This window comes from Coregonus lavaretus (assembly GCF_964263955.1).
Source record: "Coregonus lavaretus genome assembly, chromosome: 18".
NCBI lineage: Eukaryota > Metazoa > Chordata > Actinopteri > Salmoniformes > Salmonidae > Coregonus > Coregonus lavaretus.
The window spans coordinates 15002389-15129962 of NC_140005.1; the positions used below are offsets into that span (position 1 = coordinate 15002389).

The 127574-nt window shown below is 44.2% G+C and overlaps 5 protein-coding genes and 2 long non-coding RNA genes across 8 annotated transcripts in view; 5 read left to right on the forward strand and 2 right to left on the reverse strand.

The window, feature by feature from the left end:
- The window catches only part of ush2a (Usher syndrome 2A (autosomal recessive, mild)), a gene marked incomplete at both ends in the record, with an annotated part of 418741 nt that extends 418453 nt beyond the window's left edge, over positions 1-288 (forward strand). Inside the window, 1 exon segment of the mRNA XM_084181556.1 lies at positions 199-288. Coding sequence (XP_084037682.1) covers positions 199-288 — 90 coding nt within the window.
- An 8121-nt stretch (positions 289-8409) lies between these two features.
- LOC311146057 (BTB/POZ domain-containing protein KCTD3-like) lies at positions 8410-27001 on the reverse strand. 2 transcript variants are annotated; one of them, XM_084182517.1, is made up of 19 exons: positions 26564-27001; positions 25889-25942; positions 25591-25636; positions 25308-25381; positions 25133-25191; positions 24726-24806; positions 24308-24466; positions 16982-17072; positions 16797-16881; positions 16617-16722; positions 16049-16164; positions 15874-15961; positions 15630-15746; positions 13627-13797; positions 11102-11257; positions 10634-10730; positions 10080-10273; positions 9569-9707; positions 8410-9461 (listed from the first exon to the last, which is right to left on the reverse strand). In XM_084182517.1, exons 1-19 carry the CDS (start codon positions 26632-26634, stop codon positions 8774-8776), a joined length of 2592 nt encoding a protein of 863 aa, XP_084038643.1. In that variant the 5' UTR covers positions 26635-27001; the 3' UTR covers positions 8410-8773. The 2 variants fall into 2 exon arrangements, with proteins under 2 accessions (XP_084038643.1, XP_084038644.1); XM_084182518.1 differs by having other exon boundaries at positions 26643-26948.
- Positions 27002-29748: 2747 nt separating this feature from the next.
- On the forward strand, positions 29749-45360 carry LOC311145836 (nuclear receptor-binding protein-like). The gene is made up of 18 exons (XM_084182162.1): positions 29749-29842; positions 30554-30919; positions 31016-31138; positions 31658-31762; positions 31941-32030; positions 32165-32205; positions 32470-32564; positions 32734-32817; positions 33120-33178; positions 33328-33426; positions 33549-33681; positions 34881-34971; positions 35081-35131; positions 35634-35769; positions 35898-35951; positions 36085-36148; positions 37516-37571; positions 43612-45360. Exons 2-18 carry the CDS (start codon positions 30707-30709, stop codon positions 43705-43707), a joined length of 1590 nt encoding a protein of 529 aa, XP_084038288.1. The 5' UTR covers positions 29749-29842; positions 30554-30706; the 3' UTR covers positions 43708-45360.
- A 5770-nt stretch (positions 45361-51130) lies between these two features.
- On the forward strand, positions 51131-59888 carry LOC311145695 (keratinocyte-associated protein 3-like). Its single transcript, XM_084181955.1, has 7 exons — positions 51131-51261; positions 53093-53277; positions 53374-53433; positions 53630-53827; positions 57125-57259; positions 57361-57477; positions 58205-59888. Exons 1-6 carry the CDS (start codon positions 51249-51251, stop codon positions 57454-57456), a joined length of 687 nt encoding a protein of 228 aa, XP_084038081.1. The 5' UTR covers positions 51131-51248; the 3' UTR covers positions 57457-57477; positions 58205-59888.
- Positions 59889-61767: 1879 nt separating this feature from the next.
- Positions 61768-97799, forward strand: LOC311145888 (frizzled-3-like). Its single transcript, XM_084182248.1, has 9 exons — positions 61768-62052; positions 76205-76401; positions 76936-77401; positions 77544-77843; positions 80583-80834; positions 95644-95792; positions 96327-96438; positions 96545-96732; positions 97049-97799. Exons 1-9 carry the CDS (start codon positions 61783-61785, stop codon positions 97275-97277), a joined length of 2163 nt encoding a protein of 720 aa, XP_084038374.1. The 5' UTR covers positions 61768-61782; the 3' UTR covers positions 97278-97799.
- Positions 95692-100641, reverse strand: LOC311145890. The gene is made up of 3 exons (XR_014614642.1): positions 100581-100641; positions 96575-96709; positions 95692-95769 (listed from the first exon to the last, which is right to left on the reverse strand). It is a non-coding gene; the product is annotated as an uncharacterized lncRNA (long non-coding RNA).
- LOC311145889 lies at positions 99796-108873 on the forward strand. Its single transcript, XR_014614641.1, has 3 exons — positions 99796-99964; positions 107750-107926; positions 108029-108873. It is a non-coding gene; the product is annotated as an uncharacterized lncRNA (long non-coding RNA).
- The last annotated feature ends 18701 nt before the right edge of the window (positions 108874-127574 follow it).

Here is a 127574-nt window from a genome sequence, read left to right on the forward strand (position 1 = left end):
GGACTGGTGAGGGGGGAGGAGGTGGGACACGACTCTGGACTGGTGAGAGGGGGGGCGGGGGGACACGACTCTGGACTGGTGAGGGGGGAGGAGGTGGGAGGAGTAGAAGGTCCTACAATATAATGCTTAAATCCCACTGATGATCTCAGATTGTGTTCCATTATATGATCTCTGACCATGATGTTGTTTCTGTTGCAGTATGTGGAGGATGATGAGTTTGTTGAAGCCATCAAAGCCTTCAGCTCTGTGAGGAAGGAACACACCATGTTCACAGACACACACCTCTAGATGGGGTACCCACACACACACTACAACCACCAACATCTGGGATCTCGACATACTACAACCGAACTGAAAACCCAGACCTCAACATACTAACCCCCATCAAAACATGAACACAAACCATGGACTTCAAACTGAAACCAGGAAACCCTGATCTCAAGTTAGGAATCCTGGATTCAGAACTGAAAGAATCCCAGGCTTTCTAAAATGTAAATACTTGTCATTATTACTTTATGCCAACTGTCATAACCTGGAAACAGCTAAACATTTGTGTGGAACTCAAAGCAATGCCTCTCACCTCTTTCATTTCAATCTAACAGTTAACCTACTGTAAGTGTGTGGTAACTGTGCCTAGTAGACCTAGCATCAAGGAAATTTTTACATGGTATTTGTGACAAGACCATTTTTATAATCAGTGTAAAAGCCAACTATTTTTGTGTCTTAAATATATCCACAAATGTATAATCTGACAGTGTTTGGTTGATCAATGTTTTAGTAATATTTTTCTTGAGGTTAAGCATAGTGCTGTGTGGTGCTTGGACACCTAACATTGTGTTTCAAACTACACTACATGACCAAAAGTATGTGGACACCTGCTCGTCCACTCTTCTGGGAAGGCTTTCCACTAGATGTTGGAACTTGCTTCCATTCAGCCACAAAAGCATTAGTGAGGTCGGGCACTTATGTTGGGCGATTAGGCCTGGATCGCAGTCGGCATTCCAATTCATTCCAAAGGTGTTCGATGGGGTTGAGGTCAGGGCTCTGTGCAGGCCAGTTAAGTTCTTCCACACCGATCGACAACCCATTTCTGTATGGACCTCGCTTTGTGCACGGGGGCATTGTCATGCTGAAACAGGAAAGGGCCTTCCCAAACTGTTGCGACAAAGTTGGAAGCACAGAATCGTCTAGTATGTCATTGTATGCTGTAGCGTTAAGATTTCCCTTCACTGGAACCATAAAAAACAGCCCCAGACCATTATTCCTCCTCCACCAAACTTTACAGTTGGCACTGGCATTCGGGCAGGTAGCGTTCTCCTGGCATCTGCCAAACCCAGATTTGTCCGTCAGACTGCCAGATGGTGAAGCTTGATTCATCACTCCAGAGAACGCGTTTCCACTGCTCCAGAGTCCAATGGCGGTGAGCTTTACACCACTCCAGCCGACTATTGGCATTGCGCATGGTGATCTTAGGCTTGTGTGCGGCTGCTTGGCCATGGAAGCCCATTTCATGAAACTCCCAACGAACAGTTCTTGTGCTGACGTTGCTTCCAGAGGCAGTTTGGAACTCTGTAGTGAGTGTTGCAACTGAGGACAGACGATTTTTACACGCTACGCGCTCCAGCACTCGGCGGTCCCGTTCTCTGAGCTTGTGTGGCCTACCACTTTGCGGTTGAGCCGTTGTTGATCCTAGACGTTTCCACTTCACAATAACAGCACTTACAGTTGACCGGGGAAACTCTAGTAGGGCAGACATTTTACGAACTGACTTGTTGGAAAGGTGGCATCCTATGACGGTGCCATGTTGAAAGTCACTGAGCTCTTCAGTAAGGCCATTCTACTGCAAATGGTTGTCTATGGAGATTGCATGGCTGGCTGCTTGATTTTATACACCTGTCAGCAACGGGTGTGGCTGAAATAGCCAAATCCACTAATATGAAGGGTTGTCCACATACTTTTGTATATATAGTGTATCATAGAGATTTTCAGCAAGTTTTCTTGGTACGCACTGTAAATAATGTTGTCGTCGTTTTGGTTTTTTACACTGGCAGTATTAATTTATTAATGTAAAGAGTATTATATATAGTGGATTGTTTTGTTCGTATGTGATCTGGCCTATGTTCATAATGTCTTATTACTGTGTTACATATCTCCATCTTCAACTTAGTCTTGAGTCAGCTGTTTAGTCCAGACAACTACGACAATCCTTAGACCAGACAATAGTTGGTTTGAGTAGACATCCTCCAGAGCAAGGTTTCCCAAACTCGGTCCTGGAGCCCAACACGTGCACCCAGAGGGGGCCCCAGGACAGAGTTTGTGAAACCCTGCACTAACGAGATGGCACATGGTTGGCTGTACAGTTGGATGATCTGTGTAGCGACATAGCTGAAGAGAGACAGGCCACTCTAGTGTCCTGGTTTAGATCTCTCTCCCACTCTGCCCCTGGCCTGGTTAGAACATAGACAAGGGCCAGTTGAATAAAACTAGTTCACACTTCTTGTGCAGCTTTGTGTAGAGCGCTGGGTTCATCAAAATTCTAGGTACTAGAATGCTTTTTTACTTTTTCATGATAAGACACGTCATATTCTATTGAATTCGTTTTTTTGAATGTCTCCGATTAATAATGTATTTGAGAAATAAATATTGTGATGTGACTTAAGAGTAAATGCTGCTGTTGTTGGTGGTATTAAAGACCAGGGGGTGGTACATGCACACACTTTGGCCAGAATTCCATCCCATGGCGCTTTTGTCGGCAATGCACGCTTTAAAGGCAATGTTCCTGCGTTCGCGGAGACCACATTAGAAATTACCTTTAAATGGCGCATTGTCCAAAAATCCGCGATCGGATTAAATCCTGGCCTTTAAAATAGCCTCACTCACAACATCAAAATTAAATGTGTGGAAATCAAAAAGATTGGAGTGAGGCGTGAAAAAAAGTGCGATATGACACAGTTGTCCCAGTTGTGGTTGGTGTTGGAGGAAGGACAGACAGTTGATATACTGGGTTATTGTGTTTTACTCCATCAGTACAGACAGGAAACGTCATGAAGGACAGAAGCAGCAGTTAATAGTTACAGAACACACACACCTATTTCATCTCAACGCAGGGTAACAATTACTATGACGGGTGGTACATCGAGACATTACACTGACAAAAGCCGTATGAAAATGTCATCATTACCAACAGATAAACATAATGCTGTTGTCAACAACAGCATTTTGTGGAGTAACCAATATTAAAACCACACTAAACTGTATGAAGTTTAGACATCATATGTAGTAGGTGACAGATAGGCATACATTTATCATCGTACCTAGCGTTGTCTGAACCTTGAGTTTACACACATCCACAGATCCCTCTAGTGGAGTCACATTGTAGTACCTCAACCTGGCCACCCAAACCCCTCTACCAAGCAGTAGAACTGGAGCTGCAAAACTAAGGCCTGCCATTCAACTAGTTTTAGGTCCTCCATGTCAACCAATTCACATCACATACACGCATGCACACATATACACACACAGGCCTAAGAGGATGGTATTTCAGCGAGCTGTGTAGCTGTCAATTTTGTTTTTATGTCCCTTTAAGGGACACACCAAACTGGCAGTTACGACTGTGCCCCAACTCAAGGGCATAGTAGCACGTTCAGACACATTCACAGCTATTGTCAAAGTAAAGAATAGTGATTGTAGCAGACAGTATGGCCCTTGGCAGCTCACACATTCAGATGCAGCAACATCACTTTATTACACTCATAAATCACACAGCTATCAAACGCCATTTTCAGACAACAAAGTTGCTAACTTCTCTAAAAGGGAAGGTTATGCAGCCAGCACTGCTTCCAAGTGTGTTCAAGGCACCGTCTGGGCCACACACACACACTTTGACAAGAGTAACCACACCAACCTGGTGCTCCCTCCCTGCGTTACCCACTGAAATATAACAGACATGTTGATCACATGACAGAGACTATGTCCAAAGACTTATGGCCTAGATTCATTCAGATCAAGCATTAACTGGCAATAGTGGACACCGGCATAGCTGTTGTTTTGGTGGTGTCGTAGGTATAACTGCTAAGAGCTGTCAAATCGGTGAGTAGCTGCTTGTGTGGTCATTTTCATGAAGCCCGTCAAACCCGTCCCACTCGTGTTAGAAGTTCAGAAGGAGAAAGTGTAGGCTATATAGAAATAATGACGCTCAAATTGAAAATCATATTACGAAATAAGGATTTATGTCAGACTAACGGAGGTGTTTGTTACACCACACATTCCCATATAGCTCAGTTGGTAGAGCATGGCACTTGCAATGCCAGGGTTGTGGGTTCGATTCCCATGGAGGACCAGTACGAAAAAAAGTATGAAAATGTATACACTCACTACTGTAAATCGCTCTGGATAAGAGCACTGCTAAATGACTAGGCTGCATGGGATTATTACTAATGCACCATTTGCTAATTTGACAGCTCCAACGCAGTTACACCTCCAACATCGCCTAAATAAAAACTATGAAACTGCCATGCCGTTATCGCGGGTTAAGGCAGAACTGATTGAATCTAGCCCTATGAGTCAATGATTAGTTGAATCAGGTTTGTTATTGCTGGGATGGATCAAAAGCCTACATGCCCTGCAACCCTATTATACCAGGTTTACGTTACCAGGTTTGTGTGAATACTACTTTCCAGCTAAACCCAAACTGAACTATAGGGTTATAAATAGGTCCAGTGTCCGTCTTCAGACTTCATCCTTTCTAGTCAGCTCGAAGACACAACAGCAATTCAGTGCCAACAGGTGAATATTAGGCTAGTACTATACCATAGGCCAGTAAGCACTGATACATACTATATATAGCAACATAATAATGCGTTTGTACATACGTGTTATACAAAATGTTATAACGTGCGACATAAATAGATCTATTTATTTTCTTTAGTATCTGGATGGGGTGAAAGTGTAAACATAACCAGAGAAGAGATGTAGCTTAGGCCTAGATTCAATCTGATCACCACTATACAACTTTTAAAGGCAATGTTCCCACTTTCGCAGAGACCGCATTCACGGTAAACGCTGCATATGTCGGTTCAATAGGAAATTACCTTTAAAATGTCAAATCGCGCTATAAGGCGGATCGGAATAAATCCAGGCCTTAGACACAGAGAGGGACAGGCATTATTCCTCAAAGGGCTAAATATAATCTCATACCAAATAAAATGTTACTTAATCATTTAGTCTTCATAGTGCGAGTGCAAATGTAATTTAGGTACGATAAAATATATGATTCATATCAATATAGCTTATATGAGAACAAACAGACATGTCGCAAACAACAGCAAATATGTAGATAGTTACACAAATATTTAAATGCATCAGTATGGTTACATATACAGTACCAGTCAAAAGTTTGGACAGACCTACTCATTCCAGGGTTTTTCTTAATTTTTACTATTTTCTACATTGTAGAATAATAGTGAAGACATCAAAACTATGAAATAACACATGGAATCATGTAGTAAACAAAAACGTGCTAAATAAATCAAAATATATTTTATATTTGAGATGATTCAAAGTAGCCACCCTTTGCCTTGATGACAGCTTTGCACACTCTTGGCATTCTCTCAACCAGCTTCATGAGGTAGTCACCTGGAATGCATTTCAATTAACATGTGTGCCTTGTTAAAAGTTAATTTGTGGAATTTCTTGCCTTCTTAATGCATCGGAGACAATCAGTTGTGTTGTGACAAGGTAGGGGTGGTATATAGAAGATAGCCCTATTTGGTAAAAGACCAAGTCCATATTATGGCAAGAACAGCTCAAATAAGCAAAGAGAAACGACAGGCCATCATTACTCTAAGACAAGTCAATCCGGAAAATGTCAAGAACTTTGAATGTTTTTTCAAGTGCAGTCTCAAAAACTGTCAAGCGCTATGATGAAACTGGCTCTCAAGAGGACCGCCACAGGAAAGGAAGACCCAGAGTTACCTCTGCTGCAGAGGATAAGTTCATTAGAGTTAACTGCACCTCAGATTGCAGCCCAAATAAATGCTTCACAGAGTTCACGTAACCAGACACATCTCAACATCAACTGTGCAGAGGAGACTGCATGAATCAGGCCTTCATGGTCGAATTGCTGCAAAGAAACCACTACTAAACGACATGCTTGGGCCAAGAAACACGAGCAATGGACATTAGACCGGTGGAAATCTGTCCTTTGGTCTGAAGTCCAAATTTTAGATTTTTGGTTCCAACCACCGTGTCTTTGTGAGACGCAGAGTAGGTGAACGGATAATTTCCGCATGTGTGGTTCCCACCGTGAAGCATGGAGGAGGTGGTGTGATGATGCTTTGCTGGTGACACTGTCAGTGATTTATTTAGAATTCAAGGCACACTTAACCAGCATGGCTACCACAGCATTCTGCAGCGATACGCCATCCCATCTGGTTTGCGCTTAGTGGGACTATCATTTGTTTTTCAACAGGACAATGACCCAACACACCTCCAGGCTGTGTAAGGGCTATTTGACCAAGAAGGAGAGTGATGGAGTGCTGCATCAGATGACCTGGCCTCCACAATCACCCAACCTCAACCCAATTGAGATGGTTTGGGATGAGTTGGACCGCGGAGTGAAGGAAAAGCGGCCAACAAGTGCTCAGCATATGTGGGAACTCCTTCAAGACTGTTGGAAAAGCATTCCAGGTGAAGCTGGTTGAGAGAATGCCAAGAGTGTGCAAAGCTGTCATCAAGGCAAAGGTGGCTACTTTGAAGAATCTCAAATATAAAATATATTTTGATTTGTTTAACACTTTTTTGGTTACTACATGATTTCATGTGTCATTTCATAGTTTTGATGTCTTCACTGTTATTCTACAATGTAGAAAATAGTAAAAATAAAGAAAAACCCTGTAATGAGTAGGTGTTTAAACTTTTGACTGGTACTGTATCTAATTTTGATTATATACAGTATAATCAGGTTGCATATTATTTAGATGTACATGTTGAACATTCCATCTCTTATTGAACATCTCTGTCTTGAACAGACCTGGGTCAAATACTGTACATTAAAATACAAGGGGTGCACTTGATTTAGAGTGTTGGCCAGAGTTTGCACTTTTGGGACTATTTCATTGGTTCCATTGTAGTGGACAAGCTAAATCAAGCGCACCTCAAGTTGCATGTACTTGACCCAGGTCTGGTCTAGTGATGGGGTGGAGGATGTCTTAGGATGTGATCTAAAGGATGGGCTCCATTGATCTCTCTCTCCCCTATTCGCTCTCTCCATCTGAGAGGTACCTTTGGGTGTCAGGAGTGACAATAATAGCAGCGATCCAACCTGTGACACCACTGGACAGTCAGAACTACAGACTACAAACAGACTGCCTTCAACCTTTGATCTAAGGCCTGGATTCAATCAGATCGAGCTTTAACCAGTGTTGGCCGACATCCGCATAGCAGATGTTTTGGAAGTGTATAACTGTATGAGCTGGCATATCGGTGAGCGGCTGCCCTTGTGTCACACACCACTCCCTTCCTTATTATCTCTATTGTGTTAGAAGTTCAAAACGGAGCTAGAAAGTGAAGGCTCTATCATGTTAGAAATCATTACTCATGTCAAACCATTGATGTTAGGCTGATGCATGTTTTCATGTTCATTTGGATGGGGGGGTTGTGCCTACCAGTCTAATTTGAGTGTTTGAACTTTAACGCGGCTGCATGGGATTTGTGGGATTCTAGTCGGGTGTGGTTTCGTTGCATCCAGTGGCAGGTAACTCAGCAAGCCGCTTGGGGATTTGACAGCTCTAACGCAGTTCCACCGCCAAAACAACGCTATGCGGACGCCAATCTGATTGAATCTAGCACGTAGACTCTAGATCCTCTCTACATCACTGAAAGGACAGGTGTATATTTAGATTATGGCTAATGTCAAAGGCACTACAAAATGTAATCCTCCTTACATTTAAAGAAACAATGCCATGGAAGGTCACATTGATCTTCAGCATGAGACACCTGTCAGTTTTGATAAAGAAAGTACTTATAAAGTGATTTACTGTGTAGTGTTGAATTCTTTCAGGTCTAAAACACAACACGCATGGCTACTGGCTGGTAGAACAGCATGACTGTGTTTTGTGTGAAGGTTCACAATCTGTGAACCCAAACTATGAGTTTGGGAAAGTGACCACAACCACAAGGGGGAAATAAACATATCTAGCACTTTGTGTTAACAGTCAATAAACGACATGCATCTAACACAGTCTGAATGATATCATGGACTATTGGAACCAACATTGGAGGTGCACCCTGGCTGTGACCTCACACTCCGAGGGTGTCTCCGGGAGAGTTGGGATATGCAAAATACACATTTCCAATTCACACATGTGTATTAATACACACTTGTACATGTATGAAATTAGGACAAATATAAGCACCCACCTAATTATTTATTATTATTAATTGTGTAGCGACCAGATACCAGCAATGATGGAGAGATATGAAGAGTTAAAGTCATGCTCTGAACTAGAAGATCATCCTTAGGCCAGTTAGCAACTTCCAGCAGGTGTCAAGTTTCTTCCTCTTGACTGAGAATATAGGGCTTTCTTTTGAGATGTCATACAAATCAAATCATGAGTGTTGCCTGTGAGATGAAGTTGCCCGCAGACACTGATCTAAGGTCAGTTCCTCCTAATGGTTAGGGTTGGGGAGGGTGGGCTGGTGCTAGATCAGTGTTTAGGGGGGTACCTTCTACCTGAAGCTGTTGACTGACTGACACATCAGAGCTGTCCTTCACTCACAGGCTGCTGTCCTGATTGGCTGGCTCACTGCTCTTCCTGTGTCGGGGGGAAGTGGAGGCCAGCTTGGTGGGGGAGGGGGAGGCGGTGGAGGAGGAGTCACTGCATCCCCCCTCAGACCCCCCTGAGGAGAGCGAGGAGAGCTGGGGGACGGGAGGTGCCCTCTTCCTGCCCAGAACCCCCCCATCAAACCCTCCCTTCCTTCTCACCTCAGACCTAGCCTCCACCCCTGATCCTAGCCCTGCCCCCTCCTCCTCCTCCTCCGATTGGACCCTTCGACGAACGTCTCCACCAGGGCTGTCAGGCGGTTGCCGTGGCGATTCTGTGACACCCTCAGCTGCAGCGGCGTCTGTGACCATGGCAGCGTTAGCAACGACATTAGCATTAGCGGCGTTAGCGGTTCGGCTAGCCCAGAGCTCCATGGCAGAGCCCTTCCGCTCCGCCTCCTCTCCCCCAGCCTCACACAGCGACCGGGTTCTGGCCTCTGTACCTGGGCGTGCCCCCTGTCCTGGAGCCTGTTCAGGGCTCTCCAGCAGGCCTTTCCCTAGCGAGAAGTTCTGGAAGTCTCTGTAGTTGTGGAAAGACTCTGTGCGGCGGGCTCGGGCCAGCAGTGGGCTCTCTCTGTAGGGTCGCAGAGATTCGTAGGTGGCCGTCTCTGGAATGGGCTCCTGGGCCTGCAGCTGGAGGCTGGAGAGAGAAAGCGAGAATGGGGGTCAGAGAAATAGATATAGACACCATGAAAAAGACACAAGTAGACAGACAAACGTGCACAACATAAAGAGTCAGAGACTGACCTGGAGCAGGACTCTCGGAGACGGCTGTGCTGCAGCACCGAGGGGGCGGGGCTGATGTTGGGCGTGGCACAGCGGGAGGTGCTGAGGTCACACTGGTCCAATAGCTGAAGCAGCTCCTCTTCAGTTGGCCCGCCCACTTCTGTCAATCAAACACATAATTTATCAGTGTCAAACTAAATGTGAAAACAAAGTGTCAATGACTAATCAAATCAAATGTTATTTGTCAAATGCTTCATAAACAACACGTTTAGACTAACAGTGAAATGCTTACTTACGTCCCTTCCCAACAATGCAGAGAGAAAAATATACATGGGGTACCAGTACTGAGTCGATGTGCAGGGGTACGAGGTAATTGAGGTAGGGGTAAAGTGACTAGGGAACAGGATAGATAATAAACAGACTACAAGCCATGGATATGTACAATGCCCTCAGATGCATATGTTCCTACACAAATTACTTGTTATCTTTTCACACACACACACACACACACACACACACACACACTCCTCACCATCTTTCTTCTTCTCCTCCCTCTTGTTGGCGGTGTCCATAGCGGTGGTGAGGTCCCACATCTGAATGCTGCCATTGCCATGGCCCGTGAACAGGTACCTCCTGGGTCTAGAACCCATCCTGCTAGAACCCTCACACTCCCTAACCGTGAAACACGAGATGGTCGTCCCATCCACTGCTGCCACCTCACAGATCCTTGCAGGGACAACCAGGACAGACCACATCAGACTGGAATAGACCAGAACTGACTGCATTCAGACCAGAACAGAGCAGCCACAGTTCTGGTAGCTCAGTGTGTTGGAGCCATATAATTAGGAATTAGAATACTATAGTAATAGTAAATTAATAGTCATTTAATAGGATTTCTATGGTTGGAGCATAGTGCTAACAACACTTGGGTTATAGGTTGTATGCCTACTTGGACCACATTTGATGAATTTAAGTGTGTTTACTGTGAGCTGGATGAACGTGCTAAATGACCATGTTTATCAGACAAGGCTATAACATCATGATATGTTCAGTAGATGTTGTGTGAGTATAACTGATGTGTAATACCTTTTCCCAGTGGAGGAGAGGCGAACAAACAGCTTGTTGGTGACGGGGATGACCTTCTGAATAAACACCTGCTGGTCGTCTCTCTCCCCAAACGGACCTGAGGGGAGACCACACCACCCTGGATACTGGGCTCTAGACCCACTGTTATACCCTATCATGCCCACCCAAACCAAACTGCTGGCTCCCCATTATCATTTTAAGCACAGTTCCAGCAACTATGGTGGATGCGCAACCAGGCCCGGCTCAGTACAGCTTGGTTAGGTTCAGCTCGGTTCAGCTCAGTAGTGTGAAAAGCCCTTCATAGAGGGAGATGGCACCAGTCTCACTGGGATTTAGACCCACACGGACACTAGGCTCTCTAGACCATTTCTAGATTTACTTTTAACAATTGTCTATCCCCCCCTTCCATTTACCATATATATTCCCTTTCTCCTCCCCTCCCTCTCCCCATCCCGCTCCCTCTCTCACCAATGTCGTTGCCTGATGAGTAGCTGCCGTGGCTCTCAGTCTCCTCCAATGAGAGGATCTTAAAGGAGGCGAGGGGGGTGGAGCCAGGCTGCGTGGAGATCATGCCACGGAACCGCGTCACTGTCCACGTACGCACATGGTTGTTGTCCGCACACACTTAAAGGAGACAAACACACACACACACGGACAGACACACACACACACACACACACACACACACACACGGACAGACACACACACACGGACAGACACACACACACACACGGACAGACACACACACAGAATGTATATGAAACACAGCCATTATCATACAGATATATTATCAGCATCATCCCTGTTCTTTTCTTATCCCGCTTCCATAATAACTGTTGTTGAGCGATTAACTGAAATGTCGGTTATTTTTTATTTTTTAAACAACTAATTGACCGATGTCGGTTCAATTATTTGAATTCCATTTCGTTGAAGTTTTTTTCTGTGAGCTCAATGTGCACATTGTGCTGCAGTTTCTCTAGAGATAAATCAGATCAAGCCCGAACTGTGTGATGTAGAAGGAAGTTGTAGTTTCCAACATGCCAATATTCTACATAGGTTAGCGCAGAAAATGTGATAATGAACTACAATGACCATAATCCATTGCGCGCCTACGTGTCTGGTCTGTCTTTCTTTTACGCCTGCAACGTAAGAGACAGAAGGATGCGCGATTAAGAGGGGATACATAGAGAGCAGTTGCATTGCCAGGTATTTTTACTTGAAAATACTGTACATGATCTAAGTGCATCACACTGCTGTCTTTCCTCTTTATTATTGGATGTAAATGATTTATTTTAACATATACTGAACAAAAATATTAACACAACATGCAACCCAGCAGGGTTGCATGTTGAAGCTAAGCAGGGTTGGTCCTGGTCGGTCCCTGGATGGGAGACCAGATACTGCTGGAAGTGGTGTTGGAGGGCCAGTAGGAAGCACTCTTTCCTCTGCCCCCGCCCCCCCCCCCAAAAAAAAAAATTTGTTTATCCCAAAGTCCCAGGGCAGTGATTGGGGACATTGCCCTGTGTAGGGTGCCGTCTTTCGGATGGGACGTTAAACGGGTGTCCTAACTCTCTGTGGTCACTAAAGATACCATGGCACTTATCGTAAGAATAGGGGTGTTAACCACGGTGGCCTGGCTAAATTCCCAATCTGGCCCTCATACCATCATGGCCACCTAATTATCCCCAGTTTCCAATTGGCTCCTTCATCCCCCATCCGCTCCCCTGTAACTATTCCCCAGGTCGTTGCTATAAATGAGAATGTCCTCTCAGTCAACTTACCTGGTAAAATAAAAAAAAGTGATTGATAGTTGGTATTCAGCAGTCATAAAAGTATGCCTTATTTACTTTGAAGAACTACTAAAATAGTGATTTTGTCAGGCAGCAGCTCTATAGAGATGAGGAGTTGGAATTAAACAATAATGTAATCAAATAAAACAAATGTAATATACACAACAACTGAAATATTTTATTAAAGTAATGGGAATAAATTATGGTTAATAAGTGATAATCAGTAATGGGCAGTCACTACCATCATGGGACTTTTATTCATTGTGTTATTCTGTGTTGTTACAGCATTCAACCCACATAATGCATAGTGCATTTAATGTAAATAATAAAACATAAATTGTGATTATTTTTGTAATAATCGAACCCGAACAGACCTCCAAAAGCACTAATTGCTCAGCACTAATAAATCAACAAAAAAATATCACTATATTTCCCTTGTTCCTTCCCCCTCAGGAGACTGAAAAGATTTGGCATGGGTCCTCAGATCCTCAAAAAAATTATACAGCTGCACCATCGAGAGCATCCTGACTGGTTGCATCACCGCCTGGTATGGCAACTGCTTGGCCTCCGACCGCAAGGCACTACAGAGGGTAGTGCGTACGGCCCAGTACATCACTGGGGCAAAGCTTCCTGCCATCCAGGACCTCTATACCAGGCGGTGTCAGAGGAAGGCCCTCAAAATTGTCAAAGACTCCAGCCACCCTAGTCATAGACTGTTCTCTCTGCTACCGCACGGCAAGCGGTACCGGAGTGCCAAGTCTAGGTCCAAAAGACTTCTCAACAGCTTCTACCCCCAAGCCATAAGACTCTTGAACAGCTAATCATGGCTACCCGGACTATTTGCACTGCCCCCCCACCCCATCATTTTACGCTGCTGCTACTCTGTTAATTATTTATGCATGGTCACTTTAACTCTACCCACATGTACATATTACTTCAACTACCTCAACTAGCCGGTGCCCCCGCACATTGACTCTGCACCGGTACCCCCCTGTATATATAGCCTCCCTACTGTTATTTTATTTTACTTCTGCTCTTTTTTTCTCAACACTTTTTTTGTTGTTGTTTTATTTGTACTTTTTTTGTTAAAAATAAATGCACTGTTGGTTAAGGGCTGTAAGTAAGCATTTCACTGTAATGTCTGCACCTGTTGTATTCGGCGCATGTGGCCAATACAATTTGATTTGATTTGATTTGATTTACCTGAGACTAGGTGTTTCTCAGAGAGCATGATCTTGGTGACAGGGGAGCGGTGGACAGTAAAGGTCTGGAAGAGCTGAGGTCCAGAGCCTACTGTCTCAGGGTGTTGGACTATGACCCGCACTGCTCCAGAACTGGTCCCATACGCTATCTCTATCCAGTTACCACTCACACCTAGAGAGAGAGAGAGAGAGGGAGAAAGAAAGAGAGTGAGAGAGGCAGAGAGAGAGAAAGAAAGAGAGTGAGAGAGGCAGAGAGAGAGAAAGAAAGAGAGTGAGAGAGGCAGAGAGAGAGAAAGAAAGAGACACATACAGTGGGGAAAAAAAGTATTTAGTCAGCCACCAATTGTGCAAGTTCTCCCACTTAAAAAGATGAGAGAGGCCTGTAATTTTCATCATAGGTACACATCAACTACGACAGACAAAATTAGATTTTTTTCCCCAGAAAATCACATTGTAGGATTTTTAATGAATTTATTTGCAAATTATGGTGGAAAATAAGTATTTGGTCAATAACAAAAGTTTCTCAATACTTTGTTATATACCCTTTGTTGGCAATGACACAGGTCAAATGTTTTCTGGAGTGGCCTAGCCAGTCTCCAGATCTCAACCCCATAGAAAATCTTTGGAGGGAGTTGAAAGTCCGTGTTGCCCAGCGACAGCCCCAAAACATCACTGCTCTAGAGGAGATCTGCATGGATGAATGGGCCAAAATACCAGCAACAGTGTGTGAAAACCTTGTGAAGACTTACAGAAAACGTTTGACCTGTGTCATTGCCAACAAAGGGTATATAACAAAGTATTGAGAAACTTTTGTTATTGACCAAATACTTATTTTCCACCATAATTTGCAAATAAATTCATAAAAAATCCTACAATGTGATTTTCTCGATTTATTTTTCTCATTTTGTCTGTCATAGTTGACGTGTACCTATGATGAAAATTACAGGTCTCTCTCATCTTTTTAAGTGGGAGAACTTGCACAATTGGTGGCTGACTAAATACTTTTTTCCCCCACTGTATGCACACAAACTGATCCACCGAATGAACCTTATCACACCAATGAGCTCTAGGATCCAAATTCACAGCGTCTGCCTTGATGTTCATAAAAATCCACGGACCCCCTGTTGCGCAGTGGAACCCAGAACGATATGTGACCACTTAGTTACAGTGCTGTCCTTTCTGCACCACGATTTGAAGGGTGCTCAAATCAATTAAAATAACCTTCATCAATATCTGTTGCCTACGCCTAATAGTCCTACTTATCACTAGGACGGCAGATAGCCTAGCGGTTAAGAGTGCTGGGCCAGTACGTGAAAAACCTGTTGATGTGCCCTTAACCCTAATTGCTCCTGTAAATTGATCTGGATAAGAGCGTCCTCTAAATGACTAAAATGTAAAATCACTTATTATTATTACAAATAGAAGATTATCACTTCTCACAATGGTGCTTGTTAGTAAAAAACTCCTCATGTGGCCAGAACTCAACAGCGCGCCACTAGGCAGGATATATGCACTGACTCAAACAAAATAAAAGAAAGGCTAATGGTTTGTTAACACCATCTGCTTTAATTTGCTCACGAAACAGTAATTCCAGAAGATCTAAGTGCATATTCCCATGAAACTGAATGAGATCAAATTAGTGGCATGCAGTTATCGTTATCATTCACAATGAACAGTTATGCAATTGGATGATGCATGTTATGTATAGGCCTATTCTACAATGATATTCAATAGGCTACATATGTCAGTAGGCTACAAACTTTGAGAATTTATGACGTCATTAAAAAAAAATGGCGCTCCCTCGTCTAACAAAAGAAAAAAAACTATTCGTACTTCATATTACAACACTGTGCATAGAGAGAGAGAGAGAGAGAGAGATAAGATGTCACAAAATATCATTGCTAAGAAAGGCTGAACCCCAACGAAGACGGAAATATATTATTTGTGTGTGTGCATGCATGTACACGTGCGTGTTTGAGAGTGTGTGTCTGTCTGTGTACTCACTGGTCTTGGGTGTGAGGTAGACACTGAGGGCAGTGATGGCGTCGTTAGATGGGTCGTGGTACAGCTCTGTCACCAACAGATCATTATCCTTCATCCTCAAAGGAAACTTTTGCATGTCTGAGAGAGAGAGAGAAGAGAGAGAGAACATATATGAAACCAACAAGGGCTGGGGTCAATTCCATTTCAATTCAGGAAGTAAACAAAACATCTAATTCCACTTCCTGAATTAACTGTGTGTTTGTACCTATATAGTAGATGGAGCCGTTGTTGCAGCCCAGAAGCAGGAAGGAGCCAGCTGTGTCACAGCTGGTGATGGGAACTACATCTTGCACCTGATGGAGAGAAAATAAAGGGTTAAACTCTCTCTCTTTCACACACTGTCAAACACACACAGCCACACACACCCTATGTATTCCTACCTGCCAGTGCTGTGTGACAGCGTTCCAGACCCCCACCTTCCCAGTGTGACTGGTGGCCACCAGCTGGTTCCCAATGAAGAACAGATGATCTACTGGTACACCAAGACTAAACACACCTAGAGAGAGAGAATTGGGGGAGAGAGAGAGGGGGGAAAGGGGGAGAGATAGGGGGGAAGAGAGAGAGGGGGGAAAGGGGGAGAGATAGGGGGGAAGAGAGAGAGGGGGGAAAGAGAGGGGGGGAAAGAAAGATAGGGGGGAAAGAAAGAGAGGGGGGTAAAGAGAGAGGAGGGAAAGAGAGAGAGGGGGAAGAGAGAGGAGGGGAAATAGAGAGAGGGGGGAGAGAGCGAGAAGGGGGGAAGAGAGAGGGGGGAAAGAGCGAGAGGGGGGAAAGAGAGAGAGGGAGGAAGAGAGAGAGAGGGAGGAAGAGAGAGAAGGAGGAAGAGAGAGAGGGAAAGAGAGAGAGGGGGAAAGAGTGAGTCAATAACACACACACACAAACATGTCTCTCTTTCACAAACAATCTCTCAAACACACACCCCCCTACCAATCTCTCAAACACACCCCCTACCTATCTCATTGCCACTCCCTCCGTCCTGGATGCTCCAGAGGATGATGTTGCTATCGGAGGCGGCTGCCACCATCTTGTCCTTATCGCCATGGGGACCGCCTACCACCTTAAAAACAATACATTTGATTGATAACGCAACTTTCAGGACAATCCATTGTGATTTTAGCAGTATAACAGTACCTTGGCGTTGAGAGCGATTCTCTCAGTGGACCAGTCCAGATAGGGGCTAGAAAACACCTGCTGCCACCCTGACGACTCCTTTATCCTGGAGTGGAGAACACACACACACAAGACTTTGGAGGAGTATAATCTATCAATAATATCAACTTTGAGTTGATGGATCCAACTACTAATGCCAGTGTTACCTGTAACAGATGACAAAGTGTGCATAAGCCACTACGATCCAGTTATGATGTCCAGCTACAATCAGCACCTTCCTAGGATCCACCACAGCACCTGGAAACATAGCACAACACATGTACTAACAGCCTGGACACACACAGTGCTGTACAATGTACAGGTAACTACCAAAGTAATGGAAATATTTGAGTAATTGAGGGATACAAAGTATATTGAAAGCAGGTGCTTTCACACAGGTGTGGTTCCTGAGTTAATTAAGTAATATCATCCCATCATGCTTAGGGAAATGCTAGGCAGGCCATTATTTTGGCTACCATGGGTATGCCCCCACAGGATGACAATGTCCCAATCCACAGGGCACGAGCGCTCATTGAATGTTTGATGAGCATGAAAACGATGTAAACCATATGCCATGGCCGTCTCAGTCACCAGATCTCCACCCAATTGAACACTTATGGGAGATTCTAGAGCGGCGCCTGAGACAGCATTTTCCACCACCATCAACAAAACACCAAATTATGGAATTTCTCATGGAAGAATGGTGTCGCAGCCCTCCAATAGCGTTCCATCCAGACACTTGTAGAATCTATGCCAAGGTGCATTGAATCTGTTCTGGCTCTTTATGTTGGTGTTTCCTTTAGTTTGGCAGTTACCTGGTTGAGGTAGGCCGGTCCTGGTACCATTTTTCCATTCCCATCATTTTACCCTACTTCTTATGCTAGACATGCTCTGTACATTACCATGATTGCGCAATAATGCTTACAAATCAAATCAACTTTTATTAGTCACATGGGCCGAATACAACAGGTGTAGACTTTACAGTGAAATGCTTACTTACAAGCCCTTAACCAACAATGCAGTTTTAAGAAAAATAAGTGTTAAGTAATAAATAGATAAGTAAATATAAAAAATAAGAAAAATAACACATAATTAAAGAGCAGCAGTAAAATAACAGTAGTAAGGCTATATACAGGGGGTACCAGTACAGAGTCAATGTGTCGGAGGCACAGGTTAGTCGAGGTAATTGAGGTAATATGTACATCTGGGTAGAGGTAAAGTGACTATGCATTAATAATAAACAGAGAGTAGCAGCAGCGTAAAATGAGGGGATAGTCCGGTTAGCCATTTGATTAGCTGTTCAGGAGTCTTATGGCTTGGGGGTAGAAGCTGTTAAGAAGCCTTTTGGACCTAGACTTGGCGCTCTGGTACCGCTTGCCGTGCGGTAGCAGAGAGAACAGTCTATGACTAGGGTGGCTGGAGTCTTTGGCAATTTTTAGGGCCTTCCTCTGACACCGCCTGGTAAAGAGGTCCTAGATGGCAGGAAGCTTGGCCCCAGTGATGTACTGGGCCATACGCACTACCCTCTGTAGTGCCTTACGGTCGGAGGCTGAGCAGTTGCCATACCAGGCGGTGATGCAATCAGTCAGGATGCTCTCGATGGTGCAGCTGTAGAACTTTTTGAGGATCTGAGGACCCATGCTAAATCTTTTCAGTCTCCTGAGGGGGAATAGGCTTTGTTGTGCCCTCTTCACGACTGTCTTGGTGTGTTTGGACCATGATAGTTTGTTGGTGATGTGGACACCAAGGAACTTGAAGCTCTCAACCTGCTCCACTACAGCCCTGTCGATGAGAATGGGGGCGTGCTCGGTCCTCCTTTTCCTGTAGTCCACAATCATCTCCTTTGTCTTGATCACGTTGAGAGAGAGGTTGTTATCCTGGCACCACACGGCCAGGTCTCTGACCTCCTCCCTATAGGCTGTCTCATCGTTGTCGGTGATCAGGCCTACCACTGTTGTGTCGTCTGCAAACGTAATGGTGTTGGAGTCGTGCTTGGCCATGCAATCATGGTTGAACAGGGAGTACAGGAGGGAACTGAGCACACACCCCTGAGGGGCCCCCGTGTTGAGGATCAGCATGGCAGATGTGTTGTTACCTACACTTACTACCTGGGAGCGGCCTGTCAGGAAGTCCAGTTGCAGAGGGAGGTGTTTAGTCCCAGGGTCCTTAGCTTAGTGATGAGCTTTGAGGGCACTATGGTGTTGAACGCTGAGCTGTAGTCAATGAATAGCATACTCACGTAGGTGTTCCTTTAGTCCAGGTGTGAAAAGGCAGTGTGGAGCGCAATAGAGATTGCATCATCTGTGGATCTGTTGGAACTGATCACACAGTCGTCCGGAACAGCTGACGCTCTCATGCATGCTTCAGTGTTGCTTGCCTCGAAGTAGGCTAATGTATTGCTCGTCTGGTAGGCTAATGTCACTGGGCAGCTCGCGGCTGTGCTTCCCTTTGTAGTCCGTAATAGTTTGCAAGCCCTGTCACATCCGACGAGCGTCGGAGCCGGTGTAGTACGATTCAATCTTAGTCCTGTATTGACGCTTTGCCTGTTTGATGGTTCGTCGGAGGGCATAGCGGGATTTATTATAAGTATCTGGGTTAGAGTCCCACTCCTTGAAAGCGGAAGCTTAACCCTTTAGCTCAGTGCGGATGTTGCCTGTAATCCATGGCTTCTGGTTGGGGTATGTACGTCCGGTGACTGTGGGGACGACGTCATCGATGCACTTATTGATGAAGCCAGTGACTGATGTGGTGTACTCCTCAATGCCATCGGAAGAATCCCAGAACATATTCCAGTCTGTGCTAGCAAAACAGTCCTGTAGCTTAGCATCTGTGTCATCTGACCACTTCTGTATTGAGCGAGTCACTGGTACTTCCTGCTTTAGTTTTTGCTTGTAAGTAGGAATCAGGAGGATAGAGTTATGGTCAGATTTGCCAAATGGAGGGCGAGGGAGAGGGAGAGGTTTGTACGCGTCTCTGTGTGTGGAGTAAAGGTGGTCTTGAGTTTTTTTCCTCTGGTTGCACATTTAACATGCTGGTAGAAATGAGGTAAAACGGATTTAAGTTTCCCTGCATTAAAGTCCCCGACCACTAGGAGCGCCGCCTCTGGATGAGCATTTTCTTGTTTGCTTATGGCCTTATACAGCTTGTTATAATAATAATAATAATAATAATAATATGCCATTTAGCAGACGCTTTTATCCAAAGCGACTTACAGTCATGCGTGCATACATTTTTGTGTATTGGTGGTCCCGGGGATCGAACCCACTACCTTGGCGTTACAAGCGCCGTGCTCTACCAGCTGAGCTACAGAGGACCACTTGTTGAGTGCGGTCTTAGTGCCAGCATCGGTTTGTGGTGGTAAATAGACAGCTACGAAAAATATAGATGAAAACTCTTGGTAAATAGTGTGGTCTACAGCTTATCATGAGATCCTCTACCTCGGGCGAGCAAAACTTTGAGACTTCCTTAATATTAGATTTCGTGCACCAGCTGTTATATATAAATATACACAGACCACCACCCCTTATCTTACCGGAGGCAGCTGTTCTATTTTGCTGATGCACCAAAAACCCCGCCAGCTGTATGTTTTCCATGTCGTCGTTCAGCCACGACTTGGTGAAACTATATTACAGTTTTTAATGTCCAGTTGGTAGGATATTCTTGATCGGAGCTCATCCATTTTATTATCCAATGATTGTACGTTGACTAATAGGATTGATGGTAGAGGCAGATTATCCAATCGCCGTCGGATCCTTACAAGGCACCCCGACCTACTTCCCCGATATCTCCGTCTCTTCTTCATGCGAATGACGGGGATTTGGGCCTTGTCGGGTGTCTGAAGTAAATCCTTCGCGTCTGACTCGTTAAAGAAGAAATCTTCATCCAGTACCAAGTGAGTAATCGCTGTCCTGCTATCCAGAAGCTCTTTTCGGTCATAAGAGATAATGGCATAAGTTACAAATAAATAAGTTACAAATAACGCAAAAAAACACACACAACAGCACAATTGGTTAGGAGCCCATAAAACGGCAGCCATCTTCTCCAGAGCCATTCTCCCATTCTTCTCATTTATGCAATGTGATTTTAGAAAGTCTGGGTCAGGGTGTCAACAAAATGTTATGTCGTCATCAATATAATTAATAGGATAATTCAGCTCTGTGCCGAGCATGTGCATACTACACCGAGAGCCCTCTCAAGCTCTCTGAACTCCAGCTTAAACTGGCTCTGGCTCTAACACACACAGCCCATCTCAGAACTAGGCTAACTGTGAGCTTTTAACTCTGGTGCTTCTTACCCCCATCCAGACTGTGTCAGGTCATGTTAACTCCAGCTGTAACGCAGCCGCACACCAAGGTTCCGTTAGGAAAATGTGGCGCCGGACATTTGACCAGCAACATTTTAATTTACCGGACATTTGAGAACTTTACCAGACCCATATGCATTGGGTGCGTAACCTGATTAGGGTGTCCATCCACGGTGCTCAGAATGAAAGAAATCACACTTAGAATATGGTAATTCATATTAACAGTACATGCAAGTCGAGGATGCAATGGTCCTTACCGAATTCTAATGTGCACTTTGAACATGTTAGAATACCTGTCTACATTTACTTTTCCTCAGCCAACAAGACAAGTAACAAACAGCAAAATCACTAGCCTATGACAATCTACTATAGTAGAAAAGTTTAGGCTACCTATTCTATAGGTCAGCTTGCCGAGAAAGAAATAGCCTATTCCAAACAGACTCTGGGACAGTTATGGGATGATAGATCCCAAATTCATACAACCAGTAGGCCTAGGCTACTTCTTTTTTTATGTTAAAAAGCAATGAGTCTGATGCAACCGTTCAGAACTTTTAGCTTAAAATGTTGATAAACTATTATATCTTCACATTCAGTGGCGACCCGTCATTCAGGGCAGGTGGGGCAGAGCCTAAAATATTGGCCAAAAAAAAAGGGCTTGCCTGTTTTGCATGTTATTTTGGCATTAATACGTGTCACATATCAGTTTGCAAACAATGTTAAAAAAAATAAAACATCATTGAGTTAATAAAGCCACATACAAACATGGTCTCTTTTTTGCTTTCTTGAGTAAGGCAGCTCCAAAATGCAGGTGTTTCAGCCTAGCTCAGTGCATTCTGTGGTGGTGGGGCAGCCAGCGGAAAATATGGAGCGTAGGTGTTGGTAATGTTCTCTAGTTACGCTATGATTAGCTCAGTGTTCTGTCACTTGTTGGGACAGTATGTCGCCGCCAAGTCTAAGGGTAGAGCTCGAAAATTCAAGCCCCTTGGGTGCTGCCATAGACTTACATTAGAAGTGCCCATCCAAGAAGGCTCAAGGTCATTGGCCACAGATAAAATGATGTCTAATCACGTTATATCTACAGTAGCTTTGATTGGACTGATCATGTCAACATCATACTTTCAAAATCTTAGCTAGCAGTCTTCATCATGGATCAAGTCGACAATCTACTGGCAAATCCTTTTTAATTCTTGTCATATGAAGATAAATAATTATAGATAAAACGTATCGGTGCTCATCGGCCATTGGACATAAACATTACACAATAAGTTGGAAATTGCAAATTCAACAATGAGTGGATTGGAAGGAATCAGTGACAGTGGCTAACTGCAAGCATTGCAAAGCAATCACTAGCCTGCTATTCAGTGGAGTGGCTGTGTGGTCCCAAATCTGGGATTAAGGGTCTCTTTTCCAAGTTTAAAATGATAAACATTCAACATTGGCCATGCTGTCAATGAAGCATGATTTGTGCCGTGCTCAAAACAACTGTTAACTCCGAACTGCGAAAACTTGACTTCAGTGAGTTCAAGACAATTGGGAAGTCGGGAAAGAACTAGCTCCGACTGGGAAAATACGTTTGGAACGGTTAGCCAGCTCAGAATTGTAAATCCGGAACTCGGGCCTCTTTCTAGAGCTACGACCTGAAGGTCAATGACGTCATCATGATTCAACCTTGTTTTTTTTACGGCCCATGTTCTGAATTCTGTCGCTGTACATTTCAAAAGTGCTGAACAAATAGTTACATTGACTACGTCCGTCCTAGCTCACGCATTAATGTCTTAATCGAAATTACGGATTGCCTCTTATCCACTTGTCGTCCCCTTATGCCATAGTTTGTCCATCTCAATTGTCATTAGAAACCACATTTGTTTAAGCAAGTCAGCCATATCAGCTATGTTTTTTTTTTAAAGCAGTAAATGAGGCTGAATGAACTGTTTCACTGCCAGACAAGGCTCCGCTGATAGCTAGGTGTAGCAGTGGTAAGATATTGGGACTCTGCTGTTGGGACAGCTTTATGTAGGCCCTAACAGTTTGTGGACACCGTTTGTCACCGGTATAGTGCAATTAATGTATTGTTTAGTGTTGTGTAGTAGCTTTTCTGGCATGCATCCCACCATTTTTTTTTTTTTTTGCCCCACCAAGATTTATATGCTAAAATCGTCACTGTTCACATTATAAGCATAGCAATGCACACAAGGCAGTAGGCTACACGCGAATGATCGTCCCATAATGCAATTACTGGGAAAACACAGTTTTCAAAAGGGCACTGCAAATGCGAGCGGTTTCATGTGACAGAGATTAAAATATCCATTAGGAATTTAGAAAGAGGATATCTTTTTTATCTTTGAAGCAAGGTAAAACATGCCTCATAATATGTATTAAAACGTCCTAGTTTCAAACAATTAAGTATATGTTTTCAAAATGCATATTACCTCCAGCACATTCCAAAGCGGTGTGTGACGCGCTGATGAAGCCTGCCTTCCGTTGCCGATTAATGCTGTGTTCAAAACAACTGGGAACTCGGAAATCTCAGACTTCTAAGCGTTCAAGACAACTGAGAAAAATTGTTTTAAACGGTCAGCCAACTCGGAATTCCAACTCGGGAACTTGGGCCTCTTTCTAGACGTCATGATTTCACCTCGTATTTTTCAGAGTTCCCAGTTGCCTTGAAAGCACCACAAGATGCTACAGCAGCAGCTCTTGCGCCAGCTGACAGATTTTCCACTCAAAGGCTCTATATCTGTATGCTGTACACTTGTGATAAATAAGATAAATTATGAATATACTGTACACACATGCCAATTTAATTTCACAAAATTATGCAAATGAACCTATAGACCGATAAGCATGACCAGTCAAATGTATTTCCATCGACTGGTATTTCCATCAATGAATAGGCTAAAAAGCACTATTTCGCAATGGGATTTTTTCTTCTTCTCCTGAACAATTGGTGGCGCCAATTTTATTTATCGGCTTTTCTATTTAAAAAAAATATCGGACAAAAGCTGGCTATTACACGCTAACGGAAACCAGTGGTAGGACTGAGTATTCTGATTGGTCGTTAAACAGGCACACAGAGTTCTAAGGAGTCTGGGGAGTAGAACAGCCCAGCCCCAGCCCTGCTCCACACCTCATTACACACACCCCTTGCCCCCACCCTTATTTTTTAACCTTTAACTGCCCCCCTGCTTACCCAGTCTGTGTGGCCCCTCGGCTCCAGGTGGTCCAGGAAGGGAGGGGTGGGGGGGACAGGTTTGGGGGAACCCCCCCTCTGCTCCACTAGGACCAGGCCGATCCTCAACGGCAAGGCCAGAGGCTGCAGGGGTGGGGCTAGACTTACGGGCTGGGAGAGCTGTGGGAGCAACACATTCTTCAATCCACCAATCAACCAACTAACTAACTAATTAAATAATACATCAAATTCTACATTACTAACACATTTTATAAACGTCAAAAATACCAAAAGTACAAAGACCAAACTAACACTAGAAAGAGCCTCACTAGAGCACTCAGAGGGATAAGAGAGATGGAGAGAGAATACAATGTCCTGTAATTCACCTGTGCCAGAGGATACAGAATTCCAGGTTAGAGGAGTTGTGGGAATACTGTACCTGGAGGTGGGAGGTATCCATGGAACAGAACACTGCCACAGGACGAACGTTCTATTTCCTCACACAGCAGCAACCTCCTCACTGAAGACAGGCACCACAACACAAGAGGCAGATATTCAGAAATACTTCAGAAACCGGACATAATTATGCCACCAAATCAGAACTTTGTGTCAGGAAAGTAGTTTTATATTGTATATTTTATCTAGGTAGGTATACTGTATCTGATAGCTAATAGGTAAGTGGACAAGGTCAAACTATAAAGTGATTCTTATTTGTGTTTTTTCCCAGATTAGCTCAAGACATTAAGTGAGGTTATAGCAAATAAATAACTATATAATACCATAGTAATCCTAGTAATACCACGTAGTAGCATAGTAATTATTCAATTTAGTGCATGGAGGCCATACCTAATGGCGTTATCCCATAAAACTCAGCTTCATGGCGGAGAATGTTAATGTTTACCCCCCTACGAAGAGAAGAGAACATCAGTCATAAGACCTAACCTGGCTCAATATGCTTCGCCATAATGTAGACTACATACACATGTTGATCCTGTATGTAGGGAGGGTCAGGTGTTCTTACCGTAAGTCTAACTCTTTGGTTCGAAGGAAATTCAAGATGGACACAAAGGCTGTTGGGTCCCTGTCAATAAATATCTAGAGGACAAGAGGGACATTTAGAAGTCATGTTTGTTGTTGTTTTTGTTTTGGGGGGGGGGGGGGTAAATAACATTGGTACAATTTACATATACAGTAATATCACTGTATGAAAGTGTGTAACAGAGTACATCTGTGGAATGTTTAGTCCCACGTCCAAAAAACATTGAAACATGTTTGTTTATGTAATAGAAAGACTCAGAACTCACAGCTCCAGTTTCATCCAGTAGAGATGATATTCTCCCACTCAGCAAACTGAAACACACACAGGCACATACACACACTTAACCTCGTGCTCTAGTTAGCCCGTTAAAAGCTCATCTCAGCTTTCACTCTGGCTTTATGTCAACTGTGGGGCAATCCTGTAGTCCTAACACTGTTTGATACAATGTACATTATCAAGATTGAATCGCTGGGAGATCAACATGAAGTGAACTGGGTCACCTTTCCAGAGCTGTAGCCAGATCACATCTTAGCAGAGATAAAGAGATGTGTAGACTGACCAACCTTGAGAAGAAAGAGTCTGGTATCCACATGAGAGTCTGTCTAGAGGTGCTGAACCTGAGAGGGAGGAGAGGATATACCTTAGATCAGACAGGCTCAGACATATCATGACAACGCAAAATGAATGACATTCAACGAAAGTGGATTGTATTGTACAATAACACTATTTGTCATGAGTTCTCATAGGTTTTCACATGCTTTTCGTTCTAATCCTCCGAAGAGAGATACACAGGCCCCGTTGTAGGATATCACCACAGCGTGTATTCCTATATCCAAGCCAAGGTGGAGTCAATTATCCATATCAATACTTCATAAACTACCGAACGTGTTTACTGTGGGATACCATGCTTGGGTTTTACATATGTTGCTGCTAACATATATTTGACTGGAACACAGTGAATAATACAGGCAATTTACTACACAATGTCCAGACATATCCTAAAATTGCGTTTTGCAATAATGTAAACACGCCTTGACAATGCGAGCGCGTGTGTTGCGTGCTTTTCGTGCATTTTATCGCAGCCCGAATTCCATGTTCTCGTTTGCGACATCATATCAACCTAAACAGAAACGATCAAGCTGTCTGCCTGTTCGAGTCTGTCAATACTATCCTGCCCTCCCCGAGAGCACATTGACAGTTCTTTTAGACTAAATTAGGCTATTTAAACGATGTAATACCGTGTCCCACCAACATTCAGTTGGATAATTTCGCCAATCCCAGATGTTAAATTGTTGCCATTCGCGGCCATGTTTTCACCCCGTCCCGTGCGTGTGGGTCACTCGTAGCCAGGAGAAGCTGTCCTGTTTCCAGTACGTTGAAGCAATCTCCAGTTTCCCCCCTTCCGCTCATCGCCCCCCCACGTCCTTCCAAGCCTCCATAAAATGTTTCACTTCCACGGAGCAACAGCAATTGTACCTGCGTACATAACCTAGCATAAACTACGGCTGTGTGTAGCCTTGTGGTAATGGTCAGGCGCGTCTAATTTTCCAGAATACACCGATATACTCGTTCCTATAGGTCCATGTGTGTTTTGTGTTTGTAGTGGCGTGTATTTTAGTGTCTGATCTGTTTTCTGTATCGTGGGGTGACTCAATGCTGTGATCTTCTTCTTAGGTGAGGTTTAATGGCGGTTGGCATCCAAATGTTGCATTACCGCCCCCAACTGAACTGTAGTATAAATCCATTACACGTTGTAATACAAAATGGGAAAAGGGGAAACGGGGAAAATAAATAAATAAATATTTGTTTCATTACCCTACCAACTAACCCTACATTCAATAAAACCGACCATCTTATTCGACTAATTTAATCATATCTGATACTACCCCATGCCAACGACCTGGGAGGACAGGACACCACCACTCAACACACCCTGTAACTCTTCTGAAGTCAAATCTCATACACCCAAGTACTTCTCAGCTGCTGCCACAACAACATCTATATTCTGTGATTTACTTTCCGTTTCTGCGGTACAGTTGATAACCATTGCTATGAACGCTAAGAAGCTAACCTTACTGAAGCATATATAACTCGTAGTCCTGTTCCTCTGTGATGGCCAAATCTACTACTCACAGGGATCCTCTCAGGATACCTCACCCTTGATCAATCTTCCTCTACTTTCTTCACTGCCTCAGCATACAACACCTGCCTCTCTTGCACCTGACACTTACGATCCCCAGCAACATGGGCACCCCTACAGTTGACACAAACTGTACAATAATTTACCGAAACTACACAATAATTTGTCTTATGCCCTCCTGCACACTTCCTACATCTTGGAATCTCCTTCCTTAACACTGCTGCAACATGACCATAAACTGGTACCTGAAACACCGCAGTGGATTCGGTACAAAAGCGCTAACAGGATAACTGATATATCCTAACATGACTTTGTCGGGTAAAGATTCTGATTCAAAACTCAAAGGGACAGACTAAGGCACAGAGCGCCCGCTCCCTCTGGGCTGAAGAAACACAAATAAACATTACAAGTCCACTTCGGGTTACCTTCACCGATTTAACAGTACCCAACATCTTTTCCACCCAACCTGATACCACATATGGATCAGCCAAAATGCCTGGATCCACTTTCTACAAGAATCTCACTCCCACTGGACCAAACTCATCTTTATCATAACCATGTCCATCGATGCAAGGCTCGGGCTCCGAGCTCATCACCGCACCTTCCACCTCACTTAAATCTCACTCATTCTCTTCCATTTCACCTCCAGAGCTCGGTCTGGCGAACATCTCACCCTGTTTGTACTTGTCTTCTTCAATACACCATCTACCTTTTTATCACCATCTTCATCAAATTCAGATTCAACCTCTGCTTTCCTCATTCTCTTCGACCTCTTCTTCCTCTTTTTCCTCCTCCATTCCTCCTCCGAAATCCACCTTTCCGTGTCCCTGTCCCAATATTCCTCTTCTCCTGACTTTGCTAGCAGCCCTGTGTCATCCCGATTTAAGTCCATCTCATAATCGTCCTGCTCACCGCAGAAACGTGTCTTCTCCGGGCGCAGGCATTTTGGGAGCATGAGCAGTGGCACAACTCTCATCTCGACTTCCCTCTCCCAAATCGATGCCTCTCCCAAATCGATGCTGTGATCTTGACGAATGCAGCGTTCAAAACAACTAAAAAACTCGGAACTCGGAAATCTCAGACTTCCGACATCAGTGCGTTCAAGACAACTGGGAACTCAACGGTCATCCAACTCGGAATTCCAAGTCGCATACTCTGGCATCTTTCTAGAACTCCGACCTGAAGATCACTGACGTAATGAGTTGACCTTATTTTTTTATTTTGAGTATCCAAATTGTCTTGAAAGCACCACATGGAACAGCTGCCTCTCCCACCACTACCTCATCCCATATCTTGAGCCCTCAGCCTGGAAGCCGCTGAGGTATAGTAAGAATACTGGAGGCCATAGCCAGTCTTCTCTGAATTATAATAAATTGCCTAATGTCTGGCAACTTGTTGTGTAGGCCTGTTAGGCCTACTTGTTATTTTGAATATTCAAAACATGAAAAAAATAAGTTTATTTATCATAGTAGTTACATATAGGCCTACTTTAAAATAAAATGTCTAAATAGTCTAATTTTGTTGAATGAAGAATGTTGACATTCCTCAAATAACTTGTGAGATATTGAAGACCTCAAGTATTGATGTGTTTTCTTTAAGCTAGTAGGCCTACATTGCCAAATGTATCAGGAGAACAAATTATGCAAGGTTAGGAAAAGACCGCCCACTAGGCACACACCGGTTGAATCAACTGATTTTCCACGTCAGTTCAATTAAATTACGTTGAACCAATGTGGAAAAGACGTTGAATTGACGTCTGTGCCCAGTGAGTTTAATCAGTGTGCGTTTTGATAAAATGTTGCTAAATTCACACTTGTAAACCCATATGTTAGATGTGTTGTGTAATGTTTGTAGACAGAATAGCATGTCTGATGAGGAAAGTGGACAGTGTTATTATGAACGCAGGCCATCAGTCGAATTCAAAGTTATGTTTAGTGCAGTGGCTACATTAAACGTTAGTTTTTGTATCCTTGTAAGATTTTTTCTAGCCATACATGGCTACTTTGTATCATGATGCGAATACTCCATTGATAACTAACCACTATGATAAGCGCTGATAAATAAGGGGATATTTAGCCAACAAATGCCCTAATTAATGGTCGGGATAAGGTTGAGTTGGAGGTAGAGTAATGTAATCTGATTCTAGATCAGTGGTAGGGGAGCAATGTTTACCTCGAGCACTGAGGTATAGGTTATCAAAGCTGCGCTTTACATGCGCATTGCGCACAATGGTGGAAGTTGTTCTGATATTCTACGAATGGGCGTCCCTCCCCTTTGTCATTTATAGTTAGCTTGCTAGCTTCTAACGTTATTAGCTAGATAATTTACGCACTGCGAGGGGTTTGTACAATAAATACATGTCGTCACTTTCTTCTAAGTAAGTAGCTAACCGTCTGTGTATACAGTATAGCTGGGTAACGCAATGGGACTATTGCTGACTTGTTAATAATATACTGCTTGCCTAAGTTATGTTGCTAGTTCGCAAGCTAACTAGCTAACTTTGCTAACGTTAGCTAAAGTTGTGTTTTCAGCTAGTTTGCGTTCGTGCTATACATATTTTCTGAATGCGTGTAGCTGTTTATGCAGCATTTTGTCGTTGAGACCATGGCCGGGGCTGACTTTATGTTTAAGTGAAAGTTGATCAATTAGCTAGCTACTGTTAGTTATCTAGTGTCCCTGAGTTTGGGATAGTGCGGCGTGTAAAGTTAGGGTTAAAATTAACTTCAAGGTAGCTATGTTATCTACATGTAAAACTTGAACTGGAGTGCCCACCAGCTAATAAGCTAAGTTAGCCAACTGACGTTAGCAAACTAACAAAACCAGCTACTTGGCTGCCTCATTAATGACAGTCCACCATAACAACTGCATAGCAAGTAAACTACTTTTCAATTTTAGTTATGGCAAATATCTTTGCTGCCTTTACTGGTAACCATAGAGTTGTTGTTGAGGAGTGACGTAGAACGTCTTGACCCAAATGGATTAGTAGTATATAAATAAAAGTTGAAAAGGTCTTATTTCATATTACAGGTAAGGTATTGATTGCTATGGAAGTTGTGTGTGTGATATTAAGTGTCCCGTTTGCCTATAGTGCCTCATAGCCCCCAGGGTGTGTGAGAGAGGAGGGAGTGTAAGGGGGCGCGGCTGCTACAGTTCGAGAAGAGCGAGAAAGGCATTCTGCCTTCGCACGCCCCAGAGGAGAAGAAGAGTAGCATAGTCTGTCTCAGAGACCCGTATTGCCGTGATGTCAGAGGGAGACGGTAAACCCCTCCAGGCTCTGGAAGCCAAGGCAGAGACGGTGACCCCCAGTGGCCAGGGACCTGCGTCCGTGTCCCCTCCTGTGTCGGGGCCCCCCGCCACCACCCCCACAGAGGATGAGGAGGAGGAGGAGAGCGAAGACGAGTCCGAGATCCTGGAGGAGAGCCCCTGCGGCCGCTGGCAGAAACGCAGAGAGGAGGTGAGACAAGAGAGACCATTGGACTGTCAATGAACATTTTGCAACTGTGTTTGTGGAAGTACTGAACCATGTCTCTGCCTCTGTTCTCTCCCCCAGGTGAACCAGCGGAACGTCCCAGGGATAGATGCTGCCTACCTGGCCATGGACACAGAGGAGGGGGTGGAGGTGGTCTGGAACGAGGTCATGTTCTCAGAGAGGAAGAACTTCAAGCTGCAGGAGGTACAGCATGCCTGGCGGCAACACCAGCAGGATGCTCAGTCTGAAATCAGACCCTCAGTATCCATTTATTGATGCACGATTTAATCTGACCTCCAATTCACACAGCTCACAGCTTCCTTTCTAAGTAGCTGAATACAGGCAGCCCTGGCCTTAAAATCAAATCAAATCAAGCTTTATTTATACAGCACATTTCAGACATGGAATGCAACGCAATGTGCTTTACAGGAAAAAACTAATAAAAAAAAAAACTGCTTCAGACTTCCTGAGGACATGTATTCAGTGATGAAAAAACCTGAGGTGTAGACAAAGAAAAAAATCTGTTTGTTACATTGTTCTGTAATTTCCCTCACTCGCATTCAGGCTTCTCTCTCATGATGCAATCTGGCGTGGAGGAAGAGAGAGCATTTGGTCCCCCCCCTTCTCTCCTTCTCTCTCGTGTCTAGTAGAGCTGTTATCTTTGTACTACTACAGACCCTGTTTAGTTAAATGTTTCCCATGTCTATCCACCTCTGTGAACAGGAGAAGGTGAAGTCTGTGTTTGACAACCTGATTCAGCTGGAGCATCTCAACATCGTCAAGTTCCACAAGTACTGGGCTGACGTCAATGACATCAACCGCGCCAGGGTGAGTTCTGACTCTTCTACGAGAGGAAAAACCTTCATGTTTGTATCACATTTGGCCTGGCCTGGTTGATATATCAGGACTGAATGCGAGTGAGGAGTGAGTGAAATTACGGAACAATGTAACAACATAATTTGAATGATTCTTCTTAACTGATTTTTTTTCTTTGTCTACACCTCAGGTTATTTTCATCACTGAATACATGTCCTCAGGAAGTTTGAAGCAGTTTCTGAAGAAGACCAAGAAGAACCACAAGACTATGAATGAAAAGGTGCAGATATCATAATACAATTGACCCTGCCCACCAAGTCACCTACAACATAGTAGCACATGCTTAGCATATAAGAAGACATTCATTAGTCTACATGTAACAGAAAGTATATAATTTGTTTGTTTGTTATTTAGGCCTGGAAGAGATGGTGCACCCAGATCCTCTCAGCCCTCAGGTTAGTCTTTCTCTCACACAGACCAACTCTGTCATAGCTGCAACACTAATACCAGGACCCCATATTCAATCAAAACGGGTAACCGGGTTCATGCTCAGTAGGCACAAAACAGGGCTGAACGTTTTAAAACCGAGTGAAATGGGGAGGTACTAATACCCGAAGTTGTCCACATGTAGTGCCCTACTGAACCTGACCCTGGTTTATGAGGTAAGCCAAAAAAACACAGTGCTTTACTTCTCTGCTCTCTCTGATGTGCCTCTGTAGTTACCTCCACTCCTGTGAGCCACCCATCATCCATGGGAACCTGACCTGTGACACCATCTTCATCCAACACAACGGACTCATCAAGATAGGATCAGGTAGGACTCTAGTCATAAACACTGGTTTGTTACTGGCTAAGCAGCACCGTCCAGGCCAGCCCTGTATGGGTTTAGCTTCCGGATGTAACATATCTATAACAGGTTATAACAGATTTATAGACTGTCTAACCCGTGCCTAACCCAGTATATCTGTGTTTTTCTCCTTCAGTGGCTCCAGACACTATCAACAACCACGTGAAAACCTGCAGAGAGGAGCAGAAAAATCTGCACTTCTTCGCCCCCGAATATGGCGGTAAGAAGGACATTTATGGATAGGTTATGTGTTTGGTTATTTGTAGGTTATAAAGAATACATAATAATAATAATAATAATATGCCATTTAGCAGACGCTTTTATCCAAAGCGACTTACAGTCGTGCATGCATAAAACATTTTTTGTGTATGGGTGGTCCCGGGGATCGAACCCACTACCTTGGCGTTACAAGCGCCGTGCTCTACCAGCTGAGCTACAGAGGACCACATATATTCGCAGGAAATGATAGACTATTGATTCACTCACACCATTGTTTCCTATCTTCCATTCTCCCACCTGTAGCTGTTGCAGATGTCACCACTGCAGTGGATATCTATTCCTTTGGGATGTGTGCCTTGGAGGTGAGATGGGACACCTTAAATCGACATGTGAAATTGGTGATATCTCTGTGCACCAGAATATGTGATGTCATCACTCCGCATCATTTTTATGTTATGGTGTTGCGACTTGTGTTGGGTGGGTGGTGGTGATATCATTGTATGTTGTGTAGATGGCAGTATTGGAGATCCAGGGGAACGGAGAATCTTCCTATGTCTCTCAGGAGGCCATCAACAATGCCATACAGTCACTGGAAGACCCACTGCAGAGGGTAGGAGATTGTGTGTGTTGGCATTCGTGTGTGTTTGCGTTTGTGTGTGTGTGTGTTTGTCTGTGTGCGTGCATGTATTATAAGATTTTCCCTGGAAATGTGTGTGTGTGTGTACCCTGCAGGAGTTTATCCAGACATGTCTGGAGGCTGACCCGTTTAAGAGGCCTACAGCCAGAGAGCTGCTGTTCCACCAGGCTCTGTTTGAGGTGCCCCTGTTAAAGCTGCTAGCGGCACACTGCATAGTCAGCCACCAGCGTGAGTCTTATTGTACACACACACACTGCATCATCAGCCACCAGCGTGAGACTTATTGTACACACACACACACACACTGCATCATCAGCCACCAGCGTGAGACTTATTGTACACACACACACTGCATCATCAGCCACCAGCTTGAGTCTTATTGTACACACACACACACACACACACACTGCATCATCAGCCACCAGCGTGAGACTTATTGTACACACACACACACACACTGCATCATCAGCCACCAGCGTGAGACTTATTGTACACACACACACACACACACACACACACACACACACACACACACACACACACACACACTGCATCATCAGCCACCAGCGTGAGACTTATTGTACACACACACACACACACACACACACACACTGCATCATCAGCCACCAGCGTGAGTCTTATTGTACACACACACACACACACACACACACACACACACACACTGCATCATCAGCCACCAGCATGAGACTTATTGTACACACACACTGCATCATCAGCCACCAGCGTGAGACTTATTGTACACACACACACACACACACACACACACACACACACACACTTCATCATCAGCCACCAGCGTGAGACTTATTGTACACACACACACACACACACACACACACACACTTCATCATCAGCCACCAGCGTGAGACTTATTGTACACACACACACACACACACACACACTGCATCATCAGCCACCAGCGTGAGACTTATTGTACACACACACACACACACACACACACACTGCATCATCAGCCACCAGCGTGAGACTTATTGTACACACACACACACACACACACACACTGCATCATCAGCCACCAGCATGAGACTTATTGTACACACACACTGCATCATCAGCCACCAGCATGAGACTTATTGTACACACACACACACACACACACACACACTTCATCATCAGCCACCAGCGTGAGACTTATTGTACACACACACACACACACACACACTGCATCATCAGCCACCAGCGTGAGACTTATTGTACACACACACACACACACACACACACACACTGCATCATCAGCCACCAGCGTGAGACTTATTGTACACACACACACACACACACACACTGCATCATCAGCCACCAGCTTGAGTCTTATTGTACACACACACACACTGCATCATCAGCCACCAGCGTGAGTACCCCTACTATCTTCTCCATACCTCTCACAGATATGATCCCTGAGAATGCCTTAGAGGAGATCACTAAGAACATGGACCCCAACCTCATCATCGCTGAGATAAAGGAGGGCGTGCAGCTCAAGTAAGAGATGACAGTTTCTACATCTTCAACTGAGTAAGCCACAGTTGGCTTTTGATCTCAGGGTATTTTCTTCAGAAACCTGTGCTGATCCTGTTTCTTTTGTCATCAGTCTGTCTCAGTTTCCTGCCTTGGAGCTGGATAAGTTCCTGGAGGATGTCCGGTAAGGAACTCCCCATCAACTACTGACCAGGACCGGACAGATGTCCAGCCTATTAAGCCTTTTCACCACTAGAGGGCATAGCTAACCCAGAGCGCTCAGAGCTCTACCACTACAGTACTAGACAAGTATCTTGTAATGCACTATAGAAGTATTTAGCTTAGACTGTTATTCTGCTTTGCCTGTATCTCAAATATTAGTGCTTGTATCCAGCCCTTCCCCCACTCTTACTTTTAATTGAAGTATTACTAGAATCTGTATTTGAAAAATCAGTGAGAATACCTGCAAACTCAAGATTTCCTCCCGGAGTTTTGAGTTTGCAAGGTTTTGAAGAATCAGGGGTCTTCACTTCGGCCTTAATTAAATGTGTGTAAGATTTGAACCTAACCCCCCCCCCCCAAAAAAAAGAAAATAATATAAAGTTGGTCACAAACAAATAAAATGTGTACTTTACCTGTCTAATCATGAAATGTAAAGTAACCCCGCTGCCCTCTCTACCCAACAGGAATGGCATCTACCCCCTGACAGCATTCGGCCTGCCCTCTCACCAGCAGCCCCAGCAGTCCCCTGTCAAGTCCCCCATTGTCACCCCCTCTGTCAAATCCCCCACCCCAGAACCTGCTGAACTAGAGACACGGAAGGTGAGGGGAGGGAGGGAGGGAGGGAGTGGGGAGAGTATACAAATCCAATCAATTAACTAATAATGGTAATACATTTTATTTGTTGGACACCTTTCTGAACACCTATCTACATTTCTTACCTTCTGCAGGTTGTTCAGATGCAGTGTAATATTGAGCCGGTGGAGGAGGGTGCAAAACATCATGTAATTAGCATTAATGTCATTATTTTTAGATCAGTGAATACAAGTTAGATGACATGGACAAGTGTGTTCTAGTGGCCAGTCACTGAATGTGTAACCGCTACATCTCCTTTCCCTCCTCTTCCTCCCTCCACAGCTGACACTACTGTTGAAGCTGGAGGACAAACTCAACAGACACTTAAGCTGTGACTTGTTACCCAGTAAGAACAACAGATAGAAACACACAGAACAGCCAAAAGAAAAGGAAGACTGCACACATACTGAGATCTATGCTATTGCCAACCCAGTGTGCTTTATTAGACAACACTTGGACCTTTAGGTCTTCTATAATAATAACCTGACAATCCACAGCCCCTGTACTGCTCCCAAGGGGGCCAATATGATTAAGTCTTACTGGATGGTCCCTCTCCTAACAGGCCAGACAGACCACAAGTCTCGATCAAACTATGTGTTGTTGACAGATGTTTGGGTAAGATAACATAACCACACAGCATTCCTTTAAACCAGTAATGGGCAACTGGCAGCCCTCAGATCAATTTTAAAAATATATATATAATTTTAAAAAATGTTGGGGGGGACTCAGTTGGGGTCTCAACTTACTGTTGTGAGTTAGAATAGTAGAATACACAAGGTGGATGTGGGTACCAGAGCCGCAAGCAACTGCTGCCCCTCATGATGAGTTCAGATTTATTGTGGCCCCCACCCCCATCAAAGTTGCCCATTCCTGCATTAAACAATGTCAGATTTCACAATCCCAGCTCTTGTGTCGGACTCTTGTGTGTATGTTGCCTGAAAATGGCAGGACTTTGGACATCCAAGCCTGTCTGAGTGTGTGTTTTGTCTTTATGACTCCAGACACTGGCCTGCCCTAGTGTACTGTAACCCCAGCCTAAATCACATCAGTGGGGCTGCTCCTATCGCATGCACAGCTGCCACCAACAGACTGGACGTGCATGCATGTGCCGTGTATGTGTGAAAAGTAGTGGGAGAGTCTAACGTGCAGATAAGGTGGAATGGGGAGTGTGTGGGGGGGGGATGCATGGAAGGCCATATTAGGTACAAACAGGATATTATTGAACCCTGTAGGGAATAGAGGTCTAAGTCAGGGATATACATGGAACACAAGTCTTTCCATGGCCAGGAGGGTGTGTCCAGACACACACATGACAGGCGTGTTGAGAATGTCAGGCGTGTGTGCATGCTGCTGGCAGCTGTTCTCTGGGGAGTGCTGGGCCAATGTGTGCATATACACACGCACACTCACAGATTTGCCTGCACATATGCAAACACATATTCTTATCTACGCTCACAAACACACACACATGCATATTCCTTCCCATACATGTACCTCTTATTGAGAATTATGCGTCTATCAGTGATGGTAAGATTATAACAGGAAGAGACTGGGCACTACGGTTTCTGTCTAAAGTCCAATGTAACTCTCTGTTGTGGTTACTGTTGGTGTTACTAACACAGTTAATTTTGCACTTAAAGGGAAACTTCACCGCTAGACACTTGGGAGGAAATGTGTGCGTTTCCACTGACCCTGCTGTCTGTCCTGTTTCAGATGAGAATGTACAGGAACTGGCTGTTGAGCTGGTACAACTGGGCTTCATCAGCGAGGTAAGGGTGTACTTGTGTGTGAGAGAGAGAGAGGAACAAGTGTGTGTACTGTCTAGGGGTTCTGTGGTAGAGAGGTGTGTGTGTGTGTACTGTCTAGGGGTTCTGTGGTAGAGAGGTGTGTGTGTGTACTGTCTAGGGGTTCTGTGGTAGAGAGGTGTGTGTGTGTACTGTCTAGGGGTTCTGTGGTAGAGAGGTGTGTGTTTTTTTAATTATTTTTATTTTTAATTTTTTTGGGTCATTTAGCAGACGCTCTTATCCAGAGCGACTTACAGGAGCAATTAGGGTTAAGTGCCTTGCTCAAGGGCACATCGACAGATTTTTCACCTAGTCGGCTCAGGGATTAGAACCAGCGACCTTTCGGTTACTGGCACAACGCTCTTAACCACTAAGCTACCTGTGTACTGTCTAGGGGTTCTGTGGTAGAGAGGTGTGTGTGTGTACTGTCTAGGGGTTCTGTGGTAGAGAGGTGTGTGTGTGTGTACTGTATAGGGGTTCTGTGGTAGAGAGGTGTGTGTGTGTACTGTCTAGGGGTTCTGTGGTAGAGAGGTGTGTGTGTGTGTACTGTCTAGGGGTTCTGTGGTAGAGAGGTGTGTGTGTACTGTCTAGGGGTTCTGTGGTAGAGAGGTGTGTGTGTGTGTACTGTCTAGGGGTTCTGTGGTAGAGAGGTGTGTGTGTACTGTCTAGGGGTTCTGTGGTAGAGAGGTGTGTGTGTACTGTCTAGGGGTTCTGTGGTAGAGAGGTGTGTGTGTATCAGGGTCTGTGAGAGTGTAAGTGTTGTAGCTGGCATAGGAGAGGCAGTGAGAGTGGATGAGTGTATCTGTTCATTAGAGGGTCACACTTTTAGCTCTGACTGACCCCTATAAACACACACACACACACACACACACACACACACACACACACACACACACACACACACACACACGCATGCCAGATAGCAGCTCCTGCTCTCCACTCTAATACAGATAGGACTGTCTGTTTTTAGATTCTCCCACTCTGTACCTACAGTGCCTTCAGAAAGTATTCACATCCCTTGACTTTTTCCACATTTTAGTGTTACAGCCTGAATTTAAAATATATTACATTGAGATTGTGTGTCACTGGCCAACACACAATACCCCATAATGTCAAAGTGGAATTATGTATTTTTTTAAAAACAAATTAATTTAATAATAAAATTATTATTTATTATTAATAAAATTCTGAAATGTCTTGAGTCAATAAGTATGTAACCCTTTTTGTTATGGCAAGCCTAAATAAGTTCAGGATTAAAAATGTACTTAATAACTTGCATGGACTCACTCTGTATGCAATACTAGTGTTTAACAGGATTTTTGAACGACTACCTCATCTCTGTACCCCACACATACAATTATCTGTAAGGTCCCTCAGTCGAGCAATGAATTTCAAACACAGATTCAACCACAAAGACCAGAGAGGTTTTCCAATGCCTCGCAAAGAAGGGCACCTATTGGTAGATTGGTTTGAAAAAAACTGACATTGAATATCCCTTTGAGCATGGTGAAGTTATTAATTATACTTTGGATGGTGTATAAATACACTTAGTCACTACAAGGATATAGGCGGCCTTCCTAACTCAGTTGCCGGAGAGGAAGGAAACCGCTTAGGGATTTCACCATGAGGCCAATGGTGACTTTAAAACAGTTACAGCATTTAATGTCTGTGATAGGAGAAGGATAGGAGGTCCTTCAGAATGGCGCCGGAGAAGATGGCTGCTGTTTTACAGCCCTCTAACCAATTGTACTATTATGTGTGTTTTTCCACGTTATTTGTAATTTATTTTGTACGTAATGTTTCTGCCATCGTCTCTTATAACCAAAAAGAGCTTCTGGATATCAGGACAGCGATTACTCACCTCGTATTGGACGAATAATTTTTGTTCAACGAGGCGGCCGCGAAGGATATCCTACAGACACCCGACAAGGCCCAAATCCCCGTCATTCGCATGAGGAAGAGACGGAGATATCGTGGACGTAGGTCGGGGTGCCTTGTAAGGATCCGACGGCGAGCGAGTAAACTGCCTCTTCCATCAATCCTATTAGCCAATCTTCAATCATTGGAAAATAAATTGGATGACCTAAGATTACGGTTATCCTACCAACGGGACATTAAAAACTGTAATATCTTATGTTTCACCGAGTCGTGGCTGAACGACGACATGGATAACATACAGCTAGCGGGCTATACGCTACATCGGCAGGATAGAACGGCTGACTCCGGTAAGACAAGGGGTGGCGGTCTGTGTATATTTGTAAACAACAGCTGGTGCACAAAATCAAATACTAAGTCTCGAGGTTTTGCTCGCCTGAGGTAGAGTATCTTATGATAAGCTGTAGACCACACTATTTGCCAAGAGAGTTTTCATCTATATATTTCATAGCTGTCTATTTACCACCACAAACCAATGCTGGCATTAAGATTGCACTGAATGAGCTGTATAAGGCCATAAGTCAACAGGAAAACGCTCATCCAGAGGCAGCACTCCTAGTGGCCGGGGACTTTAATGCAGGGAAACTTAAATCCGTTCTACCTAATTTCTACCAGCATGTTAAATGTGCAACCAGAGGAAAAAAAACTCTAGACCACCTTTACTCCACACACAGAGACACATACAAAGTTCTCCCTTGCCCTCCATTTGGCAAATCTGACCATAACTCTATCCTCCTGATTCCTGCTTATAAGCAAAAACTAAAGCAGGAAGCACCAGTGACTAGGTTAATTAAAAAAAGTGGTCAGATGACGCAGATGCTAAGCTACAGGACTGTTTTGCTAGCACAGACTGGAACATGTTCTGGGATTCTTCAGACAGCATTGAGGAGTACACCACATCAGTCACTGGCTTCATCAATAAGTGCATCGATGATGTCGTCCCCACAGTGACCGTACGTACATACCCCAACCAGAAGCCATGGATTACAGGAAACATCCGCACTGAGCTAAAGGGTAGAGCTGCCGCTTTCAAGGAGCGGGACTCTAACCCGGACGCTTATAAAAAATCCCGCTATGCCCTCCGACGAACCATCAAACAGGCAAAGAGTCAATACAGGACTAAGATTGAATCGTACTACACCGGCTCTGACACTCGTCGGATGTGGCAGGGCTTGAAAACTATTACAGACTACAAAGGGAAGCACAGCCGCGAGCTTCCCAGTGACACAAGCCTACCAGACGAGCTAAACCACTTCTATGCTCGCTTCGAGGCAAGCAACACTGAAGCATGCATGAGAGCACCAGCTGTTCCGGATTACTATGTGATCACGCTCTCCGTAGCCGATGTGAGTAAGACTTTTAAGCAGGTCAACATTCACAAGGCCGCAGGGCCAGATGGATTATCAGGACGTGTACTCCGAGCATGTGCTGACCAACTGGCAAGTGTCTTCACTGACATTTTCAACATGTCCCTGACTGAGTCTGTAATACCAACATGTTTCAAGCAGACCACCATAGTCCCCGTGCCCAAGGACACTAAGATAACCTGCCTAAATGACTACCGACCCGTAGCACTGACGTCTGTAGCCATGAAGTGCTTTGAAAGGCTGGTCATGGCTCACATCAACACCATTATCCCAGTAACCCTAGACCCACTCCAATTTGCATACCGCCCCAACAGAGCCACAGATGATGCAATCTCTATTGCACTCCACACTGCCCTTTCCTACCTGGACAAGAGGAACACCTACGTGATAATGCTATTCATTGACTACAGCTCAGCATTCAACACCATAATGCCCTCAAAGCTCAACACTAAGCTAAGGATCCTGGGACTAAACACCTCCCTCTGCAACTGGATCCTAGACTTCCTGACGGGCCGCCCCCAGGTGGTAAGGGTAGGTAACAACACATCTGCCACACTGATCCTCAACATGGGGGCCCCTCAGGGGTGCGTGCTCAGTCCCCTCCTGTACTCCCTGTTCACCCATGACTGCATGGCCAGGCACGACTCCAACACCATCATTAAGTTTGCCAACGACACAACAGTGGTAGGCCTGATCACCGACAACGATGAGACAGCCTATAGGGAGGAGGTCAGAGACCTGGCCGTGTGGTGCCAGGATAACAACCTCTCCCTCAACATGACCAAGACAAAGGAGATGATTGTGGACTACAGGGAAAAAAAAGAGGACTGAGCACGCCCCCATTCTCATCGACGGGGCTGTAGTGGAACGGGTTGAGAGCTTCAAGTTCCTTGGTGTCCACATCACCAACGAACTATCATGGTCCAAACACACCAAGACAGTCGTGAAGAGGGCACGACAAAGCCTATTCCCCCTCAGGAGACTGAAAAGATTCGGCATGGGTCCTCAGATCCTCAAAAAATTCTACAGCTGCACCATCGAGAGCATCCTGACTGGTTGCATCACCGCCTGGTATGGCAACTGCTTGGCCTCCGACCGCAAGGCACAACAGAGGGTCGTGCGTACGGCCCAGTACATCACTAGGGCCAAGCTTCCTGCCATCCAGGACCTCTATACCAGGCGGTCAGAGGAAGGCCCTCAAAATTGTCAAAGAGTCCAGCCACCCTAGTCATAGACTTTTCTCTCTGCTACCGCACGGCAAGCGGTACCGGAGTGCCAAGTCTAGGTCCAAAAGACTTCTCAACAGCTTCTACCCCCAAGCCATAAGACTCCTGAACAGCCAATCATGGCTACCCGGACTATTTGCACTGCCCCCCCACCCCATCTTTTTACGCTGCTGCTACTCTGTTAATTATTTATGCATAGTCACTTTAACTTTACCCACATGTACATATTACTTCAACTACCTCAACTAGCCGGTGCCCCCCGCACATTGACTTGCACCGGTACCCCCCTGTATATATAGCCTCCCTACTGTTATTTTATTTTACTTCTGCTCTTTTTTTCGCAACACTTTTTTGTTGTTTTATTTTACTTTTTTATAAAAAATAAATGCACTGTTGGTTAAGGGCTGTAAGTAAGCATTTCACTGTAATGTCTGCACCTGTTGTATTCGGCGCATGTGGCCAATAAAATTTGATTTGATTTGAGAACAAAGGATTGATCAACAACATTGTAGTTACTCCACAATACTAACCTAAATGACAGAGTGAAAAGAAGGAAGCCTGTACAGAAGAAAAATATTCAAAAACATGCATCCTGTTTGCAATAAGGCACTAAAGTAGTACTGCAAAAAATGTGGCAAAGCAATTAACTTTTTGTTTTGAATACAAAGTGTTATGTTTGGGGCAAATGAACACAACACGTCACTGAGTACCACTCTTCATAGTATTTTCAAGCATGGTGGTGGCTGCATCATGTTATGGGTATGCTTGTCATCGGCAAGGACTAGGGAGTTTTTTGGGATAAAAATAAACGGAATAGAGCTAAGCACAGGCAATATCCTAGAGGAAAACTTGGTTCAGTCTGCTTTCCAACAGACACTGGGAGACAAATTCACCTTTCAGCAGGACAATAACCTAAAACACAAGGCCAAATATACACTGGAGTTTCTTACTAAGACGACAGTGAATGTTCCTGAGTGGCTTAGTTACAGTTTTGACTTAAATCAGCTTGAAAAGCTATGGCAAGACTTGAAAATGGCTGTCTAGCAATGATCAACAACCAACTTGACAGAATTTTTTAAAGAATAATGTGCAAATATTGTACAATTCAGTTGTAGAAAGCTCTTAGGCTGTAGTCGCTGCCAAAGGTGATTTGATTCTAACATGTATTGACTCGGGTGTGAATACTTATGTAAATTACATATTTCTGTATTTCATTTTCAACAATTTGCAAAAATGTCTAAACATGTTTTCACTTTGTCATTATGGGGTATTGTGTGTAGATGGGTGAGAAAAAAATATTTAATCAATTTGGAATTCAGGCTCTAACAACAAACTAGAATAAGTCAAGGGTTATGAATACTTTCTGAAGGCGCTGTATATTTCTGAAGCGTGGCATACATAATATCTCCCACCCACAGCTCTTGAATCTTCAATGTGTGTTCCTGCTCCACAACATGTGAATTGATTGATTGATTGATTGATTGATTGTCCCTACAGGTGGACCAGAGCAGGATGGCCACTGTGCTAGAAGAGGCCTTCACCAAGTTCTTCAGCAGGAACGGTTCCCTCAACCCTGTGACTGTGTCCTCATAACAGGATCAACATGGACCCCCACTCCAGTACCTATATACCCCCTACAGGCTTTTTACAACCCTCCCCTTCTTACCCCTAAGGACCCATGGACCCCCACTCCAGTACCTATACACCTATAGGCAGGCTTAGGCCTACACCTATACCACTGCTGGCCCCAACCACCACACATACACATGCCACACCCCGTGCCTCAGCCCTAATCCAAATCACTGTACTCTTTCACCCAAAACCTTGTGTGGTGTCTTCTATTTCTCTGGAGGACCATAGAGCCTTATTATGGGGCTGTCCGAGTCAGTCCCCTCTCCATTTAGTTCTCTCTATTTACACAGTAGCAACTTATTTGGGAAAGGAAGCCAACGCAGTATTACTTGTTTGTTTGTGTTTTAGAAATGTGTTTTATATCTTTGCTATTTGCCTTCTTGGTGGCTGTATACATGCACACACGCTATCCGCCTTAAAGTTGTCTGCTTCGGTGTGGTCACGCACGGCTGTGCATGAATGTCTGCAGTGAACTTGGCTCTCTTTCTGAGTGCTGTAGGTGACCATTGTAGGCTGCGTTTAGAAAGCCAGCCCAATTCTGATCTTTTCCTCCACTAATTGGTCTTTTAACCAATGAAAAAGATCTGATCAAGATCTCATGTGATTGGTCAAAAGACCAATTAGTGGAAAAAATATCAGAATTGGGCTGCCTGTCTAAACGCAGCTGTATATATTTAAATGAGTGTGATGGGGGAAGTCTAGGGCCTATATTCATGTTACCAATGTGTCATATTGTATCTTATGAAGTTTTTTTTATTTTTTTTATACTCTGAAATAGTTTACTGTGGTCTCAAATGATGGAGCCACAGCCCCATGGAGGCTGAGCCAATAGTCTGGGAGGTGTGGTATTTACAGGCTGTCAGTCAAAGCAGAGGAACAAGCTGAATGATTTACTGGAGATGTCCAATGGCTGGAGCTGTAGTTAAGAGGTGTTTGGGTGGTGAACAGTATTCATGCTTCTGATTTGTTATCACAACTTTATCTGTTCTGTAAAAAATATATACTTTACATTGTTTGGCCAACCTTATTTCTTATAGTGTACTTCATCTGGATAATGAAATGGTTTCCTTTGGACGTTCTGTTGAATGTTCTGGCCATTGAGAAAGTGTTTTTGTTGTGAACAGCAGGTAAGGGTTTTACTTTACTGTACAAATCCAAAGAGGAATTTGTGTTAAAGTCCAAATATGAAATGTAGATATGTGGACAAATGGTTAATCTAGTGGCCTGGCTGTCTGACTGGTACTGCTTTAGCCAAGCTGTTGTCTTGCCAAATGCAACAATGAAACGCTGTTGAATGCAGAAATTGTTAGGTAAACTGGGTCACGTTCAGTAGGGCACAATGTTGTGGAATTAAAATGTGTTTTACGGTTACTGTAATATTCAATGTGCTTTTTTTCTTTATAGTCTATCTCTACTTTGTGAGGAGCACTTGGGCAGTGTAGTTAAGAAAGATGTGTGTTGATGGGTAATGTGTGTGCATGCATGAGAAGTAGTTTGTGTGTGTGCTCGTGTGCCTTCTGATAAGTGTGTATCCTATGACAGCCTCTGCAATGTATGACTTTCTCTTTCCTCTAAATGGTATTTTCTATTTGTAAATAAATATGTAATGCACCACCTCTGCCCAAATGTCTCATCATTCATTATTTACTGAATCTCCTTTTAAACTGGGATGTTTAATCAGAAAGTGCTAACAGTAACTCAGTGAATACCTCCACCTACTCTGTGTGGTTCACTCTCACCATTATTATCAAATTGTATTCGTCACATGCTTTTGTAAACAACAGGTGTGGACTAACGGTGAAATGCTTACTTATGGGCTCTTCCCAACAACGCAGAGAGGAGGAAAATAGAGAAATAATAGAGAAATAAAACGTGGAATAATAAATACACAATGAGTAATGATAACTTATAAATATACAAGGGGTACAGGGGTTTAACTAACTATTTAGCAGTCTTATGGCTTGGGGGTAGAAGCTGTTCAGGGTCCTGTTGATTCCAGACTTGGTGCATCGGTACCGCTTGCCGTGCGGTAGCAGAGAGAACAGTCTATGACTTGGGTGGCTGGAGTCTTTGACAATTCTTTGGGCCTTCCTCTGACACTGCCTGGTATAGAGGTCCTGAATGGCAGGGAGCTCAGCCCCGTGATGTACTGGGCCGTACACACTACCCTCTGTAGCGCCTTGCGGTCGGATGCCAAGCAGTTGCCATATCAAGCGGTGATGCAGCCAGTCAAGCTGCTCTCAATGGTTCAGCTGCAGAATTTTTTGAGGATCTGAGGACCCATGCCAAATCTTTTCCGCCTCCTGAGGGGGAAGAGGTGTTGTCGTGCCCTCTTCACAACTGTGTTGGTGTGTTTGGCCCATGATAGATCCTTAATGTATACTAAATACTAAACAACATATTAATATTGATTAATATGTAACCCCAATAACCTTTGTCCTCCTGTTAATCTCCCGTGGGCAGATTCTGCACAGCTGACCAAATGATGTGAGATTTTACTTCTGGGTTAACCGAGGTTACCCTCCCTTGAACGCCCAACTCAAACATCAAAGGCATCACATCCCTGGGAATAAGCTTCACCCTACCCAATTTATTCAAAACCCTTCCAGAACAAACTGTAATTCACTCAGCAATAATTCCCTTCCACCATTCATGTAGACTAGAGTGCCGAATCTAGAACACTTCCATAGTCTCCATTAGGGCTGTGGCGGTCATGAAATTTTGTCAGCAGGTGATTGTCAAGCAAATAACTGCCGGTCCCACAGTAAATAACCGTTCATTAACATAAACTGAGTTGTCCTTATGTTAGGCCCTGATCTGGCTATCCCATAAGGCTGTGGGCTACACTAGTTAATTTAGCAGACAAGATTTGCTTAGTATTCCGTGGCATTATTTTATATAATTTCATAGTATGAAGAATACAATTGAACATAGCTGAAAAAAATTGAAAGGATATTTTCTCCAACTGATTTGAGGGAGTGCGCACATGTGGCTATTCTGTGTTGAGCAGTTAACAAAGTCGCTCTGGATAAGAGCGTCTGCTAAATGACGTAAATGTAAATGTAAATGAAAGGCATGAGCTCTGCTTTGTTTTTTGCACAGGCTGTACACACTTCATCAGTCTCTCATTCACAAACACTTGATAATGCCTCGAATTTCCCGGCGGCATCCCCTTTGTGTGGCCATAATGCCCCCTAAAAAAAACATGCCAGTGGCCGTTGTGCCTTTGGGCAGAATATAATAATTATAATTCCCTTCTCCTGGCTGCATGCTCCGAAGCACCTCTCACTCACATGGCTCTCCATCAAGTGATCAGGTCTTTCTCACAGGCTACAAGTGAAGACAGACACATTGGGGACGCAACTGGGCGGGTCCTTATCCAATTCCAAGGCGCATATTGAAGATAATGGAAGAACGGTCCACATTTACTTTTCGTCAATCAACAAGATGAGTAGGCCTAATGAACAGCAAAAGCACTAGCCTATGTCAATCTACTATCCCCCATAGTACAAAAGTTGAACTATTCTATTCTGTGCGAGAAATAAATATTCCAAACATAGTCTGGGACAGTTGTGGGATGCGATAGATCCCAAATAAATACAACCACTAACATCAAAAAAATGTTTTTAAGCAATGAGGCTGACGCAACAGATCAGAACGTTTGGCTTAAAATGTTGATAAACTATTAGGCTATTTCTTCACATTATAAGTGCAGCAATGCGCACACGGTATTAGGCTATAAGCGCGAATGTTCCATTAGCGGGAAAACACCGTTCTCAAAAGTGACCGCAAATGCGATATGCATGTCATCCTTTTATTATAAAGGTGCATTTGCATTGTGAAAATTATCTTTCCCAAATTTGAAACTCATGCGCTTGCTTATGTATAAAATCAAATCAAATTTTATTGGCCACATGCGCCGAATACAACAGGTGCAGACATTACAGTGAAATGCGTACTTACAGCCCTTGACCAACAGTGCATTTATTTTTAATAAAAATAGTAAAATAAAACAACAACAAAAAAGTGTTGAGAAAAAAAGAGCAGAAGTAAAATAAAATAACAGTAGGGAGGCTATATATACAGGGGGGTACCGGTGCAGAGTCAATGTGCGGGGGCACCGGCTAGTTGAGGTAGTTGAAGTAGGCCAGTTAGGCTCTACACCCATTGTAAAGCAGATTAATGTAAGAAGTTATTTGGCCACTTTAGTTGTGATACAAACCTTATCAAAACATGTATGCACTCACTAACTGTAAGTCACTCTGGATAATAGCGTTTGCTAAAATGATTAAAATGTAAAAAAAAAAATATATAGGCCTATGTGCTAGGCCACATCAGGTGTGCGACTATGATTTGAAAAAGTCACCCAAAAAAAGGCATGCGTTGTTTCTTGCCTTACTGCACAGAAGCTGGACATCATTCACAAGAGATAATATATCATTCACAAGTGATAGGCTAATATTGTCACCCATCAGACTATTCTTGATTTAGTCTTGTCTTTACATACAGTGGGGGAAAAAAGTATTTAGTCAGCCACCAATTGTGCAAGTTCTCCCACTTAAAAAGATGAGAGAGGCCTGTAATTTTCATCATAGGTACACGTCAACTATGACAGACAAATTGAGGAAAAAAAATTCAGAAAATCACATTGTAAGATTTTTTATGAATTTATTTGCAAATTATGGTGGAAAATAAGTATTTGGTCACCTACAAACAAGCAAGATTTCTGGCTCTCACAGACCTGTAACTTCTTCTTTAAGAGGCTCCTCTGTCCTCCACTTGTTACCTGTATTAATGGCACCTGTTTGAACTTGTTATCAGTATAAAAGACACCTGTCCACAACCTCAAACAGTCACACTCCAAACTCCACTATGGCCAAGACCAAAGAGCTGTCAAAGGACACCAGAAACAAAATTGTAGACCTGCACCAGGCTGGGAAGACTGAATCTGCAATAGGTAAGCAGCTTGGTTTGAAGAAATCAACTGTGGGAGCAATTATTAGGTAATGGAAGACATACAAGACCACTGATAATCTCCCTCGATCTGGGGCTCTACGCAAGATCTCACCCCGTGGGGTCAAAATGATCACAAGAACGGTGAGCAAAAATCCCAGAACCACACGGGGGGACCTAGTGAATGACCTGCAGAGAGCTGGGACCAAAGTAACAAAGCCTACCATCAGTAACACACTATGCCGCCAGGGACTCAAATCCTGCAGTGCCAGACGTGTCCCCCTGCTTAAGCCAGTACATGTCCAGGCCCGTCTGAAGTTTGCTAGAGTGCATTTGGATGATCCAGAAGAGGATTGGGAGAATGTCATATGGTCAGATGAAACCAAAATATAACTTTTTGGTAAAAACTTAACTCGTCGTGTTTGGAGGACAAAGAATGCTGAGTTGCATCCAAAGAACACCATACCTACTGTGAAGCATGGGGGTGGAAACATCATGCTTTGGGGCTGTTTTTCTGCAAAGGGACCAGGACGACTGATCCGTGTAAAGGAAAGAATGAATGGGGCCATGTATCGTGAGATTTTGAGTGAAAACCTCCTTCCATCAGCAAGGGCATTGAAGATGAAACGTGGCTGGGTCTTTCAGCATGACAATGATCCCAAACACACCGCCCGGGCAACGAAGGAGTGGCTTCGTAAGAAGCATTTCAAGGTCCTGGAGTGGCCTAGCCAGTCTCCAGATCTCAACCCCATAGAAAATCTTTGGAGGGAGTTGAAAGTCCGTGTTGCCCAGCGACAGCCCCAAAACATCACTGCTCTAGAGGAGATCTGCATGGAGGAATGGCCCAAAATACCAGCAACAGTGTGTGAAAACCTTGTGAAGACTTACAGAAAACGTTTGACCGGTGTCATTGCCAACAAAGGGTATATAACAAAGTATTGAGAAACTTTTGTTATTGACCAAATACTTATTTTCCACCATAATTTGCAAATAAATTCATTAAAAATCCTACAATGTGATTTCCTGGATTTTTTTTTCTTCATTTTGTCTGTCATAGTTGACGTGTACCTATGGTGAAAATTACAGGCCTCTCTCATCTTTTTAAGTGGGAGAACTTGCACAATTGGTGGCTGAATAAAAATACTTTTTTTCCCCACTGTATACTAAATAATATATGCGTGAAATTTGTTTTGATTTAGAATGGACCATTATCATGCACCTGTCTCGAAACAGCACTTTAATTGCAAATGGAGGATGCTTTTCATGCCAGCAAGGTAGGCTATACTCCTGTTGTTAAGAGAAGCAAAGTGCTTAATATTAGGAAAGTTGAGAAATAAATATAGTAGGCCTAGTCTATAGAAAGCTGATGGGATCCTCCTCACAGACTGAAAGACCATCACTTCAGACTGAAAGAAGTTAAGCTACACTAAAGCTACCCTACGAAAATATAGTTTACTTAACTAAAGTTACTTTGAAAAAGTAGTTAGCTACATCTAAACTACTTAGTGAAAGATTATTATATGTAAATCTGAAATGTCATAGACTATAAATTGCAAGAACAGATCACTTTGGGGTAATACGTTAACAGAATGTGTAATTTAACTTATTAAACACAAAAACAATGTTTTAAGCGAGAATTAGGCAGGTCTGATGCCGGGGAAAAAATTGAAATGATTGCCTACTTCGTCCATATTTGGTTCCGGAAGTTAGCTGCACCACTACATGGCAAAAAAGGTTAACTACTGAAAACACTACCTAGATATGAATTTAGTTCAACTACCACCAAGCTTGTAGTCCTAAAAAACGGAAATTAGTTACCTCTGGTTCGTTCAGCCATTCCTATGGGGAAAATGAATGGGGAAAGAATAAGGTTTTGGGATAAACGCAGTGGTCTGAGGTTAACACAGTCTTAGGAGATCTTATACATAATGTTCTATTGTTCTATGAGATAATATCAGTCCGTTAACATTACCTTTATGAATTATTAAGCCTTTATGCTTTATGTGCTTTTTTATTACATTACGTTAACATTACGTTAGCTGATGACGATTATCTCATAGAACAAAACATTGAAGATCTTCTAAGCCTGTGTTTACCACCATTTTCTGCATTTATCCGAAAACCCTACAAAAACGCCATTAATTTCCCCATAGGCTTTGTCCAACGAGCCACGGTGGAGTTAGTGCCTATAAAAAGACACCATAACTATTTATCTGTATGCAAAACATGTAGTTTACTACTCCACAACACCAGCGGTAATGCACTTAATATAGAGATCAATAGTAATGGCGTCTTTTTGTAGGCAGTGTCCTTCGCAGATGCAGGAATGGCCACTTGCAGGAACGCCCCGAATAGCGTGCTGCAGTTGCACACTATTGAAAAGCCCAAATGAAGAAGAAGTAGAAAAATGTACGCCCAACTTCCGCTCGACAGGTGAAGCCGGTGACGTCATCGACTCGGAACGCGCGAGGAACTGCTTCATGAAAACAAAATAATTAGCCGTTTTGTTTTACTCTAAGAAATTATCTTGAGGAATATACGGCAGCGATATGTGTGGGTTCGGTAAGTGAACTTTAAATAACTTATATTTTAGCGGAGGAGGCAACTTCTTGTTTTCGGTTTAGCGAGGCAACCATTATGTCTAGGTTACACAGGTGTTCGTTTGCGTTTTGCGTTATTTCGGAAGTAAACTGATAATCCACTACTGATGTTTTTAATGATAAATTAGCTAAACGTTTGGTGAGGACTGAGGAGTGCAATAAGGGACACTGTTGCTTCAGTGTTTCAGATGCATATCTGGGGTTTGCTTGTAAACCCGACGTTGAATTGCATTGAATTCTACGTCAGGCAGAAATGAGCGTTTGAATCGGGAAAGTTACCTCTCACCACCTCTACAAGCAAGAATGTTGAATAAAAGTACATTTCAACGTACTTTACCGGTTGTCGGAGCGGTTGGTCCTTTTTGCGGTAGGAATGTGAGACAATCTATCCACAGGAAAGTGTAATTACATGGTAGCGTCTGCTAAATGACTAAAATGTAAATGTAGTGAGTTCAGATTTCTATCATGCTCACAAAATAAAAAATACATGCATGAGATGCATGCACAGGCTACTTGCCGAGCTTGTGCAGATGTTTACAATCAAATGTATTTATAAAGCCCTTTTTACATCAGCAGATGTCACAAAGTGCTATACAGAAACCCAGCCTAAAACCCCAAACAGCAAGCAATGCAGATGTAGAAGCACGGTGGCAAGGAAAAACTCCCTAGAAAGGCAGAAACCTAGGAAGAAACCAAGAGGAACCAGGCTCTGAGGGGTGGCCAGTCCTCTTCTGGCTGTGCAGGGTGGAGATTATAACAGTACAAGGCCAGATTTTTCTCCAAGATGTTCAAACGTTCATAGATGACCAGCAGAGTCAAATAATAATCACAGTGGTTGTAGAGGTTGCAACAGGTCAGTACATCAGGAGTAAATGTCACTAGGCTTTTCATAGCTGGGAATTTAGAGGTTGAAATAGCAGGTCTGGGTCAAGGTAGCACGTCTGGTGAACAGGTCAGGGTTCCATAGCCGCAGGCAGGAGAGTGGAAACATGCTTCATCTGAACTGCTCTACCAGAGTTTTGAAAAGTTTATGTAATTATTCTTTCATGTGGATGTATTGTTTCACATTCCTACCAAAATGACCAACCGCACGTTCCGGTAAAGTTTGTTAAAATATAATTTTATTCAAAATTCTGGCTTGTAGAGGTCGTGAGAGGAAACTTTCCTGATTCAAATGCTAATTTCTGCCCGACTCGAATTCAATGCAATTCAACATTGAGTTTCCAGGTAAATCTGGGGTGTATTCATTAAGTCTTGCAACGGAAACCAGTGACAGTTTAAGAACCAAACGGAAGCAAACAGAGCAATCGGAATGAAACCGGGAGAGTCCTACCTGAATTTGTCCAATAGAAACCAAAGCATTTTCCATTTGGAGTAGACGGTTTCAGTTAAAAAACGTTTTGCAACGATATCCAACTAATGACTAGTACCATCTTGCTTCATCATGTAGGGCCTATTAGAACCAGCCTATCAGTCGGTTTGTGTAGGTCAACATTCCGCACCTTCTTTAGTGTTATAAATGTTTCTACCAACAAATAGGCCAAAGTTGAAGAGGCTTGCTTACTTACTTTTAAATACGTAAACTCACAGAACTAGAATGAGATTAAACTGTCATTCTCTATGGTGATTACTGTGTAATCTAATTTAATTTCAATTCCAGTCCATTCAAGAAGTACACTAAAATTCCATTTCGAATTGACTGGAATTGAAATGGTATTGACCCCAACCCTGATAGCCTACTCTACAACAATGACCATACAATGACCAATGACGACCGTGTGCTGATCTGTTAGATAAGGAGAAGGGTCCGGGGCGTCTGATGAAGAAGGGGTTTACTCTGATCCTGGTGGGTCACATTAACGTCATCCTGGGAGCCATCATCCACGGTAGCATCCTGCGCCACATCTCTAAACCCAACGACCAGATCACCACCGAGTTCACTGCCGTCAACATCATCTCTGTCACCTCCGGACTGCTGGTCAGTCAGATAACTATATTATGGGTTACCGTAGTAACAATTAGTAATAACATGATGTTATAGATAAAAACTGAAATGTTCTGTTTCCATTTTCAGAGCATTGCAACAGGAATCATTGCCATATTGGTGTCAAGAAATCTGTCAGTTTGGAAACTAGTAAGACCATAACCATCAATAACAAGAAAATATAATTTGTAAGATACAATGAACACCATTAAGTCTGCAACTGTCACCTCTTCACCACCTCTCGTCAAATTCTCCCCACCTCCTTCACATCTCCCCTCTTTCCCTCCTCTCTCCTCCACCTATTTCCCCGCTTTCTCTCTCTCTCCCCTCTATTCCCCAACTCCAGCACATAGGTCTTCTGATTAGTTCTTTCCTGAATGCCCTACTCTCTGCGGCCTGCGGTGTCGGGCTTCTATTGGCTATTAGCCTCACCATTGCCAACGAGGGGCGGGGCCTCATGTTGGGCTGCAACTTCACTGACCTGCCAATCAACGCCCGCTCGCCAGTCAACGCAGACTGCCCCTTTGACAGCACACGGATTTATGTAAATCTCTGTCTCTCGCTCTCTCTCCCTCTCTCTCTGCCCCTTTGACACCACACAAATATACAGATGTCTCTCTCTCTACCTCATATATATATATATATATATATACACAGTGGGGAGAACAAGTATTTGATACACTGCCGATTTTGCAGGTTTTCCTACTTACAAAGCATGTAGAGGTCTGTAATTTTTATCATAGGTACACTTCAACTGTGAGAGACGGAATCTAAAACAAAAATCCAGAAAATCATGTTGTATGATTTTTAAGTAATTAATTTGCATTTTATTGCATGACATAAGTATTTGATACATCAGAAAAGCAGAACTTAATATTTGGTACAGAAACCTTTGTTTGCAATTACAGAGATCATACGTTTCCTGTAGGTCTTGACCAGGTTTGCACACACTGCAGCAGGGATTTTGGCCCACTCCTCCATACAGACCTTCTCCAGATCCTTCAGGTTTTGGGGCTGTCGCTGGGCAATACGGACTTTCAGCTCCCTCCAAAGGGTTCAGGTCTGGAGACTGGCTAGGCCACTCCAGGACCTTGAGATGCTTCTTACGGAGCCACTCCTTAGTTGCCCTGGCTGTGTGTGTCGGGTCGTTGTCATGCTGGAAGACCCAGTCACGACCCATCTTCAATGCTCTTACTGAGGGAAGGAGGTTGTTGGCCAAGATCTCACGATACATGGCCCCATCCATCCTCCCCTCAATACGGTGCAGTCGTCCTGTCTCCTTTGCAGAAAAGCATCCCCAAAGAATGATGTTTCCACCTCCATGCTTCACGGTTGGGATGGTGTTCTTGGGGTTGTACTCATCCTTCTTCTTCCTCCAAACACGGCGAGTGGAGTTTAGACCAAAAAGCTATATTTTTGTCTCATCAGACCACATGACCTTCTCCCATTCCTCCTCTGGATCATCCAGATGGTCATTGGCAAACTTCAGACGGGCCTGGACATGCGCTGGCTTGAGCAGGGGGACCTTGCGTGCGCTGCAGGATTTTAATTTGTGACGGCGTAGTGTGTTACTAATAGTTTTCTTTGAGACTGTGTCCCAGCTCTCTTCAGGTCATTGACCAGGTCCTGCCGTGTAGTTCTGGGCTGATCCCTCACCTTCCTCATGATCATTGATGCCCCACGAGGTGAGATCTTGCATGGAGCCCCAGACCGAGGGTGATTGACCGTCATCTTGAACTTCTTCCATTTTCTAATAATTGCGCCAACAGTTGTTGCCTTCTCACCAAGCTGCTTGCCTATTGTCCTGTAGCCCATCCCAGCCTTGTGCAGGTCTACAATTCTATCCCTGATGTCTTTACACAGCTCTCTGGTCTTGGCCATTGTGGAGAGGTTGGAGTCTGTTTGATTGAGTGTGTGGACAGGTGTCTTTTATACAGGTAACGAGTTCAAACAGGTGCAGTTAATACAGGTAATGAGTGGAGAACAGGAGGGCTTCTTAAAGAAAAACTAACAGGTCTGTGAGAGACGGAATTCTTACTGGTTGGTAGGTGATCAAATACTTATGTCATGCAATAAAGTGCAAATGAATTACTTAAAAATCATACAATGTGATTTTCTGGATTTTTGTTTTAGATTCCGTCTCTCACAGTTGAAGTGTACCTATTATAAAAATTACAGACCTCTACATGCTTTGTAAGTAGGAAAACCTGCAATATCGGCAGTGTATCAAATACTTGTTCTCCCCACTGTATATATATACACACATATACACATATACACATATATACATACAGTACCAGTCAAAAGTTTCAAGGGTTTTTCTTTATTTTCTACTATTTTTTACATTGTAGAAAAATAGTGAAGACATCAAAACTATGAAATAACACATATGGAATCATGTAGTAACCAAAATAGTGTTAAACAAATCAACATTTATTTGAGATTCTTCAAAGTAGCCACCCTTTGCCTTGATGTCAGCTTTGCACACTCTTGGCATTTTCTCACCTGGAATGCTTTTCCAACAGTCTTGAAGGAGTTCCTACATATGCTGAGCACTTGTTGGCTGCTTTTCCTTCACTTTGCAGTCCAACTAATCCTAAACCATCTCAATTGGGTTGAGTTCAGGTGATTGTGGAGGCCAGGTCATCTGATGTAGCACTCCATCACTCTCCTTTTTGGTCAAATAGCCCTTACACAGCCTGGAGGTGTGTTGGGTCATTGTCCTGTTGAAAAATAAATGATAGTCCCACTAAGCGCAAACCAGATGGGATGGCGTATCGCTGCAGAATGCTGTGGTAGCCATGCTGGTTAAGTGTGCCTTGAATTCTAAATAAATCACAGACAGTGTCACCAGCAAAGCACCCCCACACAATCACACCTCCTCCTCCATGCTTCACGGTGGGTACCACACATGCGGAGATCATCCGTTCACCTACTCTGCGGCGTCTCACAAAGACACGGCGGTTGGAACCAAAAATCTCAAATTTCGACTCCAGACCAAAGGACAGATTTCCACCGGTCTAATGTCCATTGCTGGTGTTTCTTGGCCCAAGCAAGTCTCTTCTTCTTATTGGTGTCCTTTAGTAGTGGTTTCTTTGCAGCAATTCGACCGTGAAGGCCTGATTCACGCAGTCTCATCTGAACAGTTGATGTTGATGTGTCTGTGACTTGAACTTTGTGAAGCATTTATTTGGGCTGCAATTTCTGAGGCTGGTAACTGTAATGAACTTATCCTCTGCAGCAAAGGTAACTTTGGGTCTTCCTTTCCTGTGGCGGTCCTCATGAGAGCCAGTTTCATCATAGCGCCTGATGGTTTTTGCGACTGCACTTGAATAAACTTTAAACGTTTTTGACATTTTCCTTATTGACTGACCATCATGTCTTAAAGTAATGATGGACTGTCGTTTCTCTTTGCTTATTTGAGCTGTTCTTGCCATACTATGGACTTGGTCTTTTACCAAATAGGGCTATGTTCTGTATACCCCCCCCCCCCTACCTTGTCACAACACAACTGATTGGCTCAAACGCACAACTGTTAATTGAAATGCATTCCAGGTGACTACCTCACATGAAGCTGGTTGAGAGAATGCCAAGAGTGTGCAAAGCTGTCATCAAGGATGGCTACTTTGTAGAATCTCAAATATATTTGGATTTGTTTAACATATTTTTGGTTACTACATGATTCCATATGTGTCATTTCATAGTTTTGATGTCTTCACTATTATTTTACAATGTAGAAAATAGTACAAAAAAAGAAAAACCCTGGAATGAGTAGGTGTGTCCAAACTTTTGACTGGTACTGTATATATATGCACCTACCTTTCTCTCTCCTTCTCTCCAGGACACTACACTATCTCTGTGGTTCCCATGTGTACTTCTGGCTGGACTGGAAACAGCACTGTCTATCTGGTGCTTCGTAGTGGGACTGGTACTGAGGGGCCTGGGACCCTGCTCACACACATACCTCAAAGAACAGGTAACGCACACACACATACACATACACATACACATACACACACACACACACACACACACACACATACACACTGTTCTCCATCTCTCCTGTCTCTGTGCCAGCTGGAGGAGGAGGCTCTGACCAATAGGGCAGCGGCAGATCCAGAGTACTCACCCCAGGGCCGGAGCCTGATTGGACAACACTCTGCCTATGCATAGAAGACTGCCACAGACCAGGAGGTGAGGGTTCAGTCCACTGGTGCTTGATCCTTCCACGAGCCTCTAGCCCCTTCTCCTTTCCCATTGCTCTAGGTCAGGCTCAGTCCGGGTCTCAACTTACTGTTGAGAGTTAGAATAGTAGAGTACACAAGGTGCAATTTCGAAATTTGGTTGTGCATCAGCAGTTATGTCAGTCACTGACAGTCACTCAATTCGCCCATGTCAGCTAACATCTTTTAGTCTAGCAAGCTATCTAAACTTGTACTAATCATGGTCAAATTACAGACTGGGGGGGCCGCCATTGATTTTGTTAGTCACTCTCACTCAGATATCTCATTTAAAACTGCAACATTTTCTCTAAGGGGGGGGGGGCAAAATGTCACTTTTTGACTGCATGTGTGGGTATGGATGTGGGTATGCAGACCCGCGAGCCACTGTGGCCCCTCATGATGAGTTCAGATTATTTGTGGCTCCCACCACCATCAACGTTTCCCATCCCTGCTCTAGGTGGCGCCATGGTGCCTAGTGGTGCTTGTTTTAGTGAATACCAAAAACACAAGTAGTTCATGGGATATGATTGTGTAATGACCATTTTACCATTTTACCATTTTAATTCGAGGTTATTTCTGTCCGGTAAACTAAAGTGCTAGCGTTTACATGTAATCTGCTTCCTTCAGATCTGCCAAAACTAAAGCTATTTTTTAACTGAGCTAAAGTAACATCTCTCCTCATGCTCTCTTGTCAACAGTGTTTGATGACGAAGGTGTGACTGAACCTCTTCCTCTTCAGAGAACCTCCCTGGTGCCTTTACCTCCATTCATACCAAAGACTCTCCTCTCCCTCAACGTGAGCGGCTAGCTAGACTGTGAGATGACATTGTGTCTGTGTCTGCCTCAGAATGTCCGTCCTCCCCTCGATCCTCCGACATTTCACAAATGCAAAATGACAAACGCCTGTAGTGTAGAGATTATTTATGGATCAATATCTTCGTTATAGTATTTCGCTACGATCATATTTAAATGATTGCATTTAATCACATTTATCATGCTTCATGCTTTTTTCATTTTCTGTACATGTTATTTCCTCCTTTTAACAGCAGCACACTGTTATGTACTTTGTGAAATTTAACAACTAACTCTCAGCCAAGCCAAAGATTTTTGTTTTATGACTCTACTCTTGTATTTAATTGCCAATCTCAGCCAAAGATATGTGTTTTATTGTCCTGTGTGTTTTTGTAACCTGATTATGGCTACCAGGCCTCGATGCACTCCATAGTGTTTACTACTCTGTTATTCCCTGGCTTGAATGTATAATGTGGGGATATAGGAATAGCCTGCCGGAGAGGGGCTCTGAGGGTTCATCTCAAATTGCACCTTCTCCTATTCCTAGAAACAAATCTCCCACATTGCAGTTTTCTCCCCATTTCCCCCCCCCCTGCAGGTGCATATAAAACAAGGGGAACAGGGAGAGCTGAACCACTTTGGAGTACTGAGACGCACCCTGAGAGTTTAACTGAAACCCAATGCAGCAGAGTAGCCTCTGGGGGCCGGGGTGCATGAGTGGTCAGGTGGACACCATTATGTAGGCCATACAGGCGTAGCTGGGGTAGGCTCACATTCCCCCACACCAGGCAGAAGTGATCAGCTCAGCGCTGAAACGGTTAATCTTGTGCTGGGTTAAATCGAGTGGGTCGTAATCTTTGCACACAACGCTAATCCCCCGAGCCGAGGGGGGAATCAATATTGATATAAGGAGGTGACTGACCCTGTCACAACAAAGGTTGTTTTCTATGCATGGCCAGCAGAATGTTGTCCCTCCAGGGCTGCCGTATGTTGATATTGTACTGTAGTATTACTACTGTAGTGGGTTTCCACTAGCTTCGATAGCCACAAAGTCAGATTCCACAATCACAAAGTCTTAATTTAAGGCTAAGGTTAGCAGTGTGGTTACATTTAGGGCTAAGGTTTAAAATCTAATTTTAAGAAGTTAATTGTAGAAATGGGCTGGGTGTATGACTTCGTGGCTGTGGTAACTAGTGAAGATCACTTTGGAGGGATAAACGAGTGTAGGCTACTCATCGGGATGAGCTGGATTTCACTTAATTTAAACCCTGGTGGATTGTCTGAACTGTGCTCACTGGAATATGGTCCAATAACGTTTATGTGTAAGGGTTGGGGTCTTTCACATTTTTTTATCAGGAAGTGAGTTGAATTCATGAATTATAATTTCTATGAGGTCTCCTGAATTGAACACAACCATGATCTCAATCTACATTTCATGCATGTTGTTTTTTGCCTGCAGTATTTTTACTTGAAGTTGCATCTGATTGTGTTTAGTTGTTTTTATATTTTAAGGACTGCACCGATCAATGTGTTTAAAAGTTTTTTTATATTAAATAATTTGCTTCAAATAAATGTTAACTATTTGGCTTATCATTGCTATCCTCTGTGTGCTCTTCACATGACTGTTTACATCAGTGTTAAAGTGGGATGGGGACTTTCAGGTCTATTCTGTAGGCAGCCTATTGTGCAACCATGAATGAATGCACTGTATATATAACATAGGACATGATGTGAATTATATTGGAATTTCTCTGATATATCATGAAAATCAATTGAACTGATCGATGATCATTTTGCATAATGCAATCAGTTGGCTCTTATTATACTGGCGCTCTAGCTCAAAGCGCGCGTCCGGGGAATAGATAATTGATGGATTTGCATGCAGTAGCAGCGAGCGAGAGCTAGCGACGTGCTTGTGTATTGCCACTGGAAGAAACAACGGCAAAGAGCAGTGCAGATCAATGATTATTCCAATTGAAGGTGAAGTTTTGCTTTGGTTTTTTTTTGGAGGGGGGTGGGCTTAAATGTTCATTATGCAGAAGAAGTTCATTCGAAGCGTTTGTTCCCGTTATAGCTTGAAATATTTGTCACTCAGTTTGAGGTTGCGGCACAAATTGCTACAAATTGCAATGTAACCATATTCACGTTTACGAGTTAGCAATCGTATACAATTGTACAATTACTAAAACAAGCCAATACATTATTTTGTTTTCTTTGCTTCCTATAAAAAAATGCTACGCAAATGGTAGCGTTAGCACAGAGACAAGTTCGTGTGCGAGCCGTAGGTCAGAGATAGTCAGACATTCTAAAATGACGGGCTTGGGGCTATTTTAGCTAGATAATAGGCTAGATAGAAAAACAATGTTCCACTGTATTATTGCGTTGCATTTTGTTGGTATTAACCGGCGTGTCTACATTACTACACACTCACAGAGGTTGCTGTATCGCCTATACACCGTTCAAATGGCATTTCTTTGAGACACCAGCAGTGACCGGGTAATCAACCCAGTGGTGCGAAACATTGCGAGAACACGTTAGTTGCACGGCTATGGTGGTGGGTCGGCTTGCAGGGGGTAAATTCAAGACGAGGATGCATGGTTTTCTAGGCATAATATATTGAATTGACTGGAAGGGCGTGTGCGCAGCTGTGTAGTAGCAACGCCCAATAAGGTCCTGCAAAAATGACTATAAATTGCTCTGCATAGTAACCACTGCATATATACTGTATTGGACGACACACACCTATAGGCCTGTATACCTATAGGTGTTTGTCATAGACCTATAGGACAGTATCATGTTGACAGTAGCCAATCCTGACAGAAATGCATTTCATAATATATCTGCCTGTATGTAAGCTTAGGTTTACCAGTGAAGTTGATCTGTCACCCAACTGTTTTCACCCTCATTAGTGCTCTGTCTGTTTGAACATAAATAAATACATAAAACAATAACAGTGACTGTAATAATAGTGTAATAAAGACAATCTATGGGGACTTGTGTAAATGAGGGGTGGGGTTGCTGTTTTTCAACTCCCTGTCTCGTGTCACCTATTTACACATGTATAGGACTGTCTTGCCACTTGTCTTACCATTCTTTTGTGTTTTAACTTGTAGGTCTTGCTTGACTTGTGCTACTGGGCCATTGGACGTTCTTTGTGAAGAAACACTGAATACTTTCAATAGGCAGTCTCTTCTTTCATTGGAGAGAGAAGACCATAGCTGTGCTGGGGGAGACGGTGGAAAATCTAGGCTGATGATCACAGCCCTCCAGCGGGTACAGACCCAGACAGAGGAGGCTGGCTGTGTGGATCCCGTAGCCAGACTAGGTGCACTCATCTGGGGGATAGAAACAGCAGGACTCCCCTGTGAGTGCCACAGGTTTCCAGGGTGTGATTGTGGAGAAGAAGAAGAAGAATAGCCCTGCTGTTATCTCATCCCTCCTTTCCTCTCTTCATCCCTCTCTTCCCCTCCCCTGCTCATCGAGGATGAGAGTGAGGTGGGACTACAAGTCACCTGCAATGGCAGACTCGCACAGAGAGAGGGTCATGCCTAGGTCACTCTTCCTCTTGCTTCTCTTCCTCTTGTCCCTCTGCTCCCCCTGTCTGTCTTTTCATGCGGCAACAGCAGAGAGCCACAGTACGTTTACCTGTGAGCCAGTAGGACTGCGGATGTGCCAGGACCTGCCTTACAACGCCACCTTCATGCCCAACCTCCTCAACCACTATGACCAGCAGACTGCCGCGCTCGCCATGGAGGTACTGACTATAGCTGTGTGTGTGTGTGTGTGTGTGTGTATGTGCATTGCTGTTGCCCCAAAGGGATCATGGTTTATGAATAGAGACTGAAATGAGGTTGTAATTGGAGCGTTTGGGCTGACATAGAAACCAACCAACTTAGGTTACTGGCTGTTCTATCCTTCTTCAGAATGAATGGGCAAGGATAGGTTTTTACAATCAGTAGGGTACTAACTTTAGCCTACTAGTACTTATTTCTCAGCAGATTTCAAGGCTGACGTGGTTTTCTGTAGTAGTTTTGTTCTGTAGGGGTAAAACCTTGTAAATACATATCTTTCTCTGTCCGTATGCCTGTGGCTTGGAGGCGTTGTGTCAGAGACAGTATTTTCTGATCCGATGATGAAAGGTCTGACGTGTGTGTGTCTCATCTGCTAGTCATCCATTAATGGCTATCATGGCATACTGTTATATCTCCAACCTTTCAAAATGCCCTCACCTGTTTTGTTACCGATCACCTTACTACACATGTAGCTTCCAAAAACCATGTCGCTTTCTGTCCTGTCTAAATCTAGTTGTAGCATGATGATGATGACATAACTTATGTTTTGCTGCAGTGTACCAGTTATGTAAATAGATTATGAATAAAGTGTAAAAGTCCAATCTGGTCCAGAAATTCCCAGCACAGCTGTTCCTCATCTTCAGATTATCTTGCCCCTGTCAGAATCAACCGAAAACATCACACAACTAACCAGGCTGTGATTTATTTCTGTGTATTCAATAATTGAGCATTTTTGTTGTTGTTGAATTGTATCAACATATATTAATGTGAAGATTTTAAACAAACATCTGTTGTTGAACTTGATTTGATCCAGTAGAGAAGTAGCCTAACTTAAACCCTACATCCCCGGAAGGCAGCTTTACAAAATGCAGTTGTTGCAACAAGAGGAGCTGCAATGTGAGACCGTTGTAGTTCTCTCTCCCAGTCACTCTGGCAGCATCAGTGGAGGGCTCTGGGTGTGGGAACCCGCAGAGGAAATTGAATAATATCCCTCACGGGACACTGGCTGTACCCGCTCTGATTCATCGTGTCTTTGTGTGTGTGTGTGTGTGTGTGTGTGCACGCAAACGCGGCTTACATGTGTCTCACCAGAACGCTGTGTAAGCCCTGCCTTTAGTGAACCACATCCAATTACAGCAACAGAAAGCATGTTATATCGAGTAGAGCTGAAAGCATGTTATATCGAGTAGAGCTGAAAGCATGTTATATCGAGTAGAGCTGTAGCCCTGGCTGATACAATGCTGTGTGAATGGCTGGTTGAGCTGTAGCAGGGCCTTGGGTTTATGTTTGTCTGAGGCCTGTAGCCCTGGTTGGTACTGTGCTGTGTTTCCTGTGTGATTGACAGCAGGTCTATTGGTGCCAGCTGACATTATTCTCACCAGTGCTAACTAGCCACTAATCTTCCCCAACGCTCCACAATCGAGGGTTTGATTCTCAGCGTGGAACGATTCTCTCTCACCCGACACTGCAGTCAATTAAGCCTGGGGGAGGAGAGGGGGGAGAAAGGGATGTGGGGAGAGGGTTGAGAGGAAAAAGAGAGAGAAAGAATGTGTGAACGGCCAAATGAGCTCGATTCACAAAAGAGCACCCAATGTTAGCACATTGGGTGCTAACCCCCCTCCACCCCACACACACACAGTGGTGGCAGAGCAGTGTGTGGCAGCTAGGAGGGTGGCCAGCTGTCTTACAGTCCCCAGGGGAAATTGGGCATGATGACATCACTCTGGAGTTGGCCTGGTCTGACAGGAGAATAATAAGGATATTTAATTAATAATAACTGATTGGATTTATGTAGTGGCATCCCCTCTACCCTCGAATAATAACCCTGTACAAGAGAGAGACCAGATAGACCTGAGCTGAGGGAATACTACACGAGAGCGAGAGAGTAAAGGAGGTAGGATGGAAGGAGAGAGTATGAGGTGTGTGTGTGTGTTTCAATTTGATACAGAGGGAGGGTGAGGGAAAGTGGGTGAGTGGGATAGAAAGAGAAAGTGTTTCAGACTGGAAGAGAGGGACAGTCAGGGTGTGTGGGAGGTCTGTCTCCACCATTGTGGTTCTCTTCTCTGTCTCTCTCTCCCAGCATGGGGTCCTGGCTGCCTCTCAGCCTGAGACTCTACTCTGCTGCTCTAATCAACTACACTACACCCTGGGAACACCACAGGGCCACCAGGTCCTTAAAACACACACACACTGCTACCCTGAGTTGGGTGATTATGCCATTCAAAGTCTGTCAGAGAAATGAAGGGAAGCCTTTAGTATTTAGTCTTAAAAGCCTTAATTATCTTGCCATTTCTATAGTTCTATAGAGCTTAGTTAAAATATAGAGAAACAAATTAGAACGTCAATGCATTTCCACACACAGCCTTCACCAGAGACACAGTTGGCTGGGATAACACCAGTTAGCCTACAGCTCGGTGAGAGGAATCAAACCCATCCATCCATCTATACTGTGTAGGCTAGTAGTAGCTATATCCTATATGGTGATGACTTATCCTCAGTGGGCAGAGAGCCAAGTGCTGCTTGGTGCAGTAGAGAAAAGCCGAGCAGCCCCCTGATAAGAAAGCATACACACAGTGCCTTCAGAAAGTATTCACACCCCTTGACCTTTTTCAACATTTTGTTGTGTCACAGCCTGAATTTAAAGTTGATATCCCATAATGTCAAAGTGGAATTATGTTTTTCTACGGAAGCCTAAACATATATAATATTTGACTAAAACATAATCATTTCAAACTTTGCTTACATTTGGTATACAATCACTGAGGAGTGGCTTCCATCTGGCCACTCTACCATGAAGGCCTGATTGGTGGAGTGCTGCAGAGATGGTTGTCCTTCTGGAAGCACCCACTAAGTGCATTCGGAAAGTATTCAGACCCCTTGACTTTTTCCACATTTTGTTACGTTACAGCTTTATTCTAAAATTGATTAAATTATATTTTTTCTCAGCAATCTACACACAATACCCCATAATGACAAAGCGAAAACAGGTTTTTCGACATTTTTGCAAATGTATTAAAAATTTAAAAAACACAACTTATTTACATAAGTATTCAGACACTTTGCTATGAGACTCGAAATTGAGCTCCGGTGCATCCTGTTTCCATTGATCATCCTTGAGATGTTTCTACAACTTGATTGGAGTCCACCTGTGGTAAATTCAATTGATTGGACATGATTTGGAAAGGCACACACCTGTCTATATAATGTCGCACAGTTGACAGTGCATGTCAGAGCAAAAACCAAGCCATGAGGTCAAAATAATTGTCTGTAGAGCTCCCAGACAGGATTGTGTCGAGGCACAGATCTGGGGAAGGGTAGCAAAACATTTCTGCAGCGTTGAAGGTCCCCAAGAACACAGTGGCCTCCATCATTCTTGAATGGAAGAAGTTTGGAACCACCAAGACTCTTCCTAGAGCTGGCCGCCTGGCCAAACTGAGCAATCGGGGGAGAAGGGCCTTGGTCAGGGAGGTGACCAAGAACCCGATGGGCACTCTGACAGAGCTCCAGAGTTCCTCTGTGGAGATGGGAGAACCTTCCAGAAGGACAACCATCTCTGCAGCACTCCACCAATCCGGCCTTTATGGTAGAGTGGCCAGATGGAAGCCACTCCTCAGTAAAAGGCACATGACAGCCTGCTTGGAGTTTGCCAAAAGGCACCTAAAGGACTCTCAGACCATGAGAAACAAGATTCTCTGGTCTGATGAAACCAAGATTGAACTCTTTGGCCTGAATGCCAAGCGTCACATCTGGAGGAAACCTGGCACCATCCCTACGGTAAAGCATGGTGGTGGCAGCATCATGCTTTGGGGATGTTTTTCAGCGGCAGGGAGACTAGTAAGGATCGAGGGAAAGATGAACGGAGCAAAGTACAGAGAGATCCTTGATGAAAACCTGCTCCAGAGCGCTCAGGACCTCAGACTGGGGTGAAGGTTCCCCTTCCAACAGGACAACGACCCTAAGCACACAGCCAAGACAACACAGGAGTGGCTTTGGGACAAGTTTCTGAATGTGGCCCAGCCAGAGCCCGGACTTGAATCCGATCGAACATCTCTGGAGAGACCTGAAAATAGCTGTACAGCGATGTTCCCCATCCAACCTGACAGAGCTTGAGAAGATCTGCAGAGAAGAATGGGAGAAACTCCCCAAATACAGGTATGCCAAGTTTGTAGCGTCATACCCAAGAAGTCTCAAGGCTGTAATCGCTGCCAAAGGTGCTTCTACAAATTACTGAGTAATGGGTCTGAATACTTATGTAAATGTGATATTTCAGTTTTTTGTGTATAATACATTTGCTAAAATGTCTAAAAACCTGTTTTTTGCTTTGTCATGATTGGGTATTGGGTATAGATTGATGAGGGAAAAAAACAATTTAATCCATTTCAGAATAAGGCTGTAACGTAACAAAATATGGAAAAAGTCAAGGGGTCTGAATACTTTCCGAATGCACGGTATGTCGTGGTAATTCTTTGGAACAGTTTTCCAAAATAAAATCATTTGGAGCTGATTTGATGGTGTTTTTACAGTCTTTTATGTCCAAATAAAAAATCACGCTGCGGGACGCCAGTTGGGGAACCCTGGTGTAGATGGTGCATTTTGGTGTAGGATTAAGGGAGTGTTGTTGGTTTTAAATCCTCAATGATTTAGGGTAGGCTGGTCCTAAATGTGTGCTTAGTGGCAGCTTCTGTCTATGTTGGATTGACTGTATTATAAAGCCATTGTGACATAGGAGAGTAGTTGATATGAGTCTGATGTAACTGAATGGTGTGTGATGCAGCCCAGAGGGCAGTGTTGTGCGACAGGAGCTCTGTGGGTGGTAGTGATAGTGGGTGTGACTGTATGGAGGGAGGTACTCATTGTATGCTGTGATGGCTGTGGTGCATACACATTCAAATAGACAACACATGGGAACATGTTTTGATTGCCTCTTCACAGGGATATGTGCATAAGTGCTCCTAGTATGTGTGGGAGCGCGCGCGCATGTACATACCCTCTGACCTCCAGCAGGATGAGGACCATCAGAAGCTTCGACGTCAGATTGGTCCGTTTCTCCTCATCACCGGTTACTATGGTACCCAGAACGGAAATGCAAAAAGATTAATGCCAGGAAGAGAGGAGGGGAGGGGAGAAGAGATCTGATGAGAGAGAGAGCTAGGTAGGGAGGGATGGATGGAGGGAGGTGAAGAGGAAAGAAAAGAGGAGGGTGGAGTGGAAGGATGGATGGATAGGAAGGGTAGAAAGTGGATGTATATAGGGATGCCAGGAAGAGTTGACAGAAGTAGAGGAGAGAGGGAGGAGGGGAAGTGGTCATATGCTGGAATGCCAGGAACAGCTCTTGTCTGATCTGGATTGAATGATGGAGGAATGAATAAATACAATGAATGAACAAATGACTTGGATAGAGAAGAGAGTGTGGGAGAGGGCTGTCTTTTAGTCCCTCTCTTTTCAGAGGAGAGGAGTGCAGATGAAAGTGTTTGTCTTTCTGCTCTAATCATGACCAGCGCCCTCTCTCTCTCTGGAACGCCTGAGAGGAGGGAGAGAGGCAGCCCAGCGTGGACAATAAGGTTACGGAACAAGAGAGAATGATTGGAAAATGGAAATGGTTGATGCAATAACAGTGTGTGTGGGGGTCACATTGTGCAAGGTGTGGCTGATAAAGAAAGGATATTATGAATGACAGAGTGATGCAACTTTAGGGTATGGGTGATAAAGAGAAATACAAGGATGTTATGTGATGGAGAGAGAGAAAGGAGGTAGAGCATGGGTGATGGAGAGAGGGCTGACAGTGTTGAATAGAGTAAGAGAATGGATGAGTCAGCATTATTTGTAAAATTTTAATTGGTCTTAAAGATGCTGTCCGTAAGTGCTCTGTCCCCGGTGGTAACAAGACAGACTACAAACACAGCTGAGCTAAACGCTACAAAAACAAGGTGTTTTGTACTTATGCCAATGATTTCCCTTCCCTGATTGGCTTCACCTCTTCTTTGGTTTTACAGGCAGGTACACTCCTCTTCAATCCTCCAGTAGTGTCAGTTGAAACTTTCTGAATTTAAACTAATCTGTATGGACAGTGCCTTTAAAGGGATAGTCCGGGATTTTGGCAATGAGGCCCTTTATCTATTCACCCAGAGTCAGATTAACTCGTGGATACCATTTTTATGTATCTGCATGCAGTTTGAAGGAAAATGCTAACTAGCGTTAGTGCAATGACTGTAAGTTCCTGTAGACTTCCAGTCATTGAGCTAATGTTATTTAGCTTTGGCTTGCAAAACTACCTTTAACTTCCTTCATACTGGACACATATACATAAAAATTGTATCCACAAGTTAATCTGACTCTGGGGAAGTAGATAAAGGGCATCATTGCCAAAATCCTTAACTATCCCTTTAATATAGCAGTAACGTGGCTCATACACTGAGTGTTCATAGACTGACCAGATGAAAGCTGTGATCCCTTATTGATGTCACTTGTTAAATTCACTGATGATGATACATATTTGCACAAATAATAGCGAAATCACAAAGAGGCTGTTAGCTAAATGCAAACGAGCGAAAACGAACATAAACTAATTGCAAAGACAGGCAAGCTAGTAGCTACCGAATGTCATTTTCGTTGAGTGTGGACATTTACAAGCGAAAGTGAACGAGAGAAATTGTGCAAATGAACAAAGGTGGGATGCATGCTTTTCTGAAGGAAGAGTAGTAATGTTAGCATGTGTTCACGGAGAACGGAGGAAAAAACGCTATTAGGAAGCGCAGGGGGAAAATGGCAGCTGTACAGAACTCCGACAACAGCGCTCTTTGACTTCTAAAACATGGCAAACATTTAGTAGCGAATTGCACACAAGTGAAACTTCATCACCTCATGTGCGCCACACAACAGAGACTCGCGGATAGAATGCTATGGACTCAGCATCTCCCGCTTTCTCTTGTTGTGCTCTTTACAATAAACACGTGACTGGCTCAACTGTTCTGGGGAAGTACGGTAAGCTTCATAATGTAAAGTAAATCATGTGACAGGTGAAACGAAGAACGCAATCAGCTCCTAACGTATTGCACAAGTTGACTGCAGGTATTAACTTAAAAAGTAGCTACACAAATTCAAATGTACTGAAAAGCTTCAAATAAATAGTTTTGAAGGTATTGAGAAACCATCCCGTGGCTTTTTCCATGCACGCATGACTAAGTCGCTTTGGATAAAACCGTCTTCTAAATGGTATATACATTTATTATTATTATTAACTCCACTAAGCTCTACATTTACATTTGAGTCATTTAGCAGACGCTCTTATCCAGAGCGACTTACATCAAATCAAATTGTATTTGTCACATGCGCCGAAAACAACAGGTGTAAACTTTAACGTGAAATGCTTACTTACAAGCCCTTTCCCAACAATGCAGAGTTAAAAAGTAATACAAAAATACAAAATGAGCAAATAATCAAAAAGGAAATAGTAACACAATAAAATAACAATAACGAGGCTTTATACAAAGAGTGCCGGTACTGAGTCAATGTGTAGGGTTACGAGGTAGTTGAGGTAATATGTACATGTAGGTAGGGGTAAAAGTGACTAGGCAATCAGGATAAATAATAAACAGAGTAGCAGCAGCATATGTGAAGAGTGTGAGTGTGTCTTTGTGTGAGTGTGTGTGTGTGTGTTTTGTGTGTGTAAGCGAATGTAGTGTGTGTGTAAGCGTATGTAGTGTGTGTGTGTGTAAGCCCCAGCTCCTTGTGATTGCAGTCTGCATGTTAGTATGAGAGGGGTGAACTGTCACCACCACCAGAGTGTCATTAGGCCACAGTAAGACCAGTCACCTGACCACTGGGCCATATTACAGAGACCAGTCACCTGAGCTGACCACTGGGCCATATTACAGAGACCAGTCACCTGACTTGACCACTGGGACATATTAGAGAGACCAGTCACCTGAGCTGACTACTGGGCCATATTACAGAGACCAGTCACCTGACCTGACCACTGGGCCATATTACAGAGACCAGTCACCTGACCTGACTGCTTGGCCATATTACAGAGACCAGTCACCTGACCACTGGGCCATATTACAGAGACCAGTCACCTGACTTGACCACTGGGCCATATTACAGAGACCAGTCACCTGAGCTGACCACTGAGCCATATTACAGAGACCAGTCACCTGACCTGACTGCTGGGCCATATTACAGAGACAAGTCACCTGACCACTGGGCCATATTACAGAGACAATTTTTTTAGACCACTGCGCCACTCGGGAGACAGTCACCTCACCTGACCTGACCACTGGGCCACATTACAGAGACCAGTCACCTGACCACTGGGCCATATTACAGAGACCAGTCACCTGACCTGACCACTGGTCCATAGTACAGACGGCTAATCACACTACTAATGACAGCTTTAGGAAGCGAGCTGCCGTGTGTGTGTGTGTGTGTGTGTGTGTGTGTATGTATGTGTATACTTGTTTTCCTACCTTATCAGGACCCCAACTTAAGGTTTAGGGGTTAGAATTTTGGGGTTAGGGTTGTTAGGTTAAGGAGTAGGGTTAGGGAAAATAGGATTTTGAATGGTCAAAACATTTGACTCCCCAAAAAGTCCTGAAATTTCACGAAAATAAAGCTGTGTGTGTGTGTCTTGTAAGCACAGGGCTCGGTCGGACAGAGGTGGCAGGTTCTCACATTCAAAACTCTCCAATCCCTTTGACTCTCTAATCCGCAGGGAAACTGCCATTCTTTTCCTTTTCCCTCCTTCCTTTCTCTCCTTCTTTTCACTTTTTCTCTCTCCCTCTCTCTTCTTTAAGCCGGAGACATTATACAGAGTTTCTTCAAGAATTGGCAAACTGGCTTTCCCACCGTCACCCTAATCTTCACCACACACACACACACACTGCTCCCTGAGACCCACCTGTGCAGCTTGGTTTTCTCTGTATCTGCTGCCAGCAGCCCCACCCTGTACCTTACAACTATCTGGGGAAGAGAGGAAGGAGGGAGAGGAGGAGAGCATGAAAGAAAGGGAGGCGGGACAGAGAGAGAGGGTGAATGAAAGGTTAAAGCGATGGAGGGAGGCTGTGAGACAGATAAAGAGATGAAACAGAAAGAGTGAGATTTATTTCCCTGTCTGGAACTAACCTCTAGACCCATCCATCACTGTCCCCCTCACACTCCCAGTCGACAGCCCAGGACAGGCAGAGTCTGCTGGGTGTCTGAGCCAGACAACTACCCCTCTCCGGTGCCTCTCTCTCTCTAGTGGGGCTCACTAAGGTAACTTCCATTCAGTCTTTCTTTATACAAACCGTGGCTTCCACCGGAGAGAGAGAGGAAAGAAGGAGGGAAACTTAATCCGGCTATTGAAGGAGAGGAGGAACAGACGGGGTCTTTTTCTTTTTCACCCCTACCAAAATACCCTCCCTGTTTCACATCCCTCTCCTCCTACACACACAACACACACAACACACACAACACACACAACACACACACAGCCTTCTGCCCAACACCCCATAAACACCCCTCTTTCCTATTCAGAGTTGTCTGCCCAACACTGCTGCCAGCACACTCTCCTCTCCTATGGAGAATCTAACATGAACTTGTGTCCTCTGTATACGTCATGTCTATGTAGCACTAAGATGATACATTTACATTTTAGTCATTTAGCAGACGCTCTTATCCAGAGCGACTTACAGTTAGTGAGTGCATACATTTTCATACTCGCCCCCCTGTGCGAAACGAACCCACAACCCTGGCGATGCAAGCGCCATGCTCTACCAACTGAGCTACAGGGGACTCTTCTTGATACAAAACTCTTCCATTAATTAAAGGGGTTCAGAATAATTCTCAATTTAGAGCTGGGCTGAAACAAAAGCCTGCACGTCATGTAGCTCTCTCCAGAGACCAGTTTTTCAATTTAAATTTAAAAAAATGAATAGAACGGGAGTCCCCATTCAAGTCAATGATTTGTCCGTTCTATTCATTCTATTTTTATGCATGCAATCCTATCCAATAGGCGAAATCCAGATAAATAGCTTTTGAAAAACTGGGCCCAACCTTGCCTCCTCCCCATACTTAAGCCAAAGGGTTGATCAATCACCCCAAGGCTTGTTTTAGGGGCGATGGCTTTTGTCTTTGACCGTGACAGCGGAACAAAACATTTGCACCCAAATAAAACCAGGTCGTCATGAGTACAGATTTGATCGCCATTCTTATCCCCCTTCTTTGACGGCACAATCGAACCACTTAATGTCAAAATTCTCTGGGTAGACAGAAATAGGCTGTGATGGAATGGAGAGAGAGTGTGTGCATGCATGGTGGGGGATATCACAAGAAGGCCTCTGACTGGTAGTTTTAAAGTGAGGTTCTCCCATTCAGCCGCTCTGATAGGTAGAGGAGGAAAGGACCAGATGAACACTGAGACATAGAAATGGTCATACGCACACACCATCTAGGGGTGTCCGTTTGTAGTGCCAACATGCTCAGCTGTGAGCTTCGGCCTGTAAACCCAAGCTCTACCACTCTTTCTCACACTGGCATTTATGCATGACCAAGATCTCACCATATGACATTTTTATTTTACCAGGTAAGTTGACTGAGAACACGTTCTCATTTACAGCAACAACCTGGGGAATAGTTACAGGGGAGAGGAAGAATGAGCCAACTGGCAGCTGGGGATGGTTAGGTGGCCATGATGGTATGAGGGCCAGATTGGGAATTTAACACCCCTACTCTTACGTTAAATGCCATGGGATCTTAAGTGACCACAGAGTTCAGACACCCGTTTAACGTCCCATCTGAAAGACGGCACCCTACACAGGGAAATGTCCCCAATCACTGCCCTGGGGCATTGGGATATTTTTGGGGGGGGAACCAGAGGAAAGAGTACCTCCTACTGGCCCTCCAACACCACTTCCAGCAGTATCTGGTCTCCCATCCAGGGACCAACCCTGCTTAGCTTCAGAGGAAAGCCAACAGTGGGATGCAGGGTGGTATGCTGCTGACCTAATATTGACTGTGTGTGTGTGCGTGCATGTTTATACGTGCGCTCAGTCATTTGAGGTTGTTGCGATGGTGTGTGTTAGGGAGTGCTGTTACTGTCTTAAAAACCATGGGATCTCATGCGTCTCTGCACCCATTGGGGGGAGGGGGGCCTGGCTGCCAAGTGGGTGGGCCTATGCCCTCCCAGGCCCACCCATGGCTGCACTCCTGCCCAGTCATGAAATCCATAGATTAGGGCCTAATGAATTTATTTCAGTTGACTGATTTCCTTATATGAACTGTAACTCTGTAAAATCTTAGAAGTTGTTGCATTTTGCGGTTATATTTGTGTTCAGTATATTTGGTTAACTATTTATATAACTATTTAGCAGTATTATGGCTTGGGGGTAGAAGCTGTTCAGGGTCCTGTTGGTTCCAGAATTGGTGCATCGGTACCGCTTGCCGTGCGGTAGCAGAGAGAACAGTCTATGACTTGGGTGGCTGGAGTCTTTGACAATTTTTAGGGCCTTCCTCTGATACCGCCTGGTATAGAGGTCCTGGATGGCAGGGAGCTCAGCCCCAGTGATGTACTGGGACATACGCACTACCCTCTGTAGTGCCTTGCGGTCCGATGCCAAGCAGTTGCCATACCAAGCGGTGATGCAGCCAGTCAAGATGCTCTCAGTGGTGCAGCTGTAGAACTTTTTGAGGATCTGAGGGTCATGATAGAACCTTAGTGATAGGCTTGGTTGGTATCCAGATTGTCATACCTTCATACCGACCACGTGCCATTCTGGGATATTCTGTAATACCGGCACTGAACACAAGGGGTGCTGTTTTCAAACCCCACTGATACTCTGTAATCCAAAGGTTAGCAATGCTAACAAGTACATGGAAAATCCTATAGAGAATGCTAACGAGCGCATCGCAAACATTTTGTACAGTTTCTGACCTAAAGTATACAAGTAACAAAAAAAATGCTTTTCCAGTTTGCTGCATGCACAAAACAAATATTAGCCAGCAAGGCTCTTGATCCAGTAGGGGCTTCGCTGATGTTACCAAGCGAATGCTTGATTTTGGAGAAGCTAACCTCTTAGCTAGATAGCTAACTAGTTACTAAATTATCAAACCAGAGCATTTAGCAGATTTTATACAGTTAACTTAATAGTTATAAGATATCTAGCTGGCAAACATTTAGTTGTGAATTGCGTACTGTAATTAAATCACCTGGCGAATGCTGCACAACAGTGAGTGACTCACAAGGCTCTGGTCATCGTTGTGTGCTTGTAAACAAACACCATGTGACTGGGGACTACTGTAAGCTTCATAATAATGTAAACAATTAAAAAGTAGCTACAAATATTAAAATGTATTAAAAAACTTCAAAGAAATCGTTTCTTTTTCCAAATACCCCGGTATATATACGGTATACCGTCCAAGCCTACTTAGTGATGTGGACACCGAAGAACTTGAAGCGCTCAACCCTCTCCACTACAGTCCCGTTGATGTGAATGGGGATGTGCTCGAATGGGGATGTGCTCGGCCCTCCATGTCCTGTAGTCCACGATCAGCTACTTTATCTTGCTAACGTTGAGGGAGAGGTTGTTGTCGCTGCCAGGTCTCTGTCCTCCTCCCTATATGCTGTCTCATTGTTGTCGGTGAACAGGCCTACCATGGTCGTGTTGTCAGCAAACTTAATGATGGTGTTGGAGTCGTGCGCAGTAGTGGGTGAACAGGGAATACAGGAGGGGACAAAGCACGCACCACTGATGGGCCCCCGTGTTCAGGGTCAGTGTGGCAGATGTGTTGTTGCCTACCCTCACCACCTGGGGGCGACCCATCAGGAAGTCCAGGATCCAGTTGCAGAGGGAGGTGTTCAGTCCCAGGGTCCTTAGCTTAGTGATGAGCTTGGAGGGCACTATGGTGTTGAACGCTGAGCTTTAGTCAATTAACAGCATTCTCACGTAGGTGTTCCTTTTGTCCAAGTGGGAAAGGGCAGTGTGGAGTGCAATAGAGATTGCGTAATCTGTGGATCTTTTGGGGCGTTATGCGAATTGGAGTGGGTCCAGGGTGTCTGGGATGATGGTGTTGATGTGAGCCATGACCATCCTTTCAAAGCATTTCATGGCTACAGATGTGAGTGCTACGGGGCGATAGTCATTTATACAGGTTACCTTGGCATTCTTAGGAACAGGGACTATGGTGGTCTGCTTGAATCATTTAGGTGTTACAGACTGGGTTAGGGAGAGGTTGAAAATGTCAGTGAAGACACTTGCCAGCTGGAGACACACACTCACAGTATACACATGCCTGCTCCTATTGTACAAATTACACATAGACGTACACACAGAGGTTGTTTTGACAGGCCCTCTGTGTATCTGTGTCTGTATTAGATGTATGAACTGTTCATATGAGGTGACATTTAGACAGTGTAAAACCCTCACACTGGTCGCCTGTCTGCTAGTCAAACACAAGGAAATCCCATCTCTGTCTGTCTGCCTCTGTCTCTCACGATTCTATTTCTCTGCTGGGGATTATATCTACTTTAGATGGGGTGTGTGTGTGTGATTTCCATTTTCTGTGAGCCTTTACATGCCTAAGAAAGAGCACTAATCCTTTTTCACAGCATTAAAGTGATAGACAGGGCAAATTAGTGGGATTGTGTGTGTGCATACAGAGTGTGTGTTTTGACACGAGTGGTCGTTACACAGATTGCTAGGGCTTGTAGAGAAAATGCATGTAGACAAAAGCACCGATGTAGCCACTAGCTAGTTAGCCAGCTTCTAGAGCAGGGATGGGTTCTCTCCATCTTTCTAACCCCGAAGTATCTGCTGTTTCTTCTTCTTCAAACCAGCATCTGATTTAGACCTGGGAAACCAGGTGTGTTTACCAGCAGAGCAGACACTCGGGCCACCAAGGACCAGAGTTTCCCATCCCTGCTCAATAGCATAAAGGTTTATCTCTTTGCTCTCTGTGGGTGATGTGATGCTGTGGCTGGTTGTGGCTGGCCAAAGGCATGATATTCACTGTGTGTGTCCTGACTGTTCTCTGATGTGAGGGCTGCCTGTGAATATTTCATAGCCTGGACTAAATATTGATGGTGCTTCTGACATTCAGTCTCTCTCTATCCCCCTCTCCTTCTCTCCTTTCCTCTCTCAGCCCTTCCACCCCATGGTGAACCTGCAGTGTTCGGAGGACCTGAGGATGTTCCTGTGTGCTCTCTACGCTCCAGTCTGTATGGAGTATGGCCGGGTGTCCATGCCCTGCCGAGCCCTGTGCCACCGTGCCAAGAGGGACTGCCACAAACTCATGGAGATGTTTGGGGTGGCCTGGCCAGACGAGATAGAGTGTAGCAAGTATGTATGGGACTGTCCCTGGGTTGGCTTTACACAACACTGAGCACTTCACTGACCATAATGACTTAACCCAAACTCTGCCTTGATTGACCACTAACCTGAGCCTATCCTGAGCCTACTTTGTCCTGAACTTACCCTGAGCCTACTTTAACCTGAACTTACCCTGAGCCTACTTTAAACTGAATTTACCCTGAGCCTACTTTAACCTTCACTTAGCCTGAGCCAACTTTAACCTTAACCTAGCCTGAGCTTACTTTAACCTGAATTTACTCTGAGCCTAATTTAACCTGAACTTACTCTTAAATTGTTGGATAAATCTTAAAATGTCCATAGCCCAGTATCACCATCATCACAACCCTAATCTTATCTGAGCTCCATGTAGAGCATGAACCTTGAACCCTGACTGGTTCTCAACTCAAACATCACAATCCTTCTTACTAACCAAAGCCCAAACCACAACCTAAACTCAACCTTAACCACATTATAAAAATAGTTATCTCTCTCTTTCTCTCTCTCTGCCCCTCCTCCCCCCAGGTTCCCAGACTGTGACGAGCCCTACCCCCGTGCGGTGGACCTCCAGACCAGCGCGGATCCCACCGACATCTCTCCTATGTCTGTCCAGAGGGACTTCGGCTTCTGGTGCCCCCGCGAGCTCAAAATAGAGCCCGACCTGGGCTACTCATTCCTGGGCGTGAGGGAGTGCTCACCCCCGTGCCCCAACATGTACTTCCAACGCCCGGAGCTCACCTTCGTCCGCTACTTCATCGGCGTGGTGTCCATCGTCTGTCTCTCGGCGACACTCTTCACCTTCCTCACCTTCCTCATCGACGTCACGAGGTTCCGCTACCCGGAGCGGCCAATCATTTTCTACGCCGTGTGCTACATGATGGTGTCGCTGGTGTTCTTCCTGGGCTTCCTATTTGAGGACAGGGTGGCGTGCAACGCGGCAAGCCCGGCCCAGTACCGGGCGGCCACCATCACACAGGGCTCCCACAACAAGGTGAGCCATCCCCGCCCGTTGTCTTAGTGATTGATTGATTAGCTGCTTTACTCTGTGACATTCAGGGCCACTACTGTATATCAAAGAAGGTAGCAATGATAGGATGTAAAGTGTGAGATATTTTCAATGTTACCCCCTCCAGGCATGCACGCTGCTGTTCATGGTGCTCTACTTCTTCACTATGGCGGGCAGCGTGTGGTGGGTCATCCTCACCATCACCTGGTTCCTGGCGGCCGTGCCCAAGTGGGGCAGCGAGGCCATCGAGAAGAAGGCCCTTCTCTTTCATGCCTGTGCCTGGGGCCTGCCCGGCTGCCTCACCGTGGCCCTGCTGGCCCTCAACAAGATCGAGGGCGACGGCGTGAGTGGCGTGTGCTTTGTGGGCCTCTACGACGTCACGGCGCTGCGCTGGTTCCTGCTGGCGCCTCTCTGCCTCAACGTGGTGGTGAGTGTTCTATGCTCTAGAATGGAGAGCTGTTCATTCTAAAGGCTTTTACACCTCTCTTCAATTAACAAATGATCTTGCATTGGGTAGTTATTTCCCGACTCAGACCAACTGTTTGTGGCTGATTCTACATGTTAAATCTGGACCAACTACGATGGAGAATGTCTAGCGGCGAACAACTGAGATTACACAAGGGGCAGATTCTTTCAACAACCGTCCATAGACGGTTGAGTTGGCTGTTGGACAGATGCGTAGAAGCCTTTAGAATCTGACCTACGCATCACTAACATACAGTACCAGTCAAAAGTTTGGACACACCTACTCATTCAAGGGTTTTTCTTTATTGTAGAATAATAGTGAAGACTATTATTCAAAACGATGAAATAACACATATGGAATGATGTAGTAACCAAAAAAGTGTTAAACACATCAAAATATATTTGAGATTCTTCAAAGTAGCCACCCTTTGCCTTGATGACAGCTTTGCACACTCTTGGCATTCTCTCAACCAGCTTCATGAGGTAGTCACCTGGAATGCATTTCAATTAACAGGTGTGTCTTGTTCAAAGTTAATTTGTGGAATTTCTTTCCTTCTTAATGCGTTTGAGCCAATCAGTTGTGTTGTGACAAGGTAGGGGGGGGGGGGGGGGGTATACAGAACATAGCCCTATTTGATAAAATACCAAGTCCATAGTATGGCAAGAACAGCTCAAATAAGCAAAGAGAAACAACAGTCCATCATTACTTTAAGACATGAAGGTCAGTCAATACGGAACATTTCAAGAACTTTGAAAGTTTCTTCAAGTGCAGTCGCAAAAACCATCAAGCGCTATGATGAAACTGGCTCTCATGAGGACCGCCACAGGAAAGGAAGACCCAGAGTTACCTCTGCTGCAGAGGATAAGTTCATTAGAGTTAACTGTACCTCAGATTGCAGCCCAAATAAATGCTTCACAGAGTTCAAGTGACACATCTCCACATAAACTGTTCAGAGGAGACTGCGTGAATCAGGCCTTCATGGTCGAATTGCTGCAAAGAAACCACTACTAAAGGACACCAATAATAAGAAGATACTTGCTTGGGCCAAGAAACACGAGCAATGGACATTAGACCGGTGGAAATCTGTCCTTTGATCTGATGAGTCCAAATTTGAGATTTTTGGTTCCAACCACCGTGTCTTTGTGAGACGCAGAGTAGGTGAACGGATGATCTCCGCATGTGTGGTTCCCACCGTGAAGCATGGAGGAGGAGGTGTGATGGTGTGGTGGTGACACTGTCTGTGATTTATTTACAATTCAAAGGCACACTTAACCAGCATGGCTACCACAGCATTCTGCAGCGATACGCCATCCCATCTGGTTTGCGCTTAGTGGACTATCATTTGTTTTTCAACAGGACAATGACCCAACACACCTGCAGGCTGTGTAAGGGCTATTTGACCAAGATGGAGTGATGCATCAGATGACCTGGCCTCCACAATCACCCGACCTCAACCCAATTGAGATGGTTTGGGATGAGTCGGACCGCAGAGTGAAGAAAAAGCAGCCAACAAGTGCTCAGCATATGTGGGAACTCCTTCAAGACTGTTGGAAAAGCATTCCAGGTGAAGCTGGTTGAGAGAATACTGTACTCCTGAGTGGCGCAGTGGTCTAAGGCACTGCATCGCAGTGCTAACTGTGCCACTAGAGATCCTGGTTCGAATCCAGGCTCTGTCGCAGCCGGCCGCGACCGGGAGACTCATGGGCGGCGCACAATTGGCCCAGCGTCGTCCAGGGTAGGGGAGGGAATGGCCGGCAGGGATGTAGCTCAGTTGATAGAGCATGGCGTTTGCAACGCCAGGGTTGTGGGTTCGATTCCCACGGGGGCCAGTATAAAAAAAATATATATATATATATATATATATATTATTAATAAATATATAAAAAATTATAAATATAAAACAAAAATTGAAAAAAAATACAATAAAATGTATTCACTAACTGTAAGTCGCTCTGGATAAGAGCGTCTGCTAAATGACTAAAATGTAAAATGTAAAAAATTAGAATGCCAAGAGTGTGCAAAGCTGTCATCAAGGCAAAGGGTGGCTACTTTGAAGAATCTCAAATCTCAAATATATTTTGATTTGTGTAACACTTTTTTGGTTACTACATGATTGCATATGTGTTATTTCATAGTTTTTATGTCTTCACTATTATTCTACAATGTAGAAAATAGTAAAAAATAAAGAAAAACCCTTGAATGAGTAGGTGTGTCCAAACTTTTCACTGGTACTGTACATGTGATGGTCCCTTGAATCAATACATTATCAATATCTGAAGATGGTCCCTTTGAATCAATACATTATCAATATCTGAAAATGGTCCCCTTGAATCAATACATTATCAATATCTGAAAATGGTCCCCTTGAATCAATACATTATCAATATCTGAAGATGGTCCCCTTGAATCAATACATTATCAATATCTGAAGATGGTTCCCTTGAATCAATACATTATCAATATCTGAAGATGGTCCCTTTGAATCAATACATGATCAATATCTGAAGATGGTCCCCTTGAATCAATACATTATCAATATCTGAAGATGGTCCCCTTGAATCAATACATAATCAATATCTGATGATGGTCCCCTTGAATCAATACATAATCACTATCTGAAGATGGTTCCCTTGAATCAATACATAATCAATATCTGAAGATGGCCCCCTTGTTCTCTAATTCCTATATATCTGCCTGTAGGTGGGTGTGTCTCTGCTTCTGACGGGAATTGTGGCTCTGAACCGTGTGCGTATGGAGATCCCTCTGGAGAAGGAGAACCAGGACAAGCTGGTGAAGTTTATGATCCGTATCGGGGTGTTCTCTGTGCTCTACCTGGTGCCCCTGCTCACGGTAATCTCCTGCTACCTGTATGAACACAGCTACAGGACTCTCTGGGAGACCACCTGGGTCCAGGAGCGTTGCAGAGACTACCACATACCCTGTCCCTACCAGGTAGGTGGACAGTTCCTTCAGAAAGTATTCATACCCTTTGACATATTCCACATTTTGTTGTGTTACAGACAGAATTAAAAATGGATAAAAAATCTCACCCATCTATACCCCATAATGACAAAGTGAAAACATGTTTTTAGACATCTTTACAAATGTATTGAAAATGAAATACAGAAATATCTTATTTACATAAGTATTCACATCCCTGAGTCAATACTTTGTATAAGCACCTTTGGCAGCGATTACAGCTGTGAGTCTTTCTAGGTAAGTCTCTAAGCACTTTCTACACCTGGATTGTGCAACATTTGCCCATTATTCTTTTCAAAAGTCTTGACAAAAAGTTAATTGCTTTGCCACATTTTCTGGCAGTATTACTTTAGTGCCTAGTTTGCAAATAGGATGCATGTTTTGGAATATTGTTATTCTGTGCAGGCTTCCTTCTTTTCACTCTGTCAATTAAATTAGTATTGTGGAGTAACTACAATGTTGTTGATCCATCCTCAGTTTTCTCCTTTCACAGCTATTAAACTCTGTAACTGTTTTAAAGTCACCATTGGTGTCATGGTGAAATGCCTGAACAGTTTCCTTCCTCTCTGGCAACTGAGTTAGGAAGGATGCCTGTATCTTTTTAGTGACTGGGTTTATTGATAAACCATCCAAAGTGTAATTAATAACTTCACCATGCTCAAAGGGATATTCAACGTCTGCTTTTTTATTTTTACACATCTACCAATAGATGCCCTTCTTTGCGAGGCACTGGAAAACCTCCCTGGTCTTTGTAGTTGAGTTTGTGTTTGAAATTCACTGCTCGACTGAGGGACCTTACAGATATGTGTATGTTTGGGGTACAGAGATGAGGTAGTCATTCAAAAATAATGTTAAACACTATTGTTGTTCACAGAGTGAGTCCATGCTACTTATTATGTGCCTTGTTAAGCAAATATTTACTCCTGAACTTATTTAGGCATAACAAAGGGGTTGAATACTTACAGTGCATTCGGAAAGTATTCAGACTCCTTCACTTTTTCCACATTTTGTTACGTTACGGCCTTATTCTAAAATGTATTAAATAGTTTTTTCCCCCTCGTCAATCTACACACAATACCCCATAATGACAAAGCGAAAACAGTTTTTTATAAATTTTGCAAATGTGTTAAAAATAAAAAACAGAAATATCACATTTATATAAGTATTCAGACCCTTTACTCAGTACTTTGTTGAAGCACTTTTGGCAGCGATTACAGCCTTGAGTCTTCTTGGGTATGACGCTACAAGCTTGGCGCACCTGTATTTGGGGAGTTTCTCCCATTTTTCTCTGCAAATCCTCTCAAGCTCTGTCAGGTTGGATGGGGAGCGTCGATGCACAGCTATTTTCAGTTCTCTCCAGAGATGTCCGATCGGGTTCAAGTCTGGGCTCTGGCTGGGCCACTGAAGGAAGTGTGCTTAGGGTTGTTGTCCTGTTGGAAGGTGAACCTTCACCCCAGTCCGAGGTCCTGAGCAAGTTTTCATCAAGGATCTCTCTGTACTTTGCTCCATTCATCTTTCCCTCGATCCTGACTAGTCTCCCAGTCCCTGCCGCTGAAAAACATCCCCACAGCATGATGCTGCCACCACCATGCTTCACAGTAGGGATGGTGCCAGGTTTCCTCCAGACGTGACACTTGGCATCCAGGCCAAAGAGTTCAATCTTGGTTTCATCAGAGCAGAGAATCTTGTTTCTCATGGTCTGAGAGTCCTTTAGGTGCCTTTTTGCAAACTCCAAGTGGGCTGTCATGTGCCTTTTACTGAGGAGTGGCTTCCGTCTGGCCACTCTACCATAAAGGCCGGATTGGTGGAGTGCTGCAGAGATGGTTGTCCTTCTGGAAGATTCTCCCATCTCCACAGAGGAACTCTGGAGCTCTGTCAGAGTGACCATCGGGTTCTTGGTCACCTCCCTGACCAAGGCCCTTCTCCCACGATTGCTCAGTTTGGCCGGGCAGCCAGCTCTAGGAAGAGTCTTGGTGGTTCCAAACTTCTTCCATTTAAGAATGATGGAGGCCACTGTGTTCTTGGGGACCTTCAATGCTGCAGAAATGTGGTACCTTTCCCCAGATCTGTGCCTCGACACAATCCTGTCTCGGAGCTCTACGGACAATTCCTTCAACCTCATGGCTTGGTTTTTGCTCTGACATACACTGTTAACTGTGGGACCTTATAAAGACAGGTGTGTGCCTTTCCAAATCATGTCCAATCAAGTGAATTTACCACAGGTGGACTCCAATCAAGTTGTAGAAACATCTCAAGGATGATCAGTGGAAACAGGATGCACCTGAGCTCAATTTCGAGTCTTATAGCAAAGGGTCTGAATACTTATGTAAATAAGGTATTTCTGTTTTTTTATATATTTGCAAACATTTCTAAAACCTGTTTTCGCTTTGTCATTATGGGGTATTGTGTGTAGATTGATGAGGATAAAAAAAAAATCAAATCCATTTTAGAATATGGCTGTAATGTAACAAAATGTGGAAAAAGTGAAGGGTTCTGAATACTTTCCGAATGTACTGTATTGACTGAAGACATTTCAACTTTTCATTTTTTATTTATAAAAATATAATTCCACTTTGACATTATGGGGTATTGTGCATAGGCCAGCGATGAAAAATCTCAATTTAATACATTTAAAAATCAGGCAGTAACACAACAAAATGTGGAAATGGGTGTGAATACTTACTTAAGGCACTGTAAGTGTAGAGGTCTCTCTCTCTCTCTCTGTGTGGGCTAGTTTACTGCTCCTATTACAAGTCCCTCTCTACTTAGTTTACTGTAACCCACACATTGTAACGTTACTCTGCCCAACCCAACTGCACGGTATTAAGTTTCCTCCACTCTGTGGAGGCTTTGTAGTGCTCCCTGTTAATTATTAAGCAGCTGCTGTGTGTGTGTTTTAGAGCTGGCACAATTAACCGTAAAACATTTTGGGTAACGAACTGCTGACTGAAGACGGGACGGCCGGGCATTCGTGCGGTTGAGTCCGTTTCTGCGGTAACATGGACTCTTAACAACGTGATGAAACTTTGCTGCTCCTTGCTGAAACAACGCACTGGGCACAGATGTCAGTTCAATGTCTAGTTTTGGTTGATTTTTCAACTAATGTGAATTCAATGTGAAATCAACAAAAAATGTCACCATGTCATTGGATTCAACCAATCAGTTTTCCACGTTCATTCAACGTCATCGATTTTTGGGGGGCTTGAAATGACGTGGAAACAACATTGATCCCACCAGTTTTGCCCAGTGGGAAGCAAGGTGTTGTAGCAAACGAGCACACATAGAAAGGTGAAATCAAGGTGTAGCAGTAGCACACATTGAACAGGAATGAATAGAACGGGTTTGGAACCTATAACCCTGGCAATTTGGCTGGTAAACGCATGGGTACACTCGCAATGGCTGCCTGGTATTGTGATGCGATCATTTCCATGGTAATGTAGAATGTTCATTAAAATGATGTTAACTGATGTGGCTCATGCAATGGAATGTATTTTTTTTGTAATGTCAGTGGATTTGAATCAACAAATCACAGCACATATTGTACTTACATTTACATTTACGTCATTTAGCAGACGCTCTTATCCAGAGCGACTTACAAATTGGTGCATTCACCCTATAGCCAGTGGGATAACCACTTTACAATATATACAGTGGGGAGAACAAGTATTTGATACACTGCCGATTTTGCAGGTTTTCCTACTTACAAAGCATGTAGAGGTCTGTAATTTTTATCATAGGTACACTTCAACTATGAGAGACGGAATCTAAAACAAAAATCCAGAAAATCACATTGTATGATTTTTAAGTAATTAATTTGCATTTTATTGCATGACATAAGTATTTGATCACCTACCAACCAGTAAGAATTCCAGCTCTCACAGACCTGTTAGTTTTTCTTTAAGAAGCCCTCCTGTTCTCCACTCATTACCTGTATTAACTGCACCTGTTTGAACTCATTACCTGTATAAAAGACACCTGTCCACACACTCAATCAAACAGACTCCAACCTCTCCACAATGGCCAAGACCAGAGAGCTGTGTAAGGACATCAGGGATAAAATTGTAGACCTGCACAAGGCTGGGATGGGCTACAGGACAATAGGCAAGCAGCTTGGTGAGAAGGCAACAACTGTTGGCGCAATTATTAGAAAATGGAAAGTTCAAGATGACGGTCAATCACCTTCGGTCTGGGGCTCCATGCAAAATCTCACCTCGTGGGGCATCAATGATCATGAGGAAGGTGAGGGATCAGCCCAGAACTACACGGCAGGACCTAGTCAATGACCTGAAGAGAGCTGGGACCACAGTCTCAAAGAAAACCATTAGAAACACACTACGCCGTCATGGATTAAAATCCTGCAGCGCACGCAAGGTCCCCCTGCTCAAGCCAGCGCATGTCCAGGCCCGTCTAAAGTTTGTCAATGACCATCTAGATGATCCAGAGGAGGAATGGGAGAAGGTCATGTGGTCTGATGAGACAAAAATAGAGCTTTTTGGTCTAAACTCCATTCGCCGTGTTTGGAGGAAGAAGAAGGATGAGTACAACCCCAAGAACACCATCCCAACCGAGAAGCATGGAGGTGGAAACATCAGTCTTTGGGGATGCTTTTCTGCAAAGGGGACAGGACGACTGCACCGTATTGAGGGGAGGATGGATGGGGCCATGTATCGCGAGATCTTGGCCAACAACCTCCTTCCCTCAGTAAGAGCATTGAAGATGGGTCGTGGCTGGGTCTTCCAGCATGACAACGACCCGAAACACACAGCCAGGGCAACTAAGGAGTGGCTCCGTAAGAAGCATCTCAAGGTCCTGGAGTGGCCTAGCCAGTCTCCAGATCTGAACCCAATAGAAAATCTTTGGAGGGAGCTGAAAGTCCGTATTGCCCAGCGACAGCCCCGAAACCTGAAGGATCTGAAGAAGGTCTGTATGGAGGAGTGGGCCAAAATCCCTGCTGCAGTGTGTGCAAACCTGGTCAAGACCTACAGGAAACGTATGATCTCTGTAACTGCAAACAAAGGTTTCTGTACCAAATATTAAGTTCTGCTTTTCTGATGTATCAAATACTTATGTCATGCAATAAAATGCAAATTAATTACTTAAAAATCATACAATGTGATTTTCTAGATTTTTGTTTTAGATTTCGTCTCTCACAGTTGAAGTGTACCTATGATAAAAATTACAGACCTCTACATGCTTTGTAAGTAGGAAAACCTGCAAAATCTGCAGTGTATCAAATACTTGTTCTCCCCACTGTATATATATATATTTTTAACATTTTAATTTTTTTTTTTTTTAGGGGGGGGTTTAGAAGGATTACTTTATCCTATCCCAGGTATTCCTTAAAGAGGTGGGGTTTCAAATGTCTCCGGAAAGTGGTGAGTGACTCCGCTGTCCTGGCGTCGTGAGGGAGCTTGTTCCACCATTGGGGTGCCAGAGCAGCGAACAGTTTTGACTGGGCTGAGCAGGAACTATGCTTCCGCAGAGGAAGGGGAGCCAGCAGGCCAGAGGTGGATGAACGCAATGCCCTCGTTTGGGTGTAGGGACTGATCAGAGCCTGAAGGTACGGAGGTTCCGTTCCCCTCACAGCTCCATAGGCAAGCACCATGGTCTTGTAACAGATGCGAGCTTCAACTGGAAGCCAGTGGAGTGTGCGGAGGAGCGGGGTGACGTGAGAGAACTTGGGAAGGTTGAACACCAGACGGGCTGCGGCATTCTGGATGAGTTGTAGGGGTTTAATGGCACAGGCAGGGAGCCCAGCCAACAGCGAGTTGCAGTAATCCAGACGGGAGATGACAAGTGCCTGGATTAGGACCTGTGCCGCTTCCTGTGTAAGGCAGGGTCGTACTCTCCGAATGTTGTAGAGCATGAACCTGCAGGATCGGGTCACCGCCTTGATGTTAGCGGAGAACGACAGGGTGTTGTCCAGGGTCACGCCAAGGCTCTTCGCACTCTGGGAGGAGGACACAACGGAGTTGTCAACCGTGATGGCGAGATCATGGAACGGGCAGTCCTTCCCCGGGAGGAAGAGCAGCTCCGTCTTGCCAAGGTTCAGCTTGAGGTGGTGATCCGTCATCCATACTGATATGTCTGCCAGACATGCAGAGATGCGATTCGCCACCTGGTTAACAGAAGGGGGAAAGGAGAAGATTAGTTGTGTATCGTCAGCGTAGCAATGATAGGAGAGGCCATGTGAGGATATGACAGAGCCAAGTGACTTGGTGTATAGCGAGAATAGGAGAGGGCCTAGAACTGAGCCCTGGGGGACACCAGTGGTGAGAGCACGTGGTGCGGAGACAGCTTCTCGCCACGCCACTTGGTAGGAGCGACCGGTCAGGTAGGACGCAATCCAAGAGTGAGCCGCGCCGGAGATGCCCAGCTCGGAGAGGGTGGAGAGGAGGATCTGATGGTTCACAGTATCAAAGGCAGCAGACAGGTCTAGAAGGACAAGAGCAGAGGAGAGAGAGTTAGCTTTAGCAGTGCGGAGAGCCTCCGTGACACAGAGAAGAGCAGTCTCAGTTGAATGACCAGTCCTGAAACCTGACTGGTTTGGATCAAGAAGGTCATTCTGGGGGGGATTCAGCAGGGAGGAGAATGTGGCAAAGAGCTTCCTAGGGTTAGAGGCAGATGCTTGGAATTTAGAGTGGTAGAAAGTGGCCTTAGCAGCAGAAACAGATGAAGAAAATGTAGAGAGGAGGGAGTGAAAAGATGCCAGGTCCGCAGGGAGTCTAGTTTTCTTCCATTTCCGCTCAGCTGCCCGGAGCTCTGTTCTGTGAGCTCGCAATGAGTCATCAAGCCACGGAGCTGGAGGGGAGGACCGAGCCGGCCGGGAGGATAGGGGACACAGAGAGTCAAAGGATGCAGAAAGGGAGGAGAGGAGGGTTGAGGAGGCAGAATCAGGAGATTGGAGGGAGAAGGATTGAGCAGAGGGAAGAGATGATAGGATGGAAGAGGAGAGAGTAGTGGGAGAGAGAGAGCGAAGGTTGCGGCGGCGCATTACCATCTGTGTAGGGGCAGAGTGAGTAGTGTTGGAGGAGAGCGAGAGAGAAAAGGATACAAAGTAGTGGTCGGAGACATGGAGGGGAGTTGCAGTGAGATTAGTAGAAGAGCAGCATCTAGTAAAGATGAGGTCAAGCGTATTGCCTGCCTTGTGAGTAGGGGGGGACGGTGAGAGGGTGAGGTCAAAAGAGGAGAGGAGTGGAAAGAAGGAGGCAGAGAGAAATGAGTCAAATGTAGACGTAGGGAGGTTGAAATCCCCCAAAACTGTGAGGGGTGAGCCATCCTCAGGAAAGGAACTTATCAAGGCGTCAAGCTCATTGATGAACTCTCCAAGGGAACCTGGAGGGCGATAGATGACAAGGATATTAAGCTTAAATGGGCTAGTGACTGTGACAGCATGGAATTCAAATGAGGAGATAGACAGATGGGTTAGGGGAAAAATTGAGAATGTACTTCCTGCTTTTACTTTGTGCTTGGCTCCTAGGTTGAAAATGGGAAGGTCAAGACAACGTAATACAGTGAGGGAAAAAAGTATTTGATCCCCTGCTGATTTTGTACGTTTGCCCACTGACAAAGAAATGATTCATCTATACTTTTAATGGTAGGTTTATTTGAACAGTGAGAGACAAAATAACAACAAAAAAATCCAGAAAAACACATGTCAAAAATGTTATAAATTGATTTGCATTTTAATGCGGGAAATAAGTATTTGACCCCCTCTCAATCAGAAAGATTTCTGGCTCCCAGGTGTCTTTTATACAGGTAACGAGCTGAGATTAGGAGCACACTCTTAAAGGGAGTGCTCCTAATCTCAGTTTGTTACCTGTATAAAAGACACCTATCCACAGAAGCAATCAATCAATCAGATTCCAAACTCTCCACCATGGCCAAGACCAAAGAGCTATCCAAGGATGTCAGGGACAAGATTGTAGACCTACACAAGGCTGGAATGGGCTACAAGACCATCTCCAAGCAGCTTGGTGAGAAGGTGACAACAGTTGGTGCGATTATTCGCAAAAGGAAGAAACACAAAATAACTGTCAATCTCCCTCGGCCTGGGGCTCCATGCAAGATCTCACCTCGTGGAGTTGCAATGATCATGAGAACGGTGAGGAATCAGCCCAGAAGTACACGGGAGGATCTTGTCAATGATCTCAAGGCAGCTGGGACCATAGTCACCAAGAAAACAATTGGTAACACACTACGCCGTGAAGGACTGAAATCCTGCAGTGCCCGCAAGGTCCCACTGCTCAAGAAAGCACATATACATGCCCGTCTGAAGTTTGCCAATGAACATCTGAATGATTCAGAGGAGAACTGGGTGAAAGTGTTGTAGTCAGATGAGACCAAAATGGAGCTCTTTGGCATCAACTCAACTCGCTGTGTTTGGAGGAGGAGGAATGCTGCCTATGACCCCAAGAACACCATCCCCACTGTCAAACATGGAGGTGGAAACATTATGCTTTGGGGGTGTTTTTCTGCTAAGGGGAAAGGACAACTTCACGCATCAAAGGGACGATGGACGGGGCCATGTACCGTCAAATCTTGGGTGAGAACCTCCTTCCCTCAGCCAGGGCATTGAAAATGGGTCGTGGATGAGTATTCCAGCATGACAATGACCCAAAACACACAGCCAAGGCAACAAAGGAGTGGCTCAAGAAGAAGCACATTAAGGTCCTGGAGTGGCCTAGCCAGTCTCCAGACCGTAATCCCATAGAAAATCTGTGGAGGGAGCTGAAGGTTCGAGATTGCCAAACGTCAGCCTCGAAACCTTAATGACTTGGAGAAGATCTGCAAAGAGGAGTGGGACAAATCCCTCCTGAGATGTGTGCAAACCTGGTGGCCAACTACAAGAAACGTCTGACCTCTGTGATTGCCAACAAGGGTTTTGCCACCAAGTACTAAGTCATGTTTTGCAGAGGGGTCAAATACTTATTTCCCTCATTAAAATGCAAATCAATTTATAACATTTTTGACATGCGTTTTTCTGGATTTTTTTGTTGTTATTCTGTCTCTCACTGTTTAAATAAACCTACCATTAAAATTATAGACTGATTATTTCTTTGTCAGTGGGCAAACGTACAAAATCAGCAGGGGATCAAATACTTTTTTTCCTCACTGTAATTCCATGCGGAAGCGTTCGAAATTAAACAAATTCATGGGACCAGCGCTGTTGCTGGATTCTACAGGATTAGCTTTGAAAAATTGACCAGCGGTCGGGAAATCCAGTAATAAAGTGGCTGTAGATTATTATTTTTTTAATTCTAAATGAATAGAATGACAGTTATAATATGTGTTCGCTGAGTAGTTAGCTGAAATTCAGTACAATTGTGTTTGTTTTTCACTTTGATGCCAAACTTTCTGTACTGCTACCATTCACTCCCAGTCATTCCGAATGCGGAAGCTGGTCCCTTGTTGAATAGAGGCGCAAAGAGTTATGGCAGGGTTCCCCAACTGGCTGCCCGCGGGCCAAATTGTGGTTTTATTTGGCCCCTCAAGTTTTCTGAGAAAAAATAATAAATGGGTTGGACATAAAATACTGTAAAAACACCAGCAAATCAGCTCCAAATTATTTACAATTTGTAAATCTGTTCCCAAGTATTCCCAGACATAATAGAGAGACACATGATTGTATACAAATGTAAGCAAAGTTTGAAATTATTATACGTTTGGCCCCCCCACCATCCGCTCAAGAAAATAACGTCCCGCGGCTGAATCTAGTTGATGATCCCTGACTTATGGAACATTAGAATCCTCTTGTCTTAACCTGTATATTTTGAACCTAGCTTTGCTCCTATGGGTACACTCGCAATGGCTGCCAGTCTACCCATTATGCCATCATTGACTTGCCTAGCGGTTAAGAGTGTTGGGCCAGTAACCGAAAGGTCGCTGGTTCGAATCCCCGAGCCGGCAAGGTGGAAAGATCTGTCGTTCTGCCCTTGAGCAAGGCCGTTAACCCCCAACAACAACTGCTCACCGGGCGCTCCGCACCTCTCTGATTGAGAGGTTGGGTTAAATGTGGAAGACACATTTCCGTTGAATGCATTCAGGTGTGCAACTGACTAGGTATCCCCTTTCCCCCTTCCCCGTTCTATTTCTATGGCAGCACATGCAGTCAGGAGCATATGTGTTACTTATGATGGTGTAACACATACAAACACATAGTTATGGAAAAATATATTGAATTTGTCACAAACAATTGGAGAATATTTGCAAGTCGTTTCAACATGCATTGTAAAAGTCCTGTCTAAAAGAAATGAGCAAAGCTTTAAGAGACTGAGTTATGCGGGTTTCTAAAACATTTTATTTCATTTCCAGTAGTTTGTGTCGTCTTAAAGGGGCAATCTAGTATTAGAAAAACAACAGAGTGGTCACCCCACCACTTGTTATGGTAAATAGCTCAGGGATGGGGCTTGATAAATATAACTACTTTCAAATTCATAGACAGAAATGGATGCAAGTACCTACTGACCATCCACAGGTAGTTATTCATCCTGCAAGTTGGAATTGAACCCAACCACTTGATGACCTCTCAGTATACTGTGTATGTTTCCGCTGTAATCATTTAGCAGCAACGCCCCCGCCCATGCTAGCTGTTCCCATAGACTTCCAGTCATTGTGCTAACGCAAGTTAGCAATGGCTCGCGAAACTACCTTGAACTTCCCTTAAACTGCACACAGAGACATAAAAATTGTATCCATTTCATCTGACTGGTTAAGTTGAAAAAGGACCAAAGTCTCATACTTTCTTCGGGATCATGGTGTTAGCACATTTTGTATGTGCAAGCTTGGCATCTGAAACACCTTAGTGGGTTCGGCCCAAAAGTTCTCACTGGATAACTGACATATCCTAACATGACTTTATTAGGTAAAGACTCTGCTTCAAAACTCAAAAGGACAGACAATGTCTTCTCAGTTTCACCATGCTCGCCACTGGGTCTGTGTTGCACCAAACGGCGGGTGTCACAGACCCAGGGAATTTTCCATTTCAGTTGCTCCACCTCAACACTTAACCTCTACGGGATCGGTGTCCCGTATACGGGACGGTTGAGCTAACGTGCGCTAATGTGAATAGCATGACTGTTGTAAGTAACAGCAAACTTTCCAGGACATAGACATGTCTTATATGGGCAGAAAGCTTAAATTATTTTTAATCTAACTGCACTGTCCAATTTACAGTAGCTATTACAGTGAAAAAATACCATGCTATTGTTTGAGGAGAGTGCACAACAACAAAAAACGTATAATGGCATCTGGTTTGATACATTCACCTCTGAAGGTAAATAATGTACTTAGATTCAGCAATCTTGCTCTGATTTGTCATCCTAAGGGTCCCAGAGATAAAATATAGCATAGTTTTGTTTGATAAAATCAATTTTTATATTCAAATGTAGGAACTGGGTTCTACAGTTTGAACCCCTGCTGTCTCTGGCTCCACACCCACCCTGCCAGGCCATCTAGATGTGTGAAAGTGTATAAGCTAATGATTCATCATGTATGTCTATCCTGGGAGTGTGTAAACTTACATGTTGTATTACCATATCATTTTTGTATGTTCTCTATAGTTATGTACTTGAAAATGTATAAATTGACCAATTCCGCACATTTGGGCATACTTGATACAAAATAGTCCAGTATTGCAACGCTTCACTGGATCAATCTGAAACTTTGCACACACTGCTGCCATCTAGTGGCCAAAATCAGAATTGGGCCTAAACTGCAATATTATATTGTGGCCTTTCTCTTGCATTTCAAAGATGATGGAACAAAACAAAAAGAAAACGCATGTTTTTTTGTTTGTATTATCTTTTACCAGATCTAAGGTGTTATATTCTCCTACATTAATTTCACATTTCCACAAACTTCAAAGTGTTTCCTTTCAAATGGTATCAAGAATATGCATATCCTTGCTTCAGGTCCTGAGCTACAGGCAGTTAGATTTGGGTATGTCATTTTAGGTGAAAATTGAAAAAAAGGGTCCGATCCTTAAGAGTTTAAATAAGTCTATTGAACACACTGTCATTGTTAGAATTGCAATATCACAAACAGAGTTTGTGTTCTAATTTTTTCTCCCCTGCCCTTCTTTCACCTGACAGTTGGCCCATCGAAACTACACCTAAACTATATCAAAACTAATTTCACACATCTAATAGATGTAGCCTTAAGACAATATTAAATTGACCATAGTTTGATGGGTGACAATATTCTCAATTGCCTTGTAAATGAATAGACTGCAGCGCAGCGTGGGTAATTGACAAGAAGGTTACAGAGTTTAACCAAAAGCAACTTTTTCAAATCATCCTTCATGCAGATAAAGATGTTTTGATTTCATAACCAAATCAGAAAGAGCAGGTTCTAAGGTTTCTAAAACACATACATTTGCCAAACAACTCCTAAAATTAAGGCATGGGCTCCATTTCAAAATATCAATTTTTGGAGAATATTACAGCCGCTAATCCATTCTGCACGTGAGCACTTGCAGCAGCATAGCCATAGGCTACTAAGCACAGACTAGTAACATAATACAACTTAAAATCCTGTTCTTTTGAAATAAAATGTCATCTCCCAGGACAAATTAGATAGCAATAGCAAGATAGCTAAATGTCCATGAACCCTGTGGTCCTCTGTAGCTCAGCTGGTAGAGCACGGCGCTTGTAACGGCAAGGTAGTGGGTTCGATCACCGGGACCACCCATACACAAAAAAAAAAATATATATATGTATGCACGCATGACTGTAAGTCGCTTTGGATAAAAGCGTCTGCTAAATGGCATATTATTATTATTATGTTTCATGTGTGTTTTGACATGCCCCCAAATTAATATAGTTGGTTCACAGTTGGTTTTGATATTTTAACCTGCGTGTCATGATCACGTCTGGTGTGGGTATACAAAATCAACATGCGCGCGATGGCGCACACGGGTGGCTGGTGTAGTCAGCATGTTAGTCATTTAGCAGACGCTCTTATCCAGAGCGACTAACAGTGAGTGCATACATTTTCATATTTTTTCGTACTGGACCCGTCGTTCTACAAAAAAAGTCCCCTGCACTTAAACTAATGCAGAGTAGAGAAAACAATTCATTGTATTGCTATTGTATATATTTAGTTTTATTTGTATCTGTATTTATTAACGATCCCCATTAGGCAGCAGCTACTCTTCCTGGGGTCCAGCAACATTAAGGCAGTTAAATATATTATACACTGAGTGTTCAAAACATTAAGAACACCTGCTCTTTCCATGACATACACTGACCAGGTGAATCCAGGTGAAAGCTATGATCCCTTATTGATGTCACTTGTTAAATCCACTACAATCAGTGTAGATGAAGGGGAGGAGACAGGTTAAAGAAGGATTTTTAAGCCTTGAGACAATTGAGACATGGATAGTGTATGTGTGCCATTCAGAGGGTGAATGGACAAGACAAAATATTTAAGTGCCTTTGAACAGTGTCAGGCGCACAGGTTTGTGTCAAGAACTGCAACGCTGCTGGGTTTTTCATGCTCAACAGTTTCCCGTGTGTATCAAGAATGGTCCACCACCCAAGGACATCCAGCCAACTTGACACAACTGTGGGAATCATTGGAGTCAACATGGGCTAGCATCCCTGTGGAACGCTTTCGACACCTTGTAGAGTCCATGCCCCACACACACACCAACCACACACCACACACAGATAACCAGGTGGCGAAAGCTTTTCATCTTCCCAGCCAATATATCAATTAAAAGTGGATGTGTCTGCCACTGCAATAGAGAGAAAGTAAGTTATTAGGAAAGTTGAGAAAGATGGACATAACAGGAGGTTGGTGGCACCTTCATTGGGGAGGATGGGCTCATGGTAATGGCTGGAGCGGAATGGTATCAAATACATCAAACACATGGTGTCCATGTGTTTGATGCCATTCCATTTACTCTGTTCCAGCCATTATTATGAGCTGTTCTCCCCTCCACTGGTGAACATTACAGCTGCAATAGAACACACACATCTACCTCTCTGTCTCTCTCTCTTTCGCTCTCTCTCATAGTATAAAGTTGAATTAATTAAAGGAATATGAGCAGTGATGAGTGTGAATGTGCTGGTGTGTATGTGGAATATGTGGTACGAGCAGGTGCTAGTGCTCAGGTTTCTCTGACGTGTGTGTCCTCCCCGTGCAGTGACCCTCTCTGTATCCCATAGTCACTTTGGAATTCACATTTTACTCCATGTCATCTGATCGCTCTCCTTGAGGTCCATATGTGTGTGTGTTGTCTGTGTGTGTGTGTTTGTGTCTGTGTGTAAGTGGCACATTTTAGTCAGTGATGTTATTTGTGATCACAAGAAAAAGTTGTGTTTTTAGACCAGGGCTCTCCAACCCTGTTCCTGGAGAAACAACCTCCTGTAGGTTTTCGCTCCAACCCCAGTTGTAACTAACCTGGTTCAGTTTATCAACCAGCTAATTATTAGAATCAGGTGTGCTAGATTAGGGTTGGAATGAAAACCTACATGACGGTAGCTCTTCAGGAACAGGGTTGGAGAGCCCTGTTTTAGACTACAGGTAGCTAGCCTTTCTCGCGGTCTCAGACACACACACAGTCACTGTGCTGGCATGTGGAGTAGAGCAGAAGGGAGGACTGTCTGTGGGCAGTGAGCTGTGCAGTATGAGGACGCACACCATCACACTCTCCTCTCTGTCCTCTCTTTCGCTGTGTGTTAGGTTGAATGGTTGTTTTGATCTGCCAGTGTTTCTGATGAAATAGCAGATGTTTCTCGACTCACTCACTCCCCCAACCCCCTCTCTCTCTGTGTAGGTTGAGCAGACCAGTCGTCCAGACCTGGCCCTGTTCCTCATTAAGTACCTGATGATGCTGGTGGTGGGGATTCCCTCTGTTTTCTGGGTGGGCAGCAAGAAGACCTGCTTCGAATGGGCCAGCTTCCTACACAGACGCAGACACAAAGAGTAAGCTGAGAGAGAGAGAAAGAAAGCGAGAGGGTGTATGTGTATTTTAATGTTTGTGTATTTCTCATTTCAAGCTGGTAATTTGACTACTTAGTAATGTAGAACCACTCGCTAGCTTGATAAATTGCAGAAAATATTCAAATGAGTAATTTGACCAACGTGAAAATGTCACTAAAAGCCTCGTCACTCCCTCCCTCCTGACACACACACACTTCCCATAACCCGGTCTCCATGGTGATTAGGTTATTTTCTGTGCCTGTTCTCCCACCCTCAATAACACCCTCCTCCTCCGCTCACTCCATTCCTCTCTCCTCCCTCCCCCTCCATCTCTCCAACTCTCCCACCCTTCTGCCTTCCCTCTCTCCCTGCATCACTCCCTTTCTTTCCCTTCTCTCCCCAATCCCTCTTCTTTTGGCTTGCTCTTCTCCCTCCACTCATTTCCTGTCCTCCCATGCCCCTCTCCCTCCCCTCCCCCTTCACCCCTCTCACCCGCCTCCTCCTCTCTCCCTGCACTCCTCCCTCCCCCCTCTGCAGTAGTGGGGTGAATGAGAGCAGACAGGTGCTCCAGGAGCCAGACTTTGCCCAGTCTCTACTGAGGGACCCCCACATCCCCATCATCAGGAAATCACGGGGAACCTCCACCCAGGTAAGACTGGCACCATGACCTTGTCACCAAACATGATCCTAACCATAATTAATAATGTAATATAATATCACTAATTGTTTTTCATTCCTAATCCCCCTCCCCCCAGGGCACCTCCACCCACGCATCCTCCACTCACCTGGCCATTCTTGACGAGCCTGACGACCCTAGACACGCCCCTGATGACCGCAGACCAATCCACTCACTGGGCCACGTCTCCTCCACCCGCAGCAAGGCTGGCAGCGTGCACAGCAAAACCAGTTACCATGGCAGCCTGCATCGCTCCCGAGACGGACGGTAGGAGAGTAAGAGAGAAGGAGGAAAGGAGGGAGAGAGGGTTGGCTATGGATGCCACTGTATATGAGCCGTTTTTTTGGTCAAAGATTAATACATGATGAATCTGGATTCAGGCTTCCTAAAGCCTGGCACTTCAAGAGATCCTTGTCTTTAGACGGCTACTAATCTATCTGTTATTAACAGTTCTATAACTGAGATAAAATCACCTGGCTGTAGATTAGAGAGTACAGCTGGCATACCTGTTGGTGTGGGTTGTACATAAAGTTGTGAACTACTGAACTAACGTCTCCTCCCCCTCTCTTTCCCCTACCACCAGCTACACCCCCTGTAGTTACCGAGGCGGCGAGGAGCACACTCTAGCCCCCCACGTCAGCACGCCCTGCCTCAACCACCCGCTGTCCACTCACAGCAGCCTCTACCGACTGGATGCCCAATCACGGCACAGCAGCCAGTGTGATCTCTCCGTGGCCCCACCTACCCTTATCACCCACGGGACAAGCTTCGGCCACATCGCTAATGATGGCGACAATGGAGCCAGCGCCTGACTAGGAACAGGAAATTATGTCATCACTGCTGAACAAGAAGTTGTCAGTTGTCCCGCTCCCCACCTTTGACAGACACACAGGTCCCTCCCATTCAGCAGGAGGGTGTGAGAGACGGAGTGGGGCTTTCAGTTTGACTGACAAATGGATCTCTCCTGGACAGCCTTTCACAGAGGTTGCTAACTAGCGAGATGCTAACCCTCAATCAGTCAGTTGGCCTTGGACTGGGCTCCCAATGGAGGGAATGGCTACATGGACAAAAAGCCAGCCCACTATGAATGAGGGGGGTTCTATGTGTACTCTGATACACACCAAGAGACCCAGAGATGAGCTGATAAAGTCTACTCTGTGTGTGTGTGTTACGGTGCTCTTGTGCTGTGGCTGTGAAACAAGACTATTATAATTTTTTATACTCTGAAGATTGGCTGTGAATACTGCTGAAAAGATGTGCATGTGTGTACATGTAGTGCGGTACATTAAACAGCACTATACTCCCACCTGGTGGAGAGAAACTATAGAAGTTAGGAGAGAAAGAGTTGCTTGAGATCAACCCTTAGGCCCAACTTCCTATGCATTCCTGTAGATCAGAAAGGATTGAATAGGGTTCAATAATAAGGTAATTCCTTCACCTTGCCTTCTGATACGATAGGTGAAGAAAAACATTTGTTTGGCCATATTGCTTCAGGGCACAGCAGTGGCGCAGTGGTCTAAGGCACTGCATCACAGTTCTAGCTGTGCCACTAGAGATCCTGGTTCGAATCCAGGCTCCGTCGTAGCCGGCCGCGACCGGGAGACCCATGGGGCGGCACACAATTGGCCCAGCATCGTCCAGGGTAGGGGAGGGAATGGCCGGCAGGGATGTAGCTCAGTTGGTAGAGCAGGGCGTTTGCAACGCCAGGGTTGTGGGTTTGATTCCCACGGGGAAAAAAATTATAATAATGTATGCACTCACTAACTGTAAGTCGCTCTGGATAAGAGCGTTTGCTAAATGACTAAAATGTAAATGTAAAAAATGAGTGCGTAGGGAATAGTTGCTAGGGATCGATTTGGGATTCAGAAAGGGAGGGAAGGATAGAAAAGGAAGGACAGATGGAGGGAGGAGTAGTGCTTCATTTACTGCTCTCAGCCTACCTCACCCCTACCCGTGAACAAACACACACGCAAACCTACACACACACACTCCAATGTACACTAAACCCAGCCTACCTCATCAGTCCAGAGGTACCTTAAACCACGCCTGCCTCTCCTCAGTCACCTCAGACTGCTGCTATTGTGTGTATTTATAATACACTGCTGCGCCTATCTGTGTGTGTGTGTGTATATGCCTGTGTGTGTCAGGACACTGTCAATCTCCTGAGTTCTCCTTTGGTGTTTTTCCACCTGATGCCTAACACTTTACCCATGGTGCTTCACCACACTGAGTTGCACCTCAAGGACGTGACCACTGGGCACTTCAAGATGCAACATGTTCTTCTGTCTGTCTGTATGTGTCTGCCTGTCTGTCTTTCTGTAGTGTGTTACTGAGCAAAGTAGCATATTTTTGCATGTCAAACACCCAAATACCCTTGTTCCGTGCCTGCTTGTGTGACTGACTGTGCTTCTCCCAGTTGCCTCCTCACTCTCATTCATTCACCTTCAGTCTCCAAAGCTCTCCTGCCTGCTGTCGCAGTAGGAGTTGCCCTTTACCCACAATCATAACCTAAACCCTGGTCCTCAAGTGTCCAGGTATTTCAGGGGTTAGTTCCAACCAGGCACACCTCACAGAATGTTAATTGATCAACATCAATGATTGGCTACTTTTCACCTACATGTCCAAAGCAAGTAAGTTAAATTCAAAAACCTGCAGCATTCCATGCAGGGTTGGGGTCAATTCCTTTTCAATTCCAGTCAATTCAGAAAGTAAACCAAATTCCAATTCCAAATTTTCCTCATTGAAAATAATGGAAGAGAATTGGAATTTCTGTGTACTTCCTGAATTGAAATGGAATTGACCCCAACCCTGATTCCAAGACCAGGATTTCCAACACGGGATGAAGGCCAACTTGTTGGACCTACTCCTCTTGCTCTAAGTCTATCTCTGCTCTCTCTGTATAGATCACAGCTTTCCTAAAATAAAATAAAAAATGGTTGAGCACTTTAACTCTATGGCTAGCTCTGTCCGAATGTGTGTAGATGTCAAGTTGAGTTTTAGAGTTATGCAAGAATTCAAATAAAGTTTTTTGTATGAAATGTGTTTGGGATGTTGGGGTGTGTGTTGATTAATCTTGGTGTGGATATCTATACAACACTGCTGGGCCATCGCTATTTCTCACTCTGAAAAATATTGGACCGTGAAGTCAAGATATTTTGGGCTCTATACCCAAGCAACTTTTGATTTATTTGGATTTAATATATCAACAAGAAACAAATGAAGGCTACAGGATGTCAGGTTGTCTAAAAAACAACAACATCCACACTCCAGTCCAGTAGGTGGCGGTAATGCATCACAAGCCATGCCAACCGACACGATTATCCACAGAAAGAAACAAGGTTTCTGAGCATGCGGAGAATGCTTTTCATTTCGTGGCCTAGTCAAAGAGGTTCCAAACTTTAATTTGCCTAGCATTTCGCACTTAATAAGAACATAACTACTGTAGCTGCAAACGTGAAACGACCCTACAAAAAAAGGATACAGCCAATTCAATAACATGGTAAGCAAACAGCATATTTGCACAGACCCTATGGACGCTCTAGTCAAATTGTGTTTACGAGCATTTTGTCCAAATGGTTCAACTAGTGAGAAATGTGTGATAGTTGAAAAAAATCGAAGTTTGCTTCATTTACTATCATCCTAAATTAAGATATTGAATCATTTTGCCATCTAATGCATATTACGCTACTTTCCATGATGTGGACAGTGTTACATTACACAAACTGACGTTTTGACCACATCGAATTGGGGAGGAATTAGCCGAATTACACATCCGTTTTACCTCAGATTGGTGATGGTACCATTTAAAGTTTATAGTCAACACGACGACAAAATAAAGAGATTAAAAGAGATCAATATCTTCGGTTTTGTACTGTTGATTTTGTCATAAGCACTGGGGGGTCACGGTTCTCGAAAACCCTTCTCAATACATAGGGTTTTCAGTGGTTACATTCGCCCATGGTTGGCTCCATATTAACTACATTTCAGAAGCTGTGTTTTAAAGTTTAGAAACGTCAATCATTGCTTTCAAACCGGTTTTCGAAACATATGCCAATTTGCCCCTTATCTTTCATATCAGCGAGAAATCATATTTCGAATAAAAAATATACACTTACTGTAGCAGTTTTTCACAGATCCACAAGCTGAATGTGCCTCCAGTTGACAAACTACACTTCCTCCCTAGTTATGCTTACACACAGGTGTTCGGAGAACGCTAGATAGGTAATTAGCACAGGTGGCCACCTATGTCTTCCGTAAACAAGTGATGAGATATGGCCGTGTTAGAACATTAACCCTATAAAGGTGTGTAGTAATTTAACCTTATTTTTATTTATTATTGTTTCTTGCTGATACGAAAGAGTTCCTTATGTTTCCAAAACCGTAAAGCAAGGGTTGTTTTAACGTTCAGACGAGCGTCAGAGGATCTTAACAAAACTCCCCCCGACCAGAAGATACTATCATCAATAGGTGCTAAAGAAGTTAACGTCTATGAATGGGCTAGACCAGTGGTGTCAAACTCATTTTAGCTCAGGGGCCACATGGAGGAAAATCTATTCCCAAGTGGGCCGGACCGGAAAAATCATGGTATATATATATAACTTAAAAACAACAACTTCAGATTGTTTTCTTTGTTTTAATACGATCAACATACAACATAAAGCTGGAGCCTGAGGACAGTGTGTCCAAAATAGTACAAGCACAACATCACTATTAATCATAAAACACGTCAAGTTGATTTGAAAATTCTAAAGAAAAAGAACACACAAACACACAATGCCTCAGTGATTAACAGAACTGTTTCACAGATCACAGAACTATATCAGGGTGTCATTTCTCAGGCAGAAATGTAGATAAAAATAATGAAATCCTGTTCCCCAAACAAGTGCAAGAACCACAGAGTCAAGAATAGGTTAAATATACAAATAAAATAAAAACAATTAAAAACAATAGCACATCAACATAAAAACATATAAACATAAAGCTGGAGCCTGAGGACAGTGTCCAAAAGCACAACATCACTATTAATCATAAAACACATCAAGTTATTTGAAAGTTCTGAGGACAAAGAACACACAAACACACAATGCCTCAGTGATTCACAGAAGTATATCACAGATCACAGAACTATATCAGGGTGTCATTTCTCAGGCAGAAATTTAGATAAAAATAATGAAATCCTGTTCCCCAAACAAGTGCAAGAACCACAGAGTCAAGAATAGGTTAAATATACAAATAAAATAAAAACAATTAAAAACAATAGCACATCAACATAAAAACATATAAACATAAATCTGAAAGCGTTGCTCAAACTCCCGTAACAGTCCCGTTATTTTATCTTTGAACCGCTTCATGTCTGCCACATGTTGGGTCGCGCACACATTTTTCAGACAGGGGAAGTGAGCTGCATCACCACCGGCAAGTTGCGTCTCCCACAATGACAGCTTCAACTTGAAAGAACGTATGCTGTCAAAATACTGCGTGACAACTTTGTTGCGCCCTTGCAGCTGTTTGTTCAAGTTATTCAGGTGCTCTGTAACATCCACCATAAATGCAAGGTCCTGCATCCATTCTGCGGAATGAAATTCTAACACTGGTTTGCCCTTTTCTTCCATGAACTGTTCAATTTCTTCTCGTAAATCAAAGAAACGCCTCAGCACAGCACCTCGGCTTAACCATCTTACCTCAGTGTGGTATGGCAGGCCATAGATGTGGTCTTTCTCTCTGAGAAGAGAGATCGGATGAAATTAACAGTTTGGATGACCACCTTCATGACGTTATCCATCTTTAATGACTTGCAACACAAAGCCTCCTGGTGCAAAATACAGTGAAAAGTCAAAAAATCACGTCCTCCATTTGCAGATTGCACTTTCTCTCTGAACTTTGTCACAACGCCTGCTTTTTTCCCAAACATTGAGGGCGCACCATCTGTAGCCAGGCTGACAGCGCGGGACCAGTCCACTCCGACCCTGTCCAGCGCGCCGACGAGTGCGGTAAAAATATCAGCTGCTGTCGTTGTATCTGTCATCGGCACCAACTCCACGAACTCCTCGGTGACGGTCAATGTGTCATCAACTCCACGGATGAAAATGGCCAGTTGTGCAACATCTGTAATGTCCGTGCTTTCATCAATTGCAACCGAAAACGCAATAAATGACTTTACTTTTTGCTTCAACTGGCTGTCCAAATCCACTGAAAGATCGGAAATCCGGTCTGCAACTGTGTTTCTTGTCAGGCTGATATTTGCAAAAGCCTGCCGCTTTTCAGGGCACACAATCTCCGCTGCCTTCATCATGCATGTTTTTACAAATTCACCCTCACTAAATGGTTTTGAAGCCACTGCGATTTCATTAGCAATGAGGTAGCTAGCTTTCACTGCAGTGTATAATATAATATAATATATAATATATATATAATATAATATGCCATTTAGCAGACGCTTTTATCCAAAGCGACTTACAGTCATGCGTGCATACATTTTTGTGTATGGGTGGTCCCGGGGATCGAACCCACTACCTTGGCGTTACAAGCGCCGTGCTCTACCAGCTGAGCTACAGAGGACCACACTACAGAGTGTCACTGATGTCTCGGCTGTGAGTAAACACAGACTGCTGTTTCTTCAGACCCGCCAACAGTTCATTCACCTTCTCTCATCTCCGCTGTCCTTGAAAGTTGTCATATTTGTCGGCATGAAGACTCACATAGAGGCGACGAAGGTTATATTCTTTCAGCACTGCAACATGCTCTGAACACACCAAACATACAGCTTTCCCATTCAATTCCGTGAATAAATAGGATGACCATTTTTCTTGGAACACTCTGCACTCTGCGTCCACTTTTCTCTTTTTTGACAGAGACATATTGGGGCAATGAGGGTGCCAAAGCACATAATGTTAAAAGTAGAAGCCGTAATAAATATTGCGGGCAAAACAAAGTAGTTCATTGGCTGCACGTGCTTGACCTACTTGCTCTGCCCCGGTATAAACAGTTTGCTTGCTTAACACAATTTCTATTGCGCCATCCAGTGGACGCAATTGGAACAGTAGTTTATTTTTATTGAAAAATTGCAGTGCATTTTTATACTTTCTTTGTCTTTTTTTTTTTTTTTTTTATCATCTCGCGGCCCGGATTAAACCCGTTTGCGGGCCTGATGCGGCCCGCGGATTTTATACTTTTTGTAAAGTATAAAAATGCGCTGCAATTTTTCAATAAAAATAAACTGCTGTTCAAATTGCGTCCACTGGATGGCGCAATAGCAATTGTGTTAAGCAAGCAAACTGTTTATACCGGGGCAGAGCAAGTAGGTCAAGCACGTGCAGCCAATGAACTACTTTGTTTTGCCCGCAATATTTATTACGGCTTCTACTTTTAACATTATGTGCTTTGGCACCCTCATTGCCCCAATATGTCTCTGTCAAAAAAGAGAAAAGTGGACGCAGAGTGTTCCAAGAAAAATGGTCATCCTATTTATTCACGGAATTGAATGGGAAAGCTGTATGTTTGGTGTGTTCAGAGCATGTTACAGTGCTGAAAGAATATAACCTTCGTCGCCACTATGTGAGTCTTCATGCCGACAAATATGACAACTTTCAAGGACAGCGGAGATGAGAGAAGGTGAATGAACTGTTGGCGGGTCTGAAGAAACAGCAGTCTGTGTTTACTCACAGCCGAGACATCAGTGACGCTGCAGTGAAAGCTAGCTACCTCATTGCTAATGAAATCGCAGTGGCTTCAAAACCATTTAGTGAGGGTGAATTTATAAAAACATGCATGATGAAGGCAGCGGAGATTGTGTGCCCTGAAAAGCGGCAGGCTTTTGCAAATATCAGCCTGACAAGAAACACAGTTGCAGACCGGATTTCCGATCTTTCAGTGGATTTGGACAGCCAGTTGAAGCAAAAAGTAAAGTCATTTATTGCGTTTTCGGTTGTAATTGATGAAAGCACGGACATTACAGATGTTGCACAACTGGCCATTTTCATCCGTGGAGTTGATGACACATTGACCGTCACCGAGGAGTTCGTGGAGTTGGTGCCGATGACAGATACAACGACAGCAGCTGATATTTTTACCGCACTCGTCGGCGCGCTGGACAGGGTCGGAGTGGACTGGTCCCGCGCTGTCAGCCTGGCTACAGATGGTGCGCCCTCAATGTTTGGGAAAAATGCAGGCGTTGTGACAAAGTTCAGAGAGAAAGTGCAATCTGCAAATGGAGGACGTGATTTTTTGACTTTTCACTGTATTTTGCACCAGGAGGCTTTGTGTTGCAAGTCATTAAAGATGGATAACGTCATGAAGGTGGTCATCCAAACTGTTAATTTCATCCGATCTCTCTTCTCAGAGAGAAAGACCACATCTATGGCCTGCCATACCACACTGAGGTAAGATGGTTAAGCCGAGGTGCTGTGCTGAGGCGTTTCTTTGATTTACGAGAAGAAATTGAACAGTTCATGGAAGAAAAGGGCAAACCAGTGTTAGAATTTCATTCCGCAGAATGGATGCAGGACCTTGCATTTATGGTGGATGTTACAGAGCACCTGAATAACTTGAACAAACAGCTGCAAGGGCGCAACAAAGTTGTCACGCAGTATTTTGACAGCATACGTTCTTTCAAGTTGAAGCTGTCATTGTGGGAGACGCAACTTGCCGGTGGTGATGCAGCTCACTTCCCCTGTCTGAAAAATGTGTGCGCGACCCAACATGTGGCAGACATGAAGCGGTTCAAAGATAAAATAACGGGACTGTTACGGGAGTTTGAGCAACGCTTTCAGATTTATGTTTATATGTTTTTATGTTGATGTGCTATTGTTTTTAATTGTTTTTATTGTATTTGTATATTTAACCTATTCTTGACTCTGTGGTTCTTGCACTTGTTTGGGGAACAGGATTTCATTATTTTTATCTACATTTCTGCCTGAGAAATGACACCCTGATATAGTTCTGTGATCTGTGATATACTTCTGTGAATCACTGAGGCATTGTGTGTTTGTGTGTTCTTTGTCCTCAGAACTTTCAAATAACTTGATGTGTTTTATGATTAATAGTGATGTTGTGCTTTTGGACACTGTCCTCAGGCTCCAGCTTTATGTTTATATGTTTTTATGTTGATGTGCTATTGTTTTTAATTGTTTTTATTTTATTTGTATATTTAACCTATTCTTGACTCTGTGGTTCTTGCACTTGTTTGGGGAACAGGATTTCATTATTTTTATCTACATTTCTGCCTGAGAAATGACACCCTGATATAGTTCTGTGATCTGTGAAACAGTTCTGTTAATCACTGAGGCATTGTGTGTTTGTGTGTTCTTTTTCTTTAGAATTTTCAAATCAACTTGACGTGTTTTATGATTAATAGTGATGTTGTGCTTGTACTATTTTGGACACACTGTCCTCAGGCTCCAGCTTTATGTTGTATGTTGATCGTATTAAAACAAAGAAAACAATCTGAAGTTGTTGTTTTTAAGTTATATATACCATGATTTTTCCGGTCCGGCCCACTTGGGAATAGATTTTCCTCCATGTGGCCCCTGAGCTAAAATGAGTTTGACACCCCTGGTTTAAACAGTGCCAAACGTTTGCCCCCTGTTCTATTGATTTCAGTGATGGAAGTGATTAAGAAAAAAGTGTTGCGTTACACTTACCGCGTTGGCGACCCACTTGATGCGACCCTCAAAATGTAGCTAGCTGTCTTCTACAAATTGTCCTCTAATCAGTGATGTACACATTATTCCCAGATTCCGTGTGGTTTTTGAGCTGTGTTAGTTTTAACAGGACGTGCAACCTCACCCCTCTCGCGCAATTGATTTCAACGTGAACGTGATAATCGATAGGACTGATTTACAAAAGTGTTGTTTCTCTTTCTGTTTTGGTGTGTGTGCAGTTTAAGGTTATCGTAAAAAAAATAAAAGTAATATGATTACTGTTGCACATGTATGTATAGATAGTACATTTAATGTTTGTTTTCAATATCAAACTGTTTGTGCAAATTGGTTATTGATTTGGACACTTTAAAACTGTGTTTTGACATTGGGCTATTTATCATTGTCTTGTCAACAGGCAGCAGCGACAGCATCCTTTTCAATTAGATTTTAGGAATATAAATTAAACTTTCAACATTAATGTCCAATGGTATTGTACTTAATCAGGTAAAAACAGCTGGAAAAGTCCAAAAACATGCTGTGATTTATTTATTTAGATGATGTACCAGTTTACACCGTGTTTGCCCTGCCTAAACATAGGCCTAATTGTAGCTTGCTGGTTGACATTACAGGAATGTTACCAAGCAAGGCTTGTCCTGGGAGGCTTCCTCCAACAGCCTATAAAGAAAAGATAGCTAGCTAGTGCACTCTATTGCAGGAATATAATAGCTACTTTTCACCAATGCGAAGACCTTGTTGGGTTGCTAGCTAACATCCTCTTCATGTGTGTCTCATTTCCCAAAGATAAAAGACTTGGGTTGTTCTTGAATTGCAGTGGCATTTGCATCCCTGGTCTTTGCAACCACTAACAGTTACACATCAAATGTTTGTTTATATTTAACTGTTTATCAATGATAAACATAATGCAAGTCATTTATACTGCAACACTTTATGTTCATGCATTGCACAAAGGGTACAATTGGCTTGTCCCAATAGTGACATGATTTAGGGATATGTTAATTATTTTGAATGCTAGAAAGTAAACACGTGTTTAAATCAATATAAACAAATCTATTCCAAATACCTATATATTTTTTACAAAATATAATATGTCCCAGAGTTTTATGTCATTGGTATTTCTGCCTTGAAAATCGCTCATTACAAAGAAGGATCCTGAGTATTCCCTCTATTGGGGGAGGGGTCCACAAAAAATATAGACGTGATAATTCCATTGACAATTTGGTGTCTAAAACCAGTGTCACTTGGTGTTACTCAATTTAAATGAAATAAAATTACATTGTGAGCAATGTTATTAATCATATCACTTTAGTTAAGGATCTTTATAGGGTTAATTACCTTAGATTTGAGCATCTCTGGTCCCCATTACATTTGTTTTTTAATTTACCTAAAATGTATTATTGGTGTTACTACCTTGCTGGTGGCACAATGTTATCATAAAGGTAAAAATGATTTAAAGTCATTAACCTGCCATAAAGTCCAGAAAAATTAAGTAAATTTTTCCAAAATGCCATGCCCAAATGCCACTGCAATTCAATAACATCCCACTTTCTACACCTTTTCAGAAATCTACTGTTTGTTTGTATACAGATATTGAATTTGACACACCTACATAATATCTGTTATTCTAGGATTGTGAGGACAGTGCCAGCCTGTCTCTTCCCTACCAACCTGATCCCGAACCTACAGTCACACTGGGTCCTGACTGTAACAGTGGAGCTCAGTGCACATTGCCTCCTCTTGCACTGCTGCTGGAAGACTGCATTAATCTGCTGGGGCCAAATGCAGAGTCTATGAAACTCGAGGAGGTAGCGTAGTAAGCGTACATTACAAAATGATGTAGTACATCAACGTATATTATTCCATTCGACACCACCTACAATGCCTGTTTATGTTGTCTTTTATTTTAGGATTGTGAGGACAGTCCCAGCCTGTCTCTTCCCCATCAACCTGATCCCATTTCGCCCCTCAAGAGGGTGACAGTACTGCTGAAAGACTGCAGGAAATCACTGAGTCCTGGCTGTAACAGTGGAGCTCAGAGGACACTGCTGCCTCTCAAGAGAGTTAGAGTACAGCTGGAGGACTGCAGGAAGAAGCTGGGGCCAAATGCACAATCTATACAAGTTGAGGTTGTTGATAGTAGAGGTTCAACTCATCCAGGGAATTTATCAAATTAGTAAACGTATAAGCATTTACTAATATTACTTTCTTCAATAATCGGCACATAAGACGTGTCTTCCTGTGTTTCTAGACTGACTTGTTGACACTTATGTTGGTATGTTTTGTTGGAAAGTCAATGATTTGGACTTCCCCATGATCTTTGATCTCATATTTTATGTGGCCTAGAGGGTGACATCTTCCTCACACAAAACGGCACTGAACTGTGGAAAAACACATCACAATACTCTGCAGTGTGGTTAAAGTTAGTCATCTATGTTTAAAATTCAAGCTCTAGTTACAGTATTAAAATCCTGCCTTGTTATGTGCTGTCTTGACTCCTGTCAAAATGCTTTTTATGCATGGGACAAATGTCAGCATGGTCCTTTCGAATGATTTTAAATGTTGTTCAATGCTTCTCGTCTGGCTTGTCATTACTGTGATGTTGTTTGAAATGATTTAACAGATTAACTAGATTTAGTTAATGATAGTGAATGTGTGTTTGGATAAACCGACAGACCTATGTGTTTAATTTAGATACTATGTATAAAGACTAGATGTAAAATAAAAGATTTCCACGAAAGTGTAAAACTCTTGACCTAGTTTTTGATTTTCAGTTTGATTTATAAGATAGTGAAACAGTGAAATCTGCCTTACATAGAGGCTAGGCTACACCAAAGCCATCAAGTCAAAGACTTCCATTAATACACCGATCAATATATTCATAGTCACAACCTCCTGAAGCAAAGGTTCCTTGAGTCATCCATCTATGATATTTGAATTGTACAAAAACATTGCATTTCATTGATTGTTGTGGAAAACTTAGCAACAAAGTTAAACTAATTTGATTTAAGAGTAATTGTCAGACTAAGTAGATTTAATCCCCCTTATTATTCAAAAGTCAACATTTCAACTATTTTCAGAATTTGCTAAGATCTGACTAAGCCTCATAGCTGAATGGAATCAGTATTTGTGTTCTGTCCTGGTCACGAGATATTTCTTACCCCCATAAAAATAATGTCAGGAGGTATAGCAGGAGGAGTTTTCTGTTGAAAGTGTGAGATGTAGATGGAGCACTTCTCAGGGTCTGGTGTGATATCAGACTCTACAGCACCCTGGGCTTCTCCAGGGCTTCTCCTGGATCTTTGGTCTCTGAACTTCTCCCAGCCTCAGCTATAGAACTCAGAGAGACAGTTCTAGAACTCTTTGATCCAAACGCAGAGCGGTGTTCAGACGCTGCTAGTGATGTCAGGGTGCCGTATGCAGAGCTTCTCCGAGACTGCTCAGATATCTCATCTCCACTCACTGTGGAACAAAACAACAATGTGACTGTCCATGTTTCTCAACTAATGGGTGCTGGGCACCTGACAATACTAAGAATATAGATTCTGCTCCAGGGTTAGTCAGAATACGGTAACACTCACTGTTTGGATGAAATCTATCTTTGCTCCTTGCTCTCCAAAAGTCAATCCTCGCTCTCAACTTCTTTAGACCCCAGCCTCTGCCTCCTGTGGGTGCTGAGCTGGTCTCAGACTCTGTGGTGGATCTAAAAGAGCTGTGTGCAGAACTTCTCAGAGACTAGGTACCATATATCTGCCATCTCCACTCACTGTGGAACAACACAACATCATATCCAGGGATCTCTAGTACTGTGAGGTATTTTACAGTTTTTTTTCCAATCACGTACAAGGATTTTTTGGAACTGTGATTAAACTTCCCTTTAACAAAACAACTATGGTCAAATTCTTAAATACATTTTCAGAATGTCTGATCATGTTCTTGCCTTTGTACCTGGATTGCATATCTTAGACCCACTTTTGCAAAACTTTAAATACAATTTTAATCAATTAATAAAAAATTCACTATAAAGTGTTTTGTTCATAGAATATCAACACATTGTTTTCATAAGATGAGCAAAGGTTGCAAATGTGTTCACTGTTTCTGGCAATCAGGAAATACTACTGCACAAAATTGTAAATTGCTTTATCAGTAGTAGGCCTGAAACAGGAACAATATAGGGAAAGATCTAGGCACAGGGACTGTCTAAGTTATATGACTTTGGGTTACTCCTAAGCCATCATCTCCAACATTACAGAGCTTTGCTTTGGTGTGAATTGAGGCCTATACATTCATATCAGTTGTGTTTCTCCACTATATTCACCTTTTTTTTTTTTTTTTTTTGTAGATAAGCTTAATATTGCAGATAGATTGTAACCTCCATCAATGTAATTGTCTGCATCACTTCCAATCCCCCATGTTTTATATATATATATATATATATATATATATATATATATATATATATATATATATATACATACACACACAGTGGGGAAAAAAAGTATTTAGTCAGCCACCAATTGTGCATGTTCTCCCACTTAAAAAGATGAGAGAGGCCTGTAATTTTCATCATAGGTACACGTCAACTATGACAGACAAAATGAGAAAAAAAATCCAGAAATTCACATTGTAGGATTTGTAATGAATTTATTTGCAAATTATGGTGGAAAATAAGTATTTGGTCAATAACAAAAGTTTCTCAATACTTTGTTATATACCCTTTGTTGGCAATGACACAGGTCAAATGTTTTCTGTAAGTCTTCACAAGGTTTTCACACACTGTTGCTGGTATTTTGGCCCATTCCTCCATGCAGATCTCCTCTAGAGCAGTGATGTTTTGGGGCTGTCACTGGGCAACATGGACTTTCAACTCCCTCCAAAGATTTTCTATGGGGTTGAGATCTGGAGACTGGCTAGGCCACTCCAGGACCTTGAAATGCTTCTTACGAAGCCACTCCTTCATTGCCCGGGCGGTGTGTTTGGGATCATTGTCATGCTGAAAGACCCAGCCACGTTTCATCTTCAATGCCCTTGCTGATGGAAGGAGGTTTTCACTCAAAATCTCACGATACATGGCCCCATTCATTCTTTCCTTTACACGGATCAGTCGTCCTGGTCCCTTTGCAGAAAAACAGCCCCAAAGCATGATGTTTCCACCCCCATGCTTCACAGTAGGTATGGTGTTCTTTGGATGCAACTCATCATTCTTTGTCCTCCAAACACGTCGAGTTGAGTTTTTACCAAAAAGTTATATTTTGGTTTCATCTGACCATATGACATTCTCCCAATCCTCTTCTGGATCATCCAAATGCACTCTAGCAAACTTCAGACGGGCCTGGACATGTACTGCCTTAAGCAGGGGGACACGTCTGGCACTGCAGGATTTGAGTCCCTGGCGGCGTAGTGTGTTACTGATGGTAGGCTTTGTTACTTTGGTCCCAGCTCTCTGCAGGTCATTCACTAGGTCCCCCCGTGTGGTTCTGGGATTTTTGCTCACCGTTCTTGTGATCATTTTGACCCCACGGGGTGAGATCTTGCGTGGAGCCCCAGATCGAGGGAGATTATCAGTGGTCTTGTATGTCTTCCATTTCCTAATAATTGCTCCCACAGTTGATTTCTTCAAACCAAGCTGCTTACCTATTGCAGATTCAGTCTATATATATACATATACACATACACATACACATACACACATACATACACACATACATACACATGTACATATACACACCCACATACACATACATATCCTTTAAAAAATATATATACACTGCTCAAAAAAATAAAGGGAACACTAAAATAACACATCCTAGATCTGAATGAATGAAATATTCTTATTAAATACTTTTTTCTTTACATAGTTGAATGTGCTGACAACAAAATCACACACAAATGATCAATGGAAATCAAATTTATCAACCCATGGAGGTCTGGATTTGGAGTCACACTCAAAATTAAAGTGGAAAACCACACTACAGGCTGATCCAACTTTGATGTAATGTCCTTAAAACAAGTTAAAATGAGGCTCAGTAGTGTGTGTGGCCTTCACGTGCCTGTATGACCTCCCTACAACGCCTGGGCATGCTCCTGATGAGGTGGCGGATGGTCTCCTGAGGGATCTCCTCCCAGACCTGGACTAAAGCATCCGCCAACTCCTGGACAGTCTGTGGTGCAACGTGGCGTTGGTGGATGGAGCGAGACATGATGTCCCAGATGTGCTCAATTGGATTCAGGTCTGGGGAACGGGCGGGCCAGTCCATAGCATCAATGCCTTCCTCTTGCAGGAACTGCTGACACACTCCAGCCACATGAGGTCTAGCATTGTCTTGCATTAGGAGGAACCCAGGGCCAACCGCACCAGCATATGTTCACACAAGGGGTCTGAGGATCTCATCTCGGTACCTAATGGCAGTCAGGCTACCTCTGGCGAGCACATGGAGGGCTGTGCGGCCCCCCAAAGAAATGGCACCCCACACCATGACTGACCCACCGCCAAACCGGTCATGCTGGAGGATGTTGCAGGCAGCAGAACGTTCTCCACGGCGTCTCCAGACTCTGTCACGTCTGTCACATGTGCTCAATGTGAACCTGCTTTCATCTGTGAAGAGCACAGGGCGCCAGTGGCGAATTTGCCAATCTTGGTGTTCTCTGGCAAATGCCAAACGTCCTGTACGGTGTTGGGCTGTAAGCACAACCCCCACCTGTGGACGTCGGGCCCTCATACCACCCTCATGGAGTCTGTTTCTGACCGTTTGAGCAGACACATGCACATTTGTGGCCTGCTGGAGGTCATTTTGCAGGGCTCTGGCAGTGCTCCTCCTGCTCCTCCTTGCACAAAGGTGGAGGTAGCGGTCCTGCTGCTGGGTTGTTGCCCTCCTACGGCCTACTCCACGTCTCCTGATGTACTGGCCTTTCTCCTGGTAGCGCCTCCATGCTCTGGACACTACGCTGACAGACACAGCAAACCTTCTTGCCACAGCTCGCATTGATGTGCCATCCTGGATGAGCTGCACTACCTGAGCCACTTGTGTGGGTTGTAGACTCCGTCTCATGCTACCACTAGAGTGAAAGCACCGCCAGCATTCAAAAGTGACCAAAGCATCAGCCAGGAAGCATAGGAACTGAGAAGTGGTCTGTGGTCACCACCTGCAGAACCACTCCTTTATTGGGGGTGTCTTGCTAATTGCCTATAATTTCCACCTGTTGTCTATTCCATTTGCACAACAGCATGTGAAATGTATTGTCAATCAGTGTTGCTTCCTAAGTGGACAGTTTGATTTCACAGAAGTGTGATTGACTTGGAGTTACATTGTGTTGTTTAAGTGTTCCCTTTATTTTTTTGAGCAGTGTATATTCCCCTTTATTACTTTCCAACCCGCCACCCTTTCCCCACTTGGAGTAAACTAGTGAACAACAACGCCTAGGCCTCTACTTCCAGCCCATACCCACTATCTACATTTTATGGACACAGTCAATTTTACAATAATTACATTTTGTTTGTTCTTTCTCCTGAACTTCTTCTACTCTCAACCTCTCCGATCATTTTCATGATGTCCATCCGGTTTGCTTCTATATGCCATATCTTTCTAACTGTGCTCCTTCACAAAAGCTCCCAGCCTACAACCCATACACTTATTATGGACACAGCGTGCCTACATTATTAGTTATCTTGTTATTGTTTGTTGTTAGTTGTTATTAGTCCCATCCTTCAATTCCATTCAACACCTCCCATCTATCTTTTAACACCATCCATATAGGATTTCTATTTGCCATATATATTTCAACTGTACTGTGATGTCTTTCAAAAGTTCTGAACCGTTCTATTCTCATTGTTTCTACAGATTGTGAATTGAAAATAAAAAATGTTGCTAATACTATTATTATGTTATTGATCAATTGACTATGACTTTTCAGATCACCCAGTAGTGCTATCTGCAGGGTTAGCTCCAGGTAAATATTGCAATCCTTTAGCCATTCCTGGACCTGTGTCCAAAAACAAGCTACAAATGGACAGTACCAAAACAAATGATCTATTGATTCTGTCTCTTCGCAGCAAAATCTGCAGAGCTGGGAAGATTGTATCCCCCATATAAATAACATTCTATTGGTAGCAAGAATTTTATATAATAATTTAAATTGAAAGATTCAAATTTTTGAATCCGGTGTCGTTTTGCGTGTCAGTTCATAAACACTATGCCATGGGATTGGTACGTCAAAAATCTCTTCCCAACTATTTTGCAATCTATATGGGACGGCTGTCAATCCTTTGGTCCTTAAATTAAACTGGTATACTTTTTAATTTATCACAGTTTTCCTTAACCAATTATGTTCTTTAATGCAGGGCCGACAGACAAGTTCCTTACTTTCTCCTCCTTCCACTTTCCTCTTCCATTTTTGCGGTAAGGCTGCAATTATTTGGTTGTAATTTTGGGTAGAGCAGACATTTCCATATGTTTGTGTTAGCTGCATATGCGACATAACTCCACCAGTCCTACGGATGATATCATTTACAAAGATTAGACCTTTTTTAAACATTTTGTCAAAAAAACAGTTTTTTTGTCAATTAGTATATTTGAGTTTAACCACAATATTTGTTGCATTATTCGTTCTTGTCAAGAGTTGCTGTAGGTAGGTGTGGTGTGGAATCAGGTGCAGGACGCAGAAGTAAAGTCCAACAAAATACTTTAGTAGATCACACAAAATAATCCAACAAACCAGCCCGGAGGCGAGAAAAGCGCGCACAGGCGTACACAAACGGGCGCACTAAACAAGTGCGTAATCTTCTCCAAAAAACAAACAAGGAGGTAAGCTACAACATAGCGCACCAAAATACAGGTAGCGCAGCAACACGACAAGGACCAATTACACACAACACCTAACTAACAACAAGGAACTAAATAGGGTGCTTAATGAGACATAACACAAAACAGGTGTGACAAACAGACAAAACCAATCAAACAAGAAACATAGAACGGTGGCAGCTAGTACTCCGGAGACGACGACCGCCGAAACCTGCCCGAACAAGGAGGAGGGGCCGCCTCGGCCGAAACCGTGACAGTACCCCCCCCTTGACGCGCGGCTCCAGCCGTGCGCCGCCCCCGGCCTCGGGGACGACCAGGAGGACGCGGAGCAGGGCGCGCAGGATGACCACGATGGAATTCGGTCAGTAGGGACGGATCCAGAATGTCCCTCCTCGGCACCCAGCACCGCTCCTCCGGACCGTACCCCTCCCACTCCACGAGATATTGGAGACCCCCCATCCGGCGTCTCGAATCCAGGATGGTCCGAACAGTGTACGCCGGAGCCCCCTCGATGTCCAACGGGGGCGGAGGAGTCTCCTCAATCTCAAAGTCCTGGAGTGGACCAGCTACCACCGGCCTGAGGAGAGACACATGGAACGAGGGGTTAATATTCTTGTAATCAATGGGCAGTTGTAACCTGTAACACACCTCGTTCAATCTCCTCAGGACTTTAAAAGGCCCCACAAACCGCCGACCCAGCTTCCGGCAGGGCAGGCGGAGGGGCAGGTTTCTGGTTGAGAGCCAGACTCGATCTCCAGGTGCGTACACTGGCCCCTCACTGCGGTGTAGGTCGGCGCTCGTCTTCTGTCGACGGATGGCTCGCTGCAGATGGACGTGTGCAGCGTTCCACGTCTCCTCCGAGCGCCGCACCCACTCATCCACAGCAGGGGCCTCGATCTGGCTCTCATGCCAAGGTGCCAGAACCGGCTGGTACCCTAACACACACTGGAAAGGGGTTAGTCTAGTGGAGGAGTGGCGGAGAGAGTTCTGTGCCATCTCGGCCCAGGGCACATATCTCGCCCACTCCTCCGGCCGGCCCTGACAATATGACCTCAGAAACCTACCCACATCCTGGTTGACTCGTTCGACCTGCCCATTACTCTCCGGGTGGTAACCCGAGGTAAGGCTCACCGAGACCCCCAACCGTTCCATAAAGGCTCTCCAGACTCTGGAGGTAAACTGGGGGCCTCGATCGGACACTATATCCTCGGGTACCCCGTAATGCCGGAAGACGTGAGTAAATAGAGCCTCAGCGGTCTGTAGGGCAGTAGGAAGACCCGGCATGGGAAGGAGACGACAGGCCTTCGAGAACCGATCCACAACGACCAGGATGGTGGTATTCCCTTGTGAGGAGGGAAGGTCGGTAACAAAATCCACCGAGAGGTGAGACCAGGGTCGTTGTGGAACGGGCAGGGGCTGTAATTTACCCCTGGGCAAGTGTCTGGGCGCCTTACACTGGGCACACACTGAGCAGGAGGAGACATAAACCCTCACATCCCTGGCTAACGTTGGCCACCAGTACTTCGTACTAAGGCAGTGCACTGTCCGGCCAATACCTGGATGTCCAGAGGAGGGTGACGTGTGAGCCCAATAAATCAGCCGATCCCGGACCTCGAGCGGGACGTACGTCCGACCCTCCGGACACTGTGGAGGGCTAGGGTCGGTGCGTAATGCCCGCTCGATCTCCGCATCGACTTCCCACACCACCGGTGCCACCAGACAAGACTCCGGTAGTATGGGAATGGGCTCCACGCACCTCTCCTCCGTGTCATACCTCCGGGACAGGGCATCTGCCTTCCCGTTCTGGGACCCAGGGATGTAAGTGATCTTGAACACAAACCGGGCGAGAAACATAGTCCATCGAGCCTGGCGAGGATTCAGTCTCCTAGCTGCCCGAATGTATTCCAGGTTACGGTGGTCGGTCAGAATGAGGAAAGGGTGTTGAGCCCCCTCAAGCCAATGCCTCCACACCTTTAGGGCCTGTACTACGGCTAACAGCTCCCTGTCCCCTACGTCATAATTCCGCTCCGCCGGACTGAGCTTCTTAGAATAAAAAGCACAGGGGCGGAGCTTAGGTGGTGTGCCGGACCGTTGTGAAAGAACTGCCCCGATACCGGCCTCAGACGCGTCCACCTCTACTTGGAAGGGTAAAGCGGGATCCGGGTGCGCCAGCACCGGAGCCGAGGTAAACAGGTCCTTCAGTCTCCCAAAGGCCCTGTCCGCCTCAGCCGACCACTGCAAGCGCACCGGACCCCCCTTCAGAAGAGACGTTATGGGAGCTGCCACCTGTCCAAAACCCCGGATAAACCTCCGGTAGTAATTCGCAAAACCCAAGAACCGCTGCACCTCTTTAACCGTAGTTGGGGTTTGCCAATTACGCACGGCAGACACTCGGTCCACCTCCATTCTCACCCCTGACGCAGACAACTGGTAACCCAAAAAGGAGACTGACTCCTGAAAGAACAGACATTTCTCGGCTTTGACATACAGGTCATGCTCCAACAGTCTCCTCAATACCCTGCGCACCAGGGCTACATGCTCGGCCCGAGTAGAACTGTACACAAGAATATCATCTATGTACACCACTACTCCCTGCGCCTGCATGTCCCGGAAAATCTCATCTACAAACGATTGGAAGACTGATGGAGCATTCATTAACCCATATGGCATGACGAGATACTCGTAATGGCCGGAGGTAGTACTAAATGCTGTCTTCCACTCATCGCCCTCCCTAATGCGCACCAAGTTATATGCGCTCCTGAGGTCCAATTTTGTGAAGAACCGTGCCCCGTGTAATGACTCCGTCATGGTCGCAATCAGCGGGAGTGGATAACTATATTTCACAGTCACCTGATTGAGACCGCGGTAATCAATACACGGACGCAAACCTCCATCCTTTTTCTTCACAAAAAAGAAGCTTGAGGACGCGGGAGAAGTGGAGGGCCGTATGTATCCCTGTCTCAGAGACTCGGCAATGTAAGTCTCCATTGCCCTTTTCTCCTCCTGTGACAAAGGATACACATGGCTCCGCGGGAGCGCAGCTCCTGTCTGGAGGACTATCGCACAATCCCCCTGTCTATGAGGCGGCAACCGTGCCGCTCTGGTCTTACTAAACACGAGTGCCAAATCCTCATACTCAGGCGGAATGTGCAGTGCTGGCATCTGGTTCGGGCTCTCCACCGAGGTCGCCCCTATGGAAACACCCAGACATAGCCCCTCACACTGAGCAGACCACCCTTTAAGAGCCTTCTCTCGCCACGAAATCGTAGGATCATGGGTAATCAACCAGGGAAGCCCCAGTACCACCGGATACGCAGGAGAGTCGATCAGATAGAGTTGAATCGTCTCCTCATGACCCCCCTGCGTCATCATCCTAAGTGGCGCCGTGACCTCCCTAATCAACCCAGATCCTAACGGACGACTATCTAAGGCATGTACAGGGAAGGGCTTATCGACTGGAAGGAGGGGAATCCCTAACTCAACACAGAATTTACGATCTACAAAATTCCCAGCTGCGCCTGAATCGACTAGCGCCTTATGCTGGGAACGAGGTGCAACCTGTGGGAAATAAACAGGTAATGTAATGTGTACGACAGAAAGCTCTGGGTAAGTAGGGCGCCTACTCACCTGGAAGGACTCCCCAATGTGTGACCTGCCATCTCCCTCACCAGGGGACCCTCCCCAGCACCTAGCCGCGGTGTGCCCTCCGCGGCCACAGTTGGTGCAGGAGACTGCCCCCCTCAGGCTCCTTCCTCTCCTCCCTCCAGCGCCAGCACCTCCAAGCTCCATCGGGCTCGGCTCGGAGGCGCTGGAGGGTGGAATGGGAGGCCCCCACCTGGGACGTCCGCGGGTCGCGAGCAGGGTGTCCAGCCGAATGGCCATGTCCACCAACTGGTCAAATGTTAGTGTAGTATCCCTGCACGCTAACTCTCTACGGACGTCCTCCCGAAGGCTACATCTAAAGTGGTCTATGAGGGCCCTCTCATTCCACCCTGCATCTGCCGCTAGAGTCCGGAACTCCAGCGCAAACTCTTGAGCGCTCCTCATCCCCTGTCGGAGGTAGAATAGACGCTCCCCCGCCGCCTTCCCCTCTGGTGGATGGTCGAAGACAGCACGGAAGCGGCGGGAGAACTCCGCATAGGTGACTGTGGCGGCGTCTATTCCCCTCCATTCGGCGTTGGCCCACTCCAACGCCTTGCCGGTGAGACAGGAGATGAGGGCGGAAACGCTCTCGTATCCCGAGGGCGCCGGGTGTATGGTGGCAAGGTAGAGCTCCACTTGTAATAGGAACCCCTGACACCCGGCAGCGGTGCCGTCGTACGCCCTCGGGAGCGAGAGCCGAATCCCACTGGGTTCCGGTAGTTGGACGGGCGGGCTGTCCGATGGTGATGGTGCGATGGGTGGGGGTGTGGGTACCCCGCTGGTCTCCCATCGATGGAGGGTGTTCATGACGCGGTCCAAGGCGTGCCCGATCTGGTTGATACGATCCTCTTGACCACGAAGACGCTCCTCCATGATGTCGGTGGGTGCTCCTGCTGATTCCATATGTGGTGTGTAATTCTGTCAAGAGTTGCTGTAGGTAGGTGTGGTGTGGAATCAGGCGCAGGACGCAGAAGTAAAGTCCAACAAAATACTTTAGTAGATCACACAAAATAATCCAACAAACCAGCCCGGAGGCGAGAAAAGCGCGCACAGGCGTACACAAACGGGCGCACTAAACAAGTGCGTAATCTTCTCCAAAAAACAAACAAGGAGGTAAGCTACAACATAGCGCACCAAAATACAGGTAGCGCAGCAACACGACAAGGAACAATTACACACAACACCTAACTAACAACAAGGAACTAAATAGGGTGCTTAATGAGACATAACACAAAACAGGTGTGACAAACAGACAAAACCAATCAAACAAGAAACATAGAACGGTGGCAGCTAGTACTCCGGAGACGACGACCGCCGAAACCTGCCCGAACAAGGAGGAGGGGCCGCCTCGGCCGAAACCGTGACAGTTCTGTCGTTTCTGGAGGATTAAATTGAAATTGCAACCAACTTTCTATGGCTTGTTTTAGAAATAGTGATATCTGGGAGATGATTTCCTTTTCAAATAACTGAAAATGAGTGGTTGTAATCTGAATAAAGGGAAAAAGGCCATTCTTGAACATTGGATGAGACAATCTTACTAATTTGCTAGAGAACCAGTTTGGATTTAAGTATAACTTTTGTATGACTGAAGCTTTTAGTGATAGGTCTAATGCTTTAATATTTAATAATTTCTGTCCTCCGAATTCATATTCATTATATAAATAGGCCCGTTTAATTTTGTCTGGCTTGCCGTTCCAAATAAAATGGAATATTTTTTTCTCATATAATTTAAAAAACTGTTCGCTAGGCGTAGGCAAGACCATAAGCAAATAGGTAAACTGGGATAATACTAAAGAGTTAAATCAGGGTGATTTTTCCACAAATTGACAGGCACCCATCTTTCCATGGTAGCAAGATCTTATCTATTTTTGCTAACTTTCTATTAAAATGTATTGAAGTGAGATAATTTATTTCCTTTGGGATATGTATTCCGAGTATATCCACATCACCATCAGACCATTTTATTTTGTAAACTACATGGCAATGTAAGAATTGTATTTTTTATTGATCCAATACGTAATATAGTACATTTGTCATAATTTGGTTGTAATCCAGAGAGGTTAGAAAATGTATCTAGATCCTCTATGAGGCTGTGGAGTGATTCTAGTTGTGGATTTAAAAGAAAAGATGAATCATCAGCGTACAATGACACCTTTGTTTTTAAGCCCTGCATTTCTAATCCCCTGATATTATTGTTGGACCTGATTTTAATAGCTAACATCTCGATGGCCACAATAAATAGATATGCCAATAGTGGACAACCTTGTTTCACTCCTCTTGACAGTTTAAAACTATCTGAGAAATAGCCATTATTTACTATTTTACACCTAGGGTTACTATACATGATTTTGACCCATTTTATAAGATATTCACCAAAATTGAAATGCTCCAGGCATTTATATATAAACCCCAGTCGTACTTTATCAAATGCCTTTTCGAAGTCTGCTATGAATAGCAGGCCTGGTTTCTCAGATTTTCCATAATGTTATATTGTTTCCAATAATTGCCTTATATTATCTCCAATGTATCTTCTATGTAAAAAACCTGCCTGATTAGAATGAATAATATCCGACAATACCTTTTTAATTCTATGCGCTATACATTTTGCTAGAATTTTTGCATCAAATCAAATCCAATTTTATTGGCCACATGCGCCGAATACAACAGGTGCAGACATTACAGTGAAATGCTTACTTACAGCCCTTAACCAACAGTGCATTTATTTTAAATAAAAAAGTAAAATAAAACAACAACAAAAAAGTGGTGAGAAAAAAAGAGCAGAAGTAAAATAAAATAACAGTAGGGAAGCTATATATACAGGGGGGTACCGGTGCAGAGTCAATGTGCGGGGATCACCGGCTAGTTGAGATAGTTGAAGTAATATGTACATGTGGGTAGAGTTAAAGTGACTATGCATAAATAATTAACAGAGTAGCAGCAGTGTAAAAAGATGGGGTGGGGGTGTGGGGGCAGTGCAAATAGTCCGGGTAGCCATGATTAGCTGTTCAGGAGTCTTATGGCTTGGGGGTAGAAGCTGTTGAGAAGTATTTTGGACCTAGACTTGGCACTCCGGTACCGCTTGCCGTGTGGTAGCAGAGAGAACAGTCTATGACTAGGGTGGCTGGAGTCTTTGACAATTTTGAGGGCCTTCCTCTGACACCGCCTGGTATAGAGGTCCTGGATGGCAGGAAGCTTGGCCCCAGTGATGTACTGGGCCGTACGCACTACCCTCTGGAGTGCCTTGCAGTCGGAGGCCAAGCAGTTGCCATACCAGGCGGTGATGCTCTCGATGGTGCAGCTGTATAATTTTTTGAGGATCTGAGGACCCATGCCAAATCTTTTCAGTCTCCTGAGGGGGAATAGGCTTTGTCGTGCCCTCTTCACGACTGTCTTGGTGTGTTTGGACCATGATAGTTCGTTGGTGATGTGGACACCAAGGAACTTGAAGCTCTCAACCTGTTCCACTACAGCCCCGTCGATGAGAATGGGGGCGTGCTCAGTCCTCTTTTTTTTTCCTGTAGTCCACAATCATCTCCTTTGTCTTGGTCACGTTGAGGGAGAGGTTGTTATCCTGGCACCACACGGCCAGGTCTCTGCCCTCCTCCCTATAGGCTGTCTCATCGTTGTCGGTGATCAGACCTACCACTGTTGTGTCGTCGGCAAACTTAATGATGGTGTTGGAGTCGTGCCTGGCCATGCAGTCATGGGTGAACAGGGATTACAGGAGGAGACTGAGCACGCACCCCTGAGGGGCCCCCGTGTTGAGGATCAGTGTGGCAGATATGTTGTTACCTACCCTTACCACCTGGGGGCGGCCCGTCAGGAAGTCCAGGATCCAGTTGCAGAGGGAGGTGTTTAGTCCCAGGATCCTTAGCTTAGTGATGAGCTTTGAGGGCACTATGGTGTTGAATGCTGAGCTGTAGTCAATGAATAGCATTCTCACATAGGTGTTCCTCTTGTCCAGGTGGGAAAGGGCAGTGTGGAGTGCAATAGAGATTGCATCATCTGTGGATCTGTTGGGACGGTATGCAAATTGGAGTGGGTCTAGGGTTTCTGGGATAATGGTGTTGATGTGAGCCATGACCAGCCTTTCAAAGCACTTCATGGCTACAGACGTCAATGCTACGGGACGGTAGTCATTTAGGCAGGTTATCTTAGTGTCCTTGGGCACAGGGACTATGGTGGTCTGCTTGAAACATGTTGGTATTACAGACTCAGTCAGGGACATGTTGAAATTGTCAGTGAAGACACTTGCCAGTTGGTCAGCACATGCTCAGAGTACACGTCCTGGTGATCCGTCTGGCCCTGCGGCCTTGTGAATGTTGACCTGCTTAAAAGTCTTACTCACATTGGCTACGGAGAGCGTGATCACATAGTCATCCGGAACAGCTGGTGCTCTCATGCATGCTTCAGTGTTGCTTGCCTCGAAGCGAGCATAGAAGTGGTTTAGCTCGTCTGGAAGTCTTGGGTCACTGGGCAGCTCGCGGCTGTGCTTCCCTTTGTAGTCTGTAATAGTTTTCAAGCCCTGCCACATCCGACGAGCGTCAGAGCCGGTGTAGTACGATTCAATCTTAGTCCTGTATTGACTCTTTGCCTGTTTGATGGTTCGTCTGAGGGCATAGCGGGATTTCTTATAAGCGTCCGGGTTAGAGTCCCGCTCCTTGAAAGCGGCAGCTCTACCCTTTAGCTCAGTGCGGATGTTTCCTGTAATCCATGGCTTCTGGTTGGGGTATGTACGTATGGTCACTGTGGGGACGACATCATCGATGCACTTATTGATGAAGCCAGTGACTGATGTGGTGTACTCCTCAATGCTATCTGAAGAATCCCGGAACATGTTCCAGTCTGTGCTAGCAAAACAGTCCTGTAGCTTAGCATCTGCGTCATCTGACCACATTTTTATTAACCGAGTCACTGGTGCTTCCTGCTTTAGTTTTTGCTCATAAGCAGGAATCAGGAAGATAGAGTTATGGTCAGATTTGCCAAATGGAGGGTGAGGGAGAGCTTTGTATGCGTCTCTGTGTATGGAGTAAAGGTGGTCTAGAGTTTTTTTTCCTCTGGTTGCACATTTAACATGCTGGTAGAAATTAGGTAGAACGGATTTAAGTTCAACACTGAAGTGTAAGGGGTCTCCAATTTTTTTAATGGACTGGATCTTTATATTTTCCACTTGTATCCTGTTTCAGTAATAATGAGATCTTCTTCTTGAGTGTCAGATAATCTACCATTTACATAGGAGTGGTTAAAACATGCTAATAACGGTCCTCTTAGTATATCAAAAAAGGTTTGGTATACTTCGACTGGTATGCCATCCAACCCTGGAGTTTTCCCGGACTTAAAGTCTTTAATTGCATCCAGATGTTCCTCCTCTGTAATTTCACCTTCACATGAGTCTTTCTGTTTGGCTGTTAATTTTACATTATAAATAGAAAAACATCTCTACAATTAGCTTCAGTTAGAGGAGATGGAGGCGACTGAAACGAAAACATATGCTTAAAGTACCTTGTTTCCTCCTTCAAAATATAATTTGGTGAATCATGGGTTACTCCGTCATTTGTAACCAGTTTCATTAAATTATTTTTGGTAGCATTCCTATGTTGAAGATTAAAAAATAATTTGGTACATTTTTCCCCATATTCCATCCAGTTTGCTTTATTTTTATAATATATTACACTTAATCTTTCTTGAATAAGTTTCTCCATTTCTTTTTGTTTTTCCTCTAATTTATTCTGAGCCTCTATGTTACCGTTTTTATTGCCATCTATCTGTTCTGTTAGACTTTCTATTTCCTTTGTTAGTATAAACTCTTTTGACCTAAATTGCTTTTGTTTTTTCGAGATGAGTACTGAATTGCATGGCCTCTAAAGGCACATTTAAAAGTGTCCCATACAATAAGGGGATTTGCTGTACCTATGTTATGTCAGAAAAAGTAAGTTATAAATTCATTTGTCCTAGTTAAAAATAAATTATCATCCAATAGGCTTCGATTACATTTCCAATATCCTCGCCCACGTGGAAATTCAGTAAGAGTAATGTATATGCCAATTATATGATGGTCCGACCGCATTCTGTCCCCTATCAATACTTTTTAAACGTTTGGTGCAAACGAGAATGAGATAAGAAAGAAGTCAAGACGACTAGCTTGATTGAGTCTCCGCCATGTACAGTGGGGAGAACAAGTATTTGATACACTGCCGATTTTGCAGGTTTTCCTACTTACAAAGCATGTAGAGGTCTGTAATTTTTATCATAGGTACACTTCAACTGTGAGAGACGGAATCTAAAACAAAAATCCAGAAAATCACATTGTATGATTTTTAAGTAATTAATTTCCATTTTATTGCATGACACAAGTATTTGATACATCAGAAAAGCAGAACTTAATATTTGGTACAGAAACCTTTGTTTGTAATTACAGAGATCATACGTTTCCTGTAGGTCTTGACCAAGTTTGCACACACTGCAGCAGGGATTTTGGCCCACTCCTCCATACAGACCTTCTCCAGATCCTTCAGGTTTCGGGGCTGTCGCTGGGCAATACGGACTTTCAGCTCCCTCCAAAGATTTTCTATTGGGTTCAGGTCTGGAGACTGGCTAGGCCACTCCAGGACCTTGAGATGCTTCTTACGGAGCCACTCCTTAGTTGCCCTGGCTGTTTGTTTCGGGTCGTTGTCATGCTGGAAGACCCAGCCACGACCCATCTTCAATGCTCTTACTGAGGGAAGGAGGTTGTTGGCCAAGATCTCGCGATACATGGCCCCATCCATCCTCCCCTCAATACGGTGCAGTCGTCCTGTCCCCTTTGCAGAAAAGCATCCCCAAAGAATGATGTTTCCACCTCCATGCTTCACGGTTGGGATGGTGTTCTTGGGGTTGTACTCATCCTTCTTCTTCCTCCAAACACGGCGAGTGGAGTTTAGACCAAAAAGCTCTATTTTTGTCTCATCAGACCACATGACCTTCTCCCATTCCTCCTCTGGATCATCCAGATGGTCATTGGCAAACTTCAGACGGGCCTGGACATGCGCTGGCTTGAGCAGGGGGACCTTGCGTGCGCTGCAGGATTTTAATCCATGACGGCGTAGTGTGTTACAAATGGTTTTCTTTGAGACTGTGGTCCCAGCTCTCTTCAGGTCATTGACCAGGTCCTGCCGTGTAGTTCTGGGCTGATCCCTCACCTTCCTCATGATCATTGATGCCCCACGAGGTGAGATCTTGCATGGAGCCCCAGACCGAGGGTGATTGACCGTCATCTTGAACTTCTTCCATTTTCTAATAATTGCGGCAACAGTTGTTGCCTTCTCACCAAGCTGCTTTCCTATTGTCCTGTAGCCCATCCCAGCCTTGTGCAGGTCTACAATTTTATCCCTGATGTCCTTACATAGCTCTCTGGTCTTGGCCATTGTGGAGAGGTTGGAGTCTGTTTGATTGAGTGTGTGGACAGGTGTCTTTTATACAGGTAACGAGTTCAAACAGGTGCAGTTAATACAGGTAATGAGTGGAGAACAGGAGGGCTTCTTAAAGAAAAACTAACAGGTCTGTGAGAGCCGGAATTCTTACTGGTTGGTAGGTGATCAAATACTTACAGTGGGGAAAAAAAGTATTTAGTCAGCCACCAATTGTGCAAGTTCTCCCACTTAAAAAGATGAGAGGCCTGTAATTTTCATCATAGGTACACGTCAACTATGACAGACAAAATGAGAAAAAATAATCCAGAAAATCACATTGTAGGATTTTTAATGAATTTATTTGCAAATTATGGTGGAAAATAAGTATTTGGTCAATAACAAAAGTTTCTCAATACTTTGTTATATACCCTTTGTTGGCAATGACACAGGTCAAGCGTTTTCTGTAAGTCTTCACAAGGTTTTCACACACTGTTGCTGGTATTTTGGCCCATTCCTCCATGCAGATCTCTAGAGCAGTGATGTTTTGGGGCTGTCGCTGGGCAACACGGACTTTCAACTCCCTCCAAAGATGTTCTATGGGGTTGAGATCTGGAGACTGGCTAGGCCACTCCAGGACCTTGAAATGCTTCTTACGAAGCCACTCCTTCGTTGCCCGGGCGGTGTGTTTGGGATCATTGTCATGCTGAAAGACCCAGCCACGTTTCATCGTCAATGCCCTTGCTGATGGAAGGAGGTTTTCACTCAAAATCTCACGATACATGGCCCCATTCATTCTTTCCTTTACACGGATCAGTCGTCCTGGTCCCTTTGCAGAAAAACAGCCCCAAAGCATGATGTTTCCACCCCCATGCTTCACAGTAGGTATGGTGTTCTTTGGATGCAACTCAGCATTCTTTGTCCTCCAAACACGATGAGTTGAGTTTTTACCAAAAAGTTCTATTTTGGTTTCATCTGATCATATGACATTCTCCCAATCCTCTTCTGGATCATCCAAATGCACTCTAGCAAACTTCAGACGGGCCTGGACATGTACTGGCTTAAGCAGGGGGACACGTCTGACACTGCAGGATTTGAGTCCCTGGCGGCGTAGTGTGTTACTGATGGTAGGCTTTGTTACTTTTGTCCCAGCTCTCTGTAGGTCATTCACTAGGTCCCCCCGTGTGGTTCTGGGATTTTTGCTCACCGTTCTTGTGATCATTTTGACCCCACGGGGTGAGATCTTGCGTGGAGCCCCAGATCGAGGGAGATTATCAGTGGTCTTGTGGTCTTCCATTTCCTAATAATTGCTCCCACAGTTGATTTCTTCAAACCAAGCTGCTTACCTATTGCAGATTCAGTCTTCCCAGCCTGGTGCAGGTCTACAATTTTGTTTCTGGTGTCCTTTGACAGCTCTTTGGTCTTGGCCATAGTGGAGTTTGGAGTGTGACTGTTTGAGGTTGTGGACAGGTGTCTTTTATACTGATAACAAGTTCAAACAGGTGCCATTAATACAGGTAACGAGTGGAGGACAGAGGAGCCTCTTAAAGAAGAAGTTACAGATCTGTGAGAGCCAGAAATCTTGCTTGTTTGTAGGTGACCAAATACTTATTTTCCACCATAATTTGCAA

Coding starts and splice junctions, on each gene's coding strand:
- LOC311145888 (XM_084182248.1), top strand. CDS start 61,783: ATGAGAGTGAGGTGGGACTACAAGTCACCTGCAATGGCAGACTCGCAC. Junction 62,053..76,204: donor CTGCCGCGCTCGCCATGGAG/GTACTGACTATA, acceptor TTCCTCTCTCAG/CCCTTCCACCCCATGGTGAA. Junction 96,733..97,048: donor CATCGCTCCCGAGACGGACG/GTAGGAGAGTAA, acceptor CCCTACCACCAG/CTACACCCCCTGTAGTTACC.
- LOC311145836 (XM_084182162.1), top strand. CDS start 30,707: ATGTCAGAGGGAGACGGTAAACCCCTCCAGGCTCTGGAAGCCAAGGCA. Junction 33,179..33,327: donor TTGGGATGTGTGCCTTGGAG/GTGAGATGGGAC, acceptor TATGTTGTGTAG/ATGGCAGTATTGGAGATCCA. Junction 37,572..43,611: donor AACTGGGCTTCATCAGCGAG/GTAAGGGTGTAC, acceptor TTGTCCCTACAG/GTGGACCAGAGCAGGATGGC.
- LOC311145695 (XM_084181955.1), top strand. Junction 53,278..53,373: donor CTGTCACCTCCGGACTGCTG/GTCAGTCAGATA, acceptor TTCCATTTTCAG/AGCATTGCAACAGGAATCAT. Junction 53,434..53,629: donor ATCTGTCAGTTTGGAAACTA/GTAAGACCATAA, acceptor CCCCAACTCCAG/CACATAGGTCTTCTGATTAG.
- LOC311146057 (XM_084182517.1), bottom strand. CDS start 26,634: ATGGCCGCGAATGGCAACAATTTAACATCTGGGATTGGCGAAATTATC. Junction 25,943..26,563: donor CTGAATGTTGGTGGGACACG/GTATTACATCGT, acceptor CCTCCCTCTCAG/GTTCAGCACCTCTAGACAGA. Junction 9,708..10,079: donor GGAGGAGAAGAAGAAAGATG/GTGAGGAGTGTG, acceptor TTTGATTGACAG/AAGTGGGCGGGCCAACTGAA.